The following is a 144,179-nucleotide window of genomic DNA, read 5'->3' as shown; positions in this document are numbered from 1 at the left end:
TTTCCCATTTTGGAAACAGGTTCATGGTTTGACCAGAGCTTCCCTTACAGACAAATCACATTTTCCATCTAGGCTTCATCAGCCAAAATTTACAACCAAGCACAAAGAAGACAGACACAGGACTGGCCAAGTGCTGCAGTGTCACAAGACTCTTCGACTTCAGCCACATACTTATTCAAAAGCCAAAACACAGTATAGGACAACACTTATTTACAAAACAAAAATGACAAGGCATAAAAGAAAAGCGAAGCGAAGTGAAAACAGCAAAGTAAAACAACAGAATAAACAATGAAAATACTATGCAAATAGGGTGGGGCATGGCCCCAGATCATTGAAAATAACATTTTAAATCTTGGCCATTGACGAGAATGTTGTCAATCCTCTCGTAAATTGATTGTAGACGATATGTGTGTTGGCCAAGTTTTTCGTAAACCGTGAAAGGACCAATCCACAGGGACTGGAACTTCATGTGTTTGCCTTTGTCTTCGTGGGGTTTATCCCACTTCAAGACTAAGTCACCCACAACGAAGTTGGTGTTCCCTGTAGACTTTCGATCGAACCATCTCTTGATACGGTTCTAGTGGAGTGAAATTTTTTCTTTTGCTTTCATCCATTCTTCCTGTAACTTGTGTAATGTGTCCATCCTGTTGAACCAATAGACACGGTTTGCCTCGGGATTCTTGGGACAACTAGAGAGCAGGCAAGTATATATTTGGCGGAAGGATGGCTTCTTTTCTGTATACAAGGAAGTATGGATATGTGTTCAGAGAGGGCTTGGGTGTAACTCGGTCAACCCAAAGTGCATTCACTAGAGTGGAATGTCAATTTCGTTGCTCAGAGTAAATGGTATTTTTTATGATGCGAATGAGATTCTTGTTTGTAGATTCAGCAAGACCATTTCCCTATGGGTAGTAGTTAGTTGAATTTTTAAGCACAATACCATATTGCAATGAAAAATCATAAAGTTTCAACGAAGAGAAGTAAGTTTCATTATCAAAAACAAGTGATATAGGAATGCCAAACCTCGAAATGATGTTTTGTTGAAGGAATTTGATGACTTCCTGGTCGTTCACTTGTTTGAGCGGAATTGCTTCTGTCCACTGTGTGAAGTAATCTATAGCAATTAGGATGTAGTGGTGTTGCTTTGATGAATGTGGGAAGATTTCCCCAATGATGTCTAAGCCCCACTATTGGAATGGTTCGTCCACTACAATGGGCTTGTTGACCTTCGAGTTATGTCAGTGCATCGCTGACAAACCAGGAACTTTCGGGCATAAGCGTGTGCATCTTTAACAATGTGGTCTAGTAGAAATTGTCTCTCATGACTTTATGCATAGTTTTGTTACCTTCAAAGTGACCCCCAGTTGCTTCGTCATGCATATCATGTAACACTCTCTTTGAGTCTTGTGCCTCTAGGCACTTGAGCAAAATTCAATTGTTGTGCTTTCTGTAAAGCACTTCACGCACCAACTAGTAAGGTAAGGCTTTAAGTCGAAGTGCCCTCTTCTGTCGCATGGAAAAGTGAGATGGCATGGTGTCTTCATCAAGGTACTGGCACACTTCTTCGTACCAAGAGTTGTCATGCAAAGTGGGTGGTGCTCACTCTACATTGTACATGTCAATTTCTTGCTCCCAACCAGTGAGCTCTTCTTCTTCCTCTTGTGCATGTACCACTTCTGTTGCAAGTTTGCAGAGACTATGACCCTTGACAGTGTGAACTAGCTTGATGTCAATATCATACTCTTGTAGTCTTGTCATCCAGTTCGCACGTATTTCACCCAGCTCTTGTTGAACAAGCAGCAATCTGACTGTTGGGTGTGGCACAAAGACTATGCAATGAGTTTTCAGTAGGTAGGGTCTAAAATGTTTCACCGCCTTGTATACAACATATGCTTATTTATCCATGGTGGGATAGTTGAGCTCGGGTCCCTGCATGCTCGCGCTCATGAAGGAGATGGGACGTTCGTTGTTCAGCTCATCCTTCTAAGTGAGAACTGCAGCGAGTGAATTGTCATAAGAGAAAGTATAAAGCAAGAAATATTTGTTGAAATCTGGCTTGTACAGTACGGGTGCTTCAGCTATTGCATGCTTGATACGGGAAAACGTGTCCTTTTTCATCTTCCCCTAGTTGTAGACTACATCCTTCTTGATTATGTCTTGGATAGGTTTGACAATATGTGCATAATCTGAGATGAACTTCCACAGGAAGTTGATCTTCCCCAGGAAGGACTGCGTAGCTTTCTTGTTGACTGGGTGAGGAATCTGTGTGATAGCTCGAACTTGGTCCGGATCAACCTTGATCCCACTCTTTGCAATGATATGCCCAAGGAGGTTTCCCTCAGACACTGCAAATATGCTCTTCTTGGGATTCAAGGATATCCCATACTTTTGACATCGCTCAAAGATCTTCTTAAGATGGCATAGGTGGTTTGACCGTTTTTTGGAAAAGACTTTCACATCATCAAGGTAAACCACCACGCTCTGTCTGCTAAGCCCACGGAAGGTGATTTCCATAGGACACTAAAAGGTTGCACCTGCATTTACCAGCCCAAATGGCATTCTTCAATAAGAGAATGTACCCCACTTGGTACAAAAAGTAGTTTTAAGTCTGTCAAGTTCTGCTACCAAAACCTAGTTATATCCAGAAAAACCTTCCAACAGAGAAAACATTTATACTCTAGATAATGTCTGCAAGATGTGCTCCATAGATGGAACAAGGTAGTTGTCTTTGTTTGAGGCTCGATTCAGATTTCAGAAATCTACGCATAGGAGGATTTCCCTGGACTTCTTCCTTATAGGAACTAAGTTTGAAACCCAAGTAGAATGATGAACCTTGTAAAATTATCCAAGCATCGAACATCTTAGTCAATTCTTTCTGCCTGAGGGGTTCAAGTGACAGATGGAATTTTCTGAGCTTCTACTGAAATGGCTTGACCCCTTCTCTGATCAGAATGATGTGTTGGATTATTCATGTGTCATATGCTTTCAATTCATCGTATGTCCACACGAATACATCATGGTACTATCTGAAAAGACGGACAAATGCTTGCCACTCTCCTGGTGTGAAACACGTACCCGAGATTCATGAACTTCAGATCATTGTCTGTTCCCAAGTTAATATGTTCATGCATCAGTGTGGAACTATGGGTTTTAGTGTTCATGGGCCCTTTGAAGTGGTTCTGCAAGTCATATAGCTTCTCGAGTGAAACCACACCCTTGGGGATGAGGTTGCCTTTACTGTCATCAGCTATGTCTTGCAAATACTGCTCATGCACGTCTTCCTCTATCATTTCATCCTTGAAGATGTCAACGTTGGCCGTGAAATGCAATATATCTTCATCATCATCGAAAACACGCAAATTAGTGATGTTGTCAGGGATAGATGGCTTACACAAAATTTCAACAGTAAATCTATCCGTAAGTGGTGTCATCCTAGCAGCTGCATTTTCCAGAGCATCTGCAGTTGCATTACGCATTATTGGTACATATATGATATTAAAAGCTTGAAAATCAGTGATAATCCGCCATACCTCTTCTTGGTAACTCTTAAGACGAGGTGAGACACAGTATATGGTGTTACGTACCTGTCATACCACAATCTCTAAATCATCTACCACTTTTAGCATAGCAACATTGAGGCTAAGGGCTTTGTGTAAACCCAAGATGAGTGCTTCATATTCGGCAGTATTGTTCGTGCACTCGAACTCCAAGCGGCTTGAGACTAAGTGTTTTCTTTTCCTTGGGTCAATCAAAACACACCCAACTCTAGAGCCATCCTGTGTTTTGGATCCATCAAAATACAAGGTCCACAAGTCATTTGTACAAGGACCACTTGCCACGCTAGTATTGCTAACACTACTGCTACTATTGTTACAATGTACTGTACAAGTTTCATTTCCACTAGTTGGGAAAGGAAGGAGACCCAACTGTGTATCTGGTGGGGTGGGGCTCGATTGTGCAAGATAACACCCCAGTTGCTTTTCCAAAAAGAAAATGTTGAACAAAAATTCTATGAAAGCCAACGGTTCATTGTGACCATTCAAGGGAGTAACGTTGTGTTTCATATATCTCTCCAACAACACCCAAATTTGGTTGTTTCTATCTTAGTACGAAAGCCATAAGTGTGACCAATCTATAGCTAAATAACCTTGCAACTTATTGAACTAGACTTTACTGACCAATAGACCATATGCTTTTGAGATGTCCATGATCACAATGTTAATGCACTTGTGAACTCGTCCGTCGGACGATAACCGAATGATCATATCCCGGAGCTCACCAATGGATGGTACACATGTTCGGTCAAGTTGGATGATCTGCATAGTTGTACTGCTCCATTGCGCATTTATTTGTTTAGAAATGGAGAGTGGCATGACATTGACAGATGTGCTAGAGTCAACCAAATAGTTATGGACATTGAAGTTCAATATTTTGAATGATAACAAAAATGGTGGGCAGATCGAGTTCACTTCTTCCATGTGAATCGCGTTGAGTACGGATGCGAGTGATCTAGGAGACTTTCTTGGCCCCTTGCTGGAAGAGGCAACATTGTCTGTGGAGGTTTGCCCCAGTGCGCACGAAATAATATCTTGTTGACCCAAGAGTTCAGTAAGCTCGTATAGAGAAATATTTGCACATGTCTTCTTCATATCTTCAACAATATTGTAATCCAAAACAAGAAGACTCATCGAGTTGTCTGGGGGAAGACTTGTGTTTTCATTTTCTGGTGGATTGTTTTGGATTTTTTTGCTCATGGATGTATCTTTCGATGTAGTTGTCTTCCCGGACTTGCTTTGTTTTTTATGTGTTGAGGATGCCAGTGGATCAACTATTCTGAGTAGTTGTTTGAATTTTTATTTCGGTATCTCAATCACAGTAGGAGCCCCTTGGCTTCTCAAGTTGTATCAATTGTTCTGCTTTGGGGGCTCCTTCTTGGTGGTTGTTTTCTTTTGGGCAGTATTAAGACATTGGTACATGTTAACTACATGCCCAGAACTTGGAGCTTCATCAGATGCAGCATCCTCTTCATCATCTTCATCTTCCGGCTGAACCTACTCAATGGCTTTAAAATGATCATTCATCCTTGAAGCCATAGTGCCCATAATTCAGTTCCATTCTGGACAGGACTTCTTTGAATGTCATTCTTCGTGGATCACACAGAAGTTATTCTTCGCAAACTAGTCCACTTTGAACACAACATTGGAGCATTGTGAAAATTTAGCCGAGTGAACACTACTGCTACCTAATGTCACATTCTTCCTCTGCACAAGTTTGGGAGGTCTGCTGCTCATTGTTGTCTTGATTGTCTGTTGCTTAAGTTTTGCCACTTCGGTTGACAAGGACTTGAGGAGACGAGTAAGGGTCTCAATTTCACTTGTTTCCTTTCCCTTTACCTTACAGCAATCTAAGACCTCTTGCTTATGTATTTGGATTCCTTAGCTGGTTCATCATCTATAATGACTCCAATCATGCGCAGTTTTTACTCCACACCAATTGCTTCATGGAAATTTTCTGAGAGTGTTGGTTTTGCAACTCGCTTGATGAACTACGCAAAGCTAGTCAGTAGTGCAGATGTGTAGTAATCGACTATGATGGAGTCATTAGGTTTAGTGTCTGCAATGAACTTGTTTAGGATACGGTTAAACCTCTAGTTAAAATCTTTCACTTTTTCTTTATTCTCCATCTTGAGACTACCCAACTCTTTTAACAACATGGCGGGGGTTTTGTCCTCAGGAAATTTCTCAACGAAAATTATCTTGAACATCCCCCAGTTCTGAATGGAGTTGACAAGAAGGCTATGGTACCATACGGCTGCTATATCATCCATGGTACATGGAAACAATCTACATGCAACATCATCATAATGTACCTCGAGTTTTTGTAAATGTAGGTAGAACATGTGTAGATGATCTTTTGCCTTCACTGCTTTGTCAGGGTCATACTTTGTTAACAGCTTCTTTGTGTGTCTTGGCATCTTGTGCAAGGCACCCCGGAGTGCCAATGGGAACTTTGTCATCCATTCCAGATTTTGATCAGCCATATTGTCCTCTTCTTCATACTCCTCCTCTCCTTCCAAATCAAACGATTCAACCTCTGAATCTATTGGTTCATCTCTGCCTCCACCTCCTCCATTTCCTTCCCCTCCGCTGCCTCTGCCAAAATCTGGGCCCAAAAGTAAGTTGTTAACTTCTTCTCCTTCTAAGAAAACGGGATGTTACTCTTTGTTCTCAACAGCTTCTGTCAGCTCTTCAAGAGTGGCGGGGATTACTTCTTCAATAGACGAGACTACCACTCTTGTGGGTGTAGTCTTTGCTTCCTCTGCGAAAAGAGAAGATTGTGTACTCGTGGAATCAGTCCAACAGCTTTGGCGAACTGATGGGTGATGGGGTAGACAGCGCAAATGTGGTGATATGAAATTTCTTGTTTAGATATGGGAGGTGAGGAGTACCCAACATCAGAGTTATGCATGGAAGATAGATAGTTTGTGTTACTACCTTGACCAGATGATGGATACATGGGGTTGGAAGGACATTCAGCCCTAAACTACTGGCGGCCTTCCTTCTAGCACCATAAATGTTGACAATGTTGGACCCGCCAACATTCAGGGGATCTCCTTGGTATGAAGTCCCAACTAGACCTCACACTATTTGGTGTAGGAGTCCCATCCAGTACGATGGCCCGGTTTCCATTATCTTAGAGATTTTCCTTAGCTCTTATTGTTCAGCACATGAGAGTGTTATGCTTGTAACTTCAAGAAAGAGAGGTGAGTATGCCTGGTGAGTGCATAATGTAAATTTGTGTTTGGGTTCTCTTATTATAAGGGAGAGGGTAAAAGTGAGCCTCTAGATGAGAGGTAGTAGTACCACCCAGGGAGAGACACATGTGAAAACAACAAGGGTTTGTCCAGCATCCAGCGGAATAGTCCACAGTGGATGTGGCAGTCGTGAAAACCAAAGTTCAAGGGAAAACATGTACATCGTCCAATGAAGTAGTCCACACGAGGTTAACGGTCGTTAAAACCAAGAAAACACAAGGATGGTTTGGCCAGTGTCTAGCGGAGTATTCCACACGAGCGAGATAGTAGTGACAAACAATACAACACATATTCAACAATGTAAGTACTAAAATAACCGTAGTAGTTCAACTATCTTAGTATAGGTTAAGAAAACATGCATTACAAACATTTAAAGAATAGTCTTACAAATGTATACAAAACATGCGTGAAAACATGATGGCCTGAGACAGGCTTTTGATTTAAGCAAAAGTTCCAAGACACATATGTACACCATACATCACTAGCCCCAGTAGTGGGACAATGGAGCCACTCCTCGCTCCTCAAAGAATAGACTACAGACTCTCAAGGCTATGTGGGAGGAGCCAACGTGAAAAGTCCTTTGCTCATACAATGAGGGAGTATAGATAGCCAAGGGGGATAACTAACCCTCGTGACTCTTTGACTTCCCTCATGATTGTTTGACTTCTTATGACTTTTCAACTAATGTGACTCTTTAACTTCATATGTGCATCTCTTGGACTTTCACATTACATTACATTGATTACAACAAGTATGGACCATAGAAGTGATGTGGCCAAGACAACTCATGACACAACTCAACATGACATTGTTAACATGTATTGGCTGACTGTGGTGTTCGTGTCGAGTTGTTGTGCTACTGAGTGATGGGTGTGCTATCGATGTAACATGTCTTCACCTTTGCATGGAAAAGTGTGTGGGGACTTTGATGTCTTGGTATTTCTTGACGGTGCTCATGTATGTGTCCTTTTCGCTTGTTGCTCGATGTGCTTTGTGCATTCATTCAACTGCGAGAAAGTCTTCTAATGTGTGCTCCTTCTTCATCCTATTTGTCATCACACTATGTTTCATCAATGTACCTTTTCCTGCAATCACTCATGATGAGACGACATCAAAACCAAAATTTATCCTAGTCTAACATGATGCATTGTTTTTCGTTTCGGTGCAAGTGACCGGGAGAAGGGAAAGGCACTGAAACTATGCAGAGCACAGCTCAGGCTGGGATGCGAGGCTCTGGAGCATTGTTGGGAAAAATTGCACAAATGTCACTAAGAGGAAGATTTGCACAATCCGGGATAGCACTGACAGTTGCAAGGTAGAACCTAGCTGGGAGGCAGAATTGTGTAGTTCTTAGGAGGAAGACTAGGCAGGGTGTTGGGAGGAACTGCTCTGTAATTTTGCGCATTTTCCAGTATTGGGACTAGGCAAATCATCCAAGGGTCCAACTGGGAATCTGCCCAATTTCTCCAAGGGAGACTGTTAAGTCCCTATACTACTAGTGTAACCCCTTATTGTTATTAGTACAACCCCCTTATTGCTATTATTGTGCCCAATAGAAGCCCACAATTGTTATTATTATGCCCTTACATTATTATTGTTATGTCAGCCCTGATTATATTATGACCCCTTAGACTCTTATGTATAGAAAGGAGGTCTTGTCATTTGTATCATCCAAGAATTTTTCATTCGTGTAATGTAAAGGAGGTTTCCCCCTCGAAGAGGCTTATTTCTAAGGCGTTCAGCTATCTTTTCTATCTTTTTGTGAGCTGGTTTCATAACATTTGGTATCAAAGCTTTGGATTCTAGGGTTTCGCTACTCCAAACAATTCATCGTGGCATTTTCGCTGTAACTTTTTTTTCTGTGACGTTTCAGAAGCTAAAAAAAAAACCATTTGAGACGAGATCGCACTGAACCTCGAGTCCGAATTTCAGATCTTGTCTCGCTCTATTTTCAGATATATGATCTAAGGAAGTTAGCGTTTTTGCAGACTCCTGAATTACATCTTAAACAGGTGACCTTGGGAAAAATGTCATAACTTTCACTTTGAGCATCAAATTGAAATTTCGTAAAAAGTTACAGAAAGAGGACAGACTACAGTTTTCTGTGTATATTTTGTATATCTGAAGGTCAAAACAGTGACACGTGGCACTTCATATAAGGTATCTCTTCTGAAAAGGTATATAATCAGGTCATCTTGGGAGATTGCACATAACTCTTTCTCGGAGAATCCAATTTCGATCAGACTGGTGGAATTGGAAAGAGGACGCGGAGGGCTACTAAAAGTCACGATTTTAGAACTGGAAGATCTAAAATTATAGAGTTACAGTTGTTTCAAGATCGAGATCCTAAAATCAAGAAAAGGCAATATGAGGAAGTTTGATGGCAAGGATCCGATAAATTGGATACTACAGATGGAGAAATATTTTGATCTACATGAGGTGCAACTGTTACAAAAGGTATGTATTACATATTCATATTTACAACTGGATCAATTTTTATTGTATAAAGGGCTTTGTCTCGTAAACCACTTGTTACGTGGTCAATTTTCACAAAGGAAATGATAGCACATTATGAGGATACAAAGAGAAACACCTTCTTTAGCCAATTGATAAATCTCAAACAAAAGTGTTCAATGGTAAAGCACATTGAGGACTTTCAAAATTTGAATATAAGGGAAAATGATATTCAAGAGAAGCAGAGGATTAATGTATCCATAGGGACTTTAAAGGATAACATTCAACATGAGGTTCGTCTTTGGGAAGAAGAAAGAGCAAAAGGAATTTGTTACAATTGTGATAACAAATACATTAAAGGTCATAAATGTGCTGAGAAGAAATTATTTTACATTGATTGTGAAGAGGAGGAAGAAAAGGATCAAGAAACATCAAAAGAAGAGGATATACACCAGGAACCAACCCCAGAGAAAGAAGAAATGAATCCAACCATATCTTGTAAAGCATTGGCAAGAATTACCACTCCTCGAACTCACAAGATAGAAGGACATATCAAGAATAAAAAGGTTCAAGAAGTGAAAGATCACATCGAGAAAGAAGAAATGAATCCGGCCATATCTTGTAATGCATTGGCCGGAATTACCAATCCTCAAACTATCAAGATAGAAGGACATATCAAGAAGAAAAATGTTCAAGAAGTGAAAGATCACATCGAGCATCAAGAAATGAATCCGACCATATCTTGTAATGCATTGGAAGAAATTACCACTCCTCAAACTCTCAAGATAGAAGGACATATCAAGAAGAAAAAGATTCAAGAAGTGAAAGATCACATCGAGCATCAACAACAAGTTCTCCAACTTTTAAAGGATAACGCCACTTTGGTGCATAATCAAATGAAACAACAAGCAAATCAACATCGCAGTGAAAGAAGTTTTGATGTAGGTGATTGGGTATTTTTACGGCTACATCTCAAGCAAGCTATTTATGAGAAGGAAATGTTGGCAATACTACATGCACTTAAGAAATGGTGACCTTACCTAATGGGAAGACACTTCAAGGTAAAAATGGATCATGATAGTCTTAAATACTTTTTAGAACAAATATTATCTTTAGAAGAACAAAAAAAATGGGTCACAAATATGTTGGGTTATGACTTTGAAATCATCTACAAAAAAGGGAAGAAAAATGTTGTTGCATATACACTCTCAAGAAAGGATGAGGATGTGGAAGCATTGTTTTGTGATATTTCTATTATCCAACTAGATTGGATAAACGAAGCAAGGTATGAATGGAAGAAGGACGAAGAAGTGTGGCCACTCATTCAAAGTTGCAAAAGATCCCAGTTCAAACAATATTGCCAGAACTCGAGGAAGGAAAAATCATATTGGAACCTGGAGCAGTCACAGAAACAAGAACCCGACAGCTATGAAATCGATCAATTTTAGAGTATCTCATCAAGTGGAAGAACTTACCCGCTGAATATACCACATAGGAGGACAAGAATTTTATACATAAGCATCAAGAACTACTCAAGCGTTGAGGACAACACTTTTTGAAGGAGAGCGGCATGTTAGGTCCCTATACTACTAGTGTAACCCCTTATTGTTATTAGCACAACCCCCTTATTGTTATTATTGTGCCCCATAGAAGCCCACAATTGTTATTATTATGCCCTTACATTATTATTGTTATGTCAACTCTGATTATATTATGACCCCTTAGACTCCTATATATAGAAAGGAGGTCTTGTCATTTGTATCATCTGAGAATCGTTCATTTGTATAATGTAAAAGAGGTTACCCCCCGAAGAGGCTTATTTCTAAGGTGTTCATCTATCTTTTTTATCTTTTTGTGAGTTGGTTTCATAACAGAGACAGAGCGGGTAGCAGGAGGCACTTGTTAGAAAATTATATATTACGGAGCAATGGAACACATAAAATATTGCAGAAATATAAACACAGAAAAATGCATAAAACAAGAGAGACACAGATATACGTGGTTCACCCAGTTTGGGCTACGTCCACGGAGAAACAACTAGTCCTTCCTTTTATATTATCCAGCAGACTGAAGAGATACAACCTACAGCAGATCCACTGTAACACCCTCTTCGCTCTCAATCTCCTCTTTCTTTCTCACTCAGAATACAGATCTACATAAACGCAATACAATTCCCTCATATATAGTGAGGGGTTGCCTTCTAGGGCAAAAAACCCTAAATTAAACATAACTTCTATCGTCAGATCTCTGCCTAATGAACGGCCCAGATTGACTAGAAATTACTATACTTTTACAAGGCAATTTTATATATATTCTTAGCTTCGGGGGCGCTGCCCCAGAAACCTCCCTCCGGGGGGGGCTCCCCAAAGGTCACAGCCGCCCCCCCCCCCTGGACCCCCCTGCAGTGAATATTTTTCAGGCGGCGTTGCCGCCCCATTTCGAACTGGGGTCCAATGTGGCGATACCTTTGAATACAGAAGATAATTAGGCTCCACACCCAACAATCTCCCACTTGGAGACTAATTATAGCAACTCCACTGCTGCTTCATTTGTTGGACAATGACTCCTCTTTGGACCTGGCTGTTTCTCATCTTCTTCATCATACTTGAAGACCAATTGAAACTGAGCATATTCTCAGTTTCTCCCTGGTTACAACTTTTGTTAGCATATCTGCAGGATTCTGGCTAGTGTGTATCTTTTCTAGCTTCAACTCTCCATCTTCCAACACTGATCACATGAAATGGTACTTGAGCTGTATGTGTTTAGTCCTAGAATGAAATGTTGAGTTCTTTGCAAGATGAATGGCACTTTGGATATCACTGTATAACGTGCCCATATCATGCTCCTTACCTAATTCGCCCATAAACCTTTGTAACCAAATCATTTCTTTACTAGCCTCTGTAGCAGCAACATACTCTGCTTCTATTGTTGAAAGTGCAACAACACTTTGGATTTTTGAAACCCAACTGACAATTGTTCCACCCACAGTAAATACATATCCTGTAGTGCTCCTCTTGTTATCTCTTTCACCTGCCATATTTGCATCAACATATTCGTGTAGAGAAATTTTTGAACCACCAAAGCATAATGCTTGATTTGTGGTACCTTTCAAATATCTGAGAATCCATTTCACTGCCATCAAATGTTCCTTTCCTGGATTGTTCAGGTACCTGCTTACAACTCCCACTGCATGTGCAATATCAGGCCTTGTGCAAACCATTGCATACATTAAGCTTCCAACTGCTGATGCATATGGAACTTTAGACATATAATCCATGTCTTCTTGGGTCTTTGGGCACATTTCCTTACTAAGTTTAAAATGGCTAGCAAAAGGTGTACTAACTGGTTTTGCATTGTGCATATTAAATCTTTTCAACACCTTTTGTATGTACTCATTCTGAGACAATGTTAGTTTGCTATTTTTCCTGTCTCTAGTTATTCTCATACCAAGGATTTGTTTTGCAACTCCCAAATCCTTCATTGCAAATGAATTTACCAATTTTCTTTTGAGCACATTTGTTTCCTACATGTTAGACCCTGCAACAAGCATGTCATCTACATACAATAACAATATAATATAGCTGACATCATTTTGCTTTTTCAGATAGACGCAATGATCAGAGTGACATCTAGTATGACCTTGTTCAGACATAAACTTGTCAAATTTTAGATACCACTGCCTTGGAGCCTGTTTTAAGCCATACAAGCTCTTCTTCAACCTACACACTAGTTTCTCCTTCCCTTTTACCTCATATCCTTGTGGCTGCTGCATATATATCTCTTCCTCCAAATCCCCATGGAGAAAGGTTGTCTTTACATCTAACTGCTCAAGATGCAAATCTTCAGCTGCTACTAGAATTAGAATAGTTCTGATTGAAGTCATTTTAACAACAGGAGAAAATATTTCATAAAAATCAATACCTTTCTTCTGTGCAAACCCCTTCACCACAAGTCTAGCTTTGTACCTATGTTTTCCTCCATCTTCTTCCTTCAGCTTGTAAACCCATTTATTCTGCAATGTCGTTTTACCTACAGGCAACCTGACTAAGGCCCAAGTCTGGTTATGCATTAAGGAGTCCATCTCTTCTTCCATGGATAGCTCCCACTTCTTCTTGCTTTCAACCTGCATTGCTTCTTCACAACATTCGAGTTCACCATAATCACTCAAAAATAAATAATATAATGAAGGAGAGTATCATTCAGGGGATCTACTTATCCTGGTAGATCTTCTAACACAACTTTCAGGTGTTTCGGGTGCCTGTTGTTGTTGTGGTGGTTGTTGTTGTTGTGGTTGTTGATTATTATTATTTTTAGGCACCTTTACTTTTTCAGTGATCTCATCAAGAACTGTGTATTCCTTGTTTTCTTTTCCCTGTTTCTTTTCCTGCAACTGATTCTTATACAAGACCTTTTCATTGAATATTACATCTTTGCTCCTAATGATTTTGTGATTTTCATAATCATATAAGCGATAACCAAAATCATTAACACCATATCCAATAAAGGTACATTTCTTTTATTTTGCCTCAAGCTTTGTTCTATTTTGTTTATTAATATGGACAAAGGCCTCACAACCAAAAGGGTTTAAAAAAGAGTAGTTTACCTTTTTACCTGTCCATGCTTCCTCTGGAAAACCACCATCCAAGGAACTTGAAGGTCATTGTTTATTAGATAAACAGCAGTATCTACAGCATCTGCCCAAAATTGTAAAGGCAATCCTGCATGCAATCTCATGCACCTTGCACGCTCCATGATTATTCTGTTCATCCTTTCTGACACACCATTTTCTTGTGGTGTTCTTAGAACTGTCTTCTCTCTGTGAATTCCATGCTCTGAACAGTATCTATCAAACTCGTTGTTGCAATATTCACCTCCATTGTCTGATCTGAGACACTTCAATTTCTTTCCTGTCTCAATCTCAACCAAAGCTTTCCATTTCTTGAAAGTATCAAATACATCAGATTTATTCTTAATACAATAAATACAAGTTTTTCTAGTTGCATCATCAATAAAAGTAACATAATAACGAGAGCCGATGAGAGATGATACCTGAGCAAGTCCCCATACATCTATATGCACAAGCTCTAATTTTTCGCTCTTCTTTTCTTTCCCAACTCTGAGAAATCTGACTCTCTTCTGTTTTCCATAAATGCAATTCTCACAGAAGTCCAAATCAACATTCTTCAAACCAGGCAAAAAATTCCTTGAGTGAAGGATCTTCATCCCCTTCTCACTCATGTGTCTGAGCCTGTGATGCCATAATGCTGCATCTGCTCCTTTGGAAGTTAAATCATTAACAGAGTTATAAATACCATTGCATAAATACAATGTACCAATGTTGGGTCCCTATAATACTAGTGATTACCCCATTACTATTGTAGTTATACCCATTATTTATATTGTTGTGCCCCTATTACCCCCATATTGTTATTTCTGTGCCCCATAGAATCCCTCTATTGTTATTTTTGTGGCTTTATATTATTATTGTTAGGTCGGCTGGATTATATTGTGACTCCTTAGACTCCTATATATAGAAAGGAGGTTTTGTCATTTGTATCATCGAATAATTGTTCATTTATGTAATGTAAAGGAGGTTGCCCCCTCGAAGAGGCTGAATTCTAAGGCGATGATCTATCTTTTCTATCTTTTCTTGAGTTGGTTTCATAACATTTGGTATCAGAGCTTTGGATTCTAGTGTTTTGCTGCTCCAAACAGGTCATTGTGGCATTTTCGCTATAACTTTTTTTCTGTGACTTTTCAGAAGTCGCAAAAAAACCCATTTGAGAAGAAATCACGCTGAACCTTGGGTCTGAATTTCAGAGCTTTTCACACGATATTTGCGGAGATATGATCTGAAGAAGTTGGTCTTTTTGCAGACTCCTGAATTACATTCAAAACAGGTGACCTGGGGAAAATCGTCATAACTTTCTCTCTGGGGATCGGATTGAAATTTCGTAAGAAGGTACAGAAAGAGGACGGACTGTAGTTTCTTTTATGCATTTTTCAGATCCATAGGTCGAAACAATGACTCGTGGCACGTCGTACAAGTTCGCTCTACTGAACTAGTCTATAATCAAGTCACTGTGGGATATTTCGCATAACTCTTCCTTGGAGAATCCAATTTGGGTTAGACTTGTGGCATTGGAAAGAGGACGTAGAAGGCTACTATAGATCACGATTTCAGAATTGGAGGATTTGGAATTGCAGAGATACATCAGATTCAATATCAGGCTTCTACAAAGTGAAAAAAGGTGTGTAGTTTTTTTTTTAAATTTTTGTGTAAGCTGGGTTTGAAGGAATTCAAAGGGCATAGTAAAGAATTATTATCGGTAACTAATGCCCCGAGGAAAGAAAATGCAAACACCTAGTAAGGAACCTGAAATCTCTAGCATGACTCATGAAGAAGAGGAAGAAATGCTACATGATATATCAAAATTACAAGAACAAGTGCAACAAATGTCACGCTCACAAAAGCTAACAGAAGCTAAGATAAATGGCATGGAATCTAAGATAAATGGCGTGGAAGCTAAGATGGATGATTGGAAGATAGATTTGAAGACAGACATGGAAGAATTGAAGATAGATTTGAACACAAACTTGAAGACAGGCATGACAGATATGAAGACAGATTTGACAAATTTTCTACAAGGAATACTTACTAATGGTGAAAAGGTAGTAAAGGAAACTCATGATGCGAACAAAATAAATGTTAATCATGATATCATAGAATCTAATGTTGGATCGAAGACCCACCATATTCCAAAAATCGATATGAGAAAGTTTGATGGCAAGGACCCCGCAACATGGATATTACAGATGGAGCAATTTTTCGATCTCAATAATGTGCAAAACGCACAAAAGGTACGTATGGCAACTGTATATTTGGAACCAAATCAGTTTGTATGGTATCAATGGCTTTGTTCTCGTAAACAATTTATCACTTGGGCAATTTTTACGGAAGAATTGATAGCACATTATGAGGATACAAAAAGCAACACTTTTTTTAGCCAATTGATAAGTCTCAAACAAAAGGGTTCAATAATGGAGCACATTGAGGAGTTCCAAAAATTGAACATAAGGGTAAAAGATATTCCAGAGGAGCATAGGATTGATGTGTTCATAGGGTCTTTAAAAGATAATATCCAACATGATGTTCGCCTTTGGGAACCTGATTCATTAGAGAAGGCATTCAGGTTAGCAAGAAAAATGGAAAGCAAAATTATGGCAACTAGGAAGCATACCATTCACAACTATAAAGACGGAAGTGTTGTTGCCCATAGTCTTCCACAACCTACAAGGTTGACACCACAACAATTGGAAGAAAAAAGAGCAAAAGGGCTTTGTTACAATTGTGATAGCAAATACACAAAAGGTCATAAGTGTGCTGAGAAGAAATTATTCTACATAGATTGTGAAGAGGAAGAAGAAAAGGAGCAAGAAAGGTCAAAAGAAGAGGATATACTCCAGGAACAAAGCTAGATGAAGAACAAATAAATCCGACCATATCTTGTAATGCATTGGCGGGAATTACCACTCCTCAAACCATCAAGATAGAAGGACAAATCAAGAAGAAAAAGGTAATAGTGTTGATTGATTCAGGAAGCACCCACAATTTTATTCATTGTAGGGTAGCAAAAGAATTGAATTGCTTCCTATATCCAGCACAGAGTGTCAAGTGATGATTGCAAATGGAGGAACAATAAATTGCTCTGGAAAGTGCCATAATATCAAGCTATCCATGGGAGAATATGTATTGACTAGCCCAATGCTTTCCATTCCAATGGGAGGTGCTGATGTTGTACTAGGAGTCCAATGGCTACAATCCTTGGGTACAATAGCTTTTAATTTTCAAGAACTTTTCATCAAATTTTCTACGGAAGGAAAGGAAGTTGAATTAAGGGGTATTGCAGGGAAACCAGGAAAGATAATCAGCTCTAATGGCATGACAAAGCTTCTAAAAAAGGAGCAAAGAGGTGTAATTGCACAATTATGTTCGCTAGATGTTTCCACATTGGAATCATCTATTTCTCCAGATCTCCAAAAAGTCCTGGACAATCATTCCAAGGTATTTGAGACTCCCAAAGGTCTCCCACCTATGCGTGATCATGATCATGCTATTCATCTGATTCCAGGAAGTGTTCCTCCAAACATCAGGCCGTACAGATATCCCTATGTCCAAAAAAGTGAAATTGAACGTATGGTTGCAGAAATGCTAGAGGCTGGTATAATTCAACCGAGTCAAAGTTCTTTCTCAGCTCCAGTAGTATTGGTGCACAAGAAGGATGGATCATGGCGCATGTGTCCAGATTATAGGAAGCTCAACAAGCTCACTATTAAAGATAAGTTCCCCATTCCTGTCATTGATGAATTACTGGATGAATTGCATGGATCAATTTACTTCACCAAGTTGGATCTTCGTTCGGGATATCATCAAATCAGAATGAAGATTGAAGACATTCCGAAAATGGCATTTAGAACTCATGAGGGTCATTATGAATTTTTGGTCATGCCTTTTGGCCTTACCAATGCACCTTCAACATTTCAAGGTTTGATGAATTCAATTTTCAAACCATTCCTTAGAAAATTTGTGTTAGTATTTTTTGATGATATACTAATCTACAGCAAGTCTTGGAAGGATCATGTTGAACATGTTGACAGGGTGCTACAACTATTGGAGGAGAAACAATTATATGCAAAAAGATCCAAATGTTTCTTTGGAGTCCAGGAGGTGGAATATTTGGGTCATATTGTATCTCATGAAGGAGTTAAGGTAGACCCTAGCAAAATTAAAGCCATTAAGGAATGGAAAATCCCCACATCCATAAAGCATCTGCGAGGATTTCTTGGGTTGACAGGGTATTATCGCAAGTTTGTTAAGAATTATGGGAGAATAGCAGCACCTCTAACAACATTATTGAAGAAAGATTCATTTTCATGGACTCCAGAAGCAACAAAGGCCTTTGAACATCTTAAAGAGGCAATGTGCCAAGCACCGGTCTTAGCTACACCGGACTTCACAAAAACCTTTATTGTGGAATGTGATGCTTCAGGAAATGGAATTGGTGTTGTTCTAATGCAAGATGAAAGACCCATTGCTTTTGAAAGTCGTCCAATCAAGGGAAAGTTTTTAAGCAAAGCTATTTATGAGAAGGAAATGTTGGCAATACTCCATGCACTTAAGAAATGGCGACCCTACCTAATGGGAAGACACTTCAAGGTAAAAACGGATCATGATAGCCTTAAATACTTTTTAGAACAAAGATTATCCTCTGAAGAGCAACAAAAGTGGGTCACAAAGATGTTGGGTTATGACTTTGAAATCATCTACAAAAAAGGGAAGCAAAATGTGGTGGCAGATGCACTCTCAAGAAAGGATGAGGATGTGGAAGCATTGTTGTGTGCCATTTCTATTATCCAACCAGATTGGATAAACGAAGCAAGGGAGGAATGGAAGAATGACGAAGAAGTGTGGGCACTTATTCGAAAGCTACAACAAGATTCCAGTACTTCTGATACATTTAGCTGGAAAAATGATTCGTTATGGTACAAAGATCGCTTATACCTCTGTAAGAATTCCCAGCTAAAACAAAAGATTCTTATGGAATTGCACACTTCTCCCTTAGGAGGGCACTCAGGATTTTTAAAAACTTACCACAGGGTTAAGAAGGAATTTTTTTGGGATGGCCTTAAATCAGATATTCAAAAGTTTGTGGCGGAATGTTTGGTTTGCCAACAAAAAAAAGTTGAAACAATTAAGACACCGGGTCTATTACAACCTTTATCCATTCCAAGCCAACGTTGGGAGGAGGTTTCAATGGATTTTATCACAGGTTTACCCAAGTCTGAGGGAAAGAGTGTCATCATGGTGGTAGTTGACAGACTTACCAAGTATGCACACTTTTGTGCATTATCACATCCATTTAAAGCCAGTACAGTTTCTACTGCATTTATGGAAACAGTTCAAAAGCTACATGGAAACCCAAAGATTATTGTAAGTGACAGAGATCCCATTTTCACTGGAAATTTTTGGACGAAATTATTTTCTTGTCTTGGTACTCAGTTAGCTCATAGCTCATCTTATCATCCTCAATCTGATGGGAAAACTGAGATAGTAAACAAATGTTTGGAAGGATATCTTCGTTGCTTTGTATCTGATAAACAGACACAATGGGTCAAATGGTTGCCTCTGGCTGAATGGTGGTATAACACTTCCTTCCATACAGCAACAAAAATGACCCCATTTATGGCACTTTATGGGTATCAACCACCATCCATCACATCATATTTAAGAGAAAATTCTAAGGTTCAGGCAGTGGAACATCACATCGAACATCAACAACAAGTCCTCCAACTCTTAAAGGATAACCTCGTGTTGGCACAAAATAGAATGAAACAACAGGCAGATCAACATCGCAGTGAAAGAAGTTTTGATGTAGGTGATTGGGTATTCCTACGGCTACAACCATATAAGCAAATGTCCCTAAAGCAAGCTAAGAAGGATAATAAATTATCACCAAAGTATTATGGTCCATACAAGGTGTTGCAAAAGATTGGTACTATGGCATACAAATTGGAGCTTCCTGCAGCTTCTCGATTGCACCCAGTTTTCCATGTTTCATGTTTAAAGAAGGTTATAGGCGACAAGCTCCCAATTCAAACAATATTGCCAGAACTTGACGAGGAAGGAAAAATTATATTGGAACCGGAAGCAGTCACAGAAACAAGAACTCGACAGCTACGAAATCGATCAATTTCAGAGTATCTTATCAAGTGGAAGAACTTATCCGCTGAAGATTCCACATGGGAGGATGAGAATTTTATGCAGAAGTATCCAGAACTACTCAAGCGTTGAGGACAACACTTTTTTGAAGGAGAGGGGCATGTTGGGTCCCTATAATACTAGTGATTACCCCATTACTATTGTAGTTATACCCTTATTTATATTGTTGTGCCCCTATTACCCCCATATTGTTATTTCTGTGCCCCATAGAATCCCTCTATTGTTATTTTTGTGGCTTTATATTATTATTGTTAGGTCGGCTGGATTATATTGTGACTCCTTAGACTCCTATATATAGAAAGGAGGTTTTGTCATTTGTATCATCGAATAATTGTTCATTTATGTAATGTAAAGGAGGTTGCCCCCTCGAAGAGGCTGAATTCTAAGGCGTTGATCTATCTTTTCTATCTTTTCTTGAGCTGGTTTCATAACAACCAACCTTTTCGCCTTTTGCTATTACCAGGGCTCCTTTGGTGACCTTCCAAGCTTTATCTGTGAAAGTTGTCACACAACCTTCACCGCCTAATTGCCCTGTTGAAATCGGATTTTTATTCAGATCTAGAACAGGCCTTACCTCCTTTAGTAGCCATTGGTTTCCATTCTACTATTTTACAAGAACCTTACCCATTCCGACAATTTTGCAGGGTTTATCATCACCCAAACGGACTTGTCCAAAATCTCCTTGAACATAGTCATGAAAGTATTTCTTATTAGGTGTGGCATGGAATGAGGCCCCTGAATCTACCACCCAAGAATCAATAATATTTTCGAAAGAAAGAATCAAAGCATCTTGTAACACCTCACATGTCACATTTGCTTCATGATTGTTTTCTTGTTGTGCATCTCCTTCTTTTCCCTTCCAAGATCTACAGTCTTTCTTTAGGTGTCCTTTCTTTCCGCATTTCCAGCAGACTATCCCCGATCTGGACTTGGATCTGCCTTTCCTTGATTTACTGCAATATCATGAGCTCTTTCCTCTTTCCATTTTTCTTCCCCTAGACTCTGCACTCAAATCATTACCCGATGTCTCACCGGAGCTTTTCCGTCGCATTTCCTCACTAAGGATAGCACCGACAACTTTAAAGTACTAGATCCAGAAACAGAGTTACTAATGGCCATTACTAAACCATTCCAACTTTCTGGCAATGAGCACAAGAATAATAGAGCTCTAACTTCACCATCAAAGTTTACCCCTACAGAACTTAGTTGACTTGTAACAGTATTAAAATCATTTAAATGGTCTGCAACAGATCCACCTTCCGACATCTTCATATTAAATAAACACTTCATAAGAAATACCTTATCTGAGGCCGAGGGTTTTCATATAGTTTCTCCATCGCCTTAATCAAACCCTCCATCGTTGTTTCCTTCGAAATGTTGAAGGCGACCGACGCTGCAAGGCACAACCGTACTGTTCCAAGTGCCTTTCTATCGAGAAGATTCCATTCTTCATCTGTCATACCCATTGGCATCTTTGTTTTTCCACCTAATGGTAGGTACAGATCTTTCTGATACAGATAATCTTCCATCTGCATCTTCCACAGCGAGAAGTTTTGGTCGTTAAATTTCTCGACCCTAAACTTACCATCTTCCGCCATTGCTCCCACTTGAACCAGGAATCCTTCTCTCCTGCGAGTTTGTCAGCCAAAAAAAAGACCTTTGGCTCTAATACCAGTTGTTAGAAAATTATATATTACAGAGCAATGGAACACATAAAATATTGCAGAAATATAAACACAGAAAAATGCATAAAACAAGAGAGACACAGATATACGTGGTTCACCCAGTTTGGGCTACGTCCACGGAGAAACAACCAGTCCTTCCTTTTATATTATCCAGCAAACTGAAGAGATACAACCTATAGTAGATCCGCTGTAACACCCTCTTCGCTCTCAATCCCCTCTCTTTTTCTCACTCAGAATACAGATCTACATAGACACAATACAATTCCCTCACATATAGTGAGGGGTTGCCTTCCAGGGAAAAAAACCATAAATTAAACATAACTTCTATCGTCAGATCTCTGCCTAATGAACGGCCCAGATTGACTAGAAATTACTATACTTTTACAAGGCAATTTTACATCTATTCTTAGCTTCGGGGCTGCTGCCCCCGAAACCCCCCACAAGGGGAGGAGCTCCCCAAAGGTCGCAGTCGCCCCCCCCTGGACCCCCCCTGCAGCGAATATTTTTTGGGCGGCATTGCCACCCCATTTCGAACTGGGGTCCAATGTGGCGATACCTTTGAATACAGAAGATAATTAGGCTCCACACCCAACAGCACTAGCAGGAATTTATGTGTAGTTTTCAAGAGCAGGGTTGGATCGGGATGCAAGAAATTGTTGGTCATAACTGTGCATTTCTGGGAGGAAGTTTTAGATAGCCAGTTTCTGCGAAATTTTCGGGATGAGTGCAGAATGGGGCAACAAGGAGGTTTCCAGTCAAAAATGCGCAATTTTCAGAGGGAAAGCAGGACAAGCCATCAGGGGGCTTTCCATTCAGATCTGCATAATTCTCAGATGGAGGGCAGGGAAAATCAGCAAGGGGGTCTCCCAGCCAAATCTGCACAATTCCTTGGAACAATGCAGTGACAGACAGCAAAAGCAGAGGCCCGACTCACATGATTGCGCAGTTTCTACAGACAGTGCACAGAAGGCAATTGGGAAACTTCAGTGCATTTTTGGGGTACAGTGCAGCCCCCGGTCATAGGGAAATTCAAGCTTTCCGGTAGACCAAAGGGAGGCTTGATGAGTGATGTTGCAAGAAGCACGGAGTGGATGGGACTTGGGTACAGCTTCTGCGTAGTTCTAGGAGACAGTCGATTGCCTCACTTCTAGGATTGTGTAGTGCAGGTTGACCCAGAGGACAGTCGCAAGCTCTATGTAGTTCTGGGTAGCAGAGAAAGGTCACTGAGAGCTGAGACTACACAATGCAGCTCAGTCGAGGTATGGTTTAAGGAGGGTTGTCTGATTGACATATTTTTAGGAAAAATAGCTAAGTGTGAGAGCAAGTGAACTTGTGCATACATGACATTGTGATCACACACTTAGCATGACTCGACGACAAGACACCTCAAACCAACAAGACAAACATGTGTTCAATGAGACTGCCTCAAAGGCTAAGAGCGACAGGTGCGACACTTGAGATAGACCTTTGAACGACCATGACGACACTTGCGCGATAGTGCGTGCAACTTTGTGTGTGAGTACGCCCGATGTTCACAGGGCGAAAAAAAAACTCATGCACACAAAGACAAACCTTCAAAATCGAAAGAACAAAATCGCAAAGATGACATAGCAATCGACATGCCAAAAGATGATCGGTGGTGGATCGAGCAAAAATGGTGTAAAGGCTTGACAAGAGCTCATGGAATGAGCCCGAGTGCTTGCAACCATCAGGGGGGCAAACCAAGGAAGGCTCTGAAATTTGGATACAGGCCAAAATTTTGGAGGGTGTTGCAGCCGCTACAACAACTATATAATTTTTTTAAACTACTGAAATAATAAAATAAATCCAGAAACTGAAATTTAATGAACATCCATAAACAATATTAATAAACATCCATAAACTGAAATATAATGAACGTATCAATAACCTGTCCATTTGAAAATATATACAAATATATCCATAAATTGTCCATGTATGAAAATATACAAAGTATGTACATATCACATGTGAATGTGCCCTATGAAATGGGCCTGAAAATATATAAACTATCCACTCTAGAATATTTCATTAGAACTCCTATGTGAGTTCCACTACCCAAAGTAAGTGTCCATAATCTGATACTACAATATAACACATTCAAATTCAAATTAATTAGATCATTATTTGTACAAAATAAATAATTTGTAAATAAATTATTTTGAACCACATTTAATTACATATGAATCTACTAACCTCATTTGATTCCAAATACAATTCAAGTAGGATGGGGGTCTGATCAATCTGGGTTTGATCTCCCATGCATGTGGCTCAATGATTAGGGCTTGGGTCGATAGACCTGTATAATCAATGCGGAGATACCCAGCATCCCACTCATGCATCCACATAACTGTAGCATCGATACCACTCTGCATATGGACCTATGTACACAATGACAAAGACAAATTATAATTAGTCTACGAATTAATTAACATGCACGTAACTTAAAAAAAAAAAAATGTTGAAATCTTAGGAATAAAAAAGTCTACCTCCGCATGAGTGTCCTGAGGCACTAGAGGTGGAGGTGGAGGTGGAGGAGAATCCATGGAAACATACATTGGTGGAGACTTCTCTAGTTGATCAACTACCCCCTCGGATGACCTCAGAACCTCATCCATGTAGCCAGGTTGTTTCTACATGTTATCATGAACTTATTAATATAAATGTAATTTAACACGAACTTATTAATTAATATAAATAATATATAATTCGATGATAAGACTCAAAATTTTTGTATATATGTACTTGGCCTTGGCCACATAGGTCATGCACCCTCCATGTGTCATGGATGGCATCACGACACATATGTGCATATGAAAAAAGTTGGTCGACAGGTAGGCTCTTCAAATATGCATCATGATATAATGGAACTAGCGGGTCAAGAGGAAACATTGGTGGTCTACTCATCTCTCCATGCAATGCAACCTACACATTGGTCAATGTCGTTTGCATGCTACGTGTAATGGTATGCCTGGTCTCAACATCGAGTTGTGATGACTCCTCTAGATTTGTCGGCACTACCATGCTTCGAGATGGTAGCGGCAACAATCTCGGAGGTTGTGGTACATGTGCAGGGTCCCTACGAGCCTCGGTACATTCATAGCTATGCCCCAAGATGGATCCATAAAACTCAGATCAAGTATCAGTGTAATCTAGCCTCATATGTAGCACGAACTTTGCATATATATGCTTTGAAAAGTAAATGGGGACCTGGTCATGGTGGGGGAATTGGCCCCAAGCTCCAATGAATCGATCATAAACATAGGGGGTTCCATCAACGTTACTAAAGAATTTGAGTGGAATCAGACCAGCATGTCTAGCACGGTGGTCTGAACGGATGTCAAACAATTCCCCATGAACATTAATGTCCTTGGTGGCGATTTTCATCGTCTCCCAAGTATGTGGGCCTCTAACCTCTAGCCTCCTCATCCACTGTATGGAATGTAGGAGGTAGCTCTATGGGCCTTCCCACTAGTGACCATTGATAACCTCTCAATGCTCTCTAGCATCAAAGTCAAACTATGCCTAGTAGGTGACCTAGAAGGGATTTTACCCAGCTCTCATGTAATCCATGTATGTTGGGCTCTAACATCATCCAGTGTAATAGCGGTTGTAGTGTTGTTCCACTGAGGGATCGATGTTGCAGGATGATCCTCAGCTTCACCATACTAAAGGTCTGCAAATCATAAACATAATTTTATAAAATATATAACAAACTAAGCATAATAAAATATACATTAAATTCAAACACATCAATTGAAGATGATTTAAAAATTAAAGACAATTTCAAGACATAAACACATAAAGTTTAAAGAGGATTTAAAAATGCAGCAGGTGTACATGAAACATGTGAAGAAGATCCATTATCGGCAGCATGACCATCAGTAGAGAGAGAAATACTGTCTTTGACAATCCAACTAGTGTCGGAGGTAGGATCTATGAGTGGAACACACACTTTGGGTGGGCTACGTGATCTATCACGAGCCCGAACATGTATAGCATATCCCCTCACACTCTAAGGGCCTACAGTTGGGGGGTGTATAGGAGATGCCTATGCATATTACATATAATACCTATAAACTAATCCAAGAAAAAAATGTTGACTAAACTATAACATATAATACACATAAACTCATCCAAGAAAAAAATATTAACTTAGAAAGAATATTGACAAGAAAACCGTTTCTAAACTCAAGTAGAATAATTTAACCTGAAGTCCTAAACTTTAGAGTTCGTTTTTTGATAATTTATCAACCAAAGTATTGAGTTCCATGTAAACACAATCAAAAGAGGTGATCAAATCTAAATTCATACTTTTTCTCATTTCTAAATGATGCATTTTATTCATAAAGCATAAATATGTAAAATAAAATAAAATAAAACTATTTGCAAAACTAATAAAATTTCATGTCAACCAAGTTCTTGTAATATTTGACTTAAAAGCATGATATGTACTAAGTGAAAGCACAAAAAGACAATGTTTCAAGTACAACACACTATATAATGAAACAATATGGTAAAAATTCATAAATGCACTTGTTATCATGGATTTAATGTATGTATCAATGATGCATTGTTGAAACTTGAACTTTTATATATATATATATACACACTACTACTACGTGTTATGATATGCTTATATATAGTTATGTTTCATATATATATATTATGGTGAGTTATAACTATAACATTTAACTATATATAATTATAGTTATATCATTATGTATATCCAATATAATATAACATATATAGCTATGTTAATTTATTATATAACAATAACATAATTATATCTAGTATATAACATAACATAGCTATATATAGTTACTGTGGTGGAGGTGTTGTCCTATTTCTTAGTGAGGGCAACTCTTTCAAAATGAAAATGGGTCTTGGTAGGGGTACAAATAACTACACTGAGCTTCACAACCTTAGACTTCTGCTCCTTTTTGCACTTAAGAAAGGTTGCCAGCAACTTCAAATTTTTGGTGATTCCAAAATTATCATAAATTGGTTCAATCAGCTATCAAATTGTCACGTACACACACTCAGAAATCTATTAGAAGAGGTATTATCATTAAAATCACAATTTGATTTAGTGACTTGTCATCATATCTACAGGGAGAGAAATCAAATTTCCGATGGCTTATCCAAAGAAGCAGCGCAACAAATATTTGGTACTTGGTTGATCTCTGAGCAGAATGGACAGGACTTCTATCAATACTTCCACAGACCATTCATTGAGAATCATCCTCAAGAGGTAGCATCTTCTTCTAACATAACAACATAATATGGATTCTTTTTGTACATTTTTGTTTTATAGTTGATACTATGACAATGTTTCGGATGTAGTTTTAATTTTTTGACTCTCTTTCTTCAAACCGATATTGGATACTTCATATTTATAGTTTATGATGTGGTGACAATGGAGTGATCATCAATGATCACCTTTTTGATATATGCTTCTTTGAAGCATCTATAACATATAATTTGCAATATTCTATATAATAAAAGTTATGATTTTTCCTGGGGAAGAAAAAACATAACTAGATATACATAATTATATATAACATAACATAACTATATATAAGTTAGTTAAATGTTAAATTTAGTTAACATATAACTGATATAGCTTTAGATTACAATTTTTGTTTTGGAATTGTTACTCCAAGTGTCTTACTAGTGTCCGCCATAAATATTTACAGTTCATGATTAGTTATTCTGCCATACCTCAGTCACATTGGATTATTTTGATGTATGATCTAATTAAATAAAATATGTTGTTAATATAGGAAGTGTAAGTTACAAAATCATTACTCAACTAATAAATTTAATAAGGGTGGGAACTAAGAGATATGTTTGTCATATCATTAAATTAAAATAATTCTAAAAATATTTGTGAAAATTTTAAGGAAAATTATAGTTTATAGATCTAAACTCGAGTCTTAAAAAGTTGTTGAGCATCACCCATATTATTTTAAATAATTATAGAACTATGTCAAATGTTTTATATATATATATAAAGAGAGAGTGTGTTATGTGATGTTATAGTTAAATATAATTATATAGTTATGTTATGTTAACTAGATATACATAATTATATATAACATAACATAACTATATATAAGTTAGTTAAATGTTAAATTTAGTTAACATATAATTGATATAGCTTTAAATTACAAATTTTGTTTTGGAATTGTTACTCCAAGTGTCTTATTAGTGTCTGCCATAAATACTTATAGTTCATGATTAGTTATTCTGTCATATCTCAGTCATATTGGCTTATAGTTCATGATTAGTTATTCTGTCATATCTCAGTGATATTGGATTATTTTGATGTACGATCTAATTAAATAAAATATATTTTTAATATAAGAAGTGTAAGTTACAAAATCATTACTCAACTAATAAATTTAATAAGGGTGGGAACTAAGAGATATAGTTGTCAAATCATTAAATTAAAATAATTCTCAAAATATGAATAGTGAAAATTTTAAAGAAAATTATAGTTTATAGATCTAAACTCCAGTATTAAAAAGTTGATGAGCATCACCTATATTATTTTAAATAATTATAGAACTATGTCAAAGTGTTATATATATATAGTGTTATATATATAGTGTATTATGTGATGTTATAGTTAAATATAATCATATAGTTATGTTATTAACTATAGTTATATTTATGTTACATGATTGAACTTGATCTCTTGATCTCTCTTCGGAAGTACAAAATAAGTGTGTGTATACGTACAGTTATGTTGTGTTATGTTATTAACTATATGCTATATCTCGTTATAATTAGAGTTATATTATTTAGAATTATATATATAGTTTTGTTATGTCATAGTTATTTAGAATTATGTTATATATGTGTTATTTTGTTATATTATATAATTAAATATTGTTAAAAAAAATTATATTTATATTTATATTAATATTGTTATAAAAATTATTTAGTTAATATTTTATTTAAGTATAATTAATTTTTTTAAACAAATTAAACTATATTTATTATTAAAAAATATTTAAAATATAAATTAATTAAAATTAAAAATTAAAAATAATGAAATAAAAGCAATCATATTCATCATGTTAATCTCAAGCTCCTAATTTATTTATTTATTGTTTATAGTTTGGTTGTTTTCTATTTTGGAGTTTTTTGGCATATTTTTGGTTAAATTTGTTCGAAAAAAAATAATAATAAAATAAAAATAAATCAATTAATTAATTAATTTTATATATATATATAATAATAATAAATAAATATAAAAAAAATAAAAAAAATCACTAAATTCCTAAGAAAAAACTTTAAAACCTAAAATAATTAGAGAATATAGTTTTTACCATTCAAAATCATAATAAACAAGAGAAAAAAAATTAAAACGTAAATAATAAGTTTTTTGTGGTTTTCAAGTGTTTTCTTGGTGGCTTTTTGTGGTTTTCTAGGTTGTTTTTTGTGGTTTTAAAGGGTTTTCTCGGTGGTCTTTTGTGGTTTTCATGGTGGTTCCTGTAGTTTTTTTTTTGTTGTTTTTGTATGGTGGGTTTTATTTCAAATCAAATTATTTTATTTTGCAAAAAAAAAATAGAGACAAAAAAGATAGAAAACCTACCTTGGATTGAGCATCTAGGACATTGGCGGGGTCGTTGGGCAATTGGGTTGAGCTCCTCTATCACTGAGAAACCCTCGATCGAGATTGAAACCCTTAGTCAAGTTCGAAACCCTCAGTCAAGCTCCTTCTCCCTTGTGGTCTACGCAAAATGAGTTCCGCAAACCGCGACCGAGTTTTTAATAACACTTAATGGCTCGATCAAGGGTTTTCCCATAGCTCAATCGACGGTTTGTTTTAACCCTTGATCAAGCTATCTCTTAGCCCTCAAACAACTTCATCGAGCACTTAGAATGGTTCGATCGAGCTCCCTTGTGCCACCTAAATGCGCCCTCCCTTTGCTAAAAATTGTAACCCAACTCCATGCACTCACCCATATATATCTATATATATATATATATATATATATATATATATAGATAGATAGATAGATATGTGAGAGATAAATTTTAGTATAAGAAGTTGCATTATAAAGTAAGAAATTGAAATTAAAAAGAAATAATTTCATACTCAATTTTTAATTTCATTGAAAATTGAAATACACAAATAGAGAGAAGAAAACAATCTACAAAAAATAAGATTTAAAGCGTGAAATACACAAACAAAGAGAATATGGTCATCTACAAAAAACAATGCCTACATGTTGTTATTGAATATAGAACATTGTTGTGGGCATTAATGAAGATGTTAAAAAAATGAAATAATCACCTGAGTTTATGGGTTCACTAAATAATGGATTACACAAACCAAAAGAAAAAATTGTTTGCAGAAAACAAAACTTACATGTCATTGAATATAGAACATTGTTGTTGAATATAGAACATTATTATTGTTGAATATAGAACATTGACGTTGGACATCAATGAAGATGTTGAGATATTGAAGTAATGATTGAAGTAAGTTATGTCCATGTCTAAATGCGATAGAGTTTGAATCTTGACGAGAAATTAGAATAAAAAAAATGTCATTATCTTCTAAACATAATCTACCAACAGGATTTACTAGGTTGCCCAAATTAAAAACACTACAATAGACACATAGAGAGAGTGAAAATATCAAAGCCCATGAATACCAGTTAGTATATTAACGTGTGAAAATATCATTTATGTCTTTGACAATAAAACAAAAATAGACATACAAGTAAGCGAATATTTCCAATTCTTAGAAAACTTAATTTTAATGTACATTTTTCATCATTTCTATATCAATGCATTTTAGAAATTGATATTTATACTGAAATCAAAGTGTTGGAATTTGTACCTAAATTGAAATTGAAATATACATTGAAATCAATGCATTTATTTCACCCCCGATTGAGGTGTGAGTTGGCCCCATTGGGCACGCCCTAGCCTAGAGTTCAATGCATATCTTTCTGGCGACCCTTCGCATGCGTGCAGCACTTGGAGAGGCAGTGATGCGCATGAGAAGTTTAATTGCCAACCTTGAAGGTGGCAGAGCCATTACGACATGTGTTAAGGTGAGGTTTCCCTCCGGTGTGTTGGGTAAGTTGGTCTGCGCCCTTTATCTACTGTGGATCTGGTTTGGGTTGGTCGTTCTGGAAAAATCGCGGTCTTCGTCTACTCCAGGTCTTGGAAGCGGCCATTGGTATGTCTCCACTCTTAATTTAGCTCCCTCTGCATATATGGATCAGTATATCTGCCCTCCCATCTATTAGATGCATGGTACTATGGTTTGGCAAGACTGGAATCGAAAATTTCTGGAGCATGGCATTGTATGGTTTTTGGTTTATGTTGAGTCTTTAGTCTTCTATGTTCCAGTGTCTGTGGTGTATGGGATTTAGTTGTCCCACATGGACTCTTGCAGGGTCTGGCCAGCGGGCTATTTTGTATGTCAAGGTACTCCCTACTTGGATAATTATGGAATTGCAAGGGTTTGGGTCTATGGGAAATTTTGTCTAGTTCTAGGGTATTTTGACTTTGTGTGGACTCGAATTTGAGCCATGGTTGTTTGTATTTTTCACCCCGACGTTAGTCGGTATAGGGTTGTGGTTTGGGGAGCTCTGTTGGATCATCTTAGGGACAGTCCTGGCATGTTGGATAGAGTATGTCGTATTTGGATCGCATGCCTAGTTGTGGGATTAGTCCTAGTCAAGGGGAAACTCTTGGATCAATTCCTATCAATATAGGTCTTCTTCAAGACAATTTGGTTTGGTTTTTGCAGCCCAGACTTACTGCATATGGTTTCAGTGCACGGGTGCTTGTGGGTTGTGGGCAAGGGGCAGCTATCGACTCAAACTCTCTTTCTTTTCTCCATGTTATGTTTTGTTGGTTGATTCGACAAATCATGAGACTAGACAATTCTAGGGTCTTGCCTGTGGAAGGTGTTGTTAGTCAGTTTAGGCCCGTCAGTGGGCAATGGTGGAACAATGGTAGAAGTGCCCATAAAACTGTGTTAGCAGCTCGTTGACAGTATGATCCAGAGTTTGTTCCTTACTTGGTTGGTTTCGTTTGAAACTTCTTTGACAGGTCTACAGAGCCGAAGCGGCCCTTGGCAACATTGTGCTTCTAAGTTGCAACCCTATTTGGTTCATCCTCTAGATATTGATACAGGTTTTATTCTGATTAGAAGAAGTTGAATCATGTTTCGAGCCTCTGGTAAAGGCAAGAATGGTCGTGGGGGTTGTGGCTATGGGAAGTAGAGGAAGGCCTCCCCTTCTCAGACCATTCAACCCAATTCTTCCAGAGGGACTGGGCATGGGCGCAAGTCAACTTCTCGTATTATACAGGAAGCTGCTCAGGCTTATCATTCTAGTAGTTCAAATCCGGTCAAGAAGCTTATTGCAGATTGGGAAGAAGAGATCTGACAAACTGAGGAGGATTTTGAAATTGATTTAGACGATTGGAAAACTTTGATTTCGGACCTAGGCCACACCTGTGGCAAATCATCTCAATATAAGCAAGCAGTCCATTTGTTTTGGATGATGAAGAGCATCCTGGCTAAAGCCTTGGAGCAGTTTCCTCTTGATATGCATTTGTCCTCCCATGGACACTCAGACTATACCAAAGAGTTTCAAAAGATTCAGTTTCAATTGCAGCAGCAGAATGGTTGGCTCAACCAAATAGAGCAGCACATCCCCTGTATTCCCCATACGGAGTTGCCATGTTCCACTGTGAAAGACCCTGCTCTGGTGGATTCAGTTGATGATGAGTAGTGACAGTGCATCTCTGACAATAGTTTTGTATGAAACAGTTTCAGATTTTCAGGCATATTAGTTGTTATGTTTATAGATATTTAGAAAATAGGAATAACAAAGACTCTCAAACGTACATAGCGTGGCTAGTTAGACTTAGTAATTTTTATTTTTTTTCTGGATGACATATTTTTTGGTTAGGTGGCCAACAGGCTTGGTTTCCCTCAGGGCAGGCTGAGGCCACCTAACCTTCAGACATATGGATGTAACTTGCTTTATGTAAATTAATGGAAAGGTAACACCAATCTTACAAAAAAAATGCATTTATTTCAATGTACATTTTTCATCATTTCCATATCAACGCATTTAAAAACGAACATGTAAACTAAATCAATGTTTTAAATATTGAAATAGAAATAGAATTGACATTGAGATAGAAAGTGGCATTGACATTGACATTGAAATTGAAATTGAATAGAATTTGAAATTAACAATTATGTACATGTAATATTACATAGAAATAAAAATTGACATAAATTGAAATCAACACATTAATTTATGTGTAAATGAATTTATTTCCATGTGCATTTTTCATTATTATCAACAAATTAAGGAAACTATTTAAATTTAAAGTGATTATATTGACTTCAAACACATACATAAACATAATTTTTAAATTCTACAAATTGTGTAACTATATTGAAAATTGAAAAAGATAGATTGACATGGATCCTTTTCCACTAGACTAAGAAGGATTCAATATTTTAATCATTTCATTTTTTATTATGCAATCTTTCATCACTAAACAATGCTATTGCTTTGTTATATTTGGATTCACAATGATGTACATTTGAATGCTCATGTTGATCATAAATATATACATAATTATCATTATCTAAAATTTTAATGTTGTTGCTTGCAACAAGAATCAACGTAGGTCAAACTTAACTATGGATCTATCATGCACCAAGAGAGATCAAATCCTCAAGGTTCAAACCTCTCCTTAAATTTTGCGGTTTAGAAAGAGGTTTGCACCTCAAAAGATTTGCTCTCTCAATGCATTATAGATCTATAGTTAAGATGGATCTACACTAGTTAATATAATCAAATAAATACTAGTGTTTATTAAAAACATATTCCTCTATTATCGAGTTTGTAGATGCAATCCACCATTAGGGATGGAAGTGCCTTGAATCGCCCTAAGAATCTGATTTTTAATATCCTAGTTTAATCAAACACAAAATTGATGTATAAGACACCTTATTTGTGGAACAAGGGATCCACTCTGCACATCAATGTGACTGCTTTATAAAGGTGTACATATCCACCCCCTTTGTATTCAAACCTATAATTTTCAATATGGACACATCTATTCTAAGTTGTTAGGACCACAAACATTGTTCTAACATCCCCCTCGAGATTATTGTTTTTATCTATGCTTATGATTTGTGAAAATTGTTGAATGGTATTATCATTGATTCTTTGAACACTCTTAATATTCGTATAGTTTGCATAAATTGGAAGTTCCAAATGCCAAAAAACTTTGGAAAACCCAACAAACCCCGCACTTGTTGAAGAATTTTGAGGATTCAAATGAATGGTTTAGAAACCATCATTACTTGATTTTCCTTTTCATGCTAATTCCAAAGGTATATGGCACTCCACGAGGCCCGTCACAGTTAAGGAGAGATGCTCCATTAAAATTTGGAACCCTAATCACTAATCAAGGAACCCCAAGGGTGCTACAAGCAATGTTTGAAAATTAAATTAAAAAGGATGACATCAATATTAAAGATAATTTTGATAATTGTAATGGGTCCTAAATGACTATGATCGGTCCCCTATTGTCCATGGGGTATTGTCCATGGGGTTTATGGCTTGACACCCTTCGATGTCCCTACGGCTTATATAAAAGGAAACCCATTTGTAAACGGAGTAAGAAAAAAGGGTGAATTATCTCTGTAAATTTGTCTTTGGCCTGTGGAGTCATGCCTAACTTTAGAGATGGCCGAAGTTTGGAGTGTTTCTTTGGGATTAAATTTATGTCTTTCTCTTAAGGGATTCGCCGTTTTGTTTCCTCTGTGAATAGCTCAAACTTCCTGAGGCATCTTCTCTGTGGCAAAGTTTAGCCCTTGTTCTATGACCTTTTTTATCAAAGGCATGTTTGATGAACCAATTCTTCATCCGTCTACGGCCTAAAATTCTGAGGAATCCTTGTGAATGTTTCAAGTCTGTTTCTGTGAATAGGGCATAAAAAACTTGGATTATATTTTTGAAGCTTCTTCATGGAGACTAAGGCTCCTTTTGCAGTCATCCCTAAATATTTATTTTGCAGAATAATTAAGGGATGTTCTTGAAGGTGTTAAGAACTACTCCAGGCCTCATTGCTCGCATTTCATGTCACTGTTTCTGAGGGGACTCGGGACCTAAATTATCTGTGAGATGTTGCATTCGATGGAAACAAGCAACATGATTTTGATGTGATTTGAATGATGCATTGTGTAGTGGTCTAAGGACAGATCCATTTGGTGAGACCATTCAATTTAATGACCTAATTTAGATACCATCGAAACTTGTTGGCAAGTTTGTTGGATACATATTGCTAGAACAAATACTACAAATTTGATCCCTCCTTATCTGCCCTACAAATATGAGGAATTGATGTAATTGTTTGATTTTGTATCTAATTGAGTGGAGCAAATTGCGGCCTAATTAGGGGACGTAAAACCAACACAGACCTGGAATTGTTTGTGTACTTCTGAAGATAAATTGCATCATTTTCTTTGGCAAAATTGAAATTCTAAGACTCTTCCAGTTCAATTGTTGAGGCTAATTTGAATTTCAAGGGCTCATCACAAGCAACTTGTGGGACGACTCCTGTAGAAAGTGTACAAAACCTGAGGCTCCCTAATTTGACCCTTAACAGAATACAATGTGAAGTTGTCTAAAGTTTGTATGGGCGTTTGGTGGCTTATCCAAACAATTGCGGCCTTTTCAATTCGTTGCAGTATACATTTACACAATACGAGTTGTTGGAAGCACTGCTTGAAATATTTTAGAAGCAGAAGAGCCAGAAATCTTTGACTACAGTGGTAAAATCCACCAAAACCTGAACATGATTGTTGTAAACTTTGAGGTGGTGGAAATACCTAGGAATGGTTTTAAAGTCTAATTGCTTGAAATGTTAAGGAATCTCATGCAAGTCTGAGCGCTTGTATTGATAGAGTTTTGGAAGGAGATCAAGGCAGAGGTGTATGCGACAATGGAGACGAGGTTGAATGTCCAAACGGGTTTCAATGACGAGCATTCTTTTCATATTACAAACGTGATGTGTATATCATAGAAGACGGAGGACGCACAATTCAAGGCACCATCATTGATTTTTATAAGAAGCCTCTATTGCCATTTGTCCACACACATGGATCAATTCTTATATTGCAGATGAGCATATGTGCGGCTATTGCTACTCAAAGATTGAAGACACGTCGACTAACTCTTTCAATGAAAACACAATGACGATTGCACATATCATAGTTGGTGTGACTCTTGTATTAAACAGCCAAGGCCACAGGTTCTAGCGTTTCTAGGTCTATCAGGTTAGAAAATATTTGTATTTTCCCCATGATTTACATCTGGTCGAATAAGTAAGGAACCGAAGGAGTACATTTTATAGAATTGTTCCCAGAAAGGACCAAATTGTATAATGTACTTGGAATGGGCATTCTTTAGAACATCTGAGTCTATCATCTTTTTTATGTTTTTTTTCAAAGTATTATTGATCCAAATTAAAAATCGAAAGAAGCACTGAGATCACAGTTCATATATGGACCACATTAAAATGGTTGATAACAGAGTTTGTTAGTTGTGACATTGACATTGCAAGGTTGATTGTGGTGTTGATGGTCTGAGTAGTTAGGGTTTGAGACAACATAGAAGGCTCACATGATTTTGTGGAAACAATTGAGCATGTATATCAGATCAATGCTAGAGTTCCATAGTGTTATTGGTAGATTGTATCTGTCAAGGTCTGCAATGCTTCTAACTTTCTTATTGAACTAGGGTTATGTCAGCGTTTATATGGCCGGATGTTTGTTGTACTATTGAAACAAGGTTACATGGAAAAATGTTTGATGGCATGCTAATGTGTTGATCATGAACAGAACCAGATTTGATTGAGCGGGGTTTGTATTGCAGTGTTGTTTTTGTATTGATATTGAGTACAAGAGGATTCAGTTTGAAAATATATGAGAGATGGTCCATCCCTTGATCAAGGTGACAGGGTGGGGCAAGGCAAAAGAGTGTAGTCTCCTTCAAGATGGACCTTAAGAACACTTCAAGGGACTAGGATGATGCTAGGGCAAGTTGGAACTTGTCCAGGTTGTTGCAGTATCCTTCTAGTCGAAGTTGGAAAATCAAGAATTCGGATCTTTCTTTAGGTTTGAGCCTGTAAATTTAGACTTTGGAGAGTCCTTCCAGTTGAAGCTGGTAATTATGGTGTTCGAGCAGCCTTCATGTAGGAGCCTGTAAACTAGATGGTTGAAGCCTACTTTAGTTGGATTTGAAAATATTCGAAGATAGAGCTTCCAAATTGATGTAAAAAAAAATATTAAAAAGTGTTCGGTGGTTTTTCTCCAGGAAGGGTTTCCACCTAAAAATCTTGTGTCTATTGTTTCCATTATCAATATATGAAGTGAAAAAATGAATTGCCTATGAAGGGGCAAGGACTTGCATATATTTTGGTGGTTAGTAACCACTAATAATTCTGCACATTTAAATTTTTACTACTACTTACTTAAATGTTGAAGAACACAAAAATAATGGTGCGTGCACAGTAACTCATAGTGAGGATATTTATTTGCATCTTATTCCAATCCATTTTTTTATGCAAATACTTGCTTAAATTATGGTATGTGGTAACCAATGGTAAATATGATATTTATGTGAGTATGAGCTATTTTCAAGGATTTTAATTTTTAGTGATTTTACTTTGTAGCTTAACAATGAAAAATCATTGCACAAATATCAACAAAATCATGGCGTAAATATTGCAAGTGCATATTGAAATTATGGGGAAAAAATCTAAGGCAACCATCCACATGGTATTTCATTGTCCAAAGGCTTCAATAAGACCTTCAAGTTATGGTTCAGTGAAATGTTTGAAAATTAATTGTTTCAATAATATTGAAAAATAAATATTTGTTTTTCAAAGTTAAGCATTATAACTTGCATTGTTCAATGCTAAACTAATAGTGGTCAATAAGAAAATCGATTGCTAGAATCCTGCCTTAGCAAGGACTAATAATGGTTTTATTAGTGAAATATACTCAATATTGTTAAATATAGGGGTTTTTGCCCTCTCATATGTATTCATATTGTTTTTATTAAAATAAATAATTAGATACTAGTGTTTGTTGAAAGTCTATTTCTTTATTATTGAATTTTTAGATGCAATCCACCATTAGGGATGGTAGTTCCTTGAACCACCCTAATAATCTAATTTAATTCTTCATATCATCACCTATCCAAATACAAAATTGATGTATGAGGCACCTTGTTTGTTGGACAAGGGATCCACTCTACACATCAATGTGACTACCTAGTTCATAAATGTATGCATACCCCGCCCTCTTTAGATTTAAACCTATGACCTTCAATGAGGAAACACATATTATAAATTGTTAAGCCTACTCACAATTTGCTAATGTCCCCCCTCAAGATTGACTTGGAGACACACATAATACAAGTGGTGTAAAATGACAACCTTGAAATCATGTGTTAGTCATCGCTTAAGAATCTCTCCCCACTATGCTTGTCTATCCTTAAATGTTCCTCTAATGTTGGTCACATTAAAACCTTTATGTACTTTTGCAATGTACATATTAGTGCACTATAAGAGAAAAAAAAAAGAATAACAATCAACTTGATTGAGTAGCTTCATCAACCAACCACTCAACTAACTAGAAATTAAGACTCATAATTGTCTTCCTATCGACCCACTATTTAAGACATGACAAGACATCCTATGGTTGAAGATATAAAGATTATTTTGGGAATAAAATATGTGGTTGTTCCATTTGATGTCTCAAGATTTACTTTCCCTCCTCCATCTGTGATTATGCATGTATACCACTTTGGAAATTACATTGTGCTTGTTCACACTTTGTATATGTTAGGTCCCCCTATAATACTAATGTAGCCCCCATATTGTTATTGTTGTGCCCCATAGAAGCCCACTATTGTTATTGTTGTGTCCTTAAATTATTATTGTTGTGTAGGCCCTAATTATAATTTGATCCCTTAGACTCCTATTTATGAGAAGGAAATGTTAGAAATACTACATGCATAGAAGCATTGGCACCCTTCCCTAATGGGAAGACACTTCAAGGTCAAAATAGATCATGATAGTCTTAAATACTTCTTTGAACAAAAATTATCTTCAAAAGAGCAACAAAATGAGTTAGAAAGATGTTGGGTTATGACTTTTAAATCATCTACAAAAAAGGGAAGCAAAATATTGCTGTGAATGCATTCTCAAGAAGGGATGAGGATGTGCAGGCATTGTCTTGTGCCATGACTATTATCCAACCTAATTGGATAATTGAAGCAAGGGATGAATGGAAGAATGATGAAAATTTATGGACATTCATTCAAAAGTTGCAACAAGATCCCAGTGCATTGATACATTTATTTGGAAAAGATATTCATTGTGGTGCATAGATCGCTTATATCTATGTAACAACTCCCAACTCAAACAAAAGGTTTTTTTTAATTGCACACCTTTCCTATAGGATAACACTCAAGATTTTAAAAAACTTACAACGTGGTTGAGAAGGAATTTTTTTGGGATGACCTTAAATCTGATATTTAAAAATTTGTGGCAAAACATTTGGTTTGCAAACAAAATAAAGTTGAGACAATTAAGGCCCAGGGTATTTTACAACCATTAGTCATTCCAAGTCAACATTGGGAATAGATCTCAATGGATTCTATCATAGGTTTCCTGAAGTCCAAAGGAAAGAATGTCATCATGGTGGTAGTTAATAAACTTACAAAGTATGCACATTTTTGTGCACTATCTCATTCTTTTAAAACAAGTACAATCGCTACTTCATTTGTGGAAACAGTTCAAAAGCTACATGGAAACCCAAAGATTGTTGTAAGTGATAGAGATCCCATTTTTATTTGAAATTTCTGGACATAATTGTTTTCTTGTCTTGGTACTCAGTGTTGAGAAATCAATGCTAGAAGGATTTAGGGTTTGATTGATCTTTCTTGATAATTACTTACAAATTATGTTGGCTTTTACTTAATTATTTTATATTTCGTCAAGAAATTATCAAATTATATGTGTTTAAAGATCACAAGAACAAGAGACACAAGATGTAGGTGCTCAACCAAGGGAAAACCCAATCACAAACTCTTCCTTCAGTATATTCAAATCAAGATTAGACACTTCCAAACTTCTTAGACCTAGACAAAGACCTCCTCCAACCACCAAGTCATCCCTTCCTTGCAATAGATGATCTTGACAAAATATTTCAAGTCATAGCTTCCCAACAACAGCTTCAGTCCAAAATTTTGGCCCTCCAACAGTAGAATTTTGACCCCCAGCTTCAGAAGCACTGCTTGAAATATTTTAGAATAGCTTCACGCCCTGATCTTGTTACAAGCTCCTAATGTAGGGGTACTTGTGGTTGATATGCTCTATCCTTGCATGGAATACGAGGTCTTCAGACATCTTGATGATTCTTTGATTATCACAATTTATCACTGTAGGATCCAGAGGCTTTCCAAACAAATCTAACAAAAGTTTCCTTAACCAAACAGCTTCCTTTCCTACTTCACATGCAGCAACATATTCTGCTTCAACACTACTTAACACAACAGGATCTTTTTTTCTACTCATCCATGAAATCATTGCAGATCCCAAACTGAAACATCCACCAGTAGTGCTTCTTCCATCAATGTCACTTCCACCCCAATCGGAATCGATAAAACATGTTAACTTTACTTCTTTTTTATCATACTTCAGGTAGTAATGTATAGTGCCACGTAGATATCTCAAAATATGCTTGGCAACTATCTAATGGTCATGACAAGGCTCCAACTGAAATTGACTAGGAATATTTACGGCAAAACATATATCAGGTCTCATATTTACCAGGTACATCAGAGAACCCACCAACTTATGATAGCTAGTAGGATCGACAAGACTAGAGTCAAAGCTTCTTAACTTCTTGAGATTAAAGGTCATGGGAGTAGTCATAGACTTGGAATCCATCATACCGAACCTATGCAATATCTCAATTATGTAATTACCTTGACCCTAATATATCTCTTCGGGTTTCTACCAAACTTCCAAACCCAAATAATAGTGCATAAGTCCCAAATCTTTCATTTCAAATTTGGTTGTCAGTGTTTTCTTACATTCTTGTATTCTGCGCTCCACAACTGTAATAAACAAATCATCGACATATAGTAGTATAATTACAGATTCATTCTTCACCACCTTGATGTAGAGATTTGCATCTGCAGAGCTTTTGATGAACCCAAATCTTAAGAGATATGCATCCATTCTTGCATACCATGCCCAAGGAGCTTGCTCCAAGCCATATAGGGCTTTCTTGAGTCTGCAAACATGTGTATCTTAGCTATTTATTTCGAAACCTTTGGTAGTTCAATGTATACTTATTCATGAATCATTACATTTAGAAATGTTGTTTTGACATCCATTTGATGGATGTTCCATCTCATAGTAGCAGTTAGCGAAACCAAATATCTTATAGTAGTATACATGGCAATAGGAGCAAAGGTTTTTTCATAGTCTATGCCTTCCTTTTGTGAGAAACCTCTTGCAACGAATCTAGTTTTGTATTTGTCTATGCTTCCATCAATATCATGTTTGATTTTGTAAATCCATTTTGAGGTAACAATCGATTTGTCACTTGGTCTAGGAACAATATCCCAAACCCTATTCTTCATGATGGATTGATATTCTTCTTGCATCGCCTTCTTCCATTTTTCTTGATGAGCAGCTTCTTCAAATGTAGTTGGTTCAACTTCTATCAATTTTGTCATATATGTTGCATATCCTGAATATCTCTTTGGTCTTTTGTTTTTTCTAAAAATTTCTTTAGTAACTCCATGTCCTTTGGCACCTTCAAGTATAGATTTTAACCAATTTGGCGTCTTCCTTGTTTCGAGAATAATTACAGGTTGAATAGGCTCACTATATCCTTCTTCTTCTTGTTGGTTTGTAGTTGTCTTATCATGATTATCTTCTTCAAATAGTGGTATATCTTCACCATCAGAATCGATTGGAATATCCTTGGATCTTTTGTAGGCATGATTTTCATCGAATATAACATCCCTGCTCACTTCAATTTGTCTTCCTTCCTTGATGTAGATTCTATATGATTTTGAAGAAAGATTGTAGCCAACGAAGATCCCTTTAATTCTTGTAGAATCTAATTTCTTCCACTTGTCCTTTGGAACATGGATGTATGCATGACACCCAAAGATTTGGAGATGGTCCACACATGGCTTCTTCCTTGTGAATGCTTCTTCAGGTGTCATATTCTCAAGGATTCTATGAGGACATCTATTTTGTATATATATTGTTGTCATTGTTGCTTCTCCCCATAGAAACTTCGGTAGATCTCGATCGAATATCATAGTTCGTATACATTTTTCAATTGTTCTATTTTTCCTTTCTGCAACTCCATTATGTTCGAGATTCTAGGGAACAATGAGCTCCCTCTTAATACTTGCTTCTTCACAATATGCAATTAATTCTTTTGAAGTGTATTCCCCACCATTGTCGAATCTCAAAGTCTTTATCTTTCTTTCGGTTAAGGTCTCCACTTCAGATCTAAATTCCTTAAACTTCTCAAATACTTCGTCATTTGTCTTGAGAAGGTAGAGCCATGTCCTTGTAGAATGATCATCAATGAAAGTCACATAATAAAGATGACCTCCAAGAGATTTGTTAGACATTGGCCCACACACATCGGAATGTATGAGGTCTAATATTTCTTTAGACCTTGTGTCATTACTTGTAAAAGGTTTCCTTCTATTCTTTCCCAAAGCCAATCCCTTACATACTCCTTGATCTTCCTTGATGTTGGGGATGTCATTTCCCATTTGATTAAGAGAGGGTATTATCTTGTACTGAATATGCACATATCTTCTATGCCATAATTCGATAGGATTGACCTCCACGTGAACTAGGGCTTGAGGAGATGGTGTTATAACTCTATATAACCTTCCTTCACAAACTCCAATAACTTTTGCCTTATCAATTCTTGAATCCTTTCCCCAAACCAAAACTTTGCCATCTACAAAGGAAACCCTATCTCCTTTATCTTCTAAATAAGAAATTGAAAGTAAATTCTTTTTCAAACCAGGAACATAGAGTATATTGTTGAGATGTAGCTTTGCTCCATTTTCCATCTTCAGTGATGTAAATCTAAGGCCCTTGACTACATAATTGTTGTTGTCTCCCAGCTCCACTGCATGAGATGGTTCCTTTGATAGAGTATGAAGTTGTCCACTTTCTCCCATCATATGTCTTGATGCTCCACTATCAATGATCCATGCATTGCTATCATCAAAAGTACTTGTAAGTGCAGCCAAAAATCCTTCACTCTTGTCTTTTCTCAATAGCTTGTAGATGATCCTTCCAATCCAACTTCCTGCAATTCTTATGATATTGAATCCCATCTTCAAGTAACTTGCCATAGAGGGAGTAACCTTTTCTTCCAAGCCAACAAAGTGATCTCTAACTTTCTTCGACCTTAGCTCTGATACCATGTTGAGAAATCAACGCTTCTAGGATTAAGAGTTTGATTCCTCTTTCTTGATAATTACTTCTAAATTATGTTGGCTTCTTTTACTTCTTAATTAGATTATCTTTCATCAAACAATTACCAAACTATGTGTATGAAGATCATAAGAACAAGAGACACAAAAAGTAGGCGCTCAACCAAGGCAGAACCCCTATAAGGGGAAAACCTAGTCACAGACTCTTCCTTCAATAGATTCAAATCAAGATGAGACACTTCTAGATTTCTTAGACCTAGACAAAGACCCATTCCAACCACCAAGTCAACTCTTCCTTGCAACATATGATCTTGAAAAACTATTCCAAGTGATAGCTTCCCAGCAACAGCTTCAGCCCAAAATTTTGGCCCCCCAACAACAAAACTTCAACCCCCAGCTTCAAAATCTCATACCTGCAGTAGACAAATCTTCAACCCCGGCAGCTGCCCAAAAATTTTACACATGTGAAAGAAACATAGCCCAAAACTCGATTTAGATCTTCCCAACAAACATTGTCCTTCTCCAGCTTCTTCGCTCTCTTTTTCTGCTTCTCTTTCTTGTAGATCGAACTTGTTGAGTGAGTGAGTGAAATAGGTCAAATTGTCTCTCCTTATATGGCCTTTCTACTAGGTCAAATTGCTCTCATGTAAGTTGACTTCTCGGGGACAGTGTCGACTTGGTGTGGAGGTGACAAATTACCTTTTTGACTCAAAAATAATTTGTTTTACATGATACAAAAGCCCAAGAATGGTCTAATAAAAATGACAATGACTCTAATGACTCAAGACAAAACCTAGAAGCTTTCAATGGAGGCTTTGACCTAGAAAACACTAACCCAAGCATGAAACCATGCTTTAATAAGTCATTTTCTTTAATAGAAAATTTTATTTTCAACAAGTACAATTATTAAGACCGAAGCTAGTTACATTCTTCAACACGCAATTTGCTCACCTTATCATCCTCAATCTGATGGGCAAATTGAGATAGTGAACAAATGTTTGGAAAGATATCTTCGTTGTTTTGTATCTGATAAACAAACACAATGGATCAAGTGGTTATCTCTAGCAGAATGGTGGTATAACACTTATTTCCATATCGCAGGAAAAAAAGAACCCATTTATGGTGCTTTATGGATATCATCCACCATCCATCACATTGTCTTTAAGAGACAATTCTAAAGTTCAAGGTGTGGAAGATCACATCGAGCATCATCGACAAGTTTTCCAACTCTTAAAGGATAATTTGATTCTTGCGCAGAATCAAATGAAACAACAGGTAGATCAACATCACAGTGAAAGAAGTTTTGATGTGGGCGATTGGATATTTTTGCAGCTACAACCATACAAACAAATGTCTCTCAATCAAGCTAAGGATAATAAATTATCACCCAAGTATTATGGTCCTTACAAGGTGTTTCAAAAGATTGGTACTATAGCATACAAATTAGAGTTGTGTGCATCTTCACAAGTACACCTAATTTTCCATGTTTCATGCTTAAAGAAGGTTATATGTGATAAGCTCCCAGTTCAAACTATATTGTCAAAACTTAACAAGGAAGGAAAAATCATATTGGAGGCTGAAGCAATCACAAAAACAAGAATCTAACAACTATGAAATAGATCAATTTCAAAGTTTGTCAATAAGTGGAAGAACTTACATATTAAAGACTCCACATGGGAGGATGAGTATTTTATTCAAAAGCATCTGGAACTACTCAAGCGTTGAGGACAACACTTTTTTGAAGAACATGTTAGCTCTCTATAATACTAGTGCAGCCCTCATATTGTTATTGGTGTGCCCCATATAAGCCCGCTATTGTTATTTTTGTGCTCATTATTCTTGTTATGCAAGCCCTTGTTATATTTTGATGCCTAGACTCCTATATATACCAAGGAGATATTGTCATTTGAATCATCCAAGAATTATTCATTTGTGTGATGTAAAGGGAGATTAACCCTCAAAGTGTATTATTATCTAGTCGTTGATCTATCTTTTCTAATGTTTTTGTGCTATATTTTTTATTTGAATACATAACAATATAATTATTGTACAAGTGTTAATAGATAATTAGACTAAATTTATATTTCCCTAGAATACAACATTGGTCCAATGGTTAATTGTATTGATTCAAAACTAATATGATTTATTGAAAACAATGCATAGGTGTTGTCAGAGGACATAGAAGACTAGTGGAAAAGAAATATTGAAAATTGCTTGAGAAATTGCCAACAAAACTAATTTCTCTCTTGCAAAATCCAAAGCCATGTTTTTTAAAAATACAGAATAAATAAATAAAACAAACAAAACAATTCCTAGATCATTTGCAAGATTATTAAATGACAACCATATGTGAAAACATGGGAGGAAGGTTTCATGTGTTTCTTGGCAAATACCTTTGGGAGATTTTCAGATGAAACCTATGAAGAAGCAATAGAAACAAAGATTTCATCAAATATTGAAAATGAGCATTTTCACACCAACTTGAACTAGAGAGTCCTTTACAATTTTCACCAGGAAACTTTATTTCTAAATTAGCAATCAAATCAAAAACAGCAAAATTAGCAATCAAATCAAAAACAGCAAGCTAAAATTGACCAATAACAAGAAGACCCAATTGCAAAGGTAGAACGCACTCAAATAACCCTAAGGACCATGAATGGCGTTGGTATATCTTGTAAGATCCTTGAGATCTAATACCATTGGATTTGTCAAGATAGCATATATCAGGCTAAGAATGTAACTCTTAGGAGGTTAATAATTTCCAATTGTGGAGTGAATGGTCAATCTATGGTTCTGTCTAGTTAAATAGTTATAGGTAATTTTTATTTTGTCAAACTAAATAATTCTTAGAAAAACATCTAGATGAAGAAAATTGACTCCATACATCATATGCTCAATTCTATTAATTGAGCTGAGGCACTTTCCAACCCAATATAGTGGAGACGTTGTAACGAAATGTAATGTAATGTAAACATTTTAACTCGGTCAAAATAAAATAAAAATAACTGTATAAAAATAAAAATAAAAATGACCCATGGTATTCATATGAAATATAGTCTATTTAAAGCGGGAAGTTGAACCAATCTAGATCCATCTTAACTCTAGATCTACCAAGTGTCGAGAGGGATGAAATCTCCTGACAAACAAATCTTTTTAGAGTGATAAGTGATTTGTTCCCACTCAGCACTTGGTAGATCCAGAGTTAAGATGGATCTACGCTGGTATTATTTGCAATATTTATATGTTTTTTCTATATGTTTCTCTTGAACCCAATTGTATAATATGAGTCCTTGTCTAAGATGCACCTAGTTACACCCTGACTCCTTCAAGAACAAATAGTCTTCAAGACTATCCATTATTAACTAACCTTGTGATAGAAGTTAAATGAAGCAAGTTGCTTGATATTAGAGTCTACACTTCTCATACTGAGATACATCATCAGGTATCAGAGGACAAACAAGAGATTCTAATTCCATTCAAATCAATTCGATATCAGAACTCCAAATCATTATTGTATCAACAGATCAATTTGGTATGACAGCGGAAGACAAATTTCTAGTACATTTCAGGACCAACTAACGCATCTTCCAACATCAAACCTATATGCAAGAGGATCATAAGATCAAAATGAACAGTCATAAGATGAGGATATCTAGCTCTACACATGATCAAAGATGAGTTTTGTTAATAATATTTAATGGTAGTCCATTGCTCATAATTGCGACTCTTGATACAATTACTGCAAAAAACATCTCACTAGAACATCCTTAATTGCAGATTAGTCATACAGATAACTCCTGATACAACTAATGCAAAAACATTTCACTATAATATCCATATGACAAGTTAATGTCATATATCATGAGGCCATGCTACTGTGAAATTAATATTTATCTATCACTTAGCAGCACCAAAATTTTCAGGAAGATATTTACAGTTGAATCATTAGATCTCCATTTGAACAACAATAGCCAAGTTCTCTACTGAAGATCACCACTACGTACTGAGAAATATACACAGTACTTAGAAACACATCACAACTATGGAATAACTGCAGTTGTGATTGGACCTCCCAGAAAATTTCAGGTGTCTAGACCCTTGCCCTTGATCATGTGTACACTGTAATTCTAATAAGGAAAACAAAAAAATGTTCACATCCATGTAAAACATCTTTCAGTGTCTTTCATTTGAGGGCTAAAACTGAAAATCCTTATAGCCACATTACAGACATGAGGCCTAAGACCAAAGTTCATTAACCACCTTAAACAAAAGTTTTGGCAGTTTGGGTGATCTATGGTGTAAGCCTAGCCATGCAAGATATTCTTGGGACGAGATTTTTTTTCCCATGGCATAAGCAAACTGCTCAGACTTGTCCTGGCTAGAACAAGAGAACTTGTACCTGAAAAATACATAAACATAAAAGCTAAGCATCCACAAACATCTCTAGGTCTATAGGCTAGTATAGAACATCAGCTAACATATTTAAGACAAGCAGGAAACAATTTTCTACTGAAAAGGTTTCTAATCATTCTTTATCCAACATACCATTGCATCTTCTCAATCATCAATATCTAACTCAATCAGATCATCAGGGTTTTGTATGTTCTTCTTCCTTTTAGCTTCAGGTTCTTGCTTTCCTGGAACTTCTTTCACCTTGGTAGTAGAGAAAGCCCTGGAATATAGAGCAAGAGAGTCTTATCACTGAGTTATGAACAGCATTTGCAACAATGACATTGTAGTACCATGTTACCATGTATGCGTATGACAAAAGTCAAAAACAATCAGGATGTGAATATCAACCTTTTCTTGAGATACTCCTCATACTGTTTCACTTTCTTTGTTTGGATATCAGCTTTTCCATCACTAGACTTCGGATCAATATTCTCTGCATTCAAATAACAGAACGATATAGCTCTGCTTTAGCCATCTTTATTAATAAACATGCCTGGATTTTTATGAAATTTACATAGAAGAAAAATATAAAAAAATACCTGCATTTGCAACTTTTGCAAGGAATCTAATTCCCTGTGATTGGTGCTTAGTTGTCACCTTGTCTGCATTACTGCTCACCAAAAAGGCATTTCAAACATAAGACTCCAGAATTACATGAATGCTTTATATCAAGAAATAAAAGAAAAGCTTTAACAGACTATTTAGCGATGCAGAAGGACTTAATTACCTGAGAGCCTTTCTCAAATCACCTGCAGACATTATTCTCGTAGGTCTGCGAAGCTTGTCGTTATTAGCATTTTCTACCAGAGGTTTCACCATATAAACCCCTTGTGATTTAGTAGGATTACGAAATGCTGTTGCTAGATTTCTGTAGATCACAATTTACAACACAATTAAAACAGCAACAACAAGACAATCCTGATAAGCATTGAACAATGTGTTTTATGTTATTTAAGCTTTAACAGAACCTATATAACAGAATGAGAAATTCAGACAATGAACAACATCAGAATAAAAGAAAAATATTAAGTAAAAGGAGCTATCTGTCCATATACTTACCCACCACTCAGTTCTGCACGTTTGGTAGTATATTTTTGACGTGTTGCCTGCATTAAGAAATACCAGACCAAAGTTTTGAGAACCATCCACACATCTTTTAACTCGCATTGATAATAAAACTAGATCCATACTTACAGAAATATGGTATTGACAATATGCCCCACGGCGTCTGCAAATTCACCCATAAAATGACATGAGATAGAATTTCTACAACAGTCTTTTGCAGAAACATAATTTAATATGAACAATGTGTGAACAAAATTTCTTCTAGCCACAAATGGGGCAAAGCAGCACATATAACAAACAGTTCTGTTACAAAACATCACCCTGCTCATACAATACAGTATGTGGTATTCATATGAAAAAGAGGCCCACCTGATGAATTTGACACTATGACCACTTCTACAGTGGGAATTAAAACTTAAATCTAACCATATATGCTCTAAACATATTTTCTTGTCCAAAGTCTAACTCAGCCAACCTTCCAATTTGAAGGCCTAGGCTGGATATGTCAGGAAAACCATGCCTTCCACATGTTTGCATACAGATGTTCAATAATATCTTTGGAGGTATTTCAAAGCCTTAGCACCTCAAAATGTCCGCCATCACCTGAAGAACGAGCTTCTCCAAACAAAGTTTTAAAAAACACATATATAGCCAAAGTTTATTTCATCAAAAAAAATTGGTAACAATAAAGAAAAGCAGTGTTCCACGGGGTCACGTCCCCCCACCTGGGGGTCGAGTTTCCCAGCTCTCTTGCGCTCCGGGGACTTGGGGACGAGAGGTGGTTGTTTCCCCACGCTCCCAAAAAGCAGGGTATGCAAGAAAACTTGAAAGGGGTTGTTTCCTCCATTTTTGGGGTTGTTTCCTCCAATTGGTGTCGTTTCCTAGGCAAAAGGGGTCTTAAGGGGTCTTGAGGGGTTGTTTCCCAAGAAAAAATTTGCAAATTTTTTTATGAAATAAAAAATCATAATTTTTAATAGTTGTTGACCAACCAGGAAGGGTTTACGTTATGTTCATTTCACATTTCATTTTCTGTTTGCTCCTTCATTGAACTGAACACTGCCGCCATCACCAAGCAGCCTTCTGTTTGCTCCTTCGTTGAACGGAACGCTGCCGCCATTGCCAAGCAGCCTTCTGTCTGCTCCTTTGTTGAACGGATTACCTTGAGCAATTATGCTCATTTATCTTTTGATATGTTCTTATGTTATTTTGACTCTATAAAATTTTAAAAAATAAATAAATAAAAAATAAAAAATAAATAAAAAAATAAAAATTAAAAAAAAAATAAAAATTGACTCTTGATGTATCAGACTTGACGTTTATAATTTTATTTCAATATTCAGTATTCAATGTTCATAGTTGGAAGTGGAACATCAATATGGTTTAAAGTTTAAAAGTTCAAACATTTATAATTTTATAATTTATTTTCATTGTGCATTGTTAGTAAGTTAGTAGACTAGTAGTTACACTGTACAGTTACAAACTTACATGTATGATGTATGATTATAATTTATATGATAATGATATCAATGATCATGCTTTTTATTTTAAATTTGTTTCAGTTATATGATTCATCGATTTATATTTTATATTTATAAGTTTTAAAGACCCCAACGTCCCCCCCACATTTCCTAAAAATTGGTGGGGAGATTTTGCATAGGCCGCTCCTGCGTATCCCCGTTCCCTCGCCTCCTCGTCCCAGAAATTTGATGGAACATTGAAGGGAGGGCATTCAGTTTAAGCCCGATCATGTGGGAATTCTCAAAATTGAGTGAAAGCTAGGATGAGAAGACTCGTGACTACTCACTTATGGCCAACCCAAACCCACTCCATGCCCAAGCTAATCAAGATCCCCAAATTCAAGATCAGCATACTACTCTGATCCAGGTGGATATTGGTGGCCACCTGCCAAGTCCACCTGGACCCCCACCATTGTCTTTCTCAGCATTTTCAGTTTCCTTAATTGTAGCACAACTTACTATTTTTAGCAATTTTTCGGGTCCTGAACTTCCGGAGCCGTTTTGAGGCCCTAAACGACGTTTTTTTGGGGAATCCGGGGGCAACACGAGTCCATGGAATGGACTGGTGTTGCCCGTTCCAACAATGATAGTGCTCGGATAGATCTTTCTAATGAGCTATTGTACACGTCAAACGGAGATCATATGCCAAAGTTACGACCTCGGGAAGTTGATGTACCAACTTACCCCCAAACGGGGCCCACAGTTTGGCGTTTCATCTCCTAGGGTTAGGTTTTGGAATGATAAGGGTTTTTTCCATTGTTTCTCAACAATAAATAGGCCTTCGAGCCTCATTGTAACACAGTTCAGAGGCATGTAGCCATCACATCTCTTCTCAGAGATAAGCTACCATCGCCCTAGCTAGTTTATTTCCATTTCTGTTTGTAAGCATATTTCAATATTTTCCATTAATGAAATGAAGTATTATTTCCGCTGCATCTTTGTGTATATGGTTATCTCTGTAATTTGTTGCGTTCCTGTTTAAATCCGGATCAGTGGTATCAGAGTAGTCTGCTTTTTCTCTGTTTTTCTTTGCATGTCCCCAACAAGGTCGGGATATAAGGAGTTAGGGCTTGAACTGGTTGAACCTTTGCAAGACCAGCCTCGCAAATCCTGACGGCCTCCCATGGCGGACGAGAAGAAAGACGAGGGGGCAGGAGATCCCATCAAAATCTTGCTCGAAGAAGCGCTCGAGCGACAACGGAATGCGATGATGGACAGCTTTGCGCAGATCCTTCAGCAGCTACCCAGAAGCGGCGCATCGGCTTCCAGCAGCTCCTCTGGAAACGCCACACCCTTTAAGGTACAAGTTAATTTTGAAATCCCCATATTCGAGGGTCAGATAGACGCTGATGCCGTAGATAAATGGTTAAATCTGCTAGAGGGTTACTTTTCTGTTCATGAATTTTCGAGTCGGGAAAAGATTGTTTTTGCTCTTCTCAAAGCAGCCCCCCACGTCAAGGACTGGTGGGAAACCTACTGCGAGCAGAAGGATGAAAGTACTGGCTCACTATTTTCAGCCGCACCCACCTGGGATTCGTTCCGGGATGCCATCAAGGAGCAGTACTACCCTGTCGGAAGCTATGAGGATGAATACATAAAGTGGACCACGCTGCGGCAGGGAAGGGACCAAGACGTGCCGGAGTTCACCAATCTTTTCCATACCCTTCGCACAAAGTTGGGTATCAAGGATTCGGAGCAACATTTGATACTCAAATACCGTGGCTGCCTACACAAGTACATCCAGGAAGAAATACAGTTCCTAAACATCCCCTCGCTCGGCGCAGCATACCGATATGCCGTCAAGGTCGAGCAGAAGTTTAAACAAAAGAAGCGAGACTTTGGATCTGCGAATCCAAAGCAGGGGAAAGGTGCCCCTAAACCACAGAACAAAGGACAAAGCCAAGGCGGGACAACCCAAGACAACCAGCCGAAGCTGCAAGCAAAGAGCAACGCCGCGAAGCCGAGAAAGGACACTGGAAAATGGTGCGAGTTCCATAAGAGCTCCACTCACAACACAAGTGAGTGTCGGGCCAAGCAGTCACTGGTGGCTGAGCTAAAGGTTTCAGAATCAGATGCATGTTCCGACTCTGAGTCAGAACCCGATAAGGGGTATGAAAAAGGGAAGCAGATCATTGATGCGGATCCCAGCGCCACTGTTGCTACCGCAAAGATCCAGAAAAATGAACCCGAAGATCCAGAGGAGGAGGAGCGTCTCTTCCACTCCCAGATGTGGGTAAAGGGCTCCCCGATACAGTTCATTGTTGATAGCGGGAGTCAAAAGAACCTCATTTCGGCAGAGGTCGTGAAGCGGTTGGGCTTACCGACCACAGCACATCCACAACCATACACCATTGGGTGGCTTCACCAAGGGCGAGATCTTCGCGTGAGCCAGCAGTGTCGCCTTCCATACAACATCAAGCCCTTCACGGATGAGGTATTGTGTGACATTGCTCCCCTTGAAGTTTGTGATGTATTACTAAGACAACCATACTTGTGGAAGCGACATGCTGTGTACGAATCAAGGCCCCGTGCTGTTATTATTACATTGGGAAATAAGTTGTTCAGGATACCAGAGGTAGCACCACCTGCCGCCATCTCTTTGATTACTGCAAAACAATGCAGTAAGATCATTTCCAAAACCAGGAAATTTGTTTTCCTGATGATACGCCCTCAAGGGAAGAAGAAGACAGTGGCCGCGGCCTCCAAACGGGGTCCCTCTGCACGGCAGCTACAGATGGACAAGATTGTGGAGGAGTACGAAGACATCTTCACCTCCCCGGCAGGGGTTCCTCTGCACTGTCAAGTCAAGCACTCCATCGATCTGACCCCAGGTGCGCCGCTACCCAATGGACCAATTTATCGGCGCTCCGTTCTGGAGAACAATGAAATCAAGAGGTAGATTCAGGAGCTCCTGCAGAAAGGTCACATCCGTCCGAGTTCTTCGCCCTGTGGGAGCCCGATAGTGTTGGTACAGAAGAAGGATGGTACGTGGAGACTCTGTATTGACTATCGGGCGCTGAACAAGATCACTGTCCGTAATAGGTACCCGATCCCGCGGATTGATGACCTCCTAGACCAACTAAAGGGGGCAAAATATTTCAGCAAGATCGATCTGAAGTCAGGATATCACCAGGTACCAATTGAACCCTCAGATGTGTGGAAGACTGCCTTCAAATCCAAGGAGGGCCTCTTCGAATGGTTGGTCATGCCTTTCGGATTGACGAATGCTCCTGCAACCTTTATGAGGCTAATGGATGACATCTTGCAGCCATTCACCAACTCCTTTGTAGTAGTATACTTGGATGACATTCTGATCTTCAGCCAGAGTTGGGAAGAGCACCTCCACCACATCCGACAAGTTCTCCAAACACTGCGGCAACACAAGCTATGTGCCAATTTGGAGAAATGCACTTTTGGCATGACCGAGGTTCAGTATCTGGGATACATCATTGATGAACAGGGGGTGCATGTTGATCCAGCCAAGGTCCAAGTCATTCGGGATTGGCCCTCTCCAACCACTTTAACAGAGCTCCGCAGCTTTCTAGGTCTTGCCAACTTCTACCGCAGGTTTGTGTTGGGATTTTCTCATATTTCTTGGCCCTTGAGTCAAGTCACCAAGGGCGGGGCGAAAGCAAAATTCTTTTGGTCTGAATCTCAACAGAAGGCATTCAGGGAGTTGAAGGATCGCCTCTGCACGGCACCAGTGCTCACGTTACCAAATTTACAACAACCATTTGAGGTCGAGACAGATGCCTCTGACTATGCTATTGGGGCAGTCCTTACTCAACATGGACATCCAGTGGCATATCACAGTGAAACACTTTCAGACACAGTCCGGAAGTACCCCACTTATGATAAAGAGATGTATTCCATTGTACAGGCCTGCCGACAATGGAAGCATTACATTTTGGGGAAGGAAACAGTCATCCACACAGACCACCGACCTCTGCAGTTCATACAGACCCAAGGGAAATTGCAGAATGATCGCCATCAGAAGTGGTCTACATACCTGCAACAGTTTCACTTGAATATCAAGTATAAAAAGGGCAGCACCAATAATGTTGCAGATTGCCTCAGTCGACCACCGATCATGGCGCTAACCACCGTGCTCAACTCTTGCGGGCACGAGACTTCTGATTGGCCACTTCTCTACAAAAGCGACCCAGAATTCGGCCACACATACCAGACACTCTTGGAGGGTCGGCAGGTTGCAGATTTTCACCTCCAGGATGCCCTGTTATGCCACCTCGGTCACCTTTGTGTTCCTTCAAGCGAGCGTGCCAAGATGATTTGGGAAGCACACTACAGTCGGGCTGCTGGGCATTTCGGGGTCGAGAAAACAGTGGCAGTACTGCAAAACTATTTCTATTGGCCGAATCTTCGACGGGATGTTGGGAAGTACATCCGATCATGTACTGCCTGTGCCATTGCCAAACCGACCATTAAGAAGCAAGGCCTCTATACCCCGTTGTCTACCCCTAGTCGACCTTGGGAATCCATCTCCATGGATTACATGTCAGGCCTTCCTTCCACTAAGCATGGAAATGACTGTGTTTTTGTGGTCGTCGACAGGTTCTCAAAGATGGCCATTATGATGGCCTGCAAGAAGAATATCACAGCAGAAGCCACTGCTAAACTCTTCTTTGAACGAGTGTGGGTGCACTTTGGGATCCCACAGTCTATCATCTCAGATCGGGACAGTCGGTTTCTCAGCACCTTTTGGTCCAGTCTCTGGTCAATGCTGGACACCAAACTCACGAAGTCCACAGCCTTCCATCCTCAAACTGATGGCCAGACAGAGGTTGTCAATAGGATGATTGTGCACATTCTGCGCATGTATAACTCAAAGCATCCACGCACATGGGACGAGAGCCTCCCCTACGTTCAGCACAGCTACAACCGAGCTCTTCACAGCTCCACTGGCCATAGCCCTTTTCAGGTGGGTTTGGGATTCCAGCCACTATGCCCCATTGATGTGGCCATGCCACTTGCAGCTACTCACATGAATTCAGCTCATGTCCAGTCCGAAACAGATAAGGCCACCAGCTTCATTGAGCGCATCCAACATATTCGCCAGCAGGTCCATGACATTCTTGAGAAATCAAATGCCAAGTACAAGCAGCGACATGATCAACATCGGGTGCCACACAAGTTTCAGGTGGGCGACAAAGTCTGGTTGCATTTGCAAAAGGAACGCCTCACTGGAGCCTATCGGAAATTGAGACCACTCCGATATGGTCCTTACACCATTACTAAGGCTATGGGAGACAATGCATTTGAGCTCAGCATTCCCCCATTCCTTGGCCTGCACCCAGTATTCAATGTGGACCGCCTTCGGCCATACTTTCCACCATTGCTAGACACATCCGACATTGCAGAACAGCTCAAACCCACAGAATTAAATCCAGATTGCATGGAACAAGCTGCAACTGATCGGATCATGGACACACAGATCAAGAACACTCGCCAACAGAATATCCAACTGTATCGAGTTGTCAAAGCGGGCCAATTCCTTCAGCACGGCAAGTGGCTCACCAGGGAACAAGTTCAGCAGAAGTTTCCTCATCTCATGGAGGAGCTCAACGCAATGGGGACCATTGCTTCCTAAGGGGGGAGGAATGATCTAGGTGGATATTGGTGGCCACCTGCCAAGTCCACCTGGACCCCCACCATTGTCTTTCTCAACATTTTCAGTTTCCTTAATTGTAGCATTGATACAAGAATGAATAACTTCGATGACGCTTTATTGGGAGGATTCCAAAGTCCCCTCAATAATGGCCCTGTTTGGTCATCAGTTATCCCTAAGTATCAAGTTTCATTGACAGACCCTTATATCAATGAATTCTTGAATGCTTATATTCAGTTTTATGGTTTTAATGTTGCCCCACAGTCACAGATCGCTCAACTCCATGCTTCTACATGCCTGAGATTTGTCTCCACTTCCATGCCTCCTCTGAATCCAAAATTAACTGGTAGAGCTTTAAAAGAAGGTGTTATTGTTGGCCCTGGTAACACTGCTCCCCTACAGATTGGTTTTGCAGAATGTACTCTTCCAGATGAATGGAATAGTACTTATGTTCCACTTTCACAGAAATATCCTCAACTGCAAACCTCTAAAGTTCCTCCGAAATTGTCTCTCATCCATCATCCTGACGGATCCACTGGTCTTAAATTTACTACTCCTTCACTTACTAGATCTATGTCATCCTTCCCTAGATCTACAATCTTGGGTGGTAGGAATCCACAGATACCCCCTGTTCCTAGAAATTTATCATCAAGACATTCTGCTCCAAGAGAGGATCATAGAAAATCCACCTCTCAGCTACCTGATGATTGTCAGTTCTGTGTTCCATCTTCATCTTCTACATTCCAGACTGATGAAACTCCTAGCTCTGAAGTCTTTATACCTGATATCAAAAGTTTCTCACTTCCTAGAGCTCAGTCAGAAGTTACTGCAAAAATACCAGAAAGATATTTAGAATCTGGAAATTCTAGAAGGACATTTAGCAATGGAACGAAGAAAGCAGATTTCCAATGGTTATCTATGAAAGCAACTTCTGATCCCGATCAGAATGAAAATGAAAAGCTGCATAATTATACAAACTACCAAATAGTTTGTATGCTTCAGAATATTGATGATATAGCCCGAGATGTTTTAGAAATCAAAGAGCACATCAAAAAGATGCATACTGGTTATGTTGAGACATTGGGGATCCAAGATGAAAACACACAAAAGTTGAATAATATTCAGTCAAACATGGGTATTATCTCCAAGTCTTTAGAACATCTTACAAATGCACTCCCCACTCCTGCTTCTCCACCTCATTATAGAGAAGTAGATGTCTTAAGTTCAAAGCTGAAATTCTCCTCCAAATCTGATGAATCAAAGCAAATTCTTTTTAAAGGGATAGAGAATATAGATAAAGCCAGACTTGAGAAAATCAAGAAAGGAATCAATCTAGCTAGAGAAAAGACAGAGTTGATGAAAAATAGACTAGCTGATATTCCTTCTGTTGAAAGTCTAAGACTACCAAAGAACTATGTTAGCCTTAGTTCTTTGATAAAACAAAATGGCCAACCATCTGCTCCTTCAATAATGGCCATGTCAGGAATAACTGGTGAGCAAACACATGGTGAATCAAATTCTAAAAGAGACAGAAGTGATTCATTTTTCCATTCCAACAAAGGGAAAAGAGGTGCCAGTGATACCAATGCACATGAAGCATCAGCATCCAGCCCGTTCAGCAGATATACTGAAAATCTGCAATCTGTACCTATAAGGCTAGACAATCCTTCTTCCAGAGGATATGGAAATTCATTGTTAGTAAATATTGATTGCCTTGATTATAATGAAGTAATTGCTGTTTTGCATAATGTCCATGCTTGGGCATTACAGAGGAAAGCCGAAGCCAAAGTGTCATGGTCTGATGTAGTTACTCAGATTGTATGGTCTTTTACTGGCATACTAAAGCAATGGTGGGAAAGGCTTGCAGAGGAAGAGAAAGATCAAATAGTTGAACATAGTACTGATCCATTAAGAGCACTGTTTGAAGCTTTAAAACATGAATTTGTTGGATTAGTCCCTGAAGATTCAGCCCATCATTCACAGTTATTTCTCTCCCAGAAGTTATGCGACATTGATTACTTGCAAGAGTATTTTTGTGTTATGCAAAAGCTTCTGTATCAGGCTAGTGATCCACATAATGTTGCCTATCTGAGATATTATATCCAGTCTATGCCTGGAAAAATTCCTGATCTAATTAACCAGTACATAGCAGATCATAAAGTAAATTTGGAAGGACAATCATTTGCAGCTATTCACCAATTGATTGTCACAATATTGCAGAAAGAATGTGCAGAGAGCAAAGCCAAGAAGAATTTTTCAAAACAGATGCACTTTAGCACAAAGCTTTGCAATAATTTCAAAGAAACCTATAATTTTGGTTGTCACAAGAAAAGTGAAAGAAAGGTTTCTAAAAAGTCAAAGTTTGATAACTCTTGCTCTTGCAAGGCTGATAAATACTTTCCTAAAAAGAAAAAATACTTTCCTTCCAAAAAATCATTTAAAGGACGAAGGGTAGTATTTAGGAAAAGATCAAAACCTTCTAAAAAAGGTGTGTGTTTTATTTGTGGTAAAGAAGGTCATTATGCTAACACTTGCAGAGAAAGAAAGGATAAAAAGCAGATGAAGATAATGAATATCTTTTCTACAATACATGATCCACAAGATTGGGATCTCATATCCCACTCTGATGGAGAATATTTTGAAGTTTCAAGTTCTTCTTCAGAATCTTCGGATAGTGAAATTCCTGAAATCAGGAAATTAACAATTGATTCAGAATCATCTGATTCTGATGAAACCTTCATTCCTGATATTAAAATGTTTAGTTTGAATTCCTCAGGAGAGATACAAGCAAAGATTGCAGCAGTCAAAGCTGATCTAGCACAGTTAGATCCAGTTCAGTTTACAGCAAGAAGAAGATTGACTGAAAAACTTGAAAATCTTGAGAAACAACTGCCATCCAAAAGGAAAGAAAAATTTTCAGAGGAAGAAATAGATGATGACGACTTCATCGAAAAAGAGTTCGATTCAATGTTCAGACCTTTGCAGATTTCAGTATCTCCAGGTATGAATCAAATTGATGCTCTTAAAAAGAAGATCACAGATTTGGAATCTTCAATTCACCATACAAGGTCAGAAATGTTACAGTTGTCTTCCAAACTTCAAATGCTTATTTCTGATTATGATGATTGTAATTCCAAATTAACCAGCCTACTGATGAAAAATGTGCCAGTCATGGAAGAAATATCCCCAAAGAAAAATGTTGAGCTTTTTAATGTTATGGGCATCGGAGATAGAGTAGTTATTCCAATAAGAATTAAAGTCCCCAGCATTAAACAGTATACCTTGGATGCTCAAATAGATTCTGGTGCTATGAGTAGTTGCTGCAAATATAAAGCTATTCCTCATTATTATTGGCAGCCTACTAAACTCCAATTCAGGGCTATCACTGGTGATTTAATGGAAATAAGTCACATAGCTCCTGAATTTCCTATTTTCTTGAACGATGTCCAGGTTTTTGTCACTTTGTATAGTTTTGATACTGGTGCTGATGTTCTGTTAGGACAAGATTTTCTGAAGAAATATTTGCCAGTCACTTTCGGACAAGATTATGTTACATTCTCCACCACTGCTGGTCCTATCACAGTCCCTGCTTCTAGTGACTATAAAATTAATGTGCAACCTGAAGAACAGGATCCTCTCCAGTATAGTCTGCAAGATCTCACCAAGATTAATAAGATCGTAAAAAATGCAGAGTTACATGGTCCCAAAACTTTGCAACAAATTTCTGATAAACTTCGTGCAGATTGTACTTCAAGTAGGCCAGATGCTTTTTGGGCAAGAGAAAAGTATTTTGTTGCACTACCTTACCGAGAAGGATATATTCCTAAGCCACAAAAAGCCAGTGCAAATCATATGAGTCCAAAAGAGCAAGAATTATGCAAAGCAGAAATTGAACAATTGATAGAACAAAAGCTTATTGAATCCTGCAAGAGCCCTTGGGCCTGCCCGGCTTTTTATGTCAATAAGCATAGTGAGCAGAAAAGAGGCAAGAAAAGGCTTGTGATTAATTATAAGGCTTTGAATGATGCTCTTCTTCCTATTCGATATCCTCTGCCTAACAAAGAATTATTACTTGCCAAAATTGCTAATGCTAATGTGTTCAGCAAGTTTGATCTTAAAAGTGGATTCTGGCAGATTGGTATTATTCCTGATGATAGGTATAAAACAGCCTTCACTGTTCCTCATGGCCAATATCAATGGACTGTGATGCCCTTTGGTTTGAAAAATGCTCCATCTGAATTCCAAAAAAGGATGGAAGACATTTTTGGTGGGGTAGAGTACATTATTGTATATATTGATGATTTGCTTGTATTTAGCAGAGATGTAAATATGCACAAGATCCATTTAGAACAATTCTACCAACTTGTATATAAGCATGGATTAGTACTTTCAGATTCAGAAGAGAAGTTTCAGATTGGAAAAGTCAAGATTGATTACTTGGGTTTACACATAGAAAAAGGACATGTAGAACTTCAGCCACATGTGCTAATCCATCTATTAAAGTTTCCTGATATAATTGCCAATGTAAAGACCCTGCAGAGATTTCTTGGATGCCTGAATTATATAAGAAAATTTTATGCTAACCAATCAGAGGATACAAATATACTGCAGGACAGACTAAAGAAGAAAGGTGTCAGATGGACAGATGAAATGACAACAGCAGTAATTAGTATTAAGAGTAAGCTTAATGATTTGCCAAAACTCAAGCTTCCTGATACTAATCTTCCTTTTATACTTGAAACAGATGCTTCTTATCACACTTGGGCTGCAGTTTTGCTACAAAAGCATGGAAGAAAAGAATTGGTTTGTGCCTATTCCTCAGGATCTTTTAATGACACAGAGAAAAAGTATCCTTCTTCTCATAAAGAAATACTTGCAGTAAAGAGAGGAATAAAAAGATTTCGCTTGTTCTTGAAAAGTGTTAAATTTATTGTCAGAACAGATCTAAAGCATATGAAACAAATGTTGGCAAACAAAAGGTTGTTAGAAGAAGGCAGTACCAGAGTACTAAGATGGGCACTATGGCTAGAAGGTTTTGATTTTGATATTGTTTACAAATCTGGTGCAGAAAATTATCTTGCTGACATGCTTACCAGAGAAGGTGCTCAAGAAACCAAGGAGATCAAGATGTTCAGACCACTTAATCAGCACGAAGCTTCTACAAGTCAGTCCAGTCATGTCGAGTCTAAAAGAGTTAAGTATGTTACAGTCTGTAGTAACTGTCATTATGAGTTTTGTCAAGAATGTCTATCAAAACAGGTCCAAGTCTTGCCATTATGCTTAAGACAAATCATTCTGCAAAAATGGTTTGATTCCGAGGAGTCTAGATGGTCATATACAAAAGAGTTACCATATAGGATTAGGCCATGGCGTGTTTATTATGCATTGTCTAGGGAACCAGATCCTGTTTATTTTGGGTGTATTCAAAATACTGACTGGACATGGGCAGACTACTTTTCCATTCACCAAAGAGCTAGGATACATGGTTCGGTTAAGGTCATATTTTATGCTGCCGCTATAGATCCCTCAAACAATTGGTGGAGTCCATGGTTTAAGCTATTCATGTTTAGATATTTGCCTAGAGCTAAAAGCATTTTCGATAGGACTTTTGCTGAGTTTGTCAGAATCTTTCATTGGGAAATGCATGTAGCTGTCCAAAATGATTTCGTCTTAGAATTTGAATTCATCCACAAACACACAATTGTCATTCCTAATGAAGAAGATGAATCCTTTAAGCTTTCTGTCAGATTCAGAGGATTGATATCAGTGGACCCACATGACAGGCCAACATTCATGTTCACATTTCCATTCTTTTGTTGTACCAGAGATGTAGCACCATATTGGCTAGATGAATCTGTCCCATATGAAGTGCTGGCTCCAAACAATGAAGAGCTAATTGAAGAATTAATAGAACAAGACCAAAACAGGCTTGGCCATAATAATCCAGCTGTTCCAGATACTCATGCACATGATTATGAAGACAGGGCTAACAGTGACTGATTGAAGGGATCAATCAAATGAAATCCTTTCATATCCTGCTTTATTTGTACATATACTGCTCTTCGGTTTCCGTGGGATTTAGTCCGAATAAAATCTCCACTGTGTAATTACTTTATCTTGTTGTTCTTTGGTTTGCGTGGGATTTACTCCGAATAAAATCTCCACTGTGTAATTACTTTTGTATAAGAGCCGACGTCCTAGATTCCGGCCATCTTTTCACTTCAGAGATGTCATGATTCGGTCCCCATATGGCTTAGCCTCCAAGGGATGAGATAACAAGTGGTTGTCCCCACTTGCCCGAATCTTTAGGACTATTCATTACTTTTGTACAAAGTTCTTTAGTGATTCGTGATAGACATCTTGCATGATGATCTAATGAATCTTTTGAAGTTTCAAGTTCCCGGTAAAACCTTTCACCGGATGACCTGCTAGGATATTATAAATACTAGCATTGTAAGCTCATTAGGGGCATTAGAGTCTTGAGAGTTTTGAGAGAGTCTGAGTAGTGTGGTAGTCTGAGTGAAGTCTCCCTGCTCTGCATCTGCGAGAAGTTTTCTCGATCTGCTTGCATCACGGAGGTTAACTCTATAGTCTGTATTGTGAAGTTCTAGTTCTTTAAGTTTAGACGAGACGAGATCTCCCTGCTCTGCATCTGCGAGAAGTTTTCTCGATCTGCTTGCATCACGGAGCGCTAGTCTCGTATCTGGTCTCATATCTGGAGTCTGTAATTATCTGAGAAGCAAATATATATCTTGGCGCATCTTTGCTGTATACCTGGTTCTTTCTATGTTTTATGGTATCAGAGCCATCTGGTTCTTTGTCCAAGAGCTGTTTTAAATTGTCTGGTTCTTCCATTGAGTAGTATTTGTCCGAGCTATTGTCCACGAGTCTAAGTTTGCGATAAGGCGCTGGTAGAGAGCTGTGAAGGTGAAGGACTACCGTGTTTGCTTTCCTGGTGCACAAAAGCTTTGATTCTCCTCTGTTCAGGTGCTTACTCATACTTTCTTTCAATGGCTGGTTATATGAATGAGTTTTCTCTTCAGAAGCCCGAAGACAGAAAGATAGCTCATAAGAATCGATGGTCTTTTATGAATAAGTTTTTAAATAAAACCAGAAATGAAGATGTTCTCTATGATGAAAAAGTATTAGTACAAGAATTTGAACCACAGCCTAACTGGACATTGCCAGAGATTGATATTGATAAACTCTATAAAATGCCTGTTTTCCAGTTTCGAGCTGCTCAGTTATTTAGATTTACATCTGTGAATATTCCTATTCGTTCCAACAATGATAGTGCTCGGATAGATCTTTCTAATGAGCTATTGTACGCGTCAAACGAAGATCATATGCCAAAGTTACGACCCCGGGAAGTTGATGTACCAACTTACCCCCAAACGGGGCCCACAGTTTGGCGTTTCATCTCCTAGGGTTAGGTTTTGGAATGATAAGGGTTTTTTCCATTGTTTATCAACAATAAATAGGCCTTCGAGCCTCATTGTAACACAGTTCAGAGGCATGTAGCCATCACATCTCTTCTCAGAGATAAGCTACCATCGCCCTAGCTAGTTTATTTCCATTTCTGTTTGTAAGCATATTTCAGTATTTTCCATTAATGAAATGAAGTATTATTTCCGCTGCATCTTTGTGTATATGGTTATCTCTGTAATTTGTTGCGTTCCTGTTTAAATCCGGATCATACTCAAGCCACAAATAGCCTAGATAGAGATTGAGCTTGGGTTGGTCACGAGAACTCACATAACAATAAGATTATGTGACCCAAAAGATACACCCCAACAAATCAACAACCTCTGGTGTATTGACATTGTTACAACAAAATCATGCACTTCTCAAGATAAAGTCCAAAAGCTCAAGTGTGAGACCCAATGTCCTTAGACAACGAAAATTATCACCTCACCAACCCTCCTCTTGCTTCTGGCTCAAGGGGGCTTTTCCCTAGCAAGGATCAAATGGCCCAAGGGGGCTTTTCCCTAGCAAGGATCAAATGGCCCAATCAAACCATGTCAAGAGCCCCCTAAGGCTTCTACTTCAATTACCACCAATCACAAGATCGTACAATTACGGTTTAAGGTGGAATATAGGATTTCTATGGTTTGGTTTAAGGTGGAAGATAGGATTGACAAAGATTTGAGCAACCAAGACATCGCTAGTGAAGTCACAGGTAGTGTCATGGGCAAAAGAAAAGCGATCAACAACCAACCAACAGTGACTAGTAGGGACCTGTAGATTGTGCAAACAACGCAAGGAGAAGTGTGAGCTTGCAAGTCACAAGATTGCATCCACCGTGATTGGTAAATTTCAACCCTCAAAGTGAGGTCATCCCAATCACAGTGTGCCAACAAACCTTTCAATTAATTTTCTGATCTGGAAATAAGGTAGCAATCGGTCTAAGGTTTGATGACAGGTTGGAGGGAACCTATAACTTCAATCCATGGAAGGAGAGAATAGCACTCGTTCTCATGGAGAACAACCTATGGGAGTTTGCATAAACTCAAGTTACACCTGCTACAGATGCTATAGCACTGGCCACCCATAATTTGAAGGATGTGAAAGCCAAATGTACCATCATGGATGCAGTGAAGGATCATGTGATCACTCACATATTAGGAAAGAAGAGTGTCCATGAGATTTGGACCACTCTAATGAGCCTATATCAAAGTGATAACCAGAACTGGAAAAATTGTGTTGAAAGTTAAGAAACACCAAGATGACTAAATCAGACACAGTGGCATCATATATCACTAGGATTCGGGAAATTCAAGATGAGCTTGAAGTTGTTGGGGTAGACATATTAGATGAGGAACTTGTAAGGATAGCCTTCATTGGGTTCACAAAACAATGGGCTACCTTTATGGCAAGTGTTCTAGCACAAGATAAATTACCTGATTGGAGCAGACTACGAGATGACTTCACTAAGAAGGAAAAAATCTTGGAGAAACCATTTTTTGGCGAATAGTGTAAGACTAGGGATGATGAGAACCTTGCTCTTTCCAATTAGGCAACAAGGAGCAAAGGAAAAGGCTCGAGTAGCAAGAGTGAAGAGTCAACCTCACAATCAAAGAAGAAGGACATGAATAACGTCAAGTGTTTTGAATGTCATAAGATGGGACACTATGCTTCACTGTCTCCAAAGAAGAAGGGTGGAAAAGGGTACACAATCAACTACAATTTTGTCAACAGAAGTTCAAGCGAAAGAGTTTGCTAGGAAGTTTGAAACCGAATTCTCACTTATTCCCTACCTTTGCTTGAGCACCTTACCAATTGATGTGTGGCTACTTCATAGTGGAGCCACACGTCATAAGCCAAAAGCACGAGACCTATTTGACAACCTGATAGAGTTGGACACAAAGTTGCATGTGGAGATTGATGTTGATACTAAACATGTAGTGAAGGGGGTTGGAACAATGATTTTCAACTTGAGTTAGGAGGCAAGTTGGAAGTGAAGGAAGCGTTATGGGTGTCGAAACTCAAGTGGAGTTTTCTCTCAGTCTCCACGATAGAGAAGGGGCTTTGCGTCGCACTCGAGGACAGACAAGCACCGATCGAACCCATGGGATCTAGCTTAGGCTATGGCCACATAAATGGAGTTAGAGAGGACAACCAGTATAGATAAAGGGCCAACCTATTCAACCTTTGGGTTCAGGTGGGGAGGAGCAATCAAAAAATTTCTCCAAGTCAATCAAGAAGGTCTCTTAGTATGAGATGACCTTACAAGATGTTCAAGAGCAAGAGGCTTCTAGCAAGAAGTCCAAAGGGAGCAAGTCTTCAAGGATGTTTTTGAAGAAGGTGGCAAGGAAGACTTCCAGTTCAAAGGGATCAACCATGGCAGCAAATCCAAGATAGAAGTTAGTTCCAAGTGGCATGAGTACCTCCCTCGCTAAGAGGGAGTGTTGACATCTGTAGCTTGCGCAAGTACTTCAGCACAGACCTAAGTATCTAGCCATGCATAAGTCACCCAAAGTCTCCTTAGGGCACTTGCTCGAGTGTTGAGTAAGTTGCCATTGTAACTTAGTCTAAGCCTAACTTAGGAAAAGCACATAATCAATTATATTGGCTATCAAGCTAAAGAAACTTAGGAAAAGTAAAGTATTTACTTTAGTGATTATGGTTTAATCTCAACCGCCAATCTCAAGTGAGGCGAGATTTAATCTCGACTATCAATCACTTTGGAGATTAGATTTAGGGATTTAGCTCAATGAAAAGTTATAAAAGCAAGGCTAAGGAGAGGAGAAAGACACCACACAATGGCACAAGCCATTGAGAGAGGGATCTTCTCAAGTGAGGAGTGCAATACTCAAATGTGTTGGGTCTGAAAAAGGTGCAGGTTTGCAGCATAGGTGATCTAGATCAGCCAAGGAGATCAAGCATAGATATACGGCCTAATCAGCTAGATCAGAGCCAAGGTATGTTGTAATTGTAAATTTCTCAATTGGGCCATTATCCCAAGACGACAGCCCAAGTAGATTTTGATTAAGATTTAATGAAGCATTGATTTGAATGGGCAGAATTTGTATGTGTCACATGTGATTGAGATTGGTTGTTAATATTTTGCTTCCACAGAATATTTTGTTAATAATCCAATTGTGCTTTTATTCAATAAATCTTTGATAAATCTGCTAGGAACTAATTGTTGGGTGCTAAGTTCAAAATTTAACAAGTTTTCTTTGTAGGTTTTTGTTTGTGGAGTGAGGTTGAGTTTCGGCCAAGAGCCACCTAGAGCAAGGAAGGAGGCCAAGGTTCCAGCCAGGGGGGCAGAATATTTCCAGTGCACAAGCTGTACAACAAAGGGGACCAGAACTCACAAGTAGAGGCCAAGATTTTCCATGGCTGAATTTATTCAGTGAAGTCAAATTCCCTTTTGGCCGAAAATCCAGTTGGCTATTTCCAGGTTCAATTATTGTTGTGATTTCTATGTATTTCTTTATGGGTCAAGGCCCTAATTTTCCTAGGTAATAAAAGTGAACAAAGATTTGTTGGGCAAATAATTTTCTGCTGTCTTGTTGTTTATTTTCCTATTAATTTCCGCAGCAATTTATTTCTGAGAAGTTTAAAATACCATTGAATTTATTCTCCAATAATTTCAGAATTTATTTCAGCACAAATAATTTTCTAGGTATAAAATAATTGTTGAGGTAAAAATAAATCAGTTCTACTATTTAAAACTTGACAATTGGTAATCCTCTAATTGGTGAAATAATCAATATGTTTGCACAACGTCCAAGTAATGTTTGCATAAAGGTGGATATACTTTCGTTTTGTTGTGTGCTCACACTTCGAAAATAGAGAATGTTTATATTCATTAAGCATTTGGACTGTTGTAGCACTTTTGAGCTACCCACCGTTTATTTACTATTAATGCCTAACACCCTATCACTCAACTCAATTATATACTTAGATTCAAAAGCAACCAGATGTGCCTTCTTTTCAAAAGAGAATCAAGAATGAATTGTCCAACAGCTCATTAATTGTTTGGTTTTATGAATGGGCATCATTGCTCGCAAGCAAATCACTTGGGGAGATATACATATCCATACGTTATATATGTGACCAATTGGACTAGGGTGCTTTCCAGTTTTTGCACAAACACATTTGGAGTGTGTGTCTATAACATACCTAGACCTCCCGAGTCCCGTCTAGGCCATGTTACTACCAACTGACACCAATTTGAAAATGAACATACCTGTAACATGATAGATATGTTCATGCAACTAGCAATCATCTTTCAAATCATGAATGCAAATGAATAGAGCATGCACAATAGCATTCAATAGCATGGAACATGAACTAAACATAGTATTCATGCATAGCAATAACACAGAAAATAAAAACAACAATCAGAAACTTATCTTTATAAACATTTTACACAACCAGCTAAAGACATCAAACAGTCCACCCAACCATAGTTGTTGCTGCACCAATCTCTCTACAACAGGCCACCTCCAAGCTGGGGCCATGAATCGACAAGGACAAACATGCTCCTATGGATGTCTACAGTCCACAGAAACAGCCCAAATCCTAGTAATGTCATAGGACGCGACTCCTACAACAATTCCAACCACCCAGCTCTTGAGTAGTTTTTCATCAAGAAATTTTTGCAGGCATGCCAGCCTAATTCTTAGTAGTTTCCTGCTCTGACAAGAAATCCTCAACTCATAGTCATGACTCCCTCCCTTTCCAAGCATAGAACTCTAGTTTTTCCTAAGTTCTTGTTGTCTAAAAGTCTGCACACTCACTCCACTATAGTTTTCTCTTTTTCTCCAAGCCTAGTTGACTTTCGCCATTCAGCAAAGATGATTGTACCTACCCATGTTGTCATAATTAGATGAGATGACTCTCACCCAACCTCTTACATGCATCAAATGATACAATTCCCATCCCATGCTTCAATAACTATGGGAGATGACTCTTCTACCAACCCCACACATGCATTTAATTATTGGTTTTTAATAAATCAAAGGAGAATTATATGGTTATGAAAAAATGATTTATGAAGGTGGCATTTCCACTAGATCCCCCTTTAGCCTCTCGCTTGTGCAATCATAGCCCCCCCATGACTTTGCCCGCGTCCATCCCGCAGCCAGTGATGCACTTCATTTTATTATTTTCAATGTACAATGTTTACATATTACAACATTTAGCCCTCCGCCATTCATAACATATAAAACTATACATTGCTAGTATGGGAATCAGATTTGGGGTGTTACAATGTCACTCAATTGGCACTTTAATACAGAACACTACAGACAGAAAAGAACATAAGTCTTGGAATCCATCCTAAGGACAGAGATATCTTCTTAACTCCTAGAACAAATTTTTCATTCAATTGATTTGTCATATATAAACACGCCTTGTTATCAATTCTGAGCAAGGATTGCAAAGAACAATTTTTATTTCCATAGAGGATTTGTGTTGGTGAGATGTGTGAGTGATAAGTCCTGCACTTATGGATCAGAACTTGAACATCTTCTTGACCCGTCCCCAAACATGTCAATCAACCTCCACCAATGTTATCAGAACTGAACTGGAACCAGTGGAACCAGCCAGTCCAGCCGTTTTTGGCCCAAAACCGGTCTGAACTGGGCCTCCGAACCGGAATTGGTCCGTTTGGTACCGAACCAGCCGGTTCTATAACAAAACCGGTCAGTTCAAGACCGGTTTTTTTCTGTTTGTCCCTTCCGAGGTCAGCATAAAAAAAATTGTCTTTTTTTTTTGGTTGATTTTTTCAATTGATTGGTTTACTTCCAATTCTCCCCTAGGCCAACCTAATATTCAAGCTTATGGTCCTCAGTGTAATGTTCAAGCCTATGGTCCTATTATTGCTATGAATTTCATGGTAATGTCAAAATATTAAGTAAAAGTGACATTCTCCTTAATCTTTCATTTCTGTCCTTTTACTTTAAGAATTTCACTTTTACTTAAATTTTTAACATTACCATGAAATGACTCTGGATGTTTGAGAGTGGTTCTAACTAATGTTTTAAAAACGGACACGGGTTCCGAATGGGCGGAGGGTCAGCTCCGACTCCGACTAGGTATCGACTCGGCCGGTTTGATTTCAATGACTCGGTCGTTGTAAAAAATACATTAAATATTTTTTTATGAAAAAACATAGTTTTAAAGATTTTCATTCATGTTTCCAACAATGTTGCGAAAATCGTTATCGGGATTAAATCGGCGAGGGGAAAAAATCAGAAGGCAAAAACAAATAAACAAACAAACAAAAATTGGAAAAAAATCGTAAAATACAAAAATATTCTTTTTTTTCAATTTTTTAATATCTAAAGCATCTACAACATAAAATAAATATATTGACACAAAAATATGACAAAAGAACTAATATATAAGATGTGTATTATCATTTCTAGTGCTACATCACACATCACAGTGAATCATGTCCTGAATAGTAAGTCCTAACTCCTGAGTCCCAACTCAGCCTCAAAATATCAACAAAAAATATAATAATGTATCTCATATCATGAGTCATAATGTCATATACAATGAAATGAACCAAATAACTAATACTATTGATTTCCTCTGCCCCTCTTGTGAGAAAACGCAATAGCTTTCCCTTTCCCTCTAGATGTAGATGCTAGTGGAGTTGGTAGTGGACTCTGTTGTGCTCTAGAAGCTGAAGAAGTAGGAGCTAGAGGAGGTAGACCATGTCCTCTACTGGTGGCAGGGGTAGCCTGGGTAGGTGGTGTCACCTCCTCCTCCTCCTCTACGCCTTCCACTACCTCCTACTCTAACCAAGCATCAATAGACTCCATGAGAGGCCTCTTGGCCTCAACCCTCCATGCAGCAGTGGTGTCAATCCCATCCAATGAGATGGCATCCATATCAGGTATCCTCTCAAGTTGCCTCACCCACAATCGAAGATTGTAGTAGACATAGACCATGTCATTAACTCTCTGGGACTCCAACCTGTACAAAGATCATGAAATAATAATTATAAAAAAAATATATTATTTAATGAATTCAAAAAATTAATTGAAAATTTGGAATATTTTAAGTTTTAAGTTTAACCTGGTGCGCTTCTTGTTGTGTATTTTTTCAAATACACTCCGGTTGCACTCGCATCCCGAGGAGCTACATGTTTGGCTGAGAATTCGAATGGCAAGCTTTTACAGATGGGGTACTCTGGCACCATAGCGAGTTCACCATGCATCTACAACAAAATTACAAATAAGATAAACATAAGAAGAAGAAAAAATGAAATTTGAAAGTTGAAGCAAAGTATGAAGTTATGAACTTGAAGAAACAATGAAATTTGAAACAAACTTAAAAAATACCTAGCATTTGAGTCTTCCTATCAACCACAGCCATCTCAAAGCCAAATGTGCCACCTGTCATCCTGTATATCTCCATTTCTTTGGAGATTTCTGCACGTTCTGCTGGAGATTGCACCATCCTCTGAACACAAGTTAAGAATCCATCCATGATCTCAGCATCAAATAAGAACCCACATGGGTAAGAAAATGCGAGGTTCAGGTAGATCCCTGCAACATGAATGGGACAATGGAGTGTGTTGTTCCATCGTTCATCAATCACTTCCCATAAGAGGAGTTGTTTTTGAAACCCCTCATCTTCCTTATCATCATAGTAGGCCTGAATGGATTCTTTGGCCCCGTCCATGGCCTCATACAAATAACCCATTGTGGGCTTCTCACCATCAACTAATCGAAGAACCTTTACCAAAGGTTCAGTAACGGTGTACACCTCTTGCACTCCCGCCCAGAAGTTTTCCTGGTATGAAACTAATCTACATATGGCCTCTCCTTCTGGTTTGCGGCTAAATGTTAAAGCACGCCACTCCTCTGAAAGAAACATTATCTTCACATCCCACATAGAATTCAAGAGGGATTGAAGAGATATGAAACTGGTGGCAAACCGTGTAATGGCAAGGCGCACCAACTCCTTGTTGTTGGTGAATTTTCTCATCAATCTAAGCATAGATGCATGATTATATATAAATTTTGTAATGCTTTTTGATAAGTCAACAATATCTTTGACAAAAGAAAATTTTCCTATGTCCTCCAACATCAAATCAATACAATGTACAACACAAGGTGTCCAAAATAAAGTAGGATGCTTCTCCATAAGCATCTTGCCAGCAGCAACATAATTTGCAACATTGTCCACTATGACTTGGACAACATGTTCTGCACCCACCTCCAAAATAAACACATCCAGCAAATCACATAATAATTTTGCATCTTTGATATGTGAAGATGCATCAACAAATTTCATAAACATTGTCCCCTTGGGACAACTAACCAAGAAGTTTATGAAGGTTCTCCCATTTTTGTCGATCCAACCATCTGACATCACAATGCATCTTGTTTGTGCCCATGATGCCCTAAAATCCTCCAATATTTTGGTGCAGTCAACCTTTTCATCTTGAAGAATGTGACCTCTAAAGTCATCATAAGAAGGGATTTTGTACCCTGGGCCAACAACTGCAATAACATCAACAGCAGGCTGGAAAAATGGATTATTCATTGCAACGCTGAAAGGAATATCACTCCAAAGGAGAAACTTGCCCAACAACTTGTCAGCTTGTTTTTTCTCTTTTTTTTAAGCATTGAAGTGATAGATGGTTGTGAACCAGGCGTGGTTCTAGGAACAAAAAACGATGAGACAACTACAGGGTTGGTTGTAGACATTGATGCTGAAGTAGAACCAGTGTCACTTCCATATTCACCTCCTAACACTCTCCCTGCCAGTTGCTTCTTCAGATCTGCTTTGGTCACTTTCTCTTGCTCTAATTCTTACAATGATCTCATGGCTCTTCAGATGATTTCCGCATTTGTATTGGTGCAAGGCTCTACATCATGTCCAAGGATTTGTGCAAGGTGATAATTCAATCTATAAACCCTCCTGACATATGTTGCCCACACAACTTGCAAGACAAGTTCATTCTATCAAACCCTCCATCAGGTTCACCAAATTCCCACAGAGGATCCAATTTCCTTGGCATGTTTGTAACTTGGTTGAACTCTTGAGTTTTAATGTAAGATGAAGTTTGAAGTTGAACCTATGGCACAATAAGAATTGCAAGTTACAAAAAAAAAAAAAAAATACATACATGACACAACACATTGGATTTTTGATAAACAAATAAAAAAACCTCAACTCAATCCAAAATAAACTCTCTCCACTCTATGCAACAAAAATGAAAAAAAAACACCATCAAATCCACTCAAAAATCATTGATAATCAATGAGTTATAGAAACCCAAGCAAAAATAAGAAAAAAACCAAAACAAAATGGCCAAATTTGGTGCCCATACCTAGAAAATTGTTTTGCCGAAGAAATTTGATCCAAAGACGAAGTTCTCTTGCTTGGGATGCTAATATCTCTCGTTTTTCTCCTCCTCTGCCCTAGTAGACGCCTTCCTCTCCTCCTCAGCTCTCAAACCACGCTGTTGTATGCTTAGAATGACAAAAAAAAAACATTTTTTCCTTATAAAACACGCTATTTGTGAGCCTGACGATTTTTACCCATCGAATCGCGATTTTTTCAACGATTTCTCTCTCTCTCTCTCTCTCTCTCTCTCTCTCTCTCTATATATATATATATATAAAGTTTGTAATAATCGGGCGATATTATCGAGAAAATTAAAAAATCGTGATTTTTTTATGTTAACGCGATTTTCGCAACACTGGTTTCCAAACACAAAGCATTAGAATAAAGAGAGAAGACAACATATGATCAAAGTAAGCTCATGAATATATCTATTATATCATAATGGCGCCCAGTGCACTATCCAATACATACATGATATAGAGATCAAAACAAAAACACATAACCAAGGAGGCTCTAAATGGCGTCTGCAACAAAAGTAAATTATAAAACATCACTAGTCACCAGGACTATTGGCTACTGCTAGAGAAGCCAACATCATCCGGCTCAAACTCTAAATCAGAGTCAGACAGAGAAACCAATGGCTCCTCCTCCTCCTCATCACCATCTCCAACTGCAATTATAGAAGTAGTAGCACTAGCAGGCGCAGCAACTACACGCTGAGATAAACGAGATATGTGCCTCTGTCATGGCTTAGTAGAGGAAGTGCCTGCAACTGGAGGACTTGGGGTTGGGCCTAGTACAAGTGGATCTGCATTCAACTGAACATTATGTTCAACTAATGCCTCCATATGTAAATCCAAATCAAGACCAATATCCTCATCAGAATCAAACTCTATTAGATGACTCTCCACTACCCAATCTGATGCTGGATCAATATTCTCCAACACAATGGGATATGTATCAGGTCTTTTGTTCAGCAATTAGTTGTGTCTTAGTCGGAGGTTCTATTGGACATAGACTAGATCATTTAACCATTTTTGTTCCAAACAGTTTCTCTTCTTCGTGTGAATCCTCTCAAAGACAGACCAATTGCGCTCACACCCAATAACATTGCAAGTTTGACTCAAAATACGGATTGCAAACTTCTGCAATTGAGGACAATGGCTACCAAAAGCCTCCCACCATTGTGCTGCAAAATACATAGTAGTGTAATGAGTTAGCTCAACACATTATAAACAATTTAACAAAATAAGAATTTGAATATTGAAATTTTTGTTTACCTGGCTCATCTGCTTCCCTTGCAATCCTTGCTAGGTTCTTGCCAAAGGTACTTGTGGCTCTGCTGAAACAAGTGATCTGTCGATGTATCTCCAGTTGATCACTCTCCTTAGGGATCATGCGGTCAATGCAGTCAATCAATCCATCTCTAACCTCCCTAGTCAAAGCGTCTGCCTCCAGAGCTTTATAATGATACCTTGGGTTCAGAAAATACTCAGTTGCATGTATAGGGCGATGGAGTTGATTGTTCCATCTTTCATCAATGATTGCCCAAATGGGCCCATACTTAGCCACTCTATCCTTGTATATTGCCTTTATTTGCTCCTTTGCTTGATCCATAGCCTCATAAATGAAGCACATAGCCAATCTTTCCCCATCCACCAACTGCAACACCTTAACCAATGGCTCAGGAACCTTCACAATCTCTGCTGACTTTTTCCAAAATATTTCTTCAGTAACTTTCTTTTTCATATCTTTGCCATCTTATTTGCGAGACCATTGGCATTCATTCCATTCATCACTGGAAAACACCCTTTGCAAGTTTCTATGTTGGGAAAGCATAGATAGCAATGTCAAAAAATGAGTTGCAAATCTAGTGATGGCAAGCCTAATAATATCCTTTCCCCCTATGTGTTTCCTCATCAGGCTCAAAATCCATGAGTGATTGTAGATATATTTTGTTATGCTTTTGGCATGCTCTACAGTGTTCATGACCCAATCTATTTGCCAATATCTTCAAGCATGAGGTCTATGCAATGTGCCGTAAATGGGGTCCAAAAGATGGTTTTGTGTTTTTCCTCTAACATTTTACCAACAAGAACATAGTTAGAGGCATTATCTGTGATGATTTGAACAACATTAGCCACCCCCACCTCTTCAACAACCTCATCCAAAAGCTGAAACAACAAGTGTGCATCTTTCACCCTATCAGATGCATCAACTGATTTTAGAAACATGGTTCCCTGTGGGCAAAAGATAAGAAAGTTTATGATGGTATGGTTCCTTTGATCAATCCATCCATCTGACATGATGGTACATCCTGTTTTTTCCCATGAGCTTTTGAAATCTTTCAAATATTCATCAATGGAAGAAACTTCTTTTCGTTAAAGTGATCCCCTTAACTCGTGCAAAGTAGGGCCTTTGAAGCCCTTTCCAGTAGAAAATATGGCATCAAACATAGGTTCATAATATGGACAAAGAGAAGCATTGAAGGGGATATCATAATCATACCACCATCTAGCTATGCAATCTCTTTCAATTCTTTCTTCCAATGGTCATCTAAAGTGGGTTGCATATGACATCTACTAGCTTGAGCACCATATGCATCTACTGGAGAGGAGGGTGTGAAATAACTTTTGATATCACCCCTCTTTTTCATTTTACCCTGACCCTTTTCTTGCATAGACTCCAAAGAGGGAGGAACGTAGCGAAAGGGGTTGGATGCATTAGTGCAAGGGATAAATGAAGAGCATCAAAATTGGGGTTGGCAGCTAACATTTGTTGTATACTCCTCTTCCTCCCAATTCCAATGTCTATTTCTTTAATACTAGCTTTTTCTTGCTCAAACTTCTCAAAGTTATTTAGCAACTCCTTCTTAATCTCCCCAATTTGTTGTGATGGTGCTTCACATAGAGTAATTTGGCCTCTAATACCAACCAAGTGTTGTTTCAGCCTATGAATGCCCCCTCCACCCTCCTTAATTTTTCTATGACAATTTGCAATGCAATTGGTTATCAATCATTTTAGCATATGCCCAAGCAGCACCTTTCACTCTAGGAGCCATATTTGGACTTGGAAATGAAAAGAAAAAATCTAAAAATGAAAACAAAAAAAATAGCATTGCTTCAATGTTCATTTCTTTTACAAAAAAGACACTTTTCAATTTCCAAATTTGCACAAAAAAACAAGCAAAAACAGATTTTAGAAGTGGAAAAAAATGCCTCTAAGCACAAATCGCCTCCTCAATGCTGCTCCAATGGCTGCCCAAGAAGCTCCACACTGTTGCTCCAATGATTGCCCAAGACTCCTCACTGCTGCTCCAAAAACAAACTCCACAACTCTTCACAAATTCTCACACAAATGCAATGAGATAGTTGTGAGGAAATGTGAGGGGGTTGGATAGCTTTTATAGGCTTGGGACAGGGAAATGGACCTCAAACAAACCTAAAACCCAATTAGAATGTAGTGCGCAGTCTGTCCCCCCCTCCAAAAAGCCAAATTGGTCATGTGTCGGCGTGACTGGCTAAACTGACCGAGTTTTCTCAGGCTTGGCCGAGCCGGCCGATTAGTTACTGAACCGGCCGAGTCGTGACCGGCTCGGCTGGTTCGGTAACAAACCGACCGCCGAATCAATTTCTTCACCGAGTTGAACCGGTTGGGGGTTGGCTCAGACTAGCTCAACCATTTCCGAGCCGGCTCAATCGTTTTTTAAAACAAAGGTTCCAACCTTATTGAATTTCATACGGAGAAAGTAGAATTTTAGATTTCACTCAAAATCCAGCAAACTTAACAATTTTTCAAGATATCAAGATTGCGGGGATTACAACATTTCCATTGCATTTTGTCATGTACGAGGGTAAGGAACTAGTATTTAGTAAAGAGCACCAATCCCTCTATGTACTTTGATGCTTTGTTTTAAAAAACGGGCGCGCTGGCTCCAAAACAATCAAGTTAGTCCGAGCCAACCCCCAGCTGGTTCGGCTCGATGAAGAAATCAAATCAGTCCAGCAGCCGGTTTGTTACCGAAACAGCCAAGACGGTCACCGACTCAGCAAAGCCAACTCATTAATTTGTTGAGCTAACTCATTACACTACTATGTTTTTTGCAGCACAATGGTGGCAGGCTTTTGGTAGCCATTGGGTGTGAGCGCAATTGGTCTGTGTTTGAGAGGATTCACGTGAAGAAGAGAAATTGTTTGGAACAAAAACGTTAAATGATCTACTCTATGTCCAATACAACCTCCGACTAAGACACAACCAATTGTTGAACAAAAGACCTGATATAGATCCCATTGTGTTGGAAGAAATTGATCCGCATCAGATTGGGTAGTGGAGAGTCATCCAACAGAGTTTGATTTTGATGAGGATATTGGTCTTGATTTGGATTTACATATGGAGGCATTAATTGAACATAATGTTCAGTTGAATGCAGATCCACTTCTACCAGGCCCAGCCCCAAGTCCTCCAGTTGCAGGCACTTCCTCTACTAAGCCACGACAGAAGCGCGTATCTCGTCTATCTCAGTGTGCAGTTGTTGCGCCTACTAGTGCTACTACTTCTATAGTTGCAGTTGGAGATGGTGATGAGGAGGAGGAGGAACCATGGGTTTCCCTGTCTAACTCTAATTCAGAGTCTGAGCCGAATGATGTTGTCTTCTCTAGCAATAGCCAATAGTACTAGTGACTAGTGATGTTTTACAGTTTACTTTTGTTGTAGAGGCCATTTAGAGCCTCCTTGGTTATGTGTTTTTGTTTTGATCTCTATATCATGTGTGCATTGGACAGTGCATTGGGTGCCATTTTGATATAATGGATATATTCATGAGCCTACTTTGATCATATGTTGTCTTCTCTGTTTATTCTAATGCTTTGTGTTTGGAAACATGAATGAAAATCTTTAAAATTATGGTTTTTCATATATATATGTATATATATATATATATATATATATATATATATATATATATATATATATATATATTTGATGTATTTTTTACAACGACCGAGTCATTTAAATCAAATCGACCGAGTCGATACTGAGGCAGAGTCTGAGTTGGAATCGAAAGCCGGCCCTCGGTTGTTTCCGATCTCAAGTTTGTTTTTTAAAACATTGCTTTGATGTTAGTGGCAATGGTTGTCGAACTCCTCTACCATGACTCTACTAAAAATGTACCCATCACTAAAACAAAATCTTGACTTGACATGCTACGCTTTTTCTATCTTATTTTAATGCTTAGAGGGTTATAATGATGATAGAGATCCCAATATAGGTAATGATTGTAGACTTGGATGCTACTCATTCTTCAAATGAGGATGAGGATGATCAGGATGATGATTTTGATGATGACATTGACAATTAGCACTTGTAGGTTGTAGTTGTAGCATTGTAGACTGTAGTATCATACTATCGTGTTATTTTGGACTATAAAGACCTTTTAGAGCCTGTTGTTTGATGTTTTTTGGTTCATCAATGTTTTGCACTAAGGGTTATTTAGGTTATATGCACTATTACTTGCTATATAAATGAGAACTTTTGCATATTTGTGTATAAATGGCTTGGATTCATATGGATGCACATGAATATATATGTTTTTCTTTAAAATAGGAATATTGTATGTGTTTTTGGTAAACCGGTTTTTTTCTGGTTTTTACCGATTCCAACCGGTTCCCGGTCCACAAGGTTTTTCGATTCGATTACCGGTTCGGTTCTAATAACTTGCGAGAAGGGGGAATTGTAATGTCCTCTCCAAATTGAGGGCTTATGGAGGACATAGTGGCCTATCGGACCTCGTACGCTATAGTCTTGTTAAAGGCGTAAAAACCCAATTTTTCCAATGTTGAGGCAATACTAGGTAAAAATTGGGTCAGCTGGGGCTAAATTAGGGGTTGCACATAAATCCTCACTTTGTTGGAGCCCATGGAAAATCTATAAATAGAAGAGGGTTGAAATCAAATGAGGATCATCATTGTGGATCTAATCATTTGTTTCTTGAGCTTTAGCTATGAGGGTTTAAAGACCCCTTTCTCTCCTATCAATTTCAATGGAGAAAGATTCCATCTTAGTTGATAAACACCAATTTTATCTTTGTTTTTCATTTTTCTCTATTCTGGCACGACAAAAATCACTTCTGTCTGAAATTTTGTGAGTCCAAAGATTGGCATCTAAAGCATTGAAGACCAACGAGGAGGGTATCAAGTCTGAAGCATTCTATCGAAATTCTGGGCAATCGAGTCCCTTGCAGGTTAAAGTTTGGAATTTGCAGAGGCATTGGTGACAAGAAATCCGAAGTCTGAGTCTAGTAAAGGCCACCCGAAGTAGAGAGACATTATTTTACATAGGGTTAAAAATCATCTTGTGGAGCAAACGTCTTCCTGCGCAGCTTCTGTGTTAAATGTGAGGTCAAGAAAACGACCATCCAAAGTGAAGTATAGTCTTCTATGTTAATTTTCCACTGCTCTATGCTATATCAATTACTTTAGCCCAATTCAATCCTTCATTAAGTAATCTTTTCAATAATTAATTCTTCCAATAATCAACAGTAATTGAAGATAGAACAATAAATGCAATGAAAATAAGAGACAATCAAGAACATCAACAAGAGACACTAATTTGGTCAAAGATCGGGGAAAAACCCCACAAGAGGGAAAATCCTTTGAAAATTATTCTTCTATTAGATTGTCATAAAATGTTCAATAGAGAGTACAATAATCCAATTTCAACAATGAGAATCAAGTCTAGCTTTTGACTTATCCAATAACCCAACCAACCAAAATTCCAAAACATGAGCCAACAGTTAAATATGGTCAAAGTCAACGACCGCAGTAGCAACAACAAGTAGTCAATGGTCAAACGTCAAAGAATTTGGCTTGCTAAACTGGTCAAAGTGCCATAAAAACAATCCCAAAAATCTCCTTCAATCTTGGTCAAAGTCAAAGGCAATTGAAACCCTAGTTGCAGATCTAAAGTCAACCACAACGATAGTGCCCAAAACTTCTCGATTTTTGTGCCAAGAAATTCGGCCCTCCAAAACAACCCAAAAACCCAAGTCAAAATAAGTCAAATCATGCCCAATCTCCAAAAGTCAAACTTAGTCGAAGCAGTGGTCCAAACAGATTTCGACCTCCTGCCATTTTCAAATGCATCGAACCCAAGAAGAGAAGAGTAGTGTGTGATGATTGATGTCCAAAAGAGCTTGAGGTGTCATGAATTTATGTGTTAGAGGAGGACTAATTAGCCTCTAGGCCGACTTGATCAAATGAGACATTGTGGGCTTGACTTCAAACATATACTTTTCCTTATTTGAATTCAGTACTTCAAAGGTCAATTTTGATCCTCTCAAAAAGAGGAATCTAGTCCAATGATTGGAATTTGTCACTGAGTTGCCAAATTAACACTCCCTCTCAGCTAGGGAGAAATTCCAATTGTATATTGTCATCAAATCATGTCCCATCTCTGTTTGACTCTATACGCTGAATCATTCTTGAATCTAAAGAATGAAGAATCATAGGGGAGCTTCAACTACCATCCTCTATATCAAGCAATAGGCGAGATAGAACTTACCGACCAAGGATCACAACCATTCCATTGTGCAACCAGTGGGCGAGATACCACTTGATATAAGAGGTAAGGATCACATCCATCCTATTGCCTGTTGATCTTCCCAACAATGACCCTCGAGAGCCATGTGGTAGAACACCTGCATCATAATCTAAGCTTGGGTGAGATACCCGACTTACCAAAGGTAAGGATCAAACGCCCCAATCCTCCTCAACCTATTGACCAAATAAGGAGGGGAAATCCCAACCAATGTTACTGGATCCGGTGGAACCAATCGGTCCAATCGTTTTTGGCCCAAAACCGGTCCGAATCGATCCTGTGAACCGGAATTGGCCGGTTTGGTACCGAACCGACTGGTTCAGGACCGGTTTTGTTCTATTTGTACCTTCCCAGGTCAATGTAAAAAAAATTGCCTTTTTTTTATTTTTTCAATTGGTTGCCCAACTTCTAATTCTCCCCTATGCCAACCTAAAATTGAAGCATATGGTCCTCAGCTTAATATTCAAGCCTATGGTCCTATTATTGCTATGCATTTCATGGTAATGTTAAATTCTTAAAGTAAAAGGATGAAGTGACATTTTCCTTAATCTTTCATTTTCATTCTTTTACTTAAATTTTTAACATTACCATGAAATGACTCAGGATGTTTGAGAGTGGTTCCAAGTTCATCGGATTTCATACAGAGAAAGCAGAATTTTAGATTTCACTCAGAGTCCAACAAACTTAACAAATTTTCAGGATATCAGGATTGTGGGGATTACAACATTTCCATTGGATTTTGTCATGTACTAGGTTAAGGAACTAGTATTTAATAAAGAGCACCAATCCCTCTATGTACTTTGATGCTAGTGGCAATGGTTGTCAAACTCTTCTATCATGACTCTACTAAAAATATACCCATCACTCAAACAAAGTCTTGACTTGACATGCTATGCTTTTTCTATCTTATTTTAATGCTTAGAGGGTTCTATTGATGACAAAGATCCCAATATAGGCAAATGATTGCAGAATTGGATGCTACTCATTCTTCAAATGAGGATGAGGAGGATGATCAAGATGATGATTCTAATGATGACATTGACAATTAGCACTTGTAGGGCTATAGTATTGTAGACTGTAGTATCATACTATCATGTTATTTTGGACTATAAAGGCCTTTTAGAACCTGCTTCTTGATGTTTTTTGGTTCAGCGATGTTTAGCACTAAATGTTATTTTGGTTATATGCATTATTATTTGCTATATAAATGAGAACGTTTGCATATTTGTGTATAAATGATTTGGATTCATATGGATGCACATGAATATATATATGTTTTCCTTTAAAATATGAATATTTTGTGTAAACCGGTTTTTTTTTCTAGTTTTTTACCAGTTCCGACCGATTCCCGATCCACAAGGTTTTTCAGTTAGATCACCAATTCAATTCTGATAACATTGATCCCAACAAGCCCAGCTTGTGGATATAATGCCAACTGGGGTATACTCTGCTAGACCAAGATAGGGGGAGATACCCAACTTGTCATAAAGGACAACGATCACGCACACCCTATGGCCCATGGGTGACAATAGGGTAGATAGTCAACCTACTACAAGAGTAGGGATCACACACACCTATTGTCCAGAGATCCCTCAACCCCAGGAGACCTCAATGCTCCATTCCCACCTTGGGAGCTCTACCAAGAAGGAAGAGCTTATGCTTAGTGTTCTCAATCAACGAAGCCCCTTATCTGGAGGGGTCACATCCATCAATCCAAGTTGCTCTCCAAAGACCAAGAACTTCCCTTTCAACAAAGCCTTGGTGAGAATATTTTTTATTTGCTCACCTGTCGATATGTCATGGAGTCTAAGACTCTAATGGCTCTTCTTTGCACCATGTCTCGAATGTAATGGTACCTGGTCTCTATATACTTGGACTTGTCATGAAATACGGGATTCTCTGCAAATCGGATCCCACTTTTGTTGCCACAATATATCACTGTAGTGTCCAGGACCTGCTCAAATAGATCTTCAAAGAGCTTCCTCAACCAGACTACTTCACAGCTAGCCATGCTAGCAGCAATATACTCTGCCTCGGCGTTACTCAAAGCTACAAGCTTTTGTTTCTTGCTTATCCAAGATATCATGGTGGATCCAAGGCTAAAACAACAACCTGAAGTGCTCTTCCTGTCAACAATGTTTCCTGCCTAATCAGCATCAGTATATCCATAAAGTCTCACATCTTCGTCTGTGCATCTCAAACCAAGGGTAATCGTCCTATGCAAGTATCTCAAAATATGTCCGACAGCAACCCAATGTGCATGAAGAGGCTCAATCATGAATTGACTAAAATGTTCATTGCAAAGCATATGTCTGGACGGGTGTTCACTAAGAACATCAGAGCCCAATCAATTGTCTATACTCAGATGGATTTGCCAAATCAGGTCCTACAGCTTCTCCACATAGCTTCTTGAAATTCATTTCCATTAGTGTGGCCAGGGACTGACATTTTGTCATTCCAAATCTTTCCAACAACTTCATGACATATTTTCGCAGTGAAAGGAAAATCTCATCGGGCCTTTGCTACACCTCAAGGCCTAGGAAGTAATGCATGAGTCCAAGGTCCTTCATCTCAAATTCATAGGCCAACTCCCTTTTACACTCGATCATCAGGGGCTCACTACTTGTCAAGAATAGATCATCAACATATAGAACCAAAATCAAAGGTATACCTTGGACCACCTTAAAGTAGATGTTAGGATCGACGTTGCTTCTTGTGAATCCAAACTTTACCAGGTAACTATCGATACAGGCATACCACGCTCTGGGGGCTTGCTTCAATCCAACGTCTTCTTCAACCTGCAAACATGTGTTTTTTGGTCCTTCACTTCAAATCCCTATGGTTGCTCAACGTAAACTTCTTCCTGTAACATGCCATGAAGGAATGTTGTCTTCACATCCATCTGATGAAGGGTCCATCCTTGACTAGCAACAAAGGCAACTATTGAATGAATGGTGGTATATCGAGCCACGAGAGCAAAGACATCATCATAATCTTATCCCTCTTTCTAGGAGAATCCTCTTGCCACGAACCTTGCCTTATATTTCTTAATGCTTCCATTGCCTCCATGCTTGATCATGAATAGCCATTTTGAAGTCACCACTAATTTCCCCTTCGGTCTCAGAACGACATACCATACATCATTCTTCATAATTGATTCATATTCTTCTGCCATATCATCCTTCCAAAGTTGTTCTTTCACAGCTTCTTCAAAGGTGTGAGGCTCAGCGTGAATCATATTGCTCATTGCTACAACATATCCCTGATACCTACACGTATTATTGCTTTCTCAATGTTCCACGAGCAACAGCATGTCTCTCGGCATCTTATAATGTGTCACGAAGCTAAAGTGGCTTTTTCCTAGCAAGGGGATCACATGGACAAGGATCCAAGGGGTCCATGGGAACATCAACAATGTCTCTCTCCGATTCTTGTACATAAGGACCTTCTAGAATATTCATATCATCACTTTCCTTCTCAAGAGGAGGAGGCAGAGGAAGGTTCCTTGCTTTTGCAAGGGCAGCATCTTCATCGAATGTTACATCCCTACTAATTTCAACCTTCCTTTGACAAGGAATATATATTCTAAATGTTTCGGAATCTTCACAATACCCAACAAACGTACCTTTTCTTCTAATGGCTTCCAGCTTGTTTCTTTTGTCTTTCAACGCATGGAAATATAAGGGGCAGCCAAATATCCGAAGATGACCAAAGTTGGGGCTTGACACCTGTGAATACTTCTTCAGGAGTTTTGTTGTCCAATGCTTGATGACGAACCCTGTTTTGAACATATACCATTGTATTTGTTGTTTCACCCTAAAGGAACTTCGACAACTTTTAATCATGGAGCATGGCTCGGGCAGCTTCCACAATAGACCTATTTTTTCTCTCCACTACATTTTGTTTGGGATTATAGGGTATAATGGTCTCCTTCTTGATACCTTCCTTCTTGCAAAGGTCTATGAATTCATTCGAAATGTATTCTCCACCATTGTCAACCTGAAGATCTTAATTTTCTTCCTTGTTTGATTTTCGATCAAAGCCTTGAAGTCCTTAAACATATCGAAGGCCTCATCCTTATGCTTCAAGTAATATATCCATGTCTTCCTTGAGAAATCATTGATGAAGTTTATGTAGTAGAGATGGCCACCAAGACAATGTACAGACATAGGTCCACATGTGTTAGAATGAATGAGTTGGAGGAAGCCATTAGTCTTATCCTTGCTAAAGGGGAATGGTCCCCCTGTCTTCTTTCCACTAGCACATCCTGGACATACTTCATCATGTTCAGCTTGAACATCAGGGATCCCAAAGACCAATTTCTTCAATTTCGGAAGAGCTTCATAATGTAGATGTGCCAATCTTCGATGCCACAACTCACTTTGATGATTAGTGTCATGGACCATTGCTAGAAGAGGTCTTCCAGTGACTCTATAAAGTCCTTCAAATCTAGATCCCAATGTGAAAGCATCTCTCATAGGGGATCCCATAGGCCAGGTAAGTACTTTTCCTTTGATAAAGGCAACCCTCATTCCTTTGTCCTCCAAGACAGATATAGATACTAAATTCTTCTTCAACCTCGACACGTACATTACATCATGGAGCAAAACAGAATCCCTAGAGTCCAGAGGAAATTTCATAGAACCAAAGCCCTTAACAAGATGAGTGGAGTTGTCTCTAAGAATAATTTTCAAATTGACTCCCTCTTTACCAAATTAGAGAGAACCTCCTTATAACCAAAGAAATGATGAGAGGCCTCACTATCAACCAGCCAACTATCCCAAGTATCCGGGGGAGAGAACTAGAAAGAGCAAAAATAAATATATATATTCAGATTGACTAGTAGCGGCATTTTTTTCATACCTAGAATTTCTTGACAAATTTTGAGGACAGTGATCTTGTTCACGATCATTCAAAGCATCTCTTCTTCTTCTTCCATCTCTTCCATTATGATCATTCCTTCAATCATCTCTCCCTCTTTGATTATTGAACATGCTATTGTTGATTGTAGTCTTGTATCTTGGAGCATTGTTCTTCTCAGGGCAATCTTGAGCATAGTGACCTTTCTTGTGACAATTGTAGCATTCAATGTGCAACGATTCCTTTTCTCTTCCATTCCTTCTATTAGAATTTCGGGGAGCGGGCTTCCTTGAACTTGATGAACCTCCTTTTCCTTTCTTTTTCTTATTATGACAACAAAAGCAGTGGCCTCTCCTTCATGTTTTTGTATCTTGCCTCATGAAATTATCATGGATTCTTCTTGAGTAAGTTTTACCACAAGTTCATCAAATGACGGGAAACTATTGTTATTGCTTATAGTGGTAATGAAGGTTTCCCAAATAGGAGGGAGACCTCTAAGAGTTACCAACACCAACTCCCTATCATGTACATTTTCCCCAACTCTCTGCAATTGATCTCTAAGACGAGATATCCTCATAATATAGGATTGCACAGATTGTCCTTTGTTCATTTTCATATCTTTGAGTTGATCTTTCAAGGAGATGATTTCATTCAAATTGTTGACCTCATACATGTCGGCCAGATTATCATACATATCCTTAGACTTCTTCAAATTCCCAACATGGGCAAGTAAATGATCTTGTAAACCATCAACTATAATTTTCTTTTCTTTTAACTCACCTTTCTTGTATTTGTTCTTGGCAGCGGCGGGAGCATTTTCCGGGGGCTCAGGAACCTTTCCTTGTGTGCACTCCAAAACATCATTGTCCTCCAATATGATTTCCAATCTTATCTTCCAAGCAGCAAAATTTGATGAGTCTCCCAGCTTCTTAGCCTCCTTGAAATATGAGGTAGACATCTTGACTTGTTCAGATAGATTCTTTCAACCTTTTCAACGATGATTTCTCTAGCTCTTGTTTCTTTTGGGCTTGTCCTTCACCTTAGCTCTGATCCCATGTTAATTTTCCACTAATCTATGCTATATCAATTACTTTAGCCCAATTCAATCATTCATTAAGCAATCTTTTCAATAATTAATTCTTCCAATAATCAACAATAATTGAAGATAGAACAGTGAATGCAATGACAATAGGAGACAATCAAGAACATCAACAAGAGACATTGATTTGGTCAAAGACCACAAAAAAACCTCACAAGGGGGAAAACCCTTTGAAAATTCTTATTTTATTAGATTGTCGTAAAATGTTCAACAGAGAGTACAATAATATAATTTCAACAATGAGAGTCAAACTCTAGCTTTTGACTTATCCAATAACACAACCAACAAAAATTCCAAAACATGGGCCAATAGTCAAATCTGGTCAAAGTCAACAGCAACAGTAGCAACAGCAAGTAGTCAATGGTCAAAGGTCAACAATCCTCCAAATGAACTTGGCCAGTAGTCAAAGAATGTGGCCTACTCAGCAGGTCAAAGTACCATAAAAAAATCCCAAAAATTTCCTTCAATCTTAGTCAAAGTCAAAGTAAAAGGCAACTGAAACCCTAGTTATAGATCTGAAGTCAACCATAGCCAAATTACCCAAAAATCCTTGATATTTGTGCCAAGAAATTCGGCCCTCCAAAACAATCCAAAAACCCAAGTCAAAATAAGTCAAATAATGCCTAGTCTCCAAAGGTCAAAGTCAAAGTGTTGGTCAAAACAGAGTTCAGCCTCCTGCAATTTTCTCCTTTCTCTTGTTTGCACTTGTGCAGAAAATCCTACAATTTTCAGATGCATTGAACCCAAGAAGAGAAGAGGAGTGTGTGATGATTGATGTCCAAATGAGTTTGAGGTGTCATGAATTTATATGCATTATAGGAGGGATAATTAGCCTCTAGGCCGACTTGATCAAATGAGACATTGTGGGCTTGACTTCAAAAAATATACTTTACCTTATCCAAATTCAGTACTTCAAAGGTCAATTTTGATCCTCTCAGAAAGAGGAATCTAGTCCAATGATTGGAATTTGTCATTGAGCTGCCAAATTAACATTCTATGCATGTTGGTTACCCTTTTGTGGAAGAAACGTATTTAGTGCAAGTGTGGAGCATATGCAAGTCTCTCTGAGGTTTTGAACTTCCTCTTACTTAAGCTCGAGCCCTACCACGGAAATAAACCTGAATCCTCTCAACAGATCAGAGGTCGTCATCAAAGTGAAATATGTCCTTGCAAGAGTAGCATCTAAGATAGTGCATTTCATACAAAACATCGCAGAGGGTCTCCTAATTGTGGACAGATTATCTAGTTAGGGTATCTTGTATGCTGAATTAACTTTGGTTTTCATTGTTGCATAAAAACTATATTTCTTGTATATCAATGGATATTTACAACGTGGATTTACTATACTGTGGATTTACTACTTGTTTGAGAACTGAGCTTATTATGTGACAAAATTGGAGTTTTTCTAAACAGCTACATTACATTGTTTATTGTATGAAATTCTGATCATTTACTACATTATTGAGAAATTGTATTGTCAAATAGGGAATACTTTAATGGTAATAGATGAAGGAAAGGATTCCTAAAACACTAGAGCCCAAAGAAACCTGGGGCAAAATTAACCCAAGTCATTACAGTGATTCTATTGTTGACTTTTGTGTAGCATCAGGAGGTATTCCCACATGCCAAGAAGCCTCCTAAGTCGGCCTAGGGAAATTATGAAAAGAAAAAATTCAAATTCAAATTTTTGGGCTTCATCTAGGCTCCGAAATTTCAAGTCAACCCCACCATGAAAGGGTGTGACTCTTGGTTAAATTCACCCCATTTGACTAGTGTATATACACATTGAGTTGACCATAAGAGATAAGTCGACCAAGCTAAAAGTTGACCAAATTTGACTATTTAGGTGATTTGACAATCATTGACTGGATGGCAATTTTACTAGGTTAAACTAGTTTTTAGACTTAGATTTTGGCACAAATTTCTAGATAAATTTGGATTTATAAACCTTGTTGAAGAAAAATTATCCTAGAGGAGGCGTTGTTAGGTTTTCTCCCAAGTTTGAGTTTCCCAAGAAAAATTTGTTGTCCCTATTGTGCATGGTTGTCTCTTTAAGATCTTATTGTCTTCACTGCATTATTGTCGATATTTTCTGTGTATAAATGCACAATAATATCAATGACATAAAGATAAATTGTTAAACATCATTAGGTAGTAATTATCAGATCAAAACAATGGCTTCTATTGTGTTTATTATACAAAATTCAACATGGTATCAAAGCTTCGTTGAAAGAGCAGCCACTGAAATCAACCCTAGAGACAAGTGTTTAACAACTTAATTGGTTTTTGGGCCTCTTGCCAAAATGGCACCAAGTCTTAGAGTTGAAGACAGGTTGGATTGTGCAATCAATTTCAAATCATGGAATATTAGGATACTCCATATCTTGGAAGAGAATGTACTTCGGGATCATGTGCAAAAAGTCATTCCAAAGCGAGATTGAGCTGAGGAGAAAGCCAAGTATAAGAAGAATGAACCCCGAGGCTAAGAGAATTTGGTAGATTCCATAAAAGACCACTTGATTCCTCATGTCATTGGATTAAATACTGCCAAGGCAGTATATGATGCTCTGGTAAATACTAAAATGGTATGCAAGCAACAATACCAATAGGAAGCTAGCCTTGAGAAATCGTCTCTAAAATTTCAAAATGACTAGATCATATTATGTTGTCTTATATCTTATCAAAGTCCCATGTCAGATTTGAGCTTGTAGCCATTGGAGACACCATTAATGATATAGAGCTTGTTACATACTCTCAATGGATTTCCTCCCTCATGGGACCCATTTAATCAGGTAATTTGTGCACGATCAAACATACCCACAATTTATGATTTATGGACTGATTGTGTCAAAGAGGAAGCCAGATTATTATCCAAGAATAACTCACGAAATCCATGGAATGGAGAAACTCAAGCTCTTGCAGCTCATACTAGAAAAGGAAAGGGTAGAAGGAACTTTGAAAAAATTGACAAAAAATACTTTTGGAAAATTTGACAAGAAGAATTCAAGCAGCAGACTCGCTCCTATTTAACAGCAGAAGAAGGATATGTCAAAGATTAAGCGTTTCATTTATCATAATTTTGGGCACTATGTATCCCATTGTCCTGAAAGGAAAAGGAAGGAAAAGCACCCAGCATCAACAACCAATGTTGATAATGATGATGATGAGCAACCACCTCAGAAGAATTCGAAGGATTTTTACATTTAGATTTGTCAATTTCCTTCAATTCTCAACTATTTATTCTTAAATCAAGAGATAAGTACTTCATATTTTTTCCTTTAATTATTATTATTATTTTTATTTAGTCAATTTCTTGTCCTTTTATCTTGTATGGCCTTGACATTTCCTTCTTACCTCCATTATGAGTTTGTCCTTTTCCACGGCCTCCTGAATAAGGTTTGCAGGTACATCGTGAAGGTTGCCAAGGCAATGATTCTTGCAGCAGATGCCAACATCAAGAAGAACAAAGCAAAGTTGTGGCAACAAGGTTCTCCCAACAAGAGGGAGTGGAGTACAAGGATATTTTTGCTCTAGTCTCCAATGGGTGTGTTCTTGCATGGCCTAATGGCTCAAGCATCGATTCAACAACAGTGCTTGGTGTTCGAGAGGGAGAAATTGTACAGACATCTAGGACCGTGCTAGATGACAGGAAGAGCTTCCAATTCCAAGGAGCACCCTGTCAAGTAGAGTGGAACGAGCAACTTTCCAAGCAGATGTCATGGGTTGATATTGTCAAGATGCTTAGAGATAGAAGGTCTATAGGAGTAGCATGCCTTATTTGAGGAAACTATGCCAAATAGAAGGACTTGCTTACTTGATAGAGGGAGCCACAACAACAAAAGGACTTGCAAATGTGACAAAGGGAACAGCAATGGCAAGAGGATTTGTTTCCATGACAAAGGGAGCAACCAAGACTACCACAGGAAGACCTGCTTCAATGTCAGAGGCAGTTGGCCTCGGAGATTGAAATAAAGGACCCTAGCCAGATACACTATTTCTTGGGATTGGAGATTAGGATTTGGTGGATCTCATGATGTACAGGCAGTTGATTAGAATATTGATGTACATGGTTAACTCCAAGCCTAATATTTGCTTTGCAGTGAACATCCTGAACCAATATATGGTTGAGTTGAGGCAAATACATTTGGTTGCAGCAAAGCATGGTTGAGGAACCTGAATGATACAATAGATATGGGTTGAGATATGTATCAAGTGGTGAAATGACGTTGCAAGGATATACAAATTGGGCAGGGAGTGCATAGGACAGAAAGAGCATATCAAGGTGCTACTTTAGCTTGGGATCAGCTATGATATCCTAGTTCAACAGGAAGTCAACCTCTGTTGCACTCGGTACACCAGAGATGGAGTATATCACAGCCAGTGTCACAAGTTGTGAAGCAGTATGACTTTAGAAGCTTCTTGCAAGACTATTTGTTTAGGTCACTTCATCCAAGACATGGTGCAGAAAGGAACAGTGGAGGTCTAATACACATACACAGATGAGCAAATTGCAGAGATTCTCACCAAGCCTCTGTCTAGAGTGAAGTTTGTATACTTCAGAGACAAGCGCAGAATGCCTCCCTCGTTGAGAGGGAGGGTTGATGTCTTTGCAAGATCAAGGCAAACCATCTCCTGAAGCCATAAAGGGCTTTGGCAAGGTCATAAAGGACTTTGACCAAGGTAGATGGACACATTCACTTGAGAAGCCAGAAGGACTTGGCTAGGTCATAAAGGACTTTGAGTAGAAGAAATAGATGTAATTCACCTGAAACGCCATAAAGGACATTGGCTGGGCGAATGGTCAAAGGGAATATTCTCTCCTAAGAAGCCAGAAGGACTTGGCTAAGTCATAAAGGACTTGGACCAAAGGAGATTAATAGATTTACCTAATGTAAGGAACTTTGACCAGAGGTAAAAGGGCCTAGATACTCACACTGCCTACTCCAAGATGGAGTGATATATAGATATGCATGTGAGGAGTTACGTTTCTCACTCCAAGATGGAGTTATCTATAGACATGCATCAACATGGCAAGCTCATGAATTTCTCTTATGAAGGAGAAATTTCAGCAAAGGGGAAATTTGTTGTAGCCAAGGAGAATACCTCTCTCGCTAAAAGGTAGTGTTGATTTTTGTGTAGCATCAGTTAGTATTCTCTCGTGCCAAGAGGCCTCCTAAGTCGAACTAGGAAAATTATGAAAATAAAAAATTCAAATTCAAAATTTTGAGCTTCATTTAGGCTTCAAAATGTCAAGTCGGCCCCACCATGAAAGAATGTGACTCTTGGTCAAATTCACCCTATTTGACTAGTATATATACACTGAGAATTCCTCAATTTGACCACTCACAACACAGCATATCTTCTCAAGCAGCCGCAGAAAAGAGGACGAATTGACGAAGTCAACAAAGCTATTATTTGACCGACTTTGACCTGTTGTTTGGCTGAAGTATTTGGCCCAGTTTGACAACAGAAGAGGCTGAGTTTGACCACAGAAACAAGACAAGTTTGACCATAGAAGGACTGTTTGACTGCAGGTTTGACTGTGGGTTTGAACACAAGGGTTGACCACAAGTCCGAGTTGATTACAGGAATCAACTGCAGGTCCAAAGTTGACTGCAGGAGATAAGTTGACCAGATTTGACTACTTGGGTGGTTTGACCAGCATTGACTAGCTGATAATTTGACTAGGTTTGGTTGGTGTTTAGACTTGGATTTTGGCACAGATTTCTAGGCAATTTTGGATTTGTAAACCTTGTTGAAGAAAATCTCCTAGAAGAGTTGTTGGGATTTCTCCCAAGTTTGGGTTTCTCAAAGAAAATTCGTTGTCTCTATTGTGCATGGCTGTCTCTTTATGATCTTAATGTTTTCGCTACATTATTGTTGAGATTTTCTGTGTATAATTCCTCAATGATATCAATGACATAAGGATAAATTGTTAAACATCATTAGGTAGTAATTATCATATCAGAAGATTAGTTTCTACTGTGCTTATTGTAGAAAATTCAACATCTATAAGCAAGGACAAAATCCAACCACAAGAAGCATTAATTCTATACCTAGCCATTAAAACATATAGTTAGACCTCAACAAATAAATATTTAAATTTTCAACTACACATCTCATCCTTTCAAAATCCAATATGCTTTCAATAATTGACAACTAATAGAAGAAGCAATGGCAGAAGTGGGAAGTTCAAAGTACAATTCCTAACAAAAAACTCACTATGCTAACAACGGCATTAATTAAAATAAAAATCTAGTAACAAGAAATTAATTGATAACAGTATCAACATCTTTCTGTGTTTCATCTTTTTGTCTATTAAAAAAATACACACACAAATTAATCCAAAGCAAATCAAACTAAGAAAGTATAATTTTGATAATAATTATCATCCAAACAAATAGTGCTAGGTTAATGGAGAAAAACGGGACAGAGAAAGTTTGGTATTTAGTGCACTTTTTAACATCTCAGATAACAGGAACCTAAAAACACAAATATTTTACCACCTTCTTCTACAAACCTAACACCCATCAATCCCTTGACCTAGCAGATTACAGATATTCTGAATGAATGCACAGCTAGGTTCTTAACATTAATTAGGAGAAACAAAACATAACCAATATCAAAAAAATGACACAAAAAATTATGTCCAATCAAATCAGTTCTTCATTAAAAAAATTTAGAATCTACTTCGACTCATGTCCTGGGATAATGGCCCAACTAAGGAAATTCCATGTACAACACTGAATCTGATCCCACTAATCAAGCCCTCTTTGGCTGATCTGGATCTCCTTGCTACCCCCTTCCTCAGACCAAACACACTCAGGTACCACACTCCTCACTGAGATGTCTTTCTCAATCTTTGTGTTGTTATATGGTGCATCATCTCCCTCCCCTCAGCCTTGCTTATATAACTTTACACTGAGCTAAATCCCTAACCCTAATCTCAAAAGTGATCAATGGCCAAAATTAGATCTCACCTCACTTGAGATTAAGGGCTAAGATTAAAACATAATTATTGAAGTAAATACATTACTTTTTCCTAATGTTTCTTTAAGTCAATTAACCAACATAATAATTATGTGTTTCCGAAGACTTAAGCCAAGTGACAAATTAACTTGCTCACACTAGAGCAAGTGGCTAAGGATATATAAGGCAACTTCTGAATACCTCAACACTTAGGCCTGTGCAGAAGTCCCTGCCAGAGTTACAAACATTGACAGCATAGAACTAATCTTGCATTGAGAATTTCAGGCACGAGTTGAATAATTCAGTTTTGCATTCAATCAAAGAACTAGTCAACCAGTAAATTTCATACAATTTATGAATAAGAATAACCAGCCAGTATTGCAAGGAGTGGCATTGTGAAACATTTTTGGGAGAGACTCACGTGTTGGAACAGTAGGAAATTAACAATACTTTCTGTAGAAATGTGACCTATATCCTAGATAAGCTAAGCATTCAACGAAGAAGACATTGTTTCAGACATCAGTAATACTACTTTCAAACATAAATAAACAGATTGCATTGTATCGAAACAACATACTGGTTTATAATCACAGTGCATGGCATTCCATCCTTTCGCTTCCCCTTGCAGACACCATAGTCCACCGAAGTTCCCAATTTCACAATTTGGTCAACTGCAAATACACTAAGAGAAAATTCACCTCCCTGCAAAACAGGTTAGAAAGGGCTTTAAGACCTTTTTCTAAAATTCAAGTTAGCACACAATTGAACAATAAAGGATATAGCAAGACTGGTAATAAGAAACGCATTTTGGGTTATCGAAAAGCTGCAATGCACAATAAAACAACTAAAATTATATTAAACAAACATTATTCTTTAGCGAGGATCAACAAAGTGAGCTTGACCTGGAATAATACAAACACTTGTGGTACATCAAGTCCCTACATGATTTTTTATGTGCTTACCTGTTTTGGAAGGTATACTCTATATATTTAATGCCATAATCTAAATTTGATTTTTCACTTGGATAAAAGATAAGAATGGTTCCAAGCTCCGGAATGGTAGCACAAGTCACATAGATTGCATGAAAATAAGAGAAAATGAGCCATTCCCAAGTTGACAAACTACAACCACTTGACAACTCTTGATTAAGCACATCTATCTTTGAAAATATATTCACCTTTATAATTAAAATGAGTATGCCTGATTCCACTTACAATCAAAAGCCGATGATGCCACTTAGTAATTAGTGAACCAAAAACTTACTATCCCAAGGATATTGAAGCTAACCTTGTCCTCACGGCGGATTTTGGCATTGAATATTGATAAGATACTGCCAGGTGATTCCTTCCAGTGACGGGTATATGCATCACCAAATAAGAAAAGAGAAATAGTAGTTTCATCAAGTGATCCTAGTTTCCATACAGCAAAATTCTTCCCAGTGCTACTTAATTTGGGATTTCCTTTTTCCGTCAGCACCCCAACTGTTGCCCAGCAGCCGGTAATATTATCACCCGTCATAGCAGTTCTGTCAGAAATTAAGATCAGTGCATGAAAATAGAAGAGAAACAGTTCTAAATAATCAGCAATGGCATGGGTCTCATGTTATCAAAACTTAATTCATTATAGGCAGTTTTAAAAATCCACCTCTAATAACAGATTACCTAATTGCCTGAAAACGGATAAATCGAATATCAGAGAACCGAGTGTTCATGCTCCCTGCAGACACCAACCGATTCCTGCAAAACCACACTTTTCAAATTTGTGACAATCTACTAACTGAAGTCAATTACAAGAAATTTTGTCACCGGTGTAATGTTATGATAAGCAGTAAGACTCAGAATCTGCCTGGAAATATATATATATATTTCAAAACTTTATATGTATCCACATGTAATGTCGCATATTTTGGAGGATATTAATAAAAAATGGATAAATATTATTTTATTAGAAAAAGACGGTAAATATTATTTTATTAAAAAGGCGGAAAATATCGATTTATTAGAGAAGGGGCTGCAGATACTATTTTATTAGAAAAAGGTGGCAAAAGTGAAATTCTTGTGGATCTCATTGCCACCCTAGCCAATTTTCTCCAATTTCAGTGAACGAACTTGCCACTCTAGTTGGATTATTCCCAAAGGTTATATCTAAGATCCAGCTGAGTTTATTTTCAGGCAAACTTCAGCATCCTTGTGATTTGAAAGAACTCTTCAATATTTGAGATATTTGCAGGGGTTCGTGGTCTAGACTCTATAGTATATACTACCAAGGCTGAGCTTATTTAGTGTAAAGGCCGAGTTCCTTAAACGATTCATATTTATTTTGGGTTGCCTATTGGCTATTGTTTCTGCCTTAAACCAGTGGGCCGAATTCACCAATACTGGAGCAAATCCATAGCAATTCCTTGAGGTCGACTTTTTGCATTGGCTGGAAATTAATCATTGATAAATCGGTCATTTTCTGGAGCAGAACATAGTGCTGTGGCAGATCTAGTTTGGGAACCAAAGGACATTGTTCAAGAGGCCGAATCCCTGCAATAAACAGTGTTGAGTACTTTTATGGCTACCTAGTCAAAGTTTCAGTTAATGATGGACGATTTTTCCTTGCCTTCCGTAAACTTAACCATTGTATATCATCTGGACCAAGTTCTGGGTATTTGAGGGTCGAATTTACTGTTATACTGGGCCGCATTCCCATCTTTTATTTTGCTATCTGTGTGTACACCCCAAGGGACTGACTTCAGCGTATTTGCGCGGCCGATTTGTGTACATTTCATTGCCGAAATCATTGACAGCTTCAGGCAGACGTGGATACTATCGTGCCGATTGGGATAGTTGGTACTCCATTCCCTGTGCGCGTTGGGCACCAAGTTCAATCTGCATGTAATGTTCCCGAGAAATTAATTGTCCAAGAGCCGAAGTAGTTTATCAATCCCTGTCGTATATAGTCATTAAGAAATAAGAAAACCCAAAAATTTAGACGAGTTTTGGGGCAGTTGGGAAAGAAACTTAAAATTGGAGTTTGGAGTAACTAGGAAATTTATAAATATAAATATAGGAGGGTTGAAATGATTTTGGATCATGATTGGATTGGATCTTTTATTTTTTAGCCTAATGCTTTGAGGGCTTTAAGACCCTTTTTCTCCTAAGTTCGGTGATGTTTCTCCATTCAATTTTGGTGATGAAAGCTTTCGCTTTAATTGGTAAAAAAAAAAATTCCCTCTATTCTGGCAAGCGGAGAACCAATCTATTTAATAACAAAGTTTAATCTACCTAATAACAAAGTTTAATGGAGCAGTTGAAGGGACACCCGAATTTCTTCTAAGGCTAGCCAGATTCGCACTATGCAGGAAGTCGAAGTCTTGCGAAAAGAAACCCCTGCGAGTTCATGTTGAGATGGAATCTCAAAACAAGCATGAAGTAGAATATCATATTTCTGAAGGAAACGAAGTATTTAATGTGCAGTAGTAAAATAACAAGTCTACCACTTTTACTTTATAATTTACATAATAATAATGGGAACCTTCATATAAATTTTAGCCAAATTGTTTTTATTTCGCTTAGCTTATTTTATTTTACAGGATTTTCATTTTCTTTTGATTTTCGTTTTGATGGTTTCATCGAATGAAATTTCTCACCAGCGTTCCAAAATATACTTTACTTGTGTAAATATAATCAATTTTATAATTTGTAATTATTAATATTTATTTAATTTATTAACTTTGATCAATTAAATTGTAATTAGTTTAATTTAATTTGCAAATTATTGTTTTATTAACTAATCATCCTACAAAACCATGGTAACCGAGATTATATATATAGATAAAATATAAATAATCATATATATATATATATATATATATCATTTTACATTTTAGATTATTTATATTAAATAATAAAAAATGGGTGAACCAGAGTGCACACAAGAAAACCTTTTAGGAACTTTTAGGAAACTTCCCCCGACCAAAACCCAAATCACGTTTTAAGTGGTTGTAGTTTTGAGAGCATGCAGAAATCAATTAAGAAAGAAATAAATAAATTATTTTAACGTCCACGAGGCTAAAGATAGCCTATGGGACAGATTGCTTTGTATTTGACCCTTTTTCTGTGAAGCTTCAAAATAAATGCTCCCAGCATCTCGACAAACCCCTCGCTAAATAAATTATCCCAAGAGCTAGCTGCCAGCATATCTGCATAACTTTCTCTGTTGTCTTTGAAGACCTCACATTTTAAAATGAAATATTTTTCTGTTTCCACTTTTCCGGAAAAACAAAAAATGCATACTCTTTCCTCCCACACTTCCTTTGGCCTTTTCCAACGCCCTATTTCACAACGGAGTTAATAAAAATTAGACTTTAACTGAGCAATGAGAATTTTGACTCTCCAAAAAATATTAAACTCTATATATGCTTTTAAAGTTCATTTAAAAAGGCCGTGGGGGTTTGGTCTAGCGACAAGTGAACGATTTGCTAAGTCATTCGTGCAGCTATGCAGGTCATGAGTTCAAACCCCAAGAATACCCGAGGGACGTTCAAGGCGGCCTGGGCGGACCCTCCTAGAGGTTATAGAGGTAGCCGATGAGATTCGACCCCGTGTAACGCAAGTACAATACCATTGCCGTTGCACGCATTTTTCCAATACATAGGAAGTTTTGACACCTTGATTTTGGAGAGTTATATCTTAATTTCTATTTGGCCAAATGAGGCCCAAGATGGCTCACTCGAAAGCTAGAACTATGGAGAAGACTTTGGGAGTGGTTGCATGACCAGATTTGGTCATTAACTGTGCCTAAAAATTAGCAGAAAATTAAGCTCTGCATTTGAAACCAAAACTAATTTTCTGGGATTTGTTTTTAATTTTCATTGACCCAAAGCTTCTGTTCTAGCAAATTCATTGGAAAACGACCTCCTCGGACCAAAGAGAACATCAAAAAAATCATTGGGAGACACAATTTTGATTTGTTTTATTTATTTAATTAAAATTTAGTTGGAGACTTTGTTTTTCCATTTTTGGCACTTTGATTTTTTGTGCAAAATCAATTCATTTTATTTCAAATTTGATTGGTTTTTGTAGGAGATTTGTTGGAGAGGATGAAACTAAAGCATCTTGGAGCATTGTTATTGGACCAGCAAAGATGCAAATTTGCTGCACCCAAATTGAGGGATCTGAACCACTTTCAACAACTCTCCATTTTTTTTTAAAAAATTAAACTATTAATATGAGTTATGAGAATGTGGAGGGGTTCTTCTCCTCTGCAACTTAGGAGCTCTTAGCACTTTTGTAATGAGATTTTGAGTTGTGGGTAGGGAGGAAAGCTTAGATCTGGTAAGGGGTTTTCTTTTCGAAATCAAGACTTTGTATTGAAGGTTGAGCCTACACTTTTGTAGCTCTTTCCCTTTAGTGCCAAAGCTTATGATTTGGGAAAGATTGTTGGAGATCGAATCAAGAAATGGAACAAAGAGACCAAGTTTCATCAATTTGTATTTAGATACTTTTATTTGTTAGAAAATCAGAAAGGCAGAAACATTTTTTTACATAGATAGTTACTTGTGACTTTCTTATCTTTATGTTCTTTTTATCTTTTAGTTCATCAAGCAGTTACCAAAACCAATAGCACAAATATCACAGACAAAAGATATAGGCGGATAGTCAAGCCAAAACCCCTATCTAGGAGAAAACCCAGTCAACAATTCTTCCTTAATAATAACTCCTTGAGATAATCCAAGACTCTTGACCTAGACTCAAACTTCCTCCACACCAAGTCAACCCTCTCTTCCTTCTTGCAGATGATAACTCTTCAGCAACAACTTCGACCTAGCAACAACAACTTGCAGCAACAACTTTGACCCAACAACTGACAGCAACAACTTCGACTTATCAAAAGAGACTTCAATCTCCTACAAGAATCCACACGAGAGAGAGAGATAGCCCAAAATTTTGATTTTCTCCTTTTCTTCTTCTTTCTCCAGCTTCATACTCCTTTTGCCTTCCTTTCTTACTTCGCAGTTTTCCGGCTCTTTCTTCTAGATATCGAACTTGTGTGTGTGAGAGTGAATTCTCCAAATGAATTCAAACTGCTTGTATACATAGACTTCTAGTGAGGTCGAATTACCCAAATTGAGTTCGACTTGATCTTCTTGAGGCCGACTTGGTGTGGAGGGGACAAATAGCCTATTTAACTCGATATTAATTCTTTTTACATGATTCAATAGCCCAAAAAGGGTCTCTTTTAATGGACAATGACTCTAACGACACAAAATAAATCCTAGAAGTCCTCAATGGGGACTTTGACATAAAACATGATGACCCAAGCATGAAACCCATGCTTTATTTGTCATAATAATAGTAATAGTAAATTATTTTTCATTCTCTTGACAAATACATTTATGAAGACCGAACCTAGTTACATTTTTCAACACTCCCTCTTAACTAGGGAGGTATTCATAATAACAAGCATAAGGAAGATCTCAAAACATATGAACTATGAAGAGTTTAGCCACTGCAATGCCATGGACTAGATTCTTGACCAGGGCAGCCTATCCAAGGTCCTTCAACAGTTTAGGCACTCATAGTGCCACGGACTAGATTCTTGACCAGGGGACTAAGATGGACTAAAGATTTCAGCCCCTTTAGATACAATCAGGCTTACTTATTAGCCATCAACCTAGAGATCCAGGTGTGTAACTGAGGTCAGAGCTCTATGACCAACGCCACCCTCCCTACTTCGGGATCCAAACATCAACACAAAGTGTCAACCAGATGTCCTCCCAGGCAATGTATCCTACACACAAAGCCTCAACATATCAAATCTCTCCCGATCAAACTGATCAATAACATCGAGCATGCTTCCAAAACTACGAGAGAGTTATTTGTACAATCACAACCCCAATCAGTAACAAACTTTCAAATACATAAGTAAACACAAACCTTCTGAGTTTCTTGACATCTTGATGTTGCCTTATATTTCATCACAGTAGGACTTCTAGGCTTTCCAAACAAATCTTAACGAAGTTTTCCTCGATCATTCAACTTCATTTCCTACTCCACATGCAGCAACCAAAACCAGCATTCCTTCTTTCAACGGCACCTCAAAATGCATTCTCCATTTTATTCTTTCAAGGTATCCATCATGACTATGATATGCCCTCCCTCTTAACTAGGGAGATTCCTTTCATCCAGGCTCTCTCTTAACTTAGGGAGCTCAACTTCTGTCTATAACATCGGAGAACCTTTCATGGCTTCCATCCTTCTTATCAGGGTCATCATGACCATCATCATTCATATAACTTTCTTCATCATGCTTGTCATATCAACTTTACTTACGAACATCTTCAACATCTTCAAGATTATGTACTTGCACAACCTAGACAGCAAGTATAACCAAATCTATAGAAGCATGAAGTTAACCACATCATACAATAATGGAAGCATTAGACTTTATACATCAAGTTCCTAGACTTAATTAGGTTCACAACAAGAAACACATACTTTTATACTTCAACTACATGTTAGGGTTTTGTCATAAACCCTAGATTCCATCATCAAGTCTTTGAGCACCTCAATCAAGATAACAACATTCATTATAGCTAGGGCTTCAATATTTCTTCCAAAGATATGAGATACTGTTATAGACATTTTTGTGCCTTGCATCACTGAGCATGAAATGTCAATAATTAAGGGATCCAAAGTCCCTAAACATGTTGTTCCTACCCCTAGAGGAACAAGGCCAGCAAACCACAGCAATTCACAAAAGTTCTCCACCTGAAAACACTCAAAAACAGGCCAATTCTGAATCATGTCAACTGCTCCACTGAGCATCTGCGCTGAATGTCAACTGCTCCACTGTCTACCTGCGTTGAATGTCAACTGCAAAGAAGGCTACCTGCGCTGAGCGTAACTGGACAAGTGGCAGACTCATTTCTCAAGGTGTCAATGCCCAGGAAGCTTCCAAAATGACACTTGGGTCAGGGAATTCGACTGGTGATGAGTAAGAGGTTCCAAATCTCCAAGTGGAAGCAAGAACCTCCAAGTGGACTCAAGAACTGAAGTGGGAGAGGACACTAGTCAGTTTCATACCAGCCTCAAGCTGACTCATCCTCTCTCCAAAACTCCTTTATATAGATCTCTCTCCATGAGGTCAAAGGAGGCTGGAATGTTGTGATTGCAAAGAATTGTTGTTGGTTTGTGGTTGGATCATTGGGTGTTTATGCTTTGAAAGGGGCTGAAGAAGGAATTCCATTCTGCTGGGAAGGAGATGCTGGGTTGGAGCCCTATGGGTTGTATCTCTTCCTGAACCTTGTTTATCAATAAATAAAGCTTCTTGGTTCTTTCCTATATGCTGGTGTATTTTGTATGATTTGCATTAGTATATTTGATTTACTTCTAATCCTGAATCATTTATGAATATGTATATTTGCCTTTGTGTTGTGTCCTTCTCTTGTCGCAAGTAGCTGTTCTCTTGTCACAGGTAGCTGTTCTCTTGTGATCTCGTGGGAATCGAGTAGCTGTTCTCTTGAGCGAGCAAGGAGGCAAGTAGCTGTGGACACCCAAAGAGGAGAGGATCTAGATCGAGGGACAACCGGAAGATAACGGTAAGTCTACCAATCTCCTCTCTTTCATATTTCATAAAGGAAGAAACCGAAGTAGCTATATTCGTTTGTTGCTAAGGTACTGTCACACCTTAGGTGGATAGGATCGTCCTGCATAGGCATTTTTCCCCACAACAAATTGGCGACTCCACTGGGGAAAACTTGTTTATTCATTTTATTTGTGTTTACATCATTGTTTACCTCATAGACTCAACAGCAACAATCGAACTGCTTTTCAAAGTAGAATGTTGCTGCTTTGATCCTTCACTGGGTTTTTGTCTATGATCTCAACAATGGACTCACAAATGACTTGATGATCCTTTGTGATAGTCTTTAGTACCCTCTCAAAGCATCCCTCTGTTTATACCTTGCTTGTGTTTCTGATTTGGCCTGAAACAGTTGATTTTTGAGCATTTTATGACCCAGAACCCAAGGGAAACGAGAGTTTCTCTTTCAGCGCAACTGCTGTGAAGGCAGTCTGCATTTCAACGCAGGTCCCGTGAAGGCTACCTGCGCTGAATGTCAAACTGACAGTGTTAGACTTGCGCTGAACCAGTTTAGCCTTGTGCAGCTGGGGTTCTCTGTCCTCTGTTGCCCTGTTTTGATCTCTGTTTTTGCAGCTTTTAACCAGCATAGATACCAGTCTGATAACCCCTTTTCTTTGCTTGAATTCCGCCTCATTTTTGTACAAAAAGACTGTAAGTGTTTTTATGTGTTTGTGGCGTCATTTACAGTTTTCCTTTGCATGAGTAAAGTAATCATCCTGTAGCCCTTGATTCAGATCTGATTGATTGATTGATTGTGATCTTAGAAGAGAGTTCATTGGCTGTTTTCAGTTTGATTATCATTTGCTTTTGCTTATTGGTTTGAATTTGTCACTTTTAAGTGTCGAAACAAGTATTCCTTTCGAAAAATCGCAAAGTGATTGTAATCCCTTCTACCCTTGCTGATTTTGGAAAAAGTAAACTTGTTTATTTTTCAGTCATTTAAAAGCAAATTCAAAGTTGTGCAAAAAGCTTTCTTTGTAGGCATTTATACTAAGAAAGTGAAAACAAACACCTGCATTGTGCATTTGCATTTTGATAAGTTTGCATGCGTGATTTAGGAAGAGTGCATTAGAGTGTGTTGATTGCTCTTTGAGAAAAGATAGTCGCTCTCTTTTCCCTTAGTATCTAGGATTTTCAAAGTTGAAAGATTATAAAGCTTGCTTATCATCTTAGACTGCATTTAGGAATTTGTACCATACATCTCGTGGTGATCCTGAAAGACAAACTTTAAAAAGATCAACTTAAAATATATTGAATGAACCTAACAACGCTTTGCAACATAACGCACAACATAGAGGTCTAGGTAGAGACGTGTTCCGGCGTCGTTAAACGTAGTGACTATCGATCTCTAAGAAGGTGGGTGATTCCTCCTGAGGGACGATAGCACTAATACGGACTTGTGCTCCCATGTACCGTCGCGTATATATTGGGAGACCCCTATAGGCATATATCATTTATCCTTAGGAAGCCGTGTCGGCCGCCCTACTGATCGCAATGCAATGAACACAGCATTCACGAAGATCGACCACCCGTACCGTAAAACGTATTCTGTGGTTTTGCGAAAAGTTTGGCACACCCTCTGCCTAGATCTCCAGAGCAGTTTCTTTTGGCCCTTTTCAGACTCTATAACAGAAAAAGTCCATCCGAGCATTTGTCACTTCGGGCTCGTTAAAACATCGAAGGAGACTAGAGTCATCTTTAGCTTTTTCTCGACTCTTTAAAAGTGAAAAAGCAAGTTGTGTCTAAAGCGTCGTTAACAATTTATTTTAAACGGAACAATCACCCTTATTCCCGCGTTGATCTTTAGGTTGAAAAGATGGAGCACACCAAACAAGGAGTTCCCCTTGATGGAAATCCTAGTCCTTTCTCCTCTTGGGGAGATGTTGGTGCGCCCCACATGGCCACATTGTCGCTTCCAGGACTGACAATTGGCCTACCAGTATGGCTCTTTTCAACCAATGTCGTTCAGAATACCACCATTCCTGAACAGTCGAGTCAACAGTTAGATCAGACAAGAGTTGCCCACCAGCCTTCCACTTCATCTTCCTCTCCTCCTTCCTCTTCGCTTGATGGAACTGGTCGTTCAAAGAACCGGGTTCCTAAGGAGAAGAAGGAGAAGAAGAAGAAAGAAAAGAAGCAGAAGGAGCCTAAGGCGACTGGGGGCAAACAAGCGTCATCTAACAAAAATCCACACACAGCACTCGTAAGGCCTAAATCGCCATGCGTCATATGCAAGGGAGACCACTTCCATAGAGATTGTCCATGTATCCCCCGGATACTAAGAGACTGGTCCCCCCGTTTGCACAATTCGGTAGCATCGACCTCTGATAGCCATGTCGATTGTTCACCGTCAACTAGTGGGAGTGAAGCTCCAGGACAGAGCGGGAAAGCTAAATTTCCCTGCAGACTGTGTGAAGGCGATCACGCCATCCACCGTTGTCCCTTCTTAGACGAGGCGAAAAGAGTTCTGGAAGATCGCCCGATATTACGAGCGAATCTTCCTCCTGGATATCAAAAACTCTTGCCAAGTCCCTCGCTAGTTGAGAATCCGGTTGACCCGCCCAGGTGGTCAGCCGAAGCACCTGTCATTGAAGATGAACCGTCTGAATCCATACCTGACGAAAGTCTAAAGGTTGAAACGGCAGTTGACCCGGTTTTGCCTTCAGAGGCTCTATCTTCGAATGACACCATCACAGAGGAGAGTAAAGACGACACCGTCCAAATTCTCTTCATCAGCACTGACTCTGATGATCAAGGGGGCAATGCCGCCATTCCTTTATCGCAGGAAGGAAGTTCATCAGAGCGCTATCCGGCCGTTTACTCGGTCCCACCACCAAGCAACCTGGTTGTGTCCTTTGACTGGAACCAACTAGGCAGACCCCGCTTGCCAGCTAGCATACCATTCAGAATTATTGTCCAAATATACAGAATGGTAATGGCTGGTACAGTTATTGATGAAGGGGCATCTGTGAGTATCCTTTCCTCTATTGCTTGGAAAGCGCTTGGTTCGCCTGCGCTTTTGCCTGAAATGAGAAATCTATCAGACTTTGATAAGGGAACCAGTCGCCCTTTAGGGATCCTCCCCAATGTGCCAATAACATTGAAAGGGAAGACCGTTCAAATGAACGTGATGGTCGTTCAAGGACCCTTGGATTATAACCTACTCCTTGGACGAGACTATATATATTGCATGGGAGCCATAGTCTCCTCACTCTTTAGAGTAATGTGTTTTCCGCATGAAGGAAGAATTGTCAAGCTCGTGGACCAACTTTCGTTTCCCGGATCACACATCGCAAATAGTCATATACCATCCCTAAATGGTCTATTCACGAAAGAAGTGTCTCAACCCACGGTCCGTCCTCCTGATGACCGCGAGTAATCCGGGAGGATATGACTAGAACCCAGGGGGCATGCGTCCTGGTCTGCTTCGGCAGAGAACTTTGGGTATAGGGTAGGTTTCCGCGGGAGAATATGACTAGTCTGTACCCCGCCCATGCTGGAAGAGGGTTATTCTAGAATAAGATTCTTTTGTCAAAGTTATGTGAGTTGACAGACGGAGTCTCTCACCGTTGTCTATTTCGGTAGACATCGCCGAAGAAGTGTCTTGTTTGCTGTGCAAATGAAACAATCTTTGGGTAACCTGAAAGAGGTAGGCCTTTCCTGGTAGAACAAATGTTTTATCTGCAAATTGAGGGGTAACCTTGAAATCGTACTTTATACCTGGGGGCATGCAAACCTTTTAGAGTGTAAGCAAGGGGCGGCTATTTATTTTTTAAATTTTTAGGTCCTTCCTTTAAACCTGTAGGTCTAACCCTTTAAACTCGTAGGATTAGTCGTTTCCGAACTTGCATAATGAAAGGATTCGAAGCAAAGCTTACGTAAGATCTAAGCTCCCTAAAAAATAGCATCTTCCATGAGACAATCTTATCATATGACTGGTATATCGAGCAGTTTTACCGCGGAATTTATGCTCGTTAAAAAATAGAAAAGCGAGATCCGAGCAGTTTTAGCACATAGTTCATGCTCGTTAAAAAATAAACATAAGATTGAGCAGTGTTTTAGCGCATTCAAGCTCGTTAAAAAATGAACCCATCCCGGTAAATAACCATTAAGAATGTAACCTGATCAACCATAAAAGACCTTGGTCGTGTTTGTGCACCGTCACCTCCACCGTTCATTTGGCCGATCGTTTACCTCCATTTGATTGTTTACCCATTTTGAGGAACAGCTGCGAAGAGTGATTTCACCTAGCCATCCTTGTGACGCTACCGTGATTGGAAAATTCCAACCTGTACCTGGAATCAGCTGCTAACCCTGTTCATCACTCGTTCCTCGAAAGACGAGTCTTCTTTAAGCTCTTTTCAACTGACTCGTAAAATATGAAAAGATTGCCGAGTTTTGGCCTTCCAGCTCGTTAAACGACCGGAAGAGCTATCCCTCCTCTAGATTTTAATCTTTTTGGACCTGAGGGGTTATTGCACAAAAAGATCGAGCGCTTGTTTTGTTCGGCTCGTTAAAACTATCGAAAACTCATCCCTTCTGTATTGTTTTATACTTTTTCGGACTTAAGGGATTAGATGACGAAAAAGGAATTTTGGAGTTAACTTTATGTACCTTTTCAGACTCTCTAAAAATGAAAAGGACCGAGTTATCCTTGTCGTTAGACTCGTTAAAATCATTAAATAGCGACAAACTTGTCTTTAGACGAGAACGAGTTTCACTGTCGCTAGGCTCGTTAAAACATAGCGATGGGCTTGCCCGAAGGGCAGGTTATAGAACAAGCATATGTTATCCTCCTCAAGCTTGACAAAAATAAAGAGGTACTGGTCAGCAATGACTGGGGAAAAATTGGGAAAAATCAAGAAGTCTTTGATGGTAGCAGGTCGCTCTTGAACATGACACTTTTCCTCCGTACCACATCGGGTTGGGTTGTTTCATTCACCGGTCATGTCACCATGGTCTTGCCACACCATCCATATTTGGGGTAATGCTACCAATCCATCGCATCAGTGTCGCCATATGTTCAAGAGAAGTCGTTCAGAAAGAGTCAACCAGGTCCCATCCACTGCCATACATTATCCTTCATCCATTTCATGACCGCCACCCTGAATCATATGTTACAGATCGTTTTCACCTCCATTAAAATCATTAGCTCCGTTCCGTGTCACTGATGTGGGATTCATTAAGGCCCTCCTTTGACGGATCGCTTCTTGTCGACATCAGCTCATTATCCAAGAAGTTGATCTAGGAACAACCCCCTCAGTACTTTGAAGCTTGCATGCCTCAATGGCAAGTTTCTCACTTCCGGCGACAGGTATACATCAATGACCTTCGACCAGAAGATTTTGCGTGGTGTTCGACGCCAAGTCCTTTATTCACACCACGTGAATTGTACTGCAGTACCTTGAGGGTCATCATCATTATCGGTGATTCCTCTCGCGCTTGTTAACGGTTTACATCATTGACCGGTAATCAAGCGATGTCTTTCCATGTTCGACTTCAGCGCAATTCTCACATGGATCGACTTGTACTTAGAGTGAAGATCGAACGAGTTTGAAGACCCCAGATCTAGTTTCATCCATCCGGGCTGCGATATATATTCAGGAAAAATAAAGACATTTGACATGTACATCATTGCAACAGATGATCATCCTACTCAAAGGATGATAGTTTCGCCAGAATTATCAGTCTACCATCAGACGATCGTCTGTTCTATGTACCAAAATGTATTTATAAAGCTGAGCATGGGAATGCCCGCCTCAGCTAGATCATGAAAGCAGTATGAATCATAATGTATTGTATTGTATCTTATTACAGGTCTCCTCCCAGCAAATGGATGAACTTCGGACTCCCCTGGATAAAACATTTCACCCGATAAACGGCCTCATACTTTAGGGGGCAACTGTTATAGACATTTTTGTGCCTTGCATCACTGAGCATGAAATGTCAATAATTAAGGGATCTAAAGTCCCTAAACATGTTGTTCCTACCCCTAGAGGAACAAGGCCAGCAAACCACAGCAATTCACAAAAGTTCTCCACCTGAAAACACTCAAAAACAGGCCAATTCTGAATCATGTCAACTGCTCCACTGAGCATCTGCGCTGAATGTCAACTGCTCCACTGTCTACCTGCGTTGAATGTCAACTGCTCCACTGTCTACCTGCGTTGAATGTCAACTGCAAAGAAGGCTACCTGCGCTGAGCGTAACTGGACAAGTGGCAGACTCATTTCTCAAGGTGTCAATGCCCAGGAAGCTTCCAAAATGACACTTGGGTCAGGGAATTCGACTGGTGATGAGTAAGAGGTTCCAAATCTCCAAGTGGAAGCAAGAACCTCCAAGTGGACTCAAGAACTGAAGTGGGAGAGGACACTAGTCAGTTTCATACCAGCCTCAAGCTTACTCATCCTCTCTCCAAAACTCCTTTATATAGATCTCTCTCCATGAGGTCAAAGGAGGCTAGAATGTTGTGATTGCAAAGAATTGTTGTTGGTTTGTGGTTGGATCATTGGGTGTTTATGCTTTGAAAGGGGCTGAAGAAGGAATTCCATTCTGCTGGGAAGGAGATGCTGGGTTGGAGCCCTATGGGTTGTATCTCTTCCTGAACCTTGTTTATCAATCAATAAAGCTTCTTGGTTCTTTCCTATATGCTGGTGTATTTTGTATGATTTGCATTAGTATATTTGATTTACTTCTAATCCTGAATCATTTATGAATATGTATATTTGCCTTTGTGTTGTGTCCTTCTCTTGTCGCAAGTAGCTGTTCTCTTGTCACAGGTAGCTGTTCTCTTGTGATCTCGTGGGAATCGAGTAGCTGTTCTCTTGAGCGAGCGAGGAGGCAAGTAGCTGTGGACACCCAAAGAGGAGAGGATCTAGATCGAGGGACAACCGGAAGATAACGGTAAGTCTACCAATCTCCTCTCTTTCATATTTCATAAAGGAAGAAACCGAAGTAGCTGTATTTGTTTGTTGCTAAGGTACTGTCACACCTTAGGTGGATAGGATCGTCCTGCATAGGCATTTTTCCCCACAACAGATACCCTACTACAATATATTGCAAACCCTAGAGGCAATGCAAACAAATATTGTTCTACAATGCATCCAACAACTTTAGAACTCATATGTTAGACTTCTACTAGGATTTAGAGCAAGATCATAGATTTCATACGTGAGTCATTAAGCTTTAACAATCAAAACCAATCACAACACAATTTTTTATAAATCTCAGATTATCACATTGTCATCATATATTAGAGAATTGGGCTTCTACTAAGGTTTAGTTACAAAACCCTAAAAAACACTATCATCCTAGAGAATCAAACTTCGACTAGGGCTTAGTTCCAAACCCTAGGACTCATGACCATCAACAATTAGGTCAACACATATATCTAAAATTCCATCATCATGCACAGGCATATCATAACATATGTTAGTCAAACCCAATGACACAAATATAAATATATTAAAGTTAAACATATAACAAACTTGATCGGACTAGGATTTTGATCGGACAAACACACATATACCTACAATTTCATTTCTATGACATTATGAGTATTGCTTATACACCCTAACAAAGCCTAATGATCTAGGGTTTCAATACATAACACAAAAAACCCTAATACTTCAAAGGTTTGAGATTTCAGATATCACAATTCAATGCTAACAAGTTAGGGTTTTCATAGCCATATCAAAACCCCAAACATGACATCATCAAAGCATCAAACATATTTTTTAGACTTCATCAATAACCCTAAGTAAGCTAGGGTTTCACACATTAACATCGACATACCCTTAAGTTAGGATTTTACAAAGAACCTTTTTAGGGTTCCACAAGAATAATCAAAGATATGAAGGCAGATTTATCTAATGATGAATCACCCAATCAAGAATCTTTATGATTCAAGAGCTAGACACAATAATGTTAGTAATGTAGAAATGAATATACTTTTATCATGAAGAGAGCAAAACTTGTAGTGTAAGGCATACCTTTTGTTTCTTAACAAACCTTGTAATTTCAATGCTTTGTCTTGTGAGGTCTTCTTCCATAATCCATGAGTGTTCAGCAAGCTTTTCCTAAACAAGGAAAATATGAATAGAAATGTGATTAGTATTTAATGCAAACAAACTTAGATAAGTAAGGAAAACCAAAAATGAAAAGGTAATACAAGGAGTAGATACTTATCTTTGGAAGTTGGTGAGGGCTCCCTCCAAGCTCGAGGGATACCTATAACCTCATAAAAACAATTCAAAAATGTTTTTCCAAAATATGTTAAACCTACAAATACTAGAAATCAAACATGAAATAACTAAAGCTTAGATTAAAGGACTTAGTAGTGTAAGTCCCTTATATCTAGTTCTCCGGCTTTATTCGTCTTTGGAGATCATTCTTCAGCAACATTAGCTTGGTTCCTGTTCCTTTTCTTATTCTTTGGATTGTCAGGAGAGTCACTTTTATAGTGACCCATTTTATGACATTGGTAGCATTCTATTTTGGACATGTTTGCCTTCCTTCTTGGCCCTTTTGACTTCTTGAAGTTTCCTTTCTTGTGATAAGGGGAGTATGCATTTGGAACTTTCACTTCTTCATTGTTGGTTACTACTGAGATTCTCATCTCTTCTCGGCTGCAGGCACTCCAGAATTGTTCAAATGATGGAGTTTCTTTCCAGCTATTGAGTCCTCAAGCAAAAGAACTCCATGTAGGTGGCAATCCCAATAATGCAGTAATCACTAGCTCTTTTTCCAGTACAATCTCATCTATGGCTAGAAGGTCATCTCTAATTCTAGCTATCCTTACAAAGAAGGAAGCCATAGTGTCATCTTTTGTCATTTTTGTGGTCCTTAGTTCATTCTTAAGACTTGCTACTTGACCGATGTTCTTGATAGTGAACAATTTTGATAAGGCTTCATACATTTCTTGAGCATGGTCTATGTTGGAAATGTATGGGACAAGATTGTCCTTTATACTTTCTACCATTAGTGTCATAGCCAATATCTCTAACTCTCTAAACTTCACTTTATCTGCATCACTAGATCCTTCGATAGGTTTCTTCACTTTTCCTCTGACCAAATCCAAGACTTTGTTCTTTTCAAGAATGAGATCAATTCTCTTCTTCCATGACCTGTAATTTGATGCTCCTTCTAATTTGTTCTCTCCCTTTATTGTGTTAGACATTGTCCTTGAAGGTAGTAAGCTTCTTTCCTTATAAGATCTCCTTATATGATCCCTTGCTCAATCCTTTTGAGGTTTCTTAGACTCCTTTTAGTAAATCCTTAAATTGCCTTTTTCCTTATTCACCTTAGCTCTGATTCCATGTTAGAAAATTAGAAAGGCAAAAAGATTTTCTTATATAGATAATTACTTGTGACTTTCTTATCTTTATGTTCTTCTTTTCATCTTTTAGTTCATCAAGCAATTACCAAAACTAATAGCACAAAGATCACAGACACTGAATATAGGTAGACATCCAGGGAAAAAACCCTATCTAGGAGAAAACCCAGTCAACAACTCTTCTTTAATAACTTCTTGAGATAATCCAAGACTCTTGACCTAGACCCAAACTTGCTCCACACCAAGTCAACCCTCTCTTCCTTCTTGCAAATGATAACTCTTCAGCAACACCTTTGACCTAGCAACGAAACCTTGCAGCAGCGACTTCGACCCAGCAACTAGCAACAATAGTAGCAGCAACTTCGACTTATCAAAAGAGACTTCGATCTCCTAGAGGAATCCACACAAGAGAGAGCTAGATAGCCCAAAATTTCGATTTTCTCCTTTTCTTCTTCTTTCTTCAACTTTGCACTCCTTTTGCCTTCCTTTCTTACTTCTTAGTTTTCCAACTCTTTCTTTTGGATATCGAACTTGTGCGTGTGAGAGTGAGTTCTCCAAATGAATTCTAAATGCTTGTATATATAGACTTCTGGTGAGGTCGAATTACCCAAATTGAGGCTGACTTGGTGTGGACGGGACAAATAGCCTATTTGACTCAATATTAATTCTTTTGACATTATTTAAAAGCCCAAGAAGGGTCTCTTTTAATGGACAATTACTCTAAAGACTCAAAATAAATCCTAGAAGTCCTCAATGGGGACTTTGACCTAAAACATGATGACCCAAGCATGAAACCCATGCTATAATAAGTCATAATAATAATAATAATAATAATTTATTTTTCATTCTATTGACAAATATATTTATGAAGACAGAAGGGCAATACTTGGGAAACCCCCATTTTGGTAGTGCGGTCTCGTTTGCCCATTTCACATTTTTCACTCCCCTCCACACACTACAAGCCCTATTTCATCATCTTCCCTCTCTGGGTCCACAAGGTTAGTACTCCCTCCCCTTGTCGTCATGTTTGGGTTGGTCCTGGAAATGTTGCCTCAAAGGTTGATGCGGCTAAAAGAATGTTAAAAGCATATCATAGCCACAACCAAGAAACAAAAGAAAAGAATGATATAAAATGCAAAAGATGGTCGGGACATTAAAATAGCACATGGGCAAAAGCCAAACATGACCTCTACCCCTTCATTATGGCCATCACCCTGGTTCATAGGGCCCCATGAGTGCCCCCACATCATTGAGGAACCCCTGCACGTCCCAACCCCTGGTGGGCGATGAACCTCCCCATCTTAAGGGGGTAATAATTGCTTATATCATACAAAACATGCTCACATCTCCTGGAGCCCTAAGCAGTAATACAAAGAAAAACAAATTAAGAAAAGGCATAAGGCAAATTAAGAAGGGTGGAAAAACAAAGGTCGGGTAACTCATGTATCCATGATTGCTCCCTCCTACATGTTGAGAAATCCTTAGGGCAACATAGTTAGGGTTTTATTAATTTGATTTCTCTTTCTTTGACACTTTCTTGTGATGTTTCTTATTAATTCTTCTTTGCAATTATTATATTCTTATCATCAAGACAAATGCCAAACAATGAAGATCACAAACACAATAAAAAACACAAGATGTAGGCACTCAACCAAGGCAAAACCCCTCTCCTAGGGGAAAACCCAAAAAAATTCTTCTCTTCTTTAGAATCAAATCAAATGAGACAACCTAGACCCTTTGACCAAGACATAGACTTCCTCCAATCCACCAAGTCAACCTCTCATGTAGACAAGTCAAACTTCAGTCAGATTCTCACAAGTCAACATAAATCATCCTCCCAAAATCTAAGTCAAACAATGTCTCAGCCCTCACTGCAGTGTTTCAAATCTCGGCCTACAATAGATCGAACCCGCAAAAACCCTAGCTTGCACGTTTGGCAAAAGAATGGAGCATTTCAACTTCTTATTGCTAGATAAAAGTCCATTCTTCCTTCGCTTGTCTTGTTTCTCCTTTCTTTAGCCTTCACACCTTCTTCTTGACTTATTTCTTGTTCCTCTAATAGCAAATCAAGTTCTTGAATGGATGTTCTCCCAATAGGTCGAATGCACTTCTATTTATAGTGGTGGTAGCTCCCTTAATGAGGTTGACTTGATGTACTTGAGGCCGACTTGATGGAGGATGGTTTACATGACCAATTACACAAAAATAATAATTAATTCTTGACTTAAGAAGCCCAAGAAGGGTCTATTACATGATGACAAGGACTAAGACTTATGACACAAACCCTAAGAGCACTCAATGGATGCTTTGACCTAGAAATAAAATAAATAAATCATAAAACCCATGCTTATAAATAATTTTCTTTTACAATAATTTTTCTTTTCTTTTTTTTTGACAAATACATTACATCATGACTCAAATACAATTATGAAGACCGATACTAGTTACATTTCTCAACACTACATCTGTACACCCAAATATGCAGACATTCCTCATCATTACCATCCTTGATCCCATGGCATTTGGCTTTGAGGCCCCTATGTACCTATCCATCTCATCATTATTCACATGAACCACATCAATTGAAGGATGTACCTTGGACCTGTCTTACCCCTTAGGGATTGGGAACACCTAAAAGGGTTGTTTATAACCCACTCCTAGCTAGGGAGGTAACATTATTACAAACCTAAAGCCCCAAATTTGGAAGGGAAGCCCATTATGAATTCCCATTTGTGTCATTGATTAACAAGCTTGGTTCACTTAGATGCACTAATAAATTGTTGTACTTGATGGTGAGAAAGCGCATTGGATCTTATATGTCATTGGCAAGTGGTTTCATCATGGACTGGGCAACTTAATTAGGGACCAAGCCCACCAGAGGATCATATTGACACCACAAGGGATGTGTTGAGAGCCATGGGACTCCATCAGGTGTTAGAGAAACATTTCATGCCATGGGCACCTTCAACAGTTCGTTCATTACCCCACATTATTTGTGAAATGATGCACTTGGACCAGCGTGCCCCGGTCGGCTTAGCATGATCATGGCAGTTGATCCAAGGCCCAAAGGAGAATTCTCACCCTTAAGGCGGGAGGGCAGGAACCATCATCAGAGCTTTCATTTGGAGCATTGTACAAGTTTTTCTTTCACCTAGAGACCCATGAGACCAACAGTTGTGCCCCAAACCCACTTTGGGGCCCCACATGATGACTTGCATGGAAAATTAGGTGCCATCCCCTAATTCATCTTTATTGGAGCCCTCTCTCTCATCATGGCACTTAGAGGACTCGACATGCCCCTCCAACGACCCTACTTCATCATGATGTCATCAACATGGCTTGCATATGGATTGCTAATTCATAACTTGTGATAGCTACTTGGTCAGCTTGTGACCAAGACTTGTTTTTAGCACATTATTTTATAATTTTGGGGGCTCATTAGGCTAATTCGATTTAGAGACTCGTATAAATAGAAGTGAGTCTCATTTGTGAGAACTCATCATCATCACTTGGGATTTTCAGCCCTCTTAGGCAAATTCACATTTTTTCTCTTGGACCTTTTGGAGTATCTTGGATGCACTATGATATTTGGAGCTGATTTTTTGTCTTGTCTTGGGAGCTAGTTCTTGAATATGGATGGATATATTGCATGGTTCTTTTGTAAGTGCTCTTGTTGATGAAATCTTTCTTTGCAAATAGTCTAATGTATGTAATTACTACAACTAGAGTAAATGTTATTGTGCCCTAATTTTGTTGAAGATTGTTGAGAAATGTAACTAATATCAGTCTTCATAATTGTATTTGAGTAATGATGTAATGTATTTGTCAATAGAAAGAAATGAAAATTTATTATAAAAGAAAAAATTATTTTTATGAGCATGGGTTTCATGCTCTATGTATTTAGTTTCTAGGTCAAGCCTCCATTGAAGGCTTCTAGGGTTGAGTCATAAGTCATTGTCAATGTTTTTATATTCCAGACCCTTCTTGGGCTCATTGTATCAAAGAAAGAAAATTAATTTATGTCAAGTCGCCCTGCCCTTTCTCTTCAAGTCGGCCTCAAAAGGAGCTTCAAACAACTATAAATAGCCATGCATTCGACCTATTTGGAGATGTAGCATCAAGCAATTCATTCTGAAGTTTGAAGATTAGAAAAAAAGAGTGAAGAAGACTTGAAAAGGAGGCAAAACCAAAGCGAAGGAAGGAGTGGCACTTGACAAGAGAAGGAAGCTGAAATTCCACGTTTTTTTGTAACACGTGCAAGCTAGGGTTATCGCAGGACTAATCTGTTGCAAGCAGAAGTTTAGGAATTGCAGAGAGGGCTAAGACCCTATTTGACTCGAATCTTGGAAGGATGACCTATGTTGACTCTTGAAGTTTGACTTGTCTACATGGGAGGTTGACTTGGTGGATTGGAGGGTGTCAATGCTTTGGTCAAAGGTCTAGGTTGTCTCATTTGATTTGATTCTAAAGAAGAGAAGAAGAACTTTTGGGTTTTCCCCAAGGAGAGGGGTTTTGCCCTCGCTGAGTGCCTACATCTTGTGTTGATTTGTCTTCATGTTTTTGGTAGTTGTTTGATGATAAATAACATAATAATGACAAGATTAGAAGAATACAATTAATCGAGTAAAAGAATGTCACAAGCAACTATCAAGTTAAGAGAAATCATCCTAAGAAGTTGCCCTAACGATTTCTCAACAAAGATAATTTTGAAAGCTATTTGGTTGGCTCTTGCAGATGTTATTCATGGTGTACTCATTCATTATATTTGTTGCCACTAACACTTTTCATGATTGGGATTGGTCCCATTCTCACATTGGAATTGGATAAATTCACATCATATGGTTACTTATAGAATATAGCATGTAATGAATGTTCCTAGTGATGAAATGTTATTTTTCTTTATGAAACTCCATATTCTAATAGTGGGTAATTATTAAAAGGTGGTACCTAGGGCATCTTTTAACCTCCTTGAGGACAAACTTGGTTTATGTAATGCATCTAGGACTCCATTAACCCAAGGGAGAACGCACTGGCATAAGTCATTTAGTGATCAACTTCTCTTTCCTCCTTTTTTTCTCCTCCCAAAATTTTTGGCCCCTTTTCCTAGGACGACTAACTAGGGCATCAAGCGAAATCTATTAGAGGGTGAATCTCCCGATTTTGTTTGGACAACACTCTTCTTTGAGATCTTGACTAGAGGATCTCCAATTTTGGTGGATTTCTCATGGTCATCTATCCATAAATTCTTATGCCCTAGGTGTGTCCTTGAAGGGAAAGCTAGCTTGTATTTCCTTAGATAGGTCGCTTTCTTGAGGGTTGTATGAGCATGGTATTCATTGGAATATATCATAAGAGACCCTTTCTCCTCCCTTGCCTTCATCTTGTGAGTACCTTGGAAGAATCTCTTCCCATGATTATTCATAAAACCCTAGGTCCAGCGCAAGTCTTTCTTAGGTTTCTCAAAGAGAGCGAAGAGACTTTTGGAAGAGTTAAATCATCACATAGAGCTTCTTTGAGAGGTCCCACTTCATCTCCTAGAGTCTTTACCTTAAGAATACCTATTATCATCATCATATCTAAAACCATAGGTCTTGATCTCTTCATCTTAAAATCTTTTCTTGGAGAGTGTGTTAGCTTCCTTGAAGCATTGAGCCATTGTTGTGTCTCTCCTTGAATGGGCTTGGTGGAATCACTTCATACTCGAATCATTGATCTATACATCCTTAGTGATTCCCTTCCTACCGGGACTCCTCCCATTAGTGAAAGTCTGTAAAGAGCAGGGGACCTTGACTGAGGTGATAGTGGGTCATTGCCCCATTGTTGTCACTTATTCTAGTAGTTGTCCCTTAGGTTTCCCTTCCTTAAGGCCCTTCTAGATTATTTGATAACAAGATTAATGTAGCCCCAGTTTCCAATCTAGAGGTGTGCAAAGATGTGAACCCAGACCCATCAGTTGATTTGTTTTATGAAGAAGATGGTGCTTATAAGCCTACATGTGCCCATAATTTGGAAAACCAATTGAAGGTAAGTACTAAGAAGATTAAGGCAGCGACGAGGCATTCTAATGATATACAAGCATTAGTGGCAAATTATTTGCAATAACACATGACAGTTTGGGAAGAGAAGTTCCCCTTGCAAATTTTCAGACACTCAAAGAGGCATTGGTAGAGATGAAATCTAACTACCTACACCTTCTTTCAGATAGAGATCACCAACTCATGCGTGTTGAGATATACCATGATGCACTAGAAGGGAAAGAGAAGGAAGTTGACAAGCTTACCCATGAGCTTCAAGTTACCCAAGATTCCTTGAAAAGCACTCAGATGGCCCTTGGAGAATCAGAGTTGCAAGTTAAGCAGCTTTGTATGGAGTTGAGTTATGTGCATTCTTCATCCTCCATGGCAGACAGTCAATTAACTATGGCAACCATCACACAAGATGATGTTAGGGGCACTCATGATTTGATAGAAGAGCCTCCTATGATATTTGAGCACACGGAGTACCCAGATGAACAGGGGCTTGCAGAGAGGTATGTCTCAGAGGGTTCTAATTATGCATCCATATGATGTGGGGACTGATATATTTCAAATGAGGATACATCCATCTAGGATCCACGTTCAATTGACATGAGTCGAGTGGATACAAGAAGCCCAAGTTGACATTGAAATCCAGATGAGTCGTTCCATCATATATTGGAGGTGCGGGATGACTATGGCCTTGATGGGGTGGTTAACCCAATGACTGAGCACACACATTCCTTCACACTTCCATCAACGATCCGGTTAGCGCTAATGGCAAGTTGGTTTGACATGGGAGTGTACTGCAAGCTCCGAGAGATATCATGGCACATCATCTGTGTATTGGGGTTGCAAGGTGGTCAATATGCCTTGGCAGGAGTTATTCGGATGGGATGGCATTGGTATGCCACCAGGCAGGGCATTGTTTGGAGACGATGTTCTTCCATTGATGTATTGGGCACAGGGGCCACCAAGGATCAAAGTCGCAGTGATACCTTGACTAGCATGTGAGGAGCTATGCCACAGATTTATCAAAGTAGGTTACGAGGGATGATTCGCATCATAGTGGATTCACTAGTGGGGTGACGGATACATTAGTATATGCAAGATACTAAACGATACACAGTGGTATATCAGTAGGCGGTGGTATCCAGTGGTGTGTAGAGATATGTCGCGGTGTACATTGGTATGCAGAGAAGCACAGGGATGCATGGTTGTATGTACTACATAGTGGTGTATGGTGCTGCTTTCGAGGAGACCGAATGACTGGAACATCAGGAATAGCATTAGGTCTGGCTTAACCAAGATCGATGAGTGGATGGATGAGCATCATGGACCATTGCATTCCTCGAAGGTAATCACCCGATCAAAGTCAGAGAACAGGATACTTGCAGGATTGCACTTGGGTATCCATATGGGTTCTTGATCATGCCTTTGGGATTGACCCATGCATCTATCACCTTTCAATCCTATATATTGTTGCAAAGGCTTCCTGTTGGAAATACTAAGAGCAGGGGTGAATCAATATTTCCTTTCAATTGTTAAATTATGCCAGTTAAGATCGTTAACGAAAACATGATATGTATAACAAAAGAATAATTATATTAGTAAGAATGACGGGGACTCCAATCCTCTTTTACAATGATCCAAGTTCCAATTTGTACAATAACACCTATAATTCCTTTAGGGCTCCAACCTGTACTACACCAAGATCCAACTTGGTCCACTTGACGACTCCAATCCTCTCCAACAATTCAGGCTCCGACCTAGTTTTCCACAAGGATCCAACCTTGTGTGAGGACTCCAATCCTCTAGGGCTCCAACCCTCTTAATTTGCTTTAGTTCTTTAAGGTGGTTTAAATGTTTTCTTCAAATCTTCCAAAACTTTCTCCAACAAGGCTTGAGGGATTTTTTCAACGATGTTATTGCTCCAACAAAACCTTACAAACTGCTCCAAGATGCACTTCAGCAAATGCTTTCAGGACACTTCATTACACGGTCAACTCCAACCAGTCTTCAAGGTTCATGGAAAGTGTCTCCAAGACTCTTCATGTTTGCTCCAGGTTTGCTCCAACAAAGGTTTACATCTGCCTTAACAAGCCTTCAATAAGGTTGCTTCAATAAGCCTAGTTCTATCCAAGAGAAAGCCCAAACTCTGCTCTCAACTATCAAGTTCAAATCTTCTTTAATTAACTCAGATGTCTGCCACTCAATACTCCATATGTCTACTTTAATAATGTCAAAGTCTTGTTCCCAACAAGGTCAAGCCTCTACTGCTTCACAGGGCCAGGGTTTGTCTTCACATGGTCAAGACCTACAACTCTTAAAGAGTCAAATCTGTTATTCCCACAAGGCCGAGACAAGACTATGACGGTGCCCTATTATAGGCTCGAGGTCTGTTCACAAGAAGATTGAACTCTGCACACAAAAAACTCAGATCTAAACAAAGGTGTCGAGGTCTAGTCTTGTACAATCTTGAACTAGCCTAAAATACTATGTTATGACAAGGTTGAAACTATGCTTAGTTCCCAAGTTTGAGGTAGGCTGAATATGTTGCTCAGAAATGATTGTTCCAAGGGTTGAAACTCACAGTTTGCTACAGGTCCAAATTATGTTCCTCAAGGTCAAGCTACAGGATCTGTGTGGAGAGCGAAATGTTATATTTCAAAGGTCTTACCACATGTTCGATTTTTGTTGGCCACAAAGAGGCCGAAATGTCTTCCAAAATACACCACAAAGATCTTATCTTCAATAGAGGAAGAAAAAAAAACAAAACAAAACAAAAAAACAACCTGAAAATACACTCTTACTATCACTAAATTCTTGAACAAATCCCTTACTTTTTTCAGTCAAATTACTTCCTTAGATATGTGAATTCCTTGTCATAAAATGGGGAAGACGAACTTGTATTTATGGTGGTTTCAACCTATTGTGAAGGGTCACATCTCTTGGGGTGTTCAAGTAGGCCAACTCCTGTAGGACACAAAAAAATTAAATAATTAATTAAACCTTGCTTGAGCCGATTTGTAATTTGGGTGTTTTAGTAATTAATTAATTAAAACTTGGTTTTAATTAATTAATATATCAATAAGGAATGCATCATGGAGATAAGGCACAATAAAGCACAATCCATATTCAAAGCTTTTTATTCTAGGCATTTAGCAAGCTCAAATTCCTAGACAAATTCATGTTGAACTCCTTGCTTTTGCTTTTGATCATTAACCCTTTGCCATCAATGAAAACATCTCAACACTTTTGTTGTTGTTCTTTTATGATCTCATCACATATAGCAAGACACAAGAGGGTCACCAAAGACAATTGGACGAGACACAATGCATCATGGACAAGAGAGAGACTTCTTGGTTGAGGCATATGGTCGGTGCACAAGTTGATAGATACAAGATTAGAGATGGCATGACCTATTGCAAAGGTAGCATATGTTCTGCCCTTGAATACACACTTGGGGAGATGATCACGAGCAAGTTGCAGGATACACCTTCAGCAGGACACTCTAGGGCATTATATGGGCATGAGGTACACTTGAAGGTAGACCTCTTTTACAGAAGGATGTTTAGGCTCTAGGCAGTATTTGGGCACGTCATCAGGAGACAAGACAACAGACTTTGTTGTGTGATATGGCAAAAGCAAGTCAATTTAGCATGTATCAGGTTATTTTTTTATTCCTAGTGTCCATCTATTAATTGAATACATGGTTCGGAGACGAGGCCCAGAGGGGATCCAATAGCTCTTAGTACTACACAACAACAGTCAATAAGGGTTGGGAGTCATGAACTTGCGTTTTGGCTAGGGGATCCAGGGATCGAGTTGATTAATGGATCACTCCACTTCTTGATGAGTAGGGTTATAATAGCAGGTGATCTAGTTCATTTTTGGGTTGACATGTGGGGGATAATTGAGGCCTTCACCATAGGGTGAGGCAAATTTCCCCAGTTGTTGCTCGAGATCGAGACTAGCCATGAATCGATAAGCTCTAACATCGCAAAGATGCCTTGGCAACATATGTTTAACCCTTACAAACATTTTGTCATGAGGTTCCAAGAGAGGAGGATTTGGTATGAGCACGATGGGAAGTCAATTATGATCAGAGAGGCGCAGCATCAACATGGTGGTTTCTTTTTTATATTAGCATGGGACCCTAGAATTACAAGGCTTGGCAATTCAATTACCATTAGGGGTGAGCTAGCCTTTACAAGGGAAGATCACTCAGATTATCCATTGGACCTCAATTTTACGAGGAGTGTTTCACTTCTTAGTGATCCGTTGATGTTATGGGATGCCTCACTAGTATGGCAATATGATCAGTAGGAGCAAGCGATGGTTAAGTCATGCAGACAAGCGTCCTTTTCTACAGGGGTTGGACTATGCCTTCAAGAGTTCACTCTTGAAGTACATAGGATTGGTCTCCTAGTAAGGCAGCTTCTCGAGGAGTTGACCAGGGTTTTCCATTATCGAGATGCTCTACTTATTGGCGATGTGCAGAGGACCTCTGGTGCATATACCTTTTTGGACAAAGAGTGGAGCGAGGGATGCTTCACATTTGATCAAGATGGTTTGGGACCCTGGTATCGAGGGATACATTTATGTTGGGGTAATACAGTTGCATGGAGCAGCTCAATGGCATATTTGGGATACTAGTATTAGTTCAATATTATGTCAACTTGTGAATACATTGCTTGAGGTCAAGCAATTTTAGGGAGGGACGACTATAACGTCCCCAATTTTTGGATTGCCTTGTGATGTAGTTAAAGGGGATTCCCACAGCTTTTGTCAGCTAGGTTGTAGGGCAAGATTACACCAGTAGTGGACCCAAAGGGTTTTGGAGGAGTTTTATGGGTCCGACTAGGACCACTTGCCATATTTCATCATCAAGATTAGTTCCGCACAATTTGATCTTGATTTCATTTCATTTCGATGATTTAAGTAAAACAAAGTTATTATCATGCATAATTTAATTATTTACTTTTAAGATGTGATTTTGGGTTGATTGTTTGAAGGAACGTGTCACTATAATAGCTCATTGGAAACGGAACGGAAAGATCTACAAGGCAGAATGACAAAGAGGGGCTTTGGGTGGCAGGTCTGATCATGGTGGTGAATTAAGCATTTTATGGAGTTAAAAGTGACTTTAATTTAAAAGTCAGTTAAAAAAAAAGTGACAAGCGCTTTTCATTATTTAATTGGAGAAAAAAGGCAAAAAGGTGGTAAAAGAGTCAAGTAAGTTATAAAAAAGAGAAAACGAGGAGTCTCTCCTCATTCTTGCATTCACTCACTTAAAAAAATAGAATTTTGAGAGCTCTTGACGAAGAGACTAGGGATTTTGGAAACCCTCATTCTAGTCGCCGGTTTCAGTGTTGAAACTATACACCCTAGCTAATCTTGGAGCAGAATCACTCAGATTTTGTCATTGGACTTCACTATTCAAGAAAATATTGGTAGGAAGAAGTAAGTCGGTGATATTATCAGTTGATTTTATAGACTGACTTTTGCTATTCTACATTTATTATACAGACTGACCACACCCTTTAAGTGGTTGAATTCCTAAGTCACACCTGGAAGATCGAGTTGCTAAGTTTGGTTGCATCATTTGAGGCCAAGTTTATCTCTTATATTGCTGACGGAGCTCTTACTGTGTTGCTGGCTGAGTTTGTGGGTTAACGAGCTGAGTGTTCCCACTGGCAAAAAGGGATCGAGTTGGTCACCAAAGGTAGGCCGAGTTACAATATTCCACTGGGCCAGGTTCTGTGAGTAGAGGGTTGAGATTCTTCTGTCTAAGGAGCTGCGTTGACTGTCATAGACAGTCCCTTTTTGGGAACTGAGTATCACTTGTTGAGGAGGAAGAAATCCTTTCCTTTTGCTGACCGAGATTGACTGTCACAGAGTGTATATTTGTGGGGTTGCATGTCATTGTTGCTGGTCGTATATGCTGCCCAGAATACTTCTGTTCATGGGGAGGGTTCAGATATGATAAAAATAATTTAGTTTAGTAAGGAGCTGAGTCACTGTTTGAAGGAAGTCAAATCCCCTGATTTGTGGCTGAGCTGGACTGTCATATACAGAAGATATTTCAGAGTTATTTATATCAGATTTGGGGGCCAAGCAACTGCTGGCTTTATTGCTGGAGGAGAATATACACTGCTGTACCTTACCTGAGTTATTTCCAGAGGAGAAACCAGATTTATGTGGCTGTAACAAATATCTGTCAGTGGTGTGTACCCATTTGGAATTTAATACAAGTTTAGCATTGCTATTCATATTATCTTTTGGGCATCTATTTGATAGTTTGCTTGCTTATCTGAGATAAATTATAAAAAGTTCACCTACAGCCATGAGTATACAAACTGATTGACAAAAGTTCACAATGCCAAAAACCAAACAAACTCATAAACTTGAAGGGGAAGTCTAAGATATTCCAGGGGTATCTTACAAAACTTGTGACTGAATTGCATGAGAATTAGGCAACAAATCAATTCCAAGAATACAGTGATATGGGGTTTAGCGGTGAGTTTCGCTGGGTGAAACCCACGAGATGAGGGTTCAAATCTCATTGAGTATATATATGACCTATTGTGTCTTGGCTAGAAGAGTAGGCGACCCCATAGTGGACGTCTCGGCTCTTGTTGAGGCATAAGTTTCCTGCTATTGTTCGGCTTGCAGGTTGTTGCACATAGCCTAGGTTTATAGTGGCAACTAGTTAGATTTGATCCTGGGTCTGTTCAAGATAACTCTCACCAGTTACTGATTATCCTAGATTAAAAAAAAACAAAAACAAAAACAAATCAATTCCAAGAAGTTGCAAGATGCTTATTCATCGTACACGTGTTAAAATTTCAAAACAACAATACGTTGTGTTCCACGGGGACGCGTCTCCCAAGGTCGGGTGCACGCACCCCTCGCACCCCACGCACCCGGGACGAGGGGACGTCTGGGGAAACGTTTCCCCACGTCCCCCTTTTGGGGAGACGCAGGAGGGGACGTTTCCCCAGTGTGGGGGACGCGACTCCCCAAAAGGGGGACTCTTGGGCGTCTCCCCTCAATATGGGCTATACGTCCCCTGTTAAATTTGTTTTTAAACAATGATTTATGACAGGGAAAACCTAGTATTTGACCATATTTCCCTACCAATGCTATGCAATTCATGGTAATGTTAAATTCTTAAAGTAAAAGTGACATTCTCTTTTATCTTTCATTTTCATCCTTTTACTTAAATTTTTAACATTACCATGAAATGACTCTGGATGTTTGAGAGTAGTTTCGACCTCATTGGATTTCATATGGAAAAAGTGGAATTTTAGATCTCACTCAAAATCCAGAAGATTTAACAGTTTTTCAAGAATTCAGAATTCGATGGATTGCAATGTTTCCATTGCATTTTGTCATGTACAAGGGTATGGAATTAGTATTTAATCAAGAGCACCAAGCCCTCTTTGTAATTTAGAGTGACTTTTAGACTCATCACTCCACTGTTTTTGAGTTTTAGTTATATCAATTTACGATTCCAGTATTCAGATTTCAGTATCTATTACAGTCTTTTGCTTAGTACTAATTAGATTCTAGAATGATGAATGATGAATTCTAATTTTAAATCAATTTAGAATCTAGAATGATGAATGATGAATTCTAATTTTAAATCAATTTAGAATCTAGAATGATGAATGATGAATTTAGTTTTTAAATCAATGTAGATTCTAGAATGGATGGATGGGAGTGGATGAATCATGTATGTATTAGTAAGGATGATGAGTATGGATCATTGTATTTCATTATTTAATTCAATTATGTATGTATCATTGTATTTATGCTTTCATTATTGAATATGAATTTGATATATATATATATATATATATATATATATATATATATTAAAAGCAAAAATATATATATACCCCAACGTCCCCCGTCCCCCCCTAAATTTCCCTAAAATTTGAGGGTACTCCCACACGTCCCCCTTGTGCGTCTCCCCGCACCCGCGTCTCCCCGTCCCGTAGTCTTGGTGGAACATTGACAATAAGGCTCATATCAACCACTAGTCAAACTTGTGTTGGACACATGTTGTGTCCAACATATAAAATATGCAATGTTACACTAAGGTTCTGGGACGAGGGGGCGAGGGAGCGAGGATACGCGGGAGCGGACTATGCAAAAGCTCCCCACCAATTTTTAGGAAACATGGGGGGACGCCAAGGTCTTAAAAACTCATAAATATAAAATATAATTTATAAATTGAGTCCACTATGACAATTGTGTTTGAATTGAAATGCTGCAAAGCATGATCATTGATATGAATATCATTATCTAATATCATATAAATTTAAAATTCTAATTTATAATCATACATCATACATTATGATTAAAGTTTAAACCATATTGATGTTCCATTTCCTACTATGAACATTGAATACTGAACAGTGAATATTGACATAAAATTATAAAAGTCAAGTCTGATACATCATACATCAAGAATCAAAATTTTATAGAATTATAAAAAACTAAAGTCAAGTCTGATACATCAAAAGTCAAAATTTTATAGAGTCAAAATAACATAAGAAAATCAACATATCAAAAGATAAACGAGCATAATTTTGCTCAAGCCTCAAGGTAATGCCCCACTAGTCTCTGCATCCAGCTGCTGCATGAATAAATCGGAATCAACCATATCACCATCTGAATCTGAATCACTAGCATTCTCAAACATGCTAAGTGGCACACCAACCAACCCCATTTGTCTCTCATCAAGTCTCCCCTCCATATCTACCTGTGCATCATCCTCTGGATCAACATCCCATCGTGTTGCTGGTCCCTTCAAATACTCAAGTGTCTTCCTATGCTCAAGACATAGGGCACTGTGCACAACAACTAACTTCTCCGCTCTTTTAGAGGTAAGCTTGTTCCTCTTGATAGAGTGGATGAAACTATATGTGGACCAATTCCTCTCTGCTGTAGAGGAACTAGCAATCTGAGACAACAAACACATAGCTAGATCTTTGAGCTCTGGAGCACCATCCCCATGCATCCTCCACCAACCAATCGGGTCATCTTAGGCTAGATCTATGCGATCTGCCCGAGCACCACGTGTGTTGAAGGAGTGCTGCTCGGCAGGTTTGACGTCTTGCGAATGGAGTGAGGGGCTAGGACAAATAATGAATTAACTTTATACAAAAAACGAATTGAAACCCTAAAGTATTAAAACTAATGTTGAATTTTAATTATAAACAAAAGTTTATTTAAAAAATCAGGCCCCTCGACCCCCTTCGATCCCCCTCGACCCCCCATGACCCCCTTTCAGAAACGACCCCCTAACACGTCCCCCTGCGTACCCTGTTTTTTGGGAGCGTGGGGAAACGACCCCTTCTCGTCCCCAAGTCCTCGGAGCGCGGGGAGCGAGGAAACTAGACCCGGGGGGAGGGCGTGTCCCCGTGGAACACTAAAAATATGTGACACAGGGGGTAGTGGGATCATACACATAAACAATGAAGCTCTAAATGACCTTCAAAGTGACACTTATCACATTCTAACCTAAATTGCACAGATTCAATTATGAGATGCAACTCATCAAGATCATCATCATAGGCAAAATCTCAAGAATGTCCTCTCGATCAGCCTCTGCTACTACTGAACTCCCTTTTCGAGGGATTGCCCCGCCGACCTCCCGTGGGCTAAACCTATCTGGTCAACGCCAATTCAGCTACAACTGCAAGCTGCCGAGCAGGGATTATTTAATCTCCGAAGAGTCCAAATACAAGCAATGAGAAGTGAAATGAAGCCAGGAAAAAAAAAGTGAGGAAGGCTTTTAAGAAGGTAGCTTTAGGGGTTGAAGTAACTTTTTCTTTTTTTTGGGAGGGGGCAGGGAGAGGAGGTGGTGGTTGTGCTTGGACCCGTCATAGTACCTACATGTCCGACTCACAGATTTGGCGTGGTCAATCAGATCTGACTCAGCCAAATCAGACAAAGTCCGCTGCTGACTTGGTCTTTGTAGCCAACTCAGCTCATTTCTGATGAAGCCAAATCAAAATTGACCGATTCTGAATAGATTGATGGCATCCTCCAAGGGCTTATGACATTATATTAACCAAGTAACCTGTTCAGAGAATGATATAGGTTTGTAACATCAGAAGTAAGGGATCGCGTGCCAATTCTCAGAGTCCACCATGGAAGTTGGATCAAAAAATGTGAAAGTGCCATTTTGATGTAATACATTTGTATTCCTTAGTAAGGAGGAGAGGATGGAATTTTTACCAGCTCTCTACCAGGACTAGATTTGCTTCCCGTGGCCATTTTATCATGGTTGAATATAGATTTTTCAAAATTAGTTTGATGCAGAGACATTTCCATATATTTGCGGAAGAATTTAAAATAGCCAATAGATCGTAAATGACCTTTGAGGTTGCGGTTTGCCTGCATGGAATGTGTGTCAGTTACCCACGGACATAACAAAACATAATCAGCATGTGACAAATTGAAATTAATGGAATTGCCTGTGATGTGAATCGAAGTGTTGATTCATCGGTGAGGTCAATAGTTTGATAATTTGTTATGCCATAGACCAGGTTTCCAATCTACATAAGGTTCCCCTTCAACTCCCAGAAGTGGTGTTGGGAACCGAATGCGAGACCTGGTCTACTTTGGCAGAACAGCTGCCCCATGTCGTGGCATCTAAGCCAATTGTAAGTATTTCCTTTCCTCGGTGGCAGCTGAACTTGCCAAGGAGGGTCATTGGTAATTTTTCATGGTGTAAGCTAGGCAGCTGAACTTGCCAAGGAGGGTTATTGGTAATTTTTCATGGTGTTGGTGTAGTTTAGTTTATAGATTAAATAATTATTTTCATTGGAATCTGGTAATATAATTTTAAGTAAAATCTAATTCTCGGTGGCAGCTGAACTTGCTAAAAAGTCATTTTTCATGACATAGTCTAACAAATAGATGAAATAGTCTTTTTCATGGGAATCTGGCAATACAATTTCAAGCAAGATTGTGATTTTGTCTTTTTGGTTCTGTCAAATACATTTTTTAATGTATAAATAGATTCAGCACCATGAAAAACCTTTAGAGCACTTGCATTTTATATATTAAACAATTTAATTTGAATTTTATATATTAAACAACTTAATTTCAAGTAAGATTGTGATTTTTTGTCTTTTTGTTGTGTCAAATACATTTTTTAATGTATAAATTGATTCAACACCATTAAAAACCTTTAAAACACTAAATTTTATATATTAAACAACTTAACCTGGAGTTTTTAAAATCTCAACCAAATTTTACTTAATTTTATTAATCAGAACCAAATTCTAATTAATTTTATTAATCCGAAAAATAACATGCAAAAGCTCATTTCATCTCTAAATTAAACTTAACCCTACTTCATATCCAATGATAAAGTATCCTTAAGATTTATATAAATCAATCCATCAATATCCTGTAATAAATGTCCCCCATTTCTCTTATTCTGTTGCTATCCTTTCAAACATGTGTCAATGTAAACCAATCACCTTTTATTCCAGCTAAATGGCAGTTGAAGGTGACTTTTGAACTATTGGGGCCATATTTCTTCCCATTTAAAGTCTGCAGCACTGCCTATTACAGTCATTTCGAATGTCAAGTGGAACCTTCTGGCTTTATGTTTAGCTTACTAATGGAGCAGTCCATGGATTGGAACATCGAATCTAAACCATGATCCCTAAACGCTCAACTCAACCTAGTAATGAAAACCTCAGTGGCCAGTAAACTAAACTTTCAGATTTCCCGCGACACTTACTTTTTCGAAGTTTTAAGGTCCTAAAAATGTGATGTCTGTAAATATGGTTCAATGTTATCCTATCCTTGATTCAACATCAGTCATGTAACAAGCTTCGAAAGCAGAAACTCACCGGATGCGCAGACCAGAATATCTTTCAACTTCAATATCACTAGTCGATTGAGTTTTTGAAGGATTGCTGGGGTTTCTAGGAGCTGCAGGCAGGTTTATCTTCGGTGGGTCTGGAAGACAATCCTTGACAACGTCTTTGAAGGCTGCCATTCCCAGAGGCTTTCCAAGCTTCGGTCCATCTTCATCCGAAAAATAGCCTGTGACTAGAAAAATAACCCCGATGAATTAGGATAATGAGTGAGAGAGCGATGAAATATTAGCAGTGAAGAATGCAAGTACCTGCTGATGGAGAAGCAGGGGGTGTTTCACGGACTTCATCCTCCTCCTCCCGGTGCTGTTGGAGGGAGAGAAGCAGCTCCAAATCATCCTCGTAGCTGTCCATGGCTACCTCCTCTGTGCGCGCGTTTCAGCGAATGCAAATGCAAATGCAAATGCGAAGTGTGAGAATGGGAGAGATGAAAAAATGGCGCCAGATTTGAAATGTCTTTTTCGTGTCAACTAAATTCACATACTCCAACCAAAATTTGTTTTGGCATGGGCATGTAAATAGTTTTCTATGTACATTTTAATGATGAAGTTATATATTATATGTATTTAATGATGAAGTGATGTATGGTATGTATTTTGTGATGATAAGTTTTAATCTAGGTAGTTGGGTGAGTGGTTGAAAGTTTGCAATTTTAATGTTGTGATTTAATTGAATAGGTAAAAGACTTCGTAATGTTAATATTTGTTTTCATAATTACAAATATTTATAAAAAAAATCATAATTACAATGAATTTTTTTTTTTAATCTATGGATGTTAAGGAGGGTGTGTTATATTTTTTCCATGATTACTTTATGCATTGTACGTTGCGCGGGGTGCAATCGAGAGGTCACAGGGGGGTGGCAGCCCTCTCTGTCAATGGTACCACCTTCTACACAAGGTCCGAAGCAGTGCTCTAGGAAAAAAATGTTTATGCAGACTCAAGGATGGGGGCAGACACAAAGACGATGGGCAGACCTACCCATGGTATTTTGTAGATCCGGTCAACGGAACTACTATTATGTTCCAATCCAGGGTCAGTGGATTAAGGTTTGTGAATGCTTCGGCATGTATATATATGTATTGTAACATTTAAAGGAATATAATGAAAAATCAATCTAGTAGTCCTCGTTTTAGGATCGAGGGAAAATCACTGTGTATATTTGTTTTATGTTCTCGCCATTGTATATTTTTTTGTTTTAAGAATTCGTTTACAGGTAATTGTTGTACAGGGTTAAAACCTACAGATTGGTTGTGTATGAATATGTATAATTTATTTCTTTTTCTTAGTGACATCAAGTCAAATTCCCAGTAGCATGTAAGTCTTTTTATACCATGATTCTTATGTTATTAATGTGTTTATAGAGGTAATGACCCTCCTACAAACTTAATTATTGGTGCCTCCTTCTTCTTCATTGAATATGTTATGAAGGACATTGTGTAATGTAGAGAATGCAATTGGATTCGAATTAGTGTTTCATATTATTTTAATTAAAATGTTTCTGCTTCACTCAAAGATTATAAAAATATTGAAATATGATATACTTTTTAGTTTTGTGTTGCATGTATTTGTTGGTGACTTTGATATAATTTTTAGTTTTGTGTTACCCATGTTTGTTGTATAAAATGTTTAAGTGGATGAATTACGTTGTGATTTTGTATATATTAGTGTGTTAATGTTTATTACTCTTCCTTGCAATAAATATTGAAATCACCCAATGAATGAGTATTAACTGGGTGCCTCTAACTGCATAGAACACAGTCAACTAAGGTTTACGATGCTCTGCAACTTGAACTAGGGTTAGGGTTTTGATGTTGGGCACCATGATGGGACGCGCAGGAGGGAGTGTTGTTCCCTCCTACAGTCAAGTAGTTACGGAAAGAAGCAAGGACACGGGAAAGCAGCGTTTCAAGAAGCCTCTGGAGAAAGCAACAGGAGCAAGTAACACAGACACGTTGGGAGGAAACAGACCTCATGAACAGGCAGAGGAGCAACAGGAAGCTAGGAAGGAAAAGGAGAAAGGGGATAGCAGTCAAAAACCTACTTATGTAAGAACATCTGGGGTCTGCAAACCAAAGTCGGACACCATCCCTCGGGTCATCTTGAGCGTGCCTGTGCTACAAGCGCATAGCGATCATATGACAGAACATGCGATTATATGCAAATTCATGGGAATATGGCCGACGGAGAGGGCACTGCATGTCTGGATAAGGAGCCACTGGAAGCCAAACGGGAAATTACCCTTCATCTGGAATCCAAGGGCTTTTTCACAATAGTATTCATAAGCCTAGAGGATAAAGACAGAGTATTTGAAGGAGGGCCATATTTCTACACTACAGCAGGTCTCTACATGTGGCCTTGGATAATGAACTTTCTTCTGGAACGTGAGACATTTTCATCGGTTCCGGTATGGATCAAACTATACTCCCTTCCTTTGGATTATTGGTTACTAGAATCGCTGAAAACAATAGGCAACAAACTGGGGCATTTTCTAAAGATTTCAGATGCGACTCTGAAAGGAAAATACACCTCCTTCGCCCGAATCTGTGTGGAAATGGACTTATCTGGAGCACTCCCAGATGCGATAATTTTAGAAGTATTTGATGAAGAATGGGTACAGGCAGTGGACTATGAGCACATCCCATTTAGGTGCCGCAAATGCCATGAGCATGGGCATCTATATAGAGATTTCCCAACAAACAACATCGAGAGAAATGTGAAAACCACTGTGGATAAAAATCCTGAGGGTTTCACCAAGGTTGGGGGCAAAGGGAAAGGCGGAAAGAGGCTGCAAAAGAAGATCAATGAGGAAAAACAATCGAGCCACAATAGCTTTAAGATCCTAGAAGAAGAAGACGGAAACAAAGAAACGAACCAGGAAATGGAGAACACTATCACTGAGAAGGAAAGAGATGAAAGCATGGAAGAAATCATAGAAACCATGATGGAGATAAATAAGGACCATGAGATGACTCCAAGTGAAGCGGGAATGGAGGACCATGAACTGCAGGAGATTCTAGAGAGGGAAAATATAGATCTAGAAAAAATTCTGGAACAAGGAATGACCAAAGGAGTGGACTCCCTGCCAAAAGAGGAATATGACAGGGTTCAACAGCTATTCCTATGGAGATCACAATCGAAAGGAAATGGAATCAAAAGAAATCATGAAAGCCAGGAATATAGAGGGGTCAAAATGATGGAGGAGACATAGGCACTATCTCCGAAGAACCCAGGCAGGAAAAGAGGAAGAAAAAGATAGAAGGAGTTGCTGAACGAATGTGGAAAACTATTGATTAACTCAGGTAAGATGAAAGAGCTTACCAGCTACTCTTTTACTAATCTTTCTTAATGAAGCTCACAACCTGGAATATTAGAGGCTTAGGAAGTAGAAGGAAACAAAGAAATCTCAGTAATAGAATAAAAGAAGAAAAACCAGATATGGTGTTTATTCAGGAGACAAAATGCTCGATGGATAAGATTAGAGAAATACATAAGAAATGGCTAATCAAGTATGAATATCTAGAAGTTAAAGCAAAAAAACTCAGCGAGGGGGATTCTCACACTGTGGGTTCCACAAAACTTTGGAATACTAGATGTTGAGGCATCTAAGAACTATCTTTCTTTGGTATGTCAACCTGTAGGGGATAAGGAGATATACATGATCACTAATGTATAGGGCCCTCAAAAGCAAGAAGATAAATTCAAGCTTCTTACCTCCCTTGAGGAACTAAGAGCAAGATACCCTAATATGCCCTGGATCGTTGCAGGAGACTTCAATATGATAAAATCTCTTACAGAGAAAAAAGGGGGCAACAGGCAGCTAAGTAGAGATTCCACGGCTTTCCAAAACTTCATAATGAATATGGGGTTAGTGGACACGGAAACAATAAATGGGACCTTCACCTGGAACAACAAGAGGGGAGGGGCTTCACAAGTCGCCTCTAAATTAGACAGATTTATTATCTCAGAGGAACTCTTTCTCTCAGGCCCGGCCATGACAGCTTCTATTCTTCCCTTTGGAGGTTCGGATCATTGGCCTGTTCAGCTAGAAGCCACTTTTATGGGCATACCAAAAAACAAACCTTTCAAGTTTGAGAATTCCTGGCTCTCTCATCCTAAATTCAACAGTAATATTGACAAATGGTGGAAAGAGGATCTAAACACTCAAGGCACCAAAATGTTCATGCTCCAACAGAAACTTAAACATATCAAAGCCAAGCTTAAAAGCTGGAACAAAAAGGAATTTGGAAATATCTTCAAAGCCAAAAGAGAAGCTGAGCAGAAACTCCAGGAAATCAATAGGATCAACATCGCAGAGGGCTTTACCGAGGAGCAGAAAAAGCTAGCTGAAACTTTGCAGGGAGAATGGGAAGATCGGTGCTTATAAGAGGAGATTTTCTGGAGGCAGAAGTCAAGGATATAGTGGATAAAAGAGGGAGAAAGAAACATGAAGTTCTTCCACAAATCCACCATGGATCACAGGGCACACAACAGAATTACAAAGCTCAAAGACTCTCAAGGGAGAGAAATTTTCTCTCACAAAGACATGGAATCTCTCCTTGTACAACACTTCCTTAGTATTGCAGAGGAGCCCCTGGAGGATAGATCTAGGTTCATCAAGCATTTCACACAGTACATCCCTCAGCTGGTCACCAAAGAAGATAACCACAATCTTAATAGGCCAATGTTAGAAGAGGAGGTCAGTGGTGATCAATGATATGCAAAATGGAAAAGCTCCAAGCTCGGATGGTTTTAATGTAGACTTCTTCAAAGCATGTTGGAAAACAGTGAAACAGGACATCCTTGAGGTGGTGGAAGACTCAATAAGATCCAAAAAGGTTCTAAAGGCGTTCAATGCATCCTTCATAGCTCTGATCCCAAAAAAGGAAAATGCCATGACTCCGGATGGCTTCAAACTCATAGCCCTACGTAATGTGGTGTATAGAAGTATTTCCAAGGTGATAGCCAACAGACTCAAGCCACTCTTACCAGCTCTCATCTTAGAGGAGCAAACAGGCTACGTGGAAGGAAGACAAATCCTCATTCCAAAGCTCATGAGGTGGTACACTCGCTCAAAAGCAACAAACAAGCTGGTATGATCATTCAATTAGATCTAGCGAAAGCCTATGACAAGCTTAGCTGGTCTTATATAAGAGCAGTTCTAAAAGCCTATGGCTTCGACCAAAACTGGATAAGATGGGTGATGGCACTAGTTACCACAACTAGTTTCTCCATCCTGCTTAATGGTGCTCCTTCAAGACTCTTCACACCCTCCAGAGGCCTCAAACAAGGGGATCCGCTCTCACCCTTCCTCTTTGTTCTCATGATGGAAGGGCTTGGTAGAGCGATTAAAATAGCTAATGCTGAAGGAAGAATCCAGGGCATCAAACTCACCGTGGATGGAGCAGCAAACACACATCAGCAATTTGTGGATGACACAATGCTGCAGGGCTTACCCATAGTCAGGGAGGCCAGAACGATCAAACAAATTTTGAATGACTTTGCTAAGGCTGCTGGCACAGAGGTGAGCCTCAGCAAATCAAAAGTTTTTTCTTTAATACTGACATTGCTATTCAAAGAAATATCACCAGAATTCTTGGATTTCAAAGGGACCAGCTACCTTCCAAGTATTTGGGCATACCTCTCACAGATAAACCTCTCAGCAAGGAAGTGTGGGAGCCAACTATAAATAAAATGCAGGACAAGATCAGAAAATGGACTTGCAGATCTTTAAACTTGGCGGGGCGCCTTGTGCTCACACAGGCTGTACTACAGGCCATTCCCATTTACATGTTTTCTACTCTTCCTGCTTCTAAAGGAGTCATGCAGCAGATCAGGAGCATACAAAGGGAATTTCTATGGGGCAAAGGAGAAGTGAAAAAGAAATGGGCTTTAGTAGCCTGGGATAAAATTTTCAAACTTAAGAGCCAGGGTGGCTTGGGGCTTCATGATCCTGAAACCATCAGCGAGGTTTCAGGAGCTAAACTCTGGTGGATATGGATCAAGGAATCGGCTACTCCCTAGGCTCAGCTTTGGAAACAAAAATATGCCAAGAATTGGCAGGAGAAAGATCACATTAGAATGTCAGGGAACATTAAGGGCTCCCATATTTGGAACCTTGCTTGGGAAAACAAAAGTATTGTTCAGCAACATAGTTTCTGGGAAATTTGAGCTGGGAATCTAGCACGATTTTGGGAGGATAACTGGCAGCAGGAACCGAACTTATACAAGGATGAATTAGCAACTCTCAAGAACGACACGAACAACAAAGGTCTACTTATGGTGAAAGACTTTTGGAACCAGGAAATGAACAATGAAAAATGGAGAACTTGGAAGGGTCTAGGCCATAATGAAGGGAGTCCTCTGAGAGCCCAGGTAGACTCTCTTACCCAGGAACTAGAGCATAGAAGGATTATGGTATCCTCCTTGCTTCACCAACTAAGATGGGGAAAGAACACTAAAGGCAACTTTAATCTCAAAGAAGCAAAATAGGTAGTAACAGGTCTTAACTATCCCAATCCTGATCAAGTTTGGAAGAATCTTTGGTAGAGCCCTCACTGAATGAAAATAAAATTGTTAAATGATGAATCCATACAGGTGAGGATAGTTTTAGATAGAGGAGGAATGACTTGTTATAGAGTTTTATGAACCCAACGTTTTGGACTACCGAGTGAGTCCATCACCAGGGGATGCGTCAATAGATATTCTAAAGATATTAATGATGTATCCATGAGCTATATATATATATATATATATATATAGAGAGAGAGAGAGAGAGAGAGAGAGGATATGAAAGAATTAATCTAAGAAATTAGGTCGGCCATTATCTAATTAGTTTGTTAATATTCAGATTTTTATTTTTTTGATTAATTAATTAATTAATTTGTTTAATTAATTCCCTATAATTTTATACATAATTCCTATTGTTAATTTCTAATTGTTTTAATTTGAGTTATTACAACTATATGCTTAATTTAAATTCATACAACTTGAACCGAGACGATGGATTAAAACTAAGCAACACCTGGAAACCTTTACTTGAAATCTTAAAGAATCAATAATTAACTCATATCCCTTTTAATAATTTAATCCCTCCTCTCTCATTAAAAAATTAATAAAATCAAAATCAAAACAACAAGGAAACATTATCTAACATCCTCCTTAAACAATAAAACAACAACAAATATAGACATATAAATAAATAATTAGTTATTTCACAACTAATCGTTTGATAATATTAAAATAAACTAAAATCATAATTTATTAATTATAATATTATAGTAACATATGAATTTAAATTAAGCATATAGTCGTAATAACTCAAATTAAAACAATTAGAAATTAACAATAGGAATTATATATAAAATTATAGGGAATTAATTAAACAAATTAATTAATTACTTAAAGAAAATAAATAAATAAATAAAAATCTGAATATTAACAAACTAATTAGATAATGGCCGACCTAATTTCTTAGATTAATTCTTTCATACCCTATATATATATATATATAACCCTAAAATATAGCTCATGGATACATCATTAATATCTTTAGAATATCTATTGACGCATCCCCTGATGATGGACTCACTTGGTAGTCCGAAACGTTGGGTTCATAAAACTCTATAACAGAGCATTCCTCCTCTATCTGAAAATAAAATTATTTATTTGGCTAGTTCATCAAAGAAAAATCTTAACTTGGGAAAATCTCTTGAAAAAAGGCTTCACTGGACCATCCAAATGCTACCTTTGCAACTCTCAAGAGGAGACAATCTTTAACCTCTGCCCTTTCACCTCCACTGTGTGGGACTGGGTGGCAACAATCTTTAAACATACTGATAAGGACAGACTCAGCATCTCCAACACTTTGAAGAACTGGAGGAAAAACTTCTCGGGGAATGAAATTGTTAATAGAGCCTGGACCCTGGTTCCAGGCTTTGTTATCTGGGATGTATGGAAAGAACGCAAGAGTCGAATCTTCAAGAACAAAGCTAGCAAGCCCCAACACATAATTGACCAAAGTTTAAGGCAACTTAAAGATACAGTCAGTAGCTTGTTGAGGACTCTGCCTAAGGACCCTCCTCTACCCGAAGATGCGAGTATTCTACTAAATTTGGGTCTTCAATCCATAAGCCCACGGGGCATTATCAAGGGAGTAAACCAAATAAATTCAGATATAAGCATTTGGAAGCCTCCTCCTCATGGTTTCTTAAAGGTCAATATAGATGGAGCATCTGAGTTTAGCCCAGGGTTAGCTGGTTTTGGAGGTGTTATAAGAGATCAACAGGGGCAAATAAAGAAAATTTTTCATGGCCACTTGGGGAAGGCCACTAATAACATGGCGGAACTCAGGGCCCTAGAGCAATGCTTGGAAATATTGGTGAATTCAGATTCACATAATAGCATCATTGAAGCAGATTCAAAACTGATTATCAAAGCGGCCAAGAAAATTTGCAATGGTACAGCACCGGATAAAGTGTCGAAACATTGGAGGCTCTCGCAAGTCTTTCACCGTATTCACTCCCACCTACAACCCTTAAAGACTATAGGCTTTGTTCGTGTGAAGAGAAAGGCTAACATGGTAGCAGATCGTTTGGCGAACGAATGAGTGATTAATAAGGAAAGGGACACCCGACACGTCTGGGAGCTATTACCCCCAGGCAAATTGTTTGAGGACTGTCTTTATCAGGCTGCCAAAGATATGGAGCAATGGGAAAGGTGGAGAGCAAAGGAGGAAGACCAAGGATACAGCGGCGTGAGGAACAATTCTGGAAGCAATGCAGGTTTGTTTGTTCATTGATTGTTGTATGGATCAATGGCAACACAGCGATCAAATGAGAAAAATTTTCATCTCAGCGATAAGTGGTAATCACTGATTTTGCTAGGAGGAGGTTCAGTAAGCGCAGTGGGAGGGCGATGCACTGGATTGCGGACCCGCTGTTTTCTCATGGTAGAAAATGTAATTATTTTGAGTGTTAGACTTTTCACCCGTTCAAGGGGTTGGTTCCATTTTTTTGTAAAAGGTTTAAGCCATTTCCACTTTAGTTAGGACATGAGGACCTTTTTGGGTAAACACAAGGGTTACCTTTTAAAATATGTAATATTTTTACTGTGGTTAATTTAAAGATTCCTTCTTACTTGACCAAAAAAAAGAGAGTATTAACCGAGGGAATTTTGCATTGCTTTGAAAAAAGAATTATAGTTTTTATAGTATTTTTTAAAACTTCTATTAAATTTTTTGTTAATGGGATCTTAATTTTTTATGTGGTTGATTATTTTTCTTACTTTTGATTAGATTCCTTAGTTGATGGGATGTTTTAGACTCAAATAGTTTTTAGGTTGGGAAATTAGAGAAAATAAATGAAAATTATGAATGTGTGGAAGGTGGCAAGTATGAGGTTGTTAAGGCCCTTAAGCCCTTATATTAAGGCTTTAATAACCATTTGTTATATTAGGAAGTCGGTCAATACCTTTCATTTTACTTTTTCATTTTAATTGTATCATTTGCCATATATACACCCAGAAGAGTTAGTATTAAGATCATAGAATCTTGTCTTATGCATTATATCCATTATAAAAAGAAAAGAGGTTTCCTCCTCAAAGTGGACTGTATTTATTAACATTTGGTATCAAAGCATACAAACATGAGGTTTTGTTGCTTCAAATACTCATCTTCAATTTTTCATTATAACTTTATTTGTTTTATTTTTTATTTTGTTGTGGGGGCGGGGGGGGGGGGGGGGGCCAGTTTCAAATGGTGAATTTTTTACAATGTAGATAAGAGATATCAAGGAATGTCTTAAAATTTCCATATTTGGATTCACTATACTTTGAAGATACACTCTATGGAAGTTAGGGTTTGTGAATGGTCCTAGAATCAATTTCAAACGAGTAATCTTGACATTTTCAATGTAACTTTTTTTTGGTGACAGTTCAAACCATAAAATTTTGAGCATATTAAGGAAGGATATTGGGTGCATTAGGTAAAATTTTCATATTTTGGTTCGTTATACTTTCAAATATATACCCATAACTTTCACTTGGCACATCAATTTTTTGTCAAACTTGTCGAACTACAAAGAAGACATATCAGAGTACTATAAGACAAGCTTTCAAATTCAAGAGGGCTCAAATCTCAAAGATATATCAAGCCAAAGTATAGACATCCAGGTAATCTCCAGATTAAGGTTTCAATGGTATGTAACATACAAGTGACATAACTTTTGATTGGAAGATCCATTATTTTAGTGATTGGAATTTGTGATAAAGAGGATTATTATTTCTTACATGCCTCCAAAGAAAGATATAAAAACTACTACACCAATTAAACCTATTGAAGGCTTATCCATCACTCGTGGAGAAATAGATGATGTCCAATACTAGGTATCCAAGTTGGAAAGTTAATTGTCACAAATGCAAGAAGCAATTAAAAGGGGCATGTATGAACCTAAGTAACAAATTTAGAAGAATATGAAATAGATGGAACAAAATATTATATAAACCATAAATGGGAGGCTCCTTAAAATTGATAATGTGTCAAATATCCTTTTGGTTTTAAGATATATAGTCCAATCACGCTTGTGAGCTCTTCTCTGACACCATGTTTGCAGAAACCTTAGCTTCCTAATGGTCGTTGCGGAGGGGGACCCTCCCCCACCTCGCACTCATCCCCCTCGCATGAGGAAGAAGTGTCAGCTTTCCAGACCTTGATTGCCTCAATGCCAAAGAGGGCGAAGACTACAATGCCACAGTTAAGATTTGTTAAGCAGAACGATGATGTCAGGGATATTGCTCTGCCAATTGGAGCTCAAAGGACCTTGTTGGAATACTCTGACATAGCTCTAATAGGGAAATTTACAGGTATGTGGCCTTCTCATAGATCTATGGAAACATGGATAGATAAACAATGGAGGTCAATGATGAAAGGGAACATAGGTTTGTATGCAATTCAGAATGGTTTTTCTGCCTTTCTATTTGAGCTTAAAGAGGACAGGGATGTTGTATTTCAAAATGGGCCTTATTTCTTCGAATATAGGGAAATGTATTTGAATAAATGGATGTTAGATGTCAACTCAGATGAAGATGTTCCTACATCTATCCTAGTATGGGTGAAACTTACAAGGTTGTTGCTATCTTGCTAGAGTGATGATTGTCTTATGGTTATTGGGAATGAAGTAGGACACTATATTGACAAAGCAGAGCCCAAAGGATCCCAATTTTCTGGTGCCAAAATTTGCGTGGAGGTAGATCTGGAGAAAGGACTTCCAACGGAAATAAATTTAACCTTGGGAGATGGAAGCATTGTCGGATCTTGGAATATGAACAAATCTTGTTTAAATGTTGAAATTGTCACGAGTATTTTGATTTTGCTTGTGACTGTAGCAAGGTCCCGAATCCCAAAGGACTAGACTCAGCAACACCCGTGGAAGGGCAATGGAAAAACCATAAAAGACAAGGAAAAGGTAGAAATAGCAATGCCAAAACCCAAAATATGCATGATAGCAAGGCTTTAACGTCCTCAAATTCGTTTAATGCACTGAGGAATCAGAATGAAGAAGGATCAGTAGATCCTCCAGTGGAGTGAGAAAATTTAGGGCAAGATCATGAAGAAGGTCACGAGGAAGCTGAGGAAGGGGAGATCAATGAAGAAAATATGACCCAAGCTCCAGATCTTCCTCTCCAAAGGGGACTCCAGGCCCCTCTCAGCCTCAAACCTCAAAATCTCCGAGTTAAAGTGTAGTAGAAGAGATCATAGGAGCGATCACGTGTCATATGGTTGAGAATTTTGTATGGGAAGATGAAAGCAGCAGTCAAGAAACTGAAAGCTCAAAGAAAATAATAGGCTGACCTAAGAGGAAAGTAGTCCATTAAAAAGAAGCAGAGCAGAATAAGAAGTTGGGTAATCAAACAGTTTTGCCAGAGATCTTAAAAGGAAAGGGGAATACAAGAACAAATGGACCGAAGGGAGGAGGGTCACAAAATCCCACTTCCAAATGAAAGTGTTATCATGGAATATAAGGGGTTTGGGGAACCCCATTAAATCCCTAGCAATTAACGATTTGATTCAGTAAGAAAATCCATGGATATTATTTGTTCAGGAAACAAAGCTAGAAGAAAATGAAGCACTAAAAACAATGGAAACAAAGTGGAAAGGAAGCGTTGGAATTGCCCAAAGTTTAAGAGGAGCGTTAGAGGGATTGTGCATCCTCTGGGTAGAGAAACACTTCTCATGCATTGACAACCTTAAAACGTAGAACTAGATTGTGGCCTTTATATAACATAAAGAGACAAGAGAAAGAATACCAGTAATAAACGTATATGCCCTTGCCTTGTACAGTGAGAAAATTGAATTTTGGGACTCTCTGGAAGTAATCAAAGACAAGGGACTTCATCAAAATACTGTGATTAGGGGGCGATTTTAATGTAAGTCTAAGTGTATCTTCAAAAAAAAGAAAAAAAAAATAAGGAATTATAGTAAGGAATCCATTCAAAGAGCGACTGGAGGATGTTATATATGGATGGGATTTGTTTGATATAGTTCCAAAAAATGGGAAATATACCTAGACCAATTGATGATTGGGAGACAATCACATAGCATCTAGACTGGATAGATTCCTGGTCCACAGTAACTGACTAGTAAAAGGGTTATAATGCACATCCTTCATCAAATCTCAGGGTGAATTAGTAGGCCAATTGCACTTCATTTGGGAAAAAAATGAAAACATGGGTTCAATTCCATTAAGATACAACTAAGCTCAGCTTCAAGAAGAGGGAGTGTCAGAATTAATAAAATAAGCTTGGAGGTTTCACGTTAAAGGCTCCCTTGCCTTTGTCTAGGAAAATAAAATTCGATGAGTCAAAGAAACTCTGAGGAAATGGTTTAAAGTCAACTTCAAACCTCTAGGGCAATTAAAAGAAGAGCTAGTCTCTCAATTAGAGGAGCACTATAGGATAATGGAGACAACAATTTTGGAGGAGGCACACTTAAAAAACTTACCGAGATCATATTGGAGATTAAAGTTCAGAAGTTTATGGTTGAAGGTAGGAGATTATAATGCCACATTTTTTCATAAGCAAGCCCAAGCTCGAGAAACTATGAACTGTGTTAAAGAAATAATTTTGGATGGCATGCCTGGAATTACCTCCTTCAAGGACATTAAAATGGAGGCTTTCAATCATTTTAAATCTCTACATAATGTTGAGGAAATTCCAAGGGATGAAGCAAATGAATTCCTCTAGAACATGGACCTAGTAATATCCCAAATGGAGAATGTGGAGCTCATTAAGCTAGTAGAAGAGGAAGAAGTTAGGAAAGTAATATGGTCATTAGATTCAGATAAGGCACCTGGTCCATATGGATTTACAATAAGCTTTTATAGAACCTTTTGGCCCCTTATTAATAAATATCTCCTACGAATGTTATACAACTCCATAAATAAAAATAAATTGGGAGGTGGAATAAATTCCTATTTCATTTCCCTCATCCCGAAAGAAGTCAATCCTATTAATTTTACAAGATGTTGTCCTATATCTCTATGTAATGCAACTTATAAGATTTTGACAAAGGTGGTGGCTAATGGATTAAAGAAACTACTTCCTTCTTTTATAGTTGAGAATCAAGGAGGTTTCATGTAGCGCAGGAACATCTTGGACCATAGTTTTTGTGCAAGAAGCAATTCACTCTAGTAAAGAGGCAGGAGAGGTAGGAATGGTTATTAAACTCGACATGGCTAATGCCTTTGATAGGGTAAACGATTCCTTTCTTTTTCTAATTCTAGAAAATTTGGGGTTCTGCATGGAATTTATTCAATGGTTTTGGACATGTATTAGTGCTCCTTGGATAGCGCCACTTGTTAATGGGAGGCATGCTTGTCCATGGGACTGACTATAGGTGATGATTGGGAACTAGTTATTCAAAAATAATGAAATTAATTTTTCCATGGGGTGATCAATGGTTGAATGTGGCAGTGAAAGCAGTGCTTGCTAAATCTGTATTATCTCTCCCGGTGTATGTTGGATTTGGGTTGTTAACCCCAAAAGGCATCTCCCATCGAATAAGTTGTATGATCTGAAAATTCATGCGGTAGGGTGGAAAAGGAAATGAAAAGGGTTTTCATTTAATCAATTAGAATGTTGTGAGGCTTCCTAAAATATATGGAGGGCTAGCAATTAAAGATCGAGAATATATGAATCTGGCATTATGAGCTAAGTTAGTATGGAGGCTTCTTTCTGAATCCAGGGAATTGTGGAAGCTTGCATTTATAAGGAAATATTTTCATGAGAATAGATTTCTCAAACCGGAGGAGGAGTCATGGGGAGCAAGTGGTTCAAAAACTTGGCAACTAAGTAAAGCAACAACACCAACGGTAATGCAACATTTTGGGTTGGAAAGTGGGAAATGGATGATGAATTCACATATGGAAGAATTGATCTCCCTTCCCTTCATACCTATGCGATGGAATTGATTACAGTGAACAGACAACTTGGATGGAAGAGAATGGAAAACATAGGCTAGCTAATATCTTTAAATGATTTTCGGGAGGATCTGAGAAAGCATGGAAATGTAATAATATTTTGGTTCGTCTCTCTTCTCAATGGTAGGTTCTAACTAAAGTTCTTAAAGGATCAACACCTATAGCGACTGATAAACATGATCACAAAATTTGGACACAGAGGAAGAATAATTATTGTACGGTGAAAGAAGGATACAAAATTCTAATATAAAAAATTCCTCATCTACCCTTAGATAAAAATGGGATAAGATCTAGTCAAAAGATAGCCTTCCAAAAATCAATACATTTTGTTGGAAATTAGTTCATGGAAATATTATAACGGTGGAGAATCTGGGAAAAATAAAAAGCAACAAGGTCCATCAAGATGTGTTTTGTGTAAGGAGGAGGAGGAAAATATCCAACATGTCTTCCTCAAATGTCCCTTTTTTGTCATTGTTTGGAA

The 144,179-nt window shown here is 38.4% G+C and overlaps 1 protein-coding gene across 3 annotated transcripts; it reads right to left on the bottom strand.

The window, feature by feature from the left end:
* Positions 1–47,066: 47,066 nt before the first annotated feature.
* LOC149186591 (uncharacterized) lies at positions 47,067–129,693 on the bottom strand. Of its 3 annotated transcripts, none has more exons than XM_089411059.1 (12): positions 129,477–129,693; positions 129,199–129,400; positions 94,993–95,067; positions 94,619–94,856; positions 93,909–94,033; positions 48,973–49,006; positions 48,838–48,884; positions 48,506–48,646; positions 48,318–48,388; positions 48,127–48,211; positions 47,872–47,998; positions 47,067–47,725 (listed from the first exon to the last, which is right to left on the bottom strand). In XM_089411059.1, exons 1-11 carry the CDS (start codon positions 129,577–129,579, stop codon positions 47,884–47,886), a joined length of 1,236 nt encoding a protein of 411 aa, XP_089267185.1. In that variant the 5' UTR covers positions 129,580–129,693; the 3' UTR covers positions 47,067–47,725; positions 47,872–47,883. The 3 variants fall into 3 exon arrangements, with proteins under 3 accessions (XP_089267185.1, XP_089267186.1, XP_089267187.1); XM_089411060.1 differs by having other exon boundaries at positions 129,199–129,394; XM_089411061.1 differs by lacking the exons at positions 129,199–129,400; positions 129,477–129,693 and adding an exon at positions 95,895–96,342.
* Positions 129,694–144,179: the final 14,486 nt, after the last annotated feature.

The sequence above is a fragment of the Pinus tabuliformis genome, chromosome 3_1 (assembly GCF_031772625.1).
Source record: "Pinus tabuliformis cultivar Carrire ecotype Pingquan chromosome 3_1, CPIR1, whole genome shotgun sequence".
NCBI classification, from domain to species: Eukaryota; Viridiplantae; Streptophyta; class Pinopsida; order Pinales; family Pinaceae; genus Pinus; species Pinus tabuliformis.
The sequence above is the reverse complement of the archived record's forward strand: the minus strand, read 5'-3'. Positions and strand labels throughout refer to the sequence as shown.

Coding starts and splice junctions, on each gene's coding strand:
- LOC149186591 (XM_089411059.1), bottom strand. CDS start 129,579: ATGGACAGCTACGAGGATGATTTGGAGCTGCTTCTCTCCCTCCAACAG. Junction 49,007..93,908: donor TGCACTGTGATTATAAACCA/GTATGTTGTTTC, acceptor GTGAATTTGCAG/ACGCCGTGGGGCATATTGTC. Junction 47,999..48,126: donor GAGGAGTATCTCAAGAAAAG/GTTGATATTCAC, acceptor TCTATATTCCAG/GGCTTTCTCTACTACCAAGG.